Source organism: Plutella xylostella, chromosome 23 (genome assembly GCF_932276165.1).
Source record: "Plutella xylostella chromosome 23, ilPluXylo3.1, whole genome shotgun sequence".
Lineage (NCBI taxonomy): Eukaryota > Metazoa > Arthropoda > Insecta > Lepidoptera > Plutellidae > Plutella > Plutella xylostella.
The window spans coordinates 11,440,960-11,559,270 of record NC_064003.1 but is presented as its reverse complement, the minus strand read 5'-3'; the positions used below and the strand labels follow the sequence as shown (position 1 = coordinate 11,559,270).

General features: G+C 40.1%; 7 protein-coding genes across 9 annotated transcripts; 4 read left to right on the top strand and 3 right to left on the bottom strand.

The window, feature by feature from the left end:
• The first annotated feature begins 2,627 nt into the window (after positions 1-2,627).
• Positions 2,628-15,139, top strand: LOC105396999 (GTP 3',8-cyclase, mitochondrial). Of its 2 annotated transcripts, none has more exons than XM_048629479.1 (11): positions 2,628-2,710; positions 2,931-3,146; positions 3,423-3,570; positions 5,351-5,518; positions 6,848-7,011; positions 8,926-9,010; positions 9,277-9,335; positions 9,988-10,126; positions 12,350-12,460; positions 13,593-13,713; positions 14,011-15,139. In XM_048629479.1, the coding sequence occupies exons 2-11, from the start codon at positions 3,081-3,083 to the stop codon at positions 14,831-14,833; spliced, it is 1,884 nt and encodes a 627-aa protein (XP_048485436.1). In that variant the 5' UTR covers positions 2,628-2,710; positions 2,931-3,080; the 3' UTR covers positions 14,834-15,139. The 2 variants fall into 2 exon arrangements, with proteins under 2 accessions (XP_048485436.1, XP_048485437.1); XM_048629480.1 differs by having other exon boundaries at positions 9,277-9,340; positions 14,011-14,202.
• Positions 15,140-19,070: 3,931 nt separating this feature from the next.
• Positions 19,071-22,595, bottom strand: LOC119692482 (ecdysone oxidase). Its single transcript, XM_048629481.1, has 5 exons — positions 22,411-22,595; positions 21,588-21,626; positions 21,230-21,363; positions 20,751-20,917; positions 19,071-20,502 (listed from the first exon to the last, which is right to left on the bottom strand). The coding sequence occupies exons 1-5, from the start codon at positions 22,493-22,495 to the stop codon at positions 19,125-19,127; spliced, it is 1,803 nt and encodes a 600-aa protein (XP_048485438.1). The 5' UTR covers positions 22,496-22,595; the 3' UTR covers positions 19,071-19,124.
• Positions 22,596-23,531: 936 nt separating this feature from the next.
• LOC119692484 (ecdysone oxidase) lies at positions 23,532-27,332 on the top strand. The gene is made up of 5 exons (XM_048629482.1): positions 23,532-23,699; positions 24,139-24,272; positions 24,647-24,813; positions 25,021-25,255; positions 25,475-27,332. Exons 1-5 carry the CDS (start codon positions 23,606-23,608, stop codon positions 26,603-26,605), a joined length of 1,761 nt encoding a protein of 586 aa, XP_048485439.1. The 5' UTR covers positions 23,532-23,605; the 3' UTR covers positions 26,606-27,332.
• A 676-nt stretch (positions 27,333-28,008) lies between these two features.
• Positions 28,009-30,985, top strand: LOC125490393 (ecdysone oxidase-like). Of its 2 annotated transcripts, XM_048629483.1 has the most exons (3): positions 28,009-28,416; positions 28,767-28,930; positions 29,313-30,985. In XM_048629483.1, the coding sequence occupies exons 2-3, from the start codon at positions 28,887-28,889 to the stop codon at positions 30,724-30,726; spliced, it is 1,458 nt and encodes a 485-aa protein (XP_048485440.1). In that variant the 5' UTR covers positions 28,009-28,416; positions 28,767-28,886; the 3' UTR covers positions 30,727-30,985. The 2 variants fall into 2 exon arrangements, with proteins under 2 accessions (XP_048485440.1, XP_048485441.1); XM_048629484.1 differs by having other exon boundaries at positions 28,382-28,930.
• Positions 30,980-33,530, bottom strand: LOC119692493 (ecdysone oxidase). The gene is made up of 3 exons (XM_038113266.2): positions 33,403-33,530; positions 32,650-32,873; positions 30,980-32,531 (listed from the first exon to the last, which is right to left on the bottom strand). Exons 1-3 carry the CDS (start codon positions 33,481-33,483, stop codon positions 31,130-31,132), a joined length of 1,707 nt encoding a protein of 568 aa, XP_037969194.2. The 5' UTR covers positions 33,484-33,530; the 3' UTR covers positions 30,980-31,129.
• Positions 33,531-38,948: 5,418 nt separating this feature from the next.
• Positions 38,949-114,862, top strand: LOC119692487 (translation initiation factor IF-2). Its single transcript, XM_048629390.1, has 9 exons — positions 38,949-39,365; positions 64,754-64,801; positions 84,221-85,057; positions 85,204-85,316; positions 94,961-95,144; positions 100,185-100,244; positions 110,170-110,359; positions 113,486-113,666; positions 114,375-114,862. The coding sequence occupies exons 3-9, from the start codon at positions 84,289-84,291 to the stop codon at positions 114,414-114,416; spliced, it is 1,539 nt and encodes a 512-aa protein (XP_048485347.1). The 5' UTR covers positions 38,949-39,365; positions 64,754-64,801; positions 84,221-84,288; the 3' UTR covers positions 114,417-114,862.
• LOC125490440 lies at positions 43,248-44,150 on the bottom strand. Its single transcript, XM_048629635.1, has one exon. It carries the CDS (start codon positions 44,148-44,150, stop codon positions 43,248-43,250), a length of 903 nt encoding a protein of 300 aa, XP_048485592.1.
• Positions 114,863-118,311: the final 3,449 nt, after the last annotated feature.

Below are 118,311 nucleotides of genomic sequence, written 5' to 3'. Positions count from 1 at the left end.
CTGCAGAGAACATCCACATACATCAGACACAACTATCTAGTGCTAAGTACAGTGAAGGATATAGCGAGAGACCATTTGCTAGTGAACAATATCACAATAGTAGAGTGCACACTGCTACTCACTGTGATCTTCAGCGATGAGCTCCGGTTCCCTCGCAGACGCCAGCAGCGCCGGCCCCGCGTCCTGGCCCGCCTCCTGGCCGCCGGAGTACGCCGGGAACAACGACATTGTTCGCACAACTCCTCATGCAATTATCAAAACACTTTCACAATCTAATTACTGTAAAAATGTAGTGAAATACAGAAACATCAACATCAACAAGTCGAAACCAAGGCGAAAATTGACATTTATTTTGTTTGACACATGACATGTCCATGTCACTGTCAATATTACTTTCGTTGACTGCTGTCAGTTGAGTATTAGTATAAGTTAATAGATGGCGTTGTAAGCTTATAAAGTAGCTAAGTTGGCAACATTACAGGCTTGACAGACAGGGGAGCCAACATAACGCCATATCTAATATTCTATGAAACCCATAATGAAACCTCAGACCAACTACAAATAGACTCGCATTCGCCGTCGCCGTGTCCACTATTCTCTTTCTCACTCAAACCATAGATGTTGCCGAAAAAAAAAAAAAACCTAAATATGGGGAAATTTAACTTCATAATAACAAAAACAAAACTTGAGTATATCGTCGGTTGATAGGAAAAAGTCACTAAAGGCTAATTTTTCAATAGCCAGATAAAAGTTTTGCTGGGAAATAAATTGATGCTGTTGCGTCTCAATATTTCTCAATGTTTGTATAACCCAGATAACATTTATCTGAATATTGAAAAATCAGCCTTAGTGAGTTTTTCCTGTCAACCGACGATATAAGAAAAAAAACTTTACTCATACTTATTTGATTTCAATATAATTATTTAATATAGACAAACTGAGTGGATTGTATGATTCATTGTCTTCGTCCAATCGAAATAATCCTCTTCAAAATGTGCCGAACACAATTTTTGTATGTTTCTTTGGTTCCCAATTTGTGCGACCGGTAACGTCTATCCATTTTCTTGATATTTTTTTTCTGACGGAAACTCTGCTATGAAGCAGAGATAAATGGATGAGCATGAGCATTATAATCGTGGGCCAAATATGTGATGGGGTTTTTTTAAAGGAAACACGTATTTCGTATCAATACAATAAACACACATAGAAGAAAAAAACGAAACGAACGTTTCCTCACAATGAGAGGCACCTCATTTGAAAGAGGAGAATGACTTCTACAAAATACAATCTTCACAAAAACCGAATTCGTGCGCCCCATTTGTAAACCCAACCCAAGTCCATTAAAATTTCTAGTATTTTCTTTGCATACTATAATATTTGTGTGTAAAATAAATTTTCAATAACTTGCAACACCATGTGATTTGTTATAATATGGTACCTCGTAATTTTTACTTAAAACTGATACTAAACCTGACCTTACAGTATTAAAATTAGTATCGTTTTATATTAAAATCGAGCCAATAGATAGTACTATGATGAATGTAAGCTTGTTAAACTTGATAGTATCTACTTACATGTGAAAATATATCTCATCCATCATTCCATCGTGTTTTCGTTCAATATGCTCTATACAACCGAACAAAATCCACCCACCCATTTCACACACTCGTTTAGTGATGATAATAGTCTAATAAACTTAATAAACACCCACAAATCACTAGCAAATCAAAAATAAATAGCATTTAGAAAATTTTGTTGTAACTGTCAGCCTTTGTTTGGCTCATTGATTCATTTAGTTTCATTGTTTGGCACAGAGAACTGACGTAAACAGGCGCCACGGCAAAAAGAAAAAAAAACATTTACAGCTTAACGTTTCTTTCTTACGCTTAATGTAGCTAAGCGTCTCTTTTTCGCAATATCACAGCTGTCACCATTATACCCCTGTGTATCAAACGCACTATACTTCTTCTGTTCCTACGCATTTATGTCAAAGTCAAAGTCAAATATTTTTATTCATCGTAAAATTTTCTGATGAACGTCAATTTTTAACCGACTTCGAAAAAAGGAGGAGGTTTTCAATTCATCGTTATGTATGTTTTTTTTTATGTAAGTTTTATTTTAGTGTAAGTTGGTGCCATATTTCTTCAGATTAACTACTTTGTCACCGCACCAACATCAAAAAAGAACAGTTCCTGATTAGGTATATTTGTACTGTGACCTAGGATTGGTCTAAACCTTAAATTATTTCTTACTTTTTAGTGGTTTTTTAAAGTCGGTTTTTATTTATTTTTTAATTATTATTATATTACAAACTACTCTCAAATGTAGTGAGACAACATCCATACGAATACTTACGTAGGTACGTAATCAGTAATGTCTACATAATCTACATAACCACAACAGAGCTGATGTCGCTAGTGGTATGTTTTGTTTTGCGCAAGTTTTGCGTATAAAGATAATATCTGGAATATTTTATTACTTCCATGGGAATATTGGCGTGAAAACTGGATATTATCCAGTCTTCACGCCAATGGCGAAAGAAAAAAAAAATTCTTTCATCATTGCTTCGCGCATTGGCTGGGAACACGTTATGTCAATGTCATTGTCAATATTGTGATTGCCTGTCTCTTGTGTCAAAAACAGCTGATCGGGTGATATTGTTATCAACTTATCATCATCGTCAGATTCAGTTCCAGTCAGCTCATGTATTGTAAGTTTTCAATAAAATCTGGTGTAATATTTGAAAACGAAAAGTGAATATTATTGAATTTATTTAGAAACATCAACATTTCCTAATGTATACAGCATTTAAAAGTACCTCCATATAGATGCCACACTTTATTACAGCTATTTGTTTAATGATGTTTTCCTGTATTTAAGTAGTTTGTAGATTGGCTCATTATTTACTTACATACGTATACTCATTACAGGCCTTCGCGGTTGAGTAAGTTCAGCGCGAAACGAGTCCTAGCAGCGTATCCGATTGATGGAGTTCTGAGCAAGTTTAGCAACAGTTGAGTCAGTAGTGGTAGTGCCGGGTCGCCGCTCGCACGTCGCCCCGCATCACTATCAGTGACGCAATGATCCGCCGCCCCGCCGCCGCCGCGCGCCTGCGGGCCGCTATCTGTCGCCTGCTCAGCACTGATGTAAGGGAAACATAACCTACTCACCTCTGACCTTAACCTACTAACCATGTGTACATATTAACCCTCTCGAGTATTTGCAATTAACTTATTAGCACTTGTAGCTCCATATCATGACATTTGAAGTCAGTTTGAATGTAAATAATATAGAAACTGTTCGATAATCTAAAATTGTTAAGATGTTTCAACATGTAGGAGTACAATTTTCTACTGCCTATGATATTTATTTCAATTAGTTTAAAAGTGTGGCTTGGATAACACTGGTACTGGTATGGGCAGGTGCAGCCAGCGGTGTCGGTGTCCCCCGAGCGGGTGGGCCCGGAGCCCGCAGCCCCGCAGCCCGGAGCGGTGGCGCCGCTGATGGACGGGCACGGCCGCCTGCACGACTACCTGCGCATCTCGCTCACCGAGCGCTGCAACCTGCGCTGTAAGTCACACCCTACTTTCTTACTATCTGCTGCTTTCACTTACCTACTGTTTTACATCTAAATAATCCCAGAGTCAGAAAAAACATGATAGACAAACATAAAAATTAAGTTACCTAGAATTTACCAACTGTAAAGCTCAGCATTTTGCATTTTCCCTCAACTCCTGCGTACCTCAAAGAGCGTTTTATTTTTAAAAACCATCCAGACGACAGACCAATGAGATCCTCACAAATGCGTCTATTGAATTTCCCATCGCATACTACTGAGTTTTACAGCAACTCATTTACTGTTACTGCTATAAGACTGTGGAATGCATTACCACTAAATATCCGTTTTGCCAAGACAATTATAGCATTCAAAAATCAGGTAAAAGAACATTATCTTTCCTCAATCTTGCAATAGTACCTAAGTATATATAATATAAATCTAGATAACTATTTCCTCTGCCTTTTTGTATATCTTGTATGTATGTATTTAAGTATTTATTATAAAAATTGTGAATGTTTACTACTATATTTGTACACCTTCCCACCTTATTCTTTAAGTCATTCCTCCACCCAAAGGTTGCCTGGAAGAGATCGCTTTTAGCGATAAGGCCGCCTATTGCTTTAACTCCACTGTATAATTTGTTATTTGTGTTATTTTTAGTCAATAAAGTAGTATTCTATTCTATTCTATTCTATTCTATTAATAAATATATACTTAAGTATCAAATATAATATTTTAGCTAGTACAGCGGAAATCAAGTACTTACTTATTTTTTTCTGTAATTAGGTATTACTTATAACTATTCTTATCAGTTTTTTGTTTACGTCATTATTATATTACAAATTGTAATGTAAATACTATAATATTACATTACATCATACTTATCTACACTACAGAGTGGCTTTCAATAATAACATAAGTAACTAGTACATTATTAAGCAAAAGTACTTAGTCTATGGACATAAATATGAGTTGGTAATAATAATTTTGGTTCTTATTTTACTTAATTTTGTGTTTAAAACATAGGCTAAGGACACATTGTTACTAAAACATTGTATGGATTTGATAATCTGAAAATAAATTGATTTATTATTATAATTACCTAAGTATGTAGGTCCATGATATGAAGATATAATACGATTCCTTAGGTATTTGTATTTTAGTCGATTTACACTAGATATACATTATGATTCTTTAGTATTTGTAATTTAGTCGATTTAAACACAGTTTCACCTAAGAGCTGAAGTATATGAGAAGTTAAGCAGACCTAAAGTGTTAGACGACCAAATTGTGTAGTGGCTAGTGACTCTGACCAGCCAGGGCTGATTATTATTTATAGATAGATATTTGTGCTCCGGTTTTCGGTTGCAATATGTATCCTATCTATGTAATGTAAGTACAATATTTGTAGACACTTAAAATACCTATATCTGCTGTCCAATACCCACATTACAGGGTCTCCCTAGCTTGAGATCGGATGGTCATGTGTGAGATGTCCCCCATTATAATTATGTTTGTGAAAATTTTACTGGCCTATTGTATTACTCATTTGATGGGTAAGTACCGAATTTTATGTATTGAGTATGCAGTCTGTTTTCCAATACTTAAAACTAAGGTATGGCCATGTAACATGGGGCGCTATTAAGACGTGATAAAAGTTCTCCGTCGCGCTCGCTCTTGAAGTTGCGCGATGTGAGTGAGCGCGATGCAATACTCTTGTCACGTCTTAAATGCGCCCCGTACTAGCCCTTATGGAAAGCAGTGGCGTGACTGTGTGTATCGTACCCTCAGGTCAGTACTGCATGCCGGCGGAGGGCGTGCCGCTGTGCCCGGCGGCGGCGCTGCTGGCGGGGCCGGAGCTGGCCCGGCTGGCGCGCGTGTTCGCGGCGCTCGGCGTGCGCAAGGTGCGCCTCACGGGCGGCGAGCCCACGCTGCGCCGGGACCTGCCCGACATCATACGTGAGTACTGTTGTAACTACTTCTATTACGTATACAGGGTGCTCGTTTATTAGTGGCTATCCCGTTGGTAGATGAATGTACTCGTCATTCTGTACAACTTTCATTATGGAACCAACTCTGAAATCGGGAAAAATAAAACAGCTGTTTCCCACATTCTGATTGAGTAACTAGGTATTACTTGTTATTCTATGATATTACTATGAATCTATGTATGTAACTTTACTACGAAACAGCTGTTTTGTTTTTCCCGATTCCAGATTTGGTCTCATCATGAAACTTGTACAGAACAGACGATTACATTCTCCTGCCAACGAGATAGCCACTTATAAACAAGCACTAGGGAATACAATCCCGGCCTTTATTTGGGATCCCGGGATTTCGGGACTGGATGAAGACAATCCCGGGATCCCGGGATAGTCCCGGGATTAAGGTCACAAACAAAAACACGTCTGACGAATCAAAGTTTTTAGGTTTATTGGAGACACAGTATTTAGGTTTATCAAAGTTTTTAGGTTTATTGGAGACACAGTATTTATAGACGACCGAATGGCGTAATGGTTAGTGACCCTGACTACTGAGCCGATGGTCCCGGGTTCGATTCCCGGCTGGGGCAGATATTTGTTTAAACACAGATATTTGTTCTCGGGTCTTGGATGTGCCCGTAAAATGGCAATAGGCCCGCCCCCTATTACATTGGGACTAACATAACACTCTGGCGAAAAGTGGGTGCAGCAATGCACCTCTGTCTACCCCGCAAGGGAGTACATTAGTACAAGGCGTGAGTGCGTGTTTTTTTTTTTTTATAATTTAACTTTGTCAGACCATACTTAGTTGAAAAAAAATATACTTCTTAAAAAAAGATAAACAATAGGCTACTTGACTCTTTTTTAAAGTAGGTCTAATATGAGCAATTACTCTATTAGACCAAACAAAATAATCTATTATTTGTTTTGAACCTTGCCAATTGCAAAACTTTAACTTAAAAGTTCTACTTTTTATAAACAAGCGAAAACGGTGTCAGCCATATTTGTTTACGTATAAATTATGACATCTGTGACATCACACGGGTAGAAAACAATAATTTGTCATTTAACTAATGACAACAAAGCTACGAGAATACCCTTACATACTAATTTACCCTTTTATGTCAATCCCGAAAATCCCGGGATTGGCAAATTTTAATCCCAAAAATTTCGGGACTGGAAAATGACCGGGATCCCGGGATCCCGGGGAGCGGGATCCCGGGCTTGTATTCCCTAACAAGCACCCTGTAGTCAGCAAAAGGATTTGTGTTAGATCTGTCAACTGAAGTATCGTGTCTCCCGGCAGAGTCTCTGAAGTCGATCCCGGGCATCGAGACAGTAGGCGTGACGACCAACGCGCTGGTGCTGACCCGCGCGCTGCCCGCGCTGCGCCGCGCCGGCCTCGACGCGCTCAACGTGTCGCTCGACACGCTGCGCCCCGACCGATACCTGCACATGGCACGAAGGAACGTGAGTACCTACACCATGCGACAATACAGTACACACACACACACACACTCACGCCTTGTACTAATGTACTCCCTTGCGGGGTAGGCAGAGGTGCATTGATGCACCCACTTTTCGCCAGAGTGTTATGTTAGTCTCCATGTAATAGGGGGCGGGCCTATTGCCATTTTACGGGCACATTCAAGACCCGAGAACAAATATCTGTGTTTAAACAAATATCTGCCCCAGCCGGGAATCGAACCCGGGACCTTCGGCTCAGTAGTCAGGGACACTAACCACTACGCCATTCGGTCGTCAATATACACATCATCAGCCAATAATCATAATATATATCACATAATCATCCACTGCTGGACATAGGCCTCTCCCGAGGAGCGCCGAAACATTCGGTCCTCGGCCTTCCTCATCCAGCCACTACCGGCTACCCGCCTAAGGTCGTCGGTCGGGTGGGAGGGCGTCCCATGCTGTGTTTGCCTGTTCGTGGTTTCGACTCGAGAACTCGTCTACCCCAACGCTTATCAGTTCTTTGGCAGATATGACCAGACCACTGCCACTTTAGCTTGCATATTTTGACAGCTATGTCGGTTACCTTAAACCTTAGTCCTCTGACGGATAACCTTAATTTCTGATACGATCCATCAGAGAAACCCCAAGCATATTAGCTCTCTCCATAGCATGCTGAGCCACTTTAAATCGGTGGACCAGTCCTACCGTCAGTGTCCACGTCTCTGCACCATACGTCATCACTGGCAGGACGTACTGGTTGAAGACTTTTGTCTTCACGCTCTGAGGAATGACCGAGGAGAATATGTGACGAGTATACACGATGTCCCGTATATGTATGTAGTATGACTTTTGGAAATTAGCGAAAAAGAAACTCGCTTCTCATAGTAAAAAGTCACGTGACCATCAAATGTTCTATGGAGAAGCAAATTATTATTGCTTATTATGTATGAATAGATACAAGTACACTTCCACCAGATGTTTTAATGCACACGGATAAAAAGAAAGTAAGTGGAAGTAATCAGCGGAAATTGGGCCAAGTGGCAGCAGCTGTGTTCCTATGTACATACCTATACCTAGGTATATAATAATAGTAGTATGTACACAGAGCTACTTCCGCAGTCCACGTATTGTTGAGACAAACTCTGCACACTTGTTCAAACGAATAATAAACACACTTCCTGTACTGACAATGCAAATACCAGGTGCTGTTTGCACTGGTGGACATTCATCAGGATATCTAAATTTACATAATAAGCGTGTCATAGCACATTTGCTATGCATTATAAAAAATACTAGTGGAAGTTGACGCAACCTCCTGTTAAGTGGGCACGAGCCTGCACTATGCACTCCTCAAGTCTACAGTTACCCGGAGCCTGCAGGAATTTGATATCTATTTGTCTGCTTATTTATCATAATGCCTTAATTGTCCACTGCTGGCCATAGAGGCATCAGGCATGTCCCAACCAAGAAGTGCAACAACACTCTTTCCTCAATCTCCCTCGTCCCGTCACTACTACGTCTAGTATCGGACCGCAAGGCCTCCCACGAATTTGTTTATCCCCACACATTAGTCCTCGGTTCTTCGGCATAGACGGCCGGGCCTCTGCCACGTCAATGTCACTGAGCTATCAGGGTTGACTGGAAGGGTTCGCGTTAAGGCGATAAGTCTGCCCTTGTATACTAGTTTATAGTTTAATTTTCTCCATATTTTATTGTACGGTCAGCTGCATAAGTAGCTATACACGTCTGTTCCTTGTCAAACTAGCTACATAACAAACTGACAATGTTTTAATAGGCAATTTGTGAGTTTGACAACGTACAAAAGTGTACAGCTACTTATGCAGCTGACTGTACCTATGTATTTTGTATACAATAAAGTGTTAAATAATATGTTGTGATGCCATGTTCCAGGGTCTGTCCCGCGTGTTGGCGGCCATCGACCTGGCGTTGCAGCTGGACTACCGCCCGCTCAAGATCAACACCGTGCTCATGAAGGGTACCCACACCTTACTACCCCCCTCTCTATACATATTATCTCTAGTTGTCAACCATTGACCACACAATCTAGATATCGCTTTTCAAAGTTTTCCATGCATACATTATGCTCATAATTGTAATCCCCGTATCCCCTTATCAGCGCTGGTTTCCAGCTTTTTTTCTGTAGGTATGCGGCCACACTCATAATAGGCTGCTAAATTATTTAATTACCATCCAGAAATATGTAGAATGTGTGTGTACAATAGAGTCGTGTTTCGCTTGCAGGGTTCAACGACGACGAGATCTGCGACTTCGTGGAGTTCACGCGCGACCGAGAAGTAGAAGTCAGGTTCTAACTGCTGCTCCTTGTATACTGTTTACTGCATGCACTCACTGCTGCACCTTGTATACTGTCTACTGCATGCACTAACTGCTGCACTTGTACACTGTCTACTGCATGCACTAACTGCTGCACTTGTACACTGTCTACTGCATGCACTAACTGCTGCACTTGTATACTGTCTATTGCATGCCCTAACTGCTGCTCCTTGCATACTGTCTACTGCATACACTCACTGCTGTACTTGTATACTGTCTACTGCATGCACTAAGTGCTGCTCCTTGTATACTGTCTACCGCATGCACTCACTGCTGCACTTGTATACTGTCTACTGCATGCACTAACTGCTGCTCCTTGTATACTGTCTAGTGTCTACTGCATGCACTAACTGCTGCACTTTGTATTCGTCTTCTACTTGTTCTAACTGCAGCACCATGTACATATAATATATTATCTACTGCATGCACTGAGTGTTGCACCTTGTATATCACCTCTAAGTACTTAATCCTTAAATTGTTAGTCTCCAGGTGTACGAACACATTTATATTTTATCCAAAATTATAAAAATATTGACCATTTAAGTCCGCCAAAATATTTTTATAATTTAGCAATTGTTATAGCAATTTTACAAAATAGTTTCTGAATGTCTTGTGCAGGTTCATAGAGTTCATGCCGTTCAGCGGCAACGCGTGGCAGCGGGACCGCCTGGTGCCGTACCGCGAGGCGCTGCGGGCCATCGCCGCGCGGTACCCCGACCTGAGGGCAGTGACGCCGAGGCCCAACGACACCGCACGGGTCAGTAGTATATACAGGGTGTTGCAAAAACGGTTAAAGCAGAATTTCAATATTCGCGAAACATAATATTAATTTTCCATAGAAAATTGAAATTCTAATTGCATTTTCGGGGTTAATATAACATGCTGCACATGTAGGTTTCGGCTTAGTACGAGTATACCCTTTTTGCAACAACCTGTATACGTATAGGGCCATCGCCGGCTGGTTCCCCGACCTGCGGGCTGTGACTCCGAGGCCCAACGACACCGCACGGGTCAGTCCTAACTAATATTATAAATGCGAAAGTAACTGTGTCTGTCTGTCTGTTACTCTTTCACGCCAAAACTACTGAACGGATTTGAATGAAATTTGGTATACATGTAGTCTAGACCCTCAGAAAGAACATAGATAGATAGATAGATAGAATATTCTTTATTTGTACACACACATAAAAGAAACTTACATAACTTAAATTCAAAAATATGTACAAAAATGGCGGTCTTATCGCTTAAAGCGATTTTTTCAAGACAACCTTAGGGTGGAAGGATATTTTGATTAGGCTACTTTTTATCCCGAAATTCCCACGGGAAATCTTTTTAAGGCGAAGCGAGGCTTGGGGAAGCTTTGCGGGAACAACTAGTAGTATACAGGGTTATTGGTAAGTAGACCGGATCCTTTCAGGAGGTGATAGAGGAAGGCATTTCCAGTCGATTGAACCCAATACTGCATTATCCTAAACTTAACCATTTTTGAGATATTTAATATTTAAGGTTTTTTAATTTTTTGCAAAAATTTTATGCTTAAAACCGAAAATAAAAAAAACTAGCCACATTTCAATAATTTTTTTGGTTGTTTTGCATAAGTAACACCTTAATAAACTAATTAAAATAATCAAATGTGCACTCTTCGACTTAAAATAGACATAATACCTCAAAATAGTTCAACATTTTGAAAAAATATTCAAAACGCAAAAACAAATAAATTAAATTAAAAAAGATTTTCATATGACATTTTTTTGTGCACTTCAGCTTAAAAACATGGTCAACTAATAAGCTTTCAAACAAGATAATTCAATACCAAATCGATAAAGGTATCACTAAGATATGGCCAAAACAACCAGCACAGACGGACAAAATTCAACAGGAAAACTAACAAAATTAGCCCAATTTAAAGGTAAAAAGTGTTGTTGTTTTCAGTCCTGTTAACTTTAGTATGGAAACCCCTGCTCAGTTTTCTCCGCTTTCTCTGGTTGTTTTGGCCATATCTTAGTGATACCTTCATCGATTTGGTATTGAATCATCTTGTTTGAAAGCTTATTAGTTGACCATGTTTTTAAGCTGAAGTGCACAAAAAAATGTCATATGAAAATCTTTTTTAATTTAATTTATTAGTTTTTGCATTTTGAATATTTTTTCAAAATGTTTTACTATTTTGAGGTATTATGTCTAATTTAAGTCGAATAATGCACATTTGATTATTTTAATTAGTTTATTAAGGTGTTACTTATGCAAAACAACCAAAAAAATTATTGAAATGTGACTAGTTTTTTTTATTTTCGGTTTTAGGCATAAAATTTTGGCAAAAAATTCAAAAAACCTTAAATATTAAATATCTTAGAAATGGTTAAGTTTAGGATAATGCATTATTGGGTTCAATCGACTGGAAATGCCTTCCTCTATCACCTCCTGAAAGGATCCGGTCTACTTACCAATAACCCTGTATATTATATAAGTTCGTGGGTGACCGATTTCAAGTGGTTCTTTTCTGGACGCTTCTGTGCTTCGGACGGCACGTTAAGCCGTGGGTCCCGGTTGCTGCTTCGGCAGCAGTCGCTAAGCCTAGTCAAAGGCCTTCGGGCAGCTTGAAAACATCCGGCAGTCCGGTTGGTTGGTTGATTCTATTTATTTATTTTACTGAAGTTGTCGTGTAATGCCAGTGCATTGTACTCGAGTGAGTTGGTTGGTACAATGCACTGGCATTGTACTCATTCAAAAACGGCGATACGACTCGCGACCTATCACCGACACGGGGATTACAGTCGTGATATGTACTAATTTGTACTTTTTTTTTAATCTCATTTATTTATAGAGGCTTTATTCTCATATGAGAATATGATAGTCTCATCGTAAACTAAATTTAAATTTTACACACTAAATAAACATATTTTAACATATTTGTACATGCCAGCGCCGGGATTCGAACCCGCATCTCTACCACCGCTCTAACAACTGCTTGTCTCCTCAGGTGTTCCAAGTGGAGGGTCACGCGGGGCGCGTGGGGTTCATCTCGTCCATGACGCACGCCTTCTGCTCCTCCTGCAACCGACTCCGGCTCACCGCCGACGGGAACCTCAAGGTACGAGTACTGTAACCAGCGCTGTATAACATTTATATATGTGGAATGAGTTAGACGACCGAATGGCGTAGTGGTTAGTGACCCTGACTACTGAGCCGAAGGTCCCGGGTTCGATTCCCGGCTGTGGCAGATATTTGTTTAAACACAGATATTTGTTTTCGGGTCTTGGATGTGCCCGTAAAATGGCAATAGGCCCGCCCCCTATTACATTGGGATTGGGACTAACAGAACACTGGCGAAAAGTGGGTGCAGCAATGCACCTCTGCCTACCCTGCAAGGGAGTACATTAGTACAAGGCGTGAGTGTGTGTGTGTGTGGATGAGTTAGTACGGTGGCCTGCGCCTAAAAGTATACAGGCGGAGTTTTTAAAATAGCGATCCCTGATGATGAAGGGACCAGAACGGATCCAAGAAGGATGTACACGTGAGAGTCGATGAGAAAGAAAGGCACAGATGATTAAAAGAACTGTTAACATAGATTGCATTCTTTCAAACGACGACGAAGACGATTATAATTTTGTGGCGAAAATAAAAAGATGTGATTTATCTCTAAAATAGGACTTATTTATTTATACCTAAAAATATGCTGAGTCAAAGCGGTTTTACTGGCACAATAAAACGCCACAATTAATCCGTAGCAAAATTACCGATAAAATGAAAAAAAAGGCGATCCGGAAACGCGATATAAGTACACTTAATTGTTACGGGTATACGTATATCGCGAGTAAAAAAATAGAGCATTTTTTAATATATTACTTTTGCTCACATTGTACGTACAATATAATGTATCTATCAATAACTGTATCCGTGTACACCTTACATACACACAGCATACTGCCCAGTTTGGAGTCGGGTGTCCGTGTGTGCATCCCAATCCCAATCCTAACTTCCTAACTAATATTATAAATGCGAAAGTAATTGTGTCCTGTCTCTCTGTTACTATTTCACGCCAAAAGTAATGACCGGATTTGAATGAAATTTGGTATACAGATGGTATGGCCTAGAGCCTGAGAAAGAACATAGGCTACTTTTTATCTCGGAATTCCCACACGAAAACTTTTTAAGGTGTAGCGAAGCTTGCGGGAACAGCTAGTATTTAATACTCGTATCTTGACTTCTTCTATCTTCCGCAGGTGTGTCTGTTCGGGTCGGCGGAGGTGTCTCTGCGGGACGCGCTGCGCGGGGGGGCCGAGGACGAGGAGCTGGCGGCGCTCATCAGACAGGCTCTCATGAACAAGAAGCCGCAACACGCTGGTCAGTACCCGCCGCCACACATGCGGCCCCCAGGCATCTTAAAAAGAACACGTCATGTTATGATTGTGAAGTGTTTAATCATACTAAGGCAATTGCCACACGTACTAAATCATACAATCTTTTGCATATTAGGCAGTGTGTTCATTGCCATGGTTCCTCGCTGTGATTGGCTCCACAGCACTATCCCGATATTTTTGTCTCACACTCAACCATATCTACCGATCATTCCCATTGTAGGTACTAACCTCAGCTGAATCCACTCACACATCATTTAAACAACGGAGTGTTGTGTTGCAGGCATGCAGAGCCTCAAGGATATGAAAAACCGGCCCATGATTTTGATCGGTGGCTAGCGTCATATCCGTCCCCCCCGCCCCCCTCGCTGCTGCAGCGCCCCCCCGCGGCGGTGACGTCCCGGCGCGCGTACAGCTCGCTGTCGCACGTGGACGAGGCGGGGCGCGCGCGCATGGTGGACGTGGCGCACAAGCCTAGCACGGAGCGCGCGGCGCGGGCCGAGTGCGCGCTGCACGTGGCGGCGCCCGTGCTGGCCCTGCTGCGCGCGCGCCGCGTGGCCAAGGGCGACGCGCTGGCCGTGGCCGAGGTGGCGGGCGTGCTGGCCGCCAAGCGCACCGCCGACCTCATCCCGCTGTGCCACTCGCTGGCGCTGAGCTCCGTGCGCGTGTGGGTCACGCTGCCCCCGGCGAGGGACGCGGGGGACGGGGCGGGGGGCGCACTGCGCGTGGTGTGCGAGGCGCGCGCGGGGGGCCGCACGGGCGTGGAGATGGAGGCGCTGACGGGCGCCGCGGTGGCCGCGCTCACGCTCTACGACATGTGCAAGGCGGCCGACCCGCGCATGCGCATCACCGACCTGCGCGTCACACGCAAGCAAGGGGGCAAGAGGGACTTCAGCGAGGAACACGAGAATGAGCAAACAAAGGCTAGTGAGTCTGGTGGGCCCCCGGAGTCTGAAGATCCCCCAAAGCCCAGTGGGCCCCCCAAGTCGGGAGACCCCCCAAAGTCCAATGGGCCCCCGAAGAAGTCTGGAGGCCCTCCAAAGTCAAGTGGCTCCCCAGCAGATCCAAAAGAGCCGTTTGCGCCTGTAAACTTCATGTATTTCTGACTGTTGGCTGTGACGCGTGGTGCTGTGTTGAGGAGTGAATGTGCGTGTAGATTACGCTAGTCTAGAAATTGGTTCGTGTGTAAGTTCCAAAAGTGCCAGGTTGTACCTACTGAGGTTGTAGAATTAAGTACATTTGCTAAAGTAATTGTGCAATAAGTATAAAATGCAGATAAAATATGCATTAACAATAAAATTAAGTCCTATACAATGTTGTTATATGTATATAATAGTACAAGCTATTGTTATATTTTATATACCTGTACCTGTTTAGGTAACATAATAAGTATATTTAAGGTTTTGCAAGATTATATTTTTATATTCCTATACACACTATTTTTTTAAATAAAAATAGTAATATTATGATTGTTAAACTTATTGTTTTTGTTTCCTCCAGTTTTATAAAGTCTATATGTTGTATTAATTTTATTAATACCTAGATACTTAGTGTTATCTGTGTCTATTCAAGAGCATCGCAGCAGCATAGTAGTAGTGCATAGGTACAGTTAATTAACTTTTTGTTCTACACGTAGCGGACTGTGTGGGAAAGATAGATGGTACCATCCCGAGACAGATATAAATCTAGAGACGATTATTTTACTCCTCTCTATGAGAGTTTTCCAGTAGCAGTCCAGTATGTCCGTGACACAACATAAAACCATCAAACGAACAGTATGTAAATCCACAACAAATTATTGGGAATCGAAAATAAGTGAACGGGATAGTTAAGGGCTCAGGTTTAGGTTTAGGTTAACTTTATTCATCTTATTAGGCCGGGAAATCCTGTTCCTGCTTTTGAATAATTTACAGTTAGTAGGTATCAATCTGTGCCGTTGTATTGCTCGACTCGGCAGGGGCACGCCAATAGGTACTTATCTACAAAGATTCAATAACTACGGGTACATTTTTCTCCGGTGCTTTTACTGTAATGTAATTTATCATACTAAGTACAGCGCGAGTACTCAATCCATCATGCCTGGAGGGAGACATCTTCGTGGAATCAGTTACCCGATGAATTCTTTATGATGCACTATGTGGGGGCTTGTTTGTATACAAAGCTATTAGCTGTGTACCTACCTACTTTTTAGTTTTTATACATGTGACCATCCTACAACACACACATTCATTAATAATATAATTATTATACTTAGTTAAGTATTCAAAATTATTTTGACTTTGGGAATAGACTACCTAATAATTATAAGTGTCAGGGCCTAAATACTTTCTACCGTATGTGATAAGTACCTAGTTACTTATTCAGTTTTTCAATATTAGACGACCGTTGTATATAAGTTTGTATCTACAGATAGTCGGTACTGGGTCGCTAGTCGCTAGGTGTCCACGCCGTGTGACATTAGCGCGACAGTTGAAGCAATATAAAAGTTTCATCACATAAAAGTGGCGGCGGAGACTGCGGACTAGGCCTGAATAATTCATCACTCTCGACTCTGCAGTAATTAAAATTCATTGTGGAAAGTTCCGCCGTATCCGGTAGTCGCTTCGGTGACAGAGGCTTCAGAAGTATCTATACCTGGATCTTTTATTCGACGGAATTCTGACATTTCAAAAGTGATGCTACTTAAAAAGCTCATAACCGAAAAAAGGAAAAAATTTGATCCATTTCTGGGCAATAAAAAAATAAAATGACAGATAATGTATGGAATTCATATTAATTACTTTATTTTATTCTTTAGCTGGCATCACTTCCTACTAAATTCAGTGATAGTAAACCTTTTTAATCGATTTCAAAAAAAGATTCTTTATTCGGTACATACTTGTATGTACTTATGTAAGATTATTGGGACTGCACAACAAACAAATATACTTGCAAAATTTTATAGATGTATTGTATGTTTATAATGTTTGTCCACGCATATCTCCGAAACGATTGAACTAATTGCCAATATTAATTTTTTTAATGGCTTTCATTGAGCAGTCTAAGTATCATCTTAATCGGTTAGTACGAGGGCTACACCGAAAAGATCGGGAATAGAATACTTAGGAATAAATTAGAGTGAAACCTTTTTGGTGTATCAAATGTAGTGTTTTTTCAAAGATAATTCCATTTTCGAATTTTAAAAAAAGTAAAAAATAAAAGAGTATTTACCATTTGAATTTGACAAGTCGGTGTAAAAAATGGAGCTTACGCGGGAACATTTCCGTGCAATAATTTTTCACAACTTTCGTCGAGGTTTATCTCAAGAACAATGTCTCGCCGAGCTTGTTTCTATTTATAAACTTGAAGCACCAAGTAAAACGACTATATATCGTTGTTATTCTGAGTTTCGCCGTGGACGTTCCTCTCTTACCACAGTCCCTTCTACTGGTCGGCCAAAAACAGCGGTAACACAAGATAACATCGATGCTGTACGCCAGTTAATAAAAGAAGATAGACATGTGACATACGAGCAGATTCGGGCTTCTCTCAGCATTGGTATGACAGCCATTCAAACCATTTTACATGAAGAACTGGGTGTCAAGAAGTTAGTTTCGCGCTGGGTGCCCCACCGTTTGACCGAGGAACAAAAGTCGGCTCGTGTTAATTGGTGTCGATCTGCTCTGCAACGGTTCAATGGAGGCAGTTCAAATGCTGTCTACAATATCGTCTCTGGTGATGAATCGTGGATTTATTCATATGAGCCCGAAAGAAAACATCAATCGGCAGTTTGGGTCTTCGAAGGTGAGGTCAAGCCAACAAAAGTTATTCGCTCACGCAGCGTGTCGAAAAAAATGGTCGCTTCGTTTGTATCGAAAACTGGCCATGTGGCTACGATTCCATTACAAGAACAAAGGACGGTTACTGCTGATTGGTACACAACAATTTGTTTGCCGGAAGTCGTAAGAGAACTTCGTAAAACTAACCCGAATCGTCGTATAATCCTTCACCAAGATAATGCAAGCTCTCATACCGCTCGCAAAACAAGAACGTTTTTAAATATGGAAAACGTGGAGTTGATGGACCATCCTCCGTATAGCCCTGATCTGAGCCCCAATGATTATTTTACATTCCCAAGAATTAAAGATATGCTACGTGGTCAACGGTTTAGCGGCCCAGAAGAGGCGGTCGAAGCTTACAAATCAGCTGTTTTGACAGTATCCACTTCAGACTGGAATTACTGTTTCAATGATTGGTTTAATCGAATGAAAAAGTGCATTGAATGTCACGGAGACTACTTTGAAAAACAATAAAAGTAAATAATATTATGATATCTTTGTACTTTTTTCTATTCCCGATCATTTCGGTATCGCCCTCGTAATAGTATTAATAATGATATTCTATTCTATTCTCTTTGGGGATGTAAGTACCTGCACCTGGCTCTCTCGAGTGGAACCTTTGTGCATATCCCCAAGGTCTAAACTGCCTTCCTAAGCTTGGACCATTTCCCACCACGCTGGTCCACTGCGGGTTGGTGGGTTCACATATCTAGATGTGCTAAATCTAGATATGCAGGTTTCCTCACGATATTTTCCTTCACCGTAAGAGCGATGGTATACATTGTACTTAAGTTAAAAGTACTCATTGGTACATACATGTCAGCGCCGGGATTCGAACCCGCATCTCTTGCGTGAGAAGCGGGCGCTTACCCGACTGAGCTACCACCGCTCTTATTATTATTTAATAATCGATTATATTTTTTCTTTATTTATTAATTTATACTTTAATTAAGTATATTATTTTTGTGATGTAAAGGGACGTAATTATTACTCACCGTAGGTAAGTATATCCCCTTTTAATTTGGAGCGCCGCACTTAATAAAATGGATAGGTACATTCAACAAATAAAATGTATAGAGTAGTTTAGACCTAGATGTTCAGGGGGGTCACTCTCTAAATCGACGAACGAACGAACAAGAATTGTCACGCAATCGGCACGCTTAATACAACGAGATAGAGCCGAGCTCTTGTTCGTTCGTTCGTTTGATTTTGGTAGTGGCCCTCCAGACTCGTATTGAAAAAAGGGCTCAGCCAAAAAAGGTTTGTGATCTCTGACATGTCAAAAGTAGATAACTGTCAGAATTCCGTCGAATAAAAGATCCAGGTATACCTACAATTATTATCATTATTAGGTACGAGTACCTATACTGTCGTGTCGTATGTTAGTGTGTATGTGTTGAATAAAACAGATTTACGACCAAAGATTTATCTTTTTCTGGAGAAGATAATTAATCCGTATTTAATTATACCTAACGCACTTTAGGTACCTACTTTAATATTTCATGAGAAGAGATGAATTCAAATATTAGGGCTAAACATAATTTATTAGAAACTAATGCATACCTAATCATAGGTTTAATCAAAGTTTATTATACTCCTTCTTGATGACATCGGCCATCCTCTCAGCCATCATGATGACGGGCGCGTTGGTGTTCCCGCTGGGCAGCGCGGGCATCACGCTCGCGTCCACCACGCGCAGGCGCCGCGCGCCGCGCACGCGTAGCGCCGCGTCCAGCACGCGGCCCATGGCGCACGTCCCGGCCTGGTGCCACAGCGAGCGCGCCATGTGCCGCACGTAGCACTCCCAGTACGCCGCGCCCAGGTACTCGTGGTGGTTGTCGCAGTCGGGCAGGTCCACGCGCAGCAGGCGGGACCGCACGGAGCGGAAGTACCGCGTGGTGGTCAGCTGCAGGAGCTTGTCGATGCCGGCCTGCACGAGGCGCAGGTCGTCCCGCTGCGACAGGTAGCCCAGGTAGATCTGCGGCGGCACGGCCTGGTCCAGGCTGGTGACGGTCACCTTGCCGCGGGACCTGGGGTGCAGCAGCACCAGCGCCAGCATGAAGATCTCGTGCTTGTAGCTCTCGTCCTCCACGGAGTCCACCACCTCGTCGTCGTAGTTGAGCGAGCGGTTGAGGGCGGCCTGCAGCAGCGGCGACGACTGGTTGAAGTAGTACGAGATGAGCTGCAGCTCCGGCCGCGCCCGGTTGTGCACCGAGAAGAAACCGGTCAGCCGGGGAAACGGAAAATAGTCGAGACTAACTTTTGGTCCGTAGTTCGCTTCGTCGATATGCTGGGTTGGCGCTCCGGTGAAAAATACTGGCACGAGGAGGTGATCTTGCAAGTTGTAACCGACTGGCAAATCGGCGCACACTTCTACTCCCAACTTCTTTACCTCTTTGGCCGGGCCGATACCTGATGCCATCAACAGTTTGGGGTTATTCAGTGCACCGGCAGAGACGATCACTTCTTTTTCAGCGAAGAATTGAAGCACCTCGCCGTCCACTTCCACTTCGACCCCTCTCGCTTCTCTGTCGTCGTCTATGAGGACTCTTTTAGCGAACGCGTTTTTGAGCACGAACAAGTTGGTCCTGTCGGCGGCGGGCGCGAGGAAGGCCTGCGCGGTGCTGGACCGCACGCCCGGCGGTGCCGAGTGGCTGAAGTAACATTTGGAAACACCAAATTGATCGGGGCCGTTGTAATCCACTATTCTTTTAATTCCTATTTCATCCAATGAGTCCAACAAGACATCCCACTTTTCAACAACATTGGGATCGATGCTCTCCTGCACAGTGACCTTCATGGGCCCTTTAGTGTTGTGGTAAGGGGAGTACTTGGGATCATTGTTTAAGTTTTCATCTTGGAGATTCTCACTCTTTAAGAAATATGGGAAAACCGATTCCCAGTCCCATCCTTCGAATCCCTTCCTTGCCCATCTGTTGTAATCTGCTGGATTACCCCTGAAATAACAAGATTAAATTCACTTAAGTACTGAATTGATAATAAAATGTTGGAAATGTCGTAGTTAATGATTTGGGGATGCCATCAGTTGGTAACATCAGTTTAGGTTACTTCAACATACCCAGTTAATTATACATAAATATCTTGCAAATTTAGACATCTAGCATACTCGCAGAGCTTTATCTGATGTATTTTTGGACTAGGACTGAAGGAAGGACTAAAGTTTGTAGTAGTAGGGTGTGCTTACCTGACATACATCATGGAGTTGAGGCTGGAAGTCCCCCCCAGCATGCGGCCGCGCGGGAGCGACACGCGGCCGCGGCGGCGCTGCGCCTGCGCCGTCCACCCGTCGTTCACCGACGAGTAGTTCCAGTCCACGCGACTGTGCTCCAGCGAGCCCAGCAGACCTGGCACCTGCCGCGAAGGACCAGGGTTGAGGTATGGGTCATCTCATGGAAAATACATCAGGTAAATTTAGGTCCTCTATCTATCCATATAGGGAATAGAGCCAGTGTAGTAAAGCCCATTGCAGCCTGCTCGAATGTTGACTACAAAGATGGTAGTTACAAAGATACAAGTTCTCAGGACGAATAGCGCAGTCTGGCTATCATGGATTTCCCCGATGGTACACAATAATTATATGCCCAAGACATGGAACGAGTGAAAGTATATCTCAGTTATAGTTACTGGACATTATTCTGAATGCATTTGGGGTAAGATCCTCACCACACTCTCTATGGGCGGGTCTCCGCCGGCCTCCAGCAGTAGCACGCGCCACTCGCTCACTTCAGTGAGCCGGCTCGCCAGCACCGCGCCCGCTGAACCAGCACCCACTATTATGAAGTCAAAACTCTCGCCATCTATAATAGAATATGATGGAGTTAATATGGTAGAAATAACACAGAAGAAACGTCACAACACCCTGTCCTCTGCCTTCCTCGTACAGCCGCTACCAGCTATCGGCTAGCTCTACCTGTCTAAGTTCGTTGGTCTATATTCAGCTGACGAACTTTATGACGATTATGTCTTGACTTCATGACACATCACTATGTACAAAAATAAACAGAAATGTGTCTGTACGTACCTCTGACGGGCGCGTCGGGCGGCCAGCGCGGCATCTCCACTGAGCGGCCAAAAAACATGGAAGAAAGACCAAAGAAATTCAATAACCTTTCTAAAATCATTATTATCAAGTAGGTAACTATTTAATTTAGTGTATAGAATATTATAACAGAAACCGTGAAGATAGGAACGGAGCATATTTTACTTTGAGGAAGGCATTCGTACTAATTCGCAGCCGTAATTTAAGCAATTATGCATTGTTTACGTAATCTCTATTAAAATTTGCTGTAATTTTAATAGAGATCCATAGTTGCTTATCAAATTTAATACTTTAGATACTATTTAAAACTAATACTAACATAATATAAGTACCTACAGATAATGCAGGGTGTTACTATATCTAATGAAATGCTAAAAATGATGACTCTGCCGATTTCCGCTCTACATTCTGATTGTGTAACCGCTAATGTTCCACAGTTCCACCGCTTGTGGAATTTATTTAAAATTTATATCTCGACATGCACATTATCTTATATCTCCCAAATTATCTTACCCGACCAAGATTATTTAATGAAGGTATGTAGATAATGTGAACTACAGGTCCCTCGCCGCCGCCGCCGCCGCTGAGGTGCCTACCCACTGCTGGATGTGGATATCCTAGTTATAATCACTGATCGATTTCATAATATCTAAGTATGTAGGCTAGCTGTTGCACGTGAATTTAGTTTAAGTACCTACCTTATTTAAATAATTATTAGATGGGACATGTAGAGTTTATTGAATCATTGTAAGATTTATCAAGTTGGAGAGGAAGCAATCAGAACTGTTTAAGTTTTATTATTTACCTTGCTGTTTAATAGTAGGTGGCCACTGAATATAATCGTCAGCGTGAACAAAAATCACAAAAAATAAGCAAATGTAACGCAACATTATGAATTCACTATTAGCTATTAAATTTTTCCAATAATTTACAATTATTAATGAGCAATGAGCATAGTTAATTTATTATGTACCTATCTAAGCACTAGATCAAATAGCTGCTTACGTACCTACATGGTACCTAGCTAGGTACAACTAAGTTTATTTGTTTATATTGACTCAGTTGTGGGGACGGAACGCAGTATAGTAACGTATAGTAAAGCCGAAGCCAAGAAAAATGCATACATGCTTATTTTTTTATACTTATTAAATTTAAGTTGAGGTGAACCCACCAAACCGCAGTAGACCAGCGTGGTGGGAAATGGTCCAAGCTTAGGAAGGCAGTTTATATAGACCTTGGTGACACGCACAAAGGTTCCACTCAAGAGAGCCAGGTGCAGGTACTTGTACGGTCTAATGGTGTAGTGGTTAGTGACGCTGAATGCAATGCTGAAGGTCCCGGGTTCGATTCCCGGCTGGGGTAGATATTTGTTTAAAGACAGATATTTGTACTCGGGTCTTGGGTGTTGATATTTATATTTAATATGTATCTATCTATGTATTTGTGTAGATATATCAGCTGTCCGATACCCATATTACAGGCTCTACCTAGTTTGGGATCGGATGGTCGTGTGTGAGATGTCCCCAAAAAACAAAAAACAAACAAAACTTACACCACCACAGAGAATAGAATGATAGCAACTTATTACAATTGCTCTTTTACCTGTAACTATACTTACATTATTGTTGAACCTATTTCATAATAAACCCTGAGTATACATGCCTGGGAGGCATCGGGAGGCATACTCCGGTCGCGGGGAGATAGTGAAGGGTGAAGTACGGTTCACTTGCCTGTGTTGCATTCAGCCTGTACTTGGGTACCTACCTACCATCGAGGAAATTCAATATTTCAAAACAATGTGGTTTTGTAGTTTGTAGTGAACAGACGGGCAGGCTTCAAGTGATTTTTAAGTTTCAAGGTACCGGCCGATACCTCAGAAACCACTAAGTCAATATACAAAATCAATATATACTTAATGCAATAAAATAAATAAACAGCTTGTCTAGTCTTCAGTTTATTTTCTCATATTACAGTTGTTCTGAAAGTATATCGTTTTCAGAATGATGTTGCTCAACCTTTGCTTATTTCTTGTAACCGTGAGTTTTGTTCAAACGCAAGATAATTTTCAGTGGCCCCCCAGCGCTGACCTGAAAGGTAAATTTGCAAATGACACACAATTAGTTTATTAATAAAATTTAAATATAGTTAAATATACTTTTAATGTTAAGTGAAGGCTCAAGTAGACGAATTTTTAGGGATACGTTTTTTACAAGGTCCGCTTAATTCGTGCTGTGCCTGCCCTGTGACATGATTATATTATTAACATTGTTAAGAATTAAGACGAAGTAGTGATTCAAATCAAAACGACGTGGTCGACAAGCGCGGTACAGCCGGCATAGTAGCTATCGAATGTTTGTCACTCTTTCAAAAGGGCTTGATAAATGATGAAATTTGATACGTAGGAAACTGATACCCTGCATTAACATGCTTAGCTAGTTTTATGTCCCGAAACTTTTAAAGTTCAAAGGCCTTTGAGTTGGAGGTAAAGTTGTACCGAGCATGTCAAAATGACAAAATCGTGAAAACATTCCAGATGGAGAGGCGTTTGACTTCATAATAGTGGGCGCGGGGTCGGCGGGCGCGGTGCTGGCGAGCCGGCTGAGTGAAGTGCGCGAGTGGCGCGTGCTGCTGCTGGAGGCCGGCGGGGACCCGCCTGAGGCCAGCCGGGTGAGAATGGAGCAGTGGTTGCAAGCAGCCTCCTAGTGACTAAAAAACTGAACTGTCTGGATAAATCCTCTCACTATGGTGGCAAACTCAGTCTAGCGCTGGTGATTGTCGCCGACACAATAAGAAAGACGTAATGAGAATACTTTAATAGTATGGAAATGGTAGCTTTTCCCGCCAGCTTTGCTTCGCCTTAAATGCTTCTCGAGGAAAAGAGCAACATCCATCCACACAAACTTTACATAGGTACAATGGGATACTGGTCCTCATAGCACAGGGAATCCTAGTTTGAGGACCAAGGATTTAACAAATTTGTGTGTCTTTGTTGTTTTTTCTAATAAATGAATTTTTATGTTTATACAAATACTTTGTTGCAGCGTCCGGGTCTGGTGGCGGAGCTCCCGTTCAGTGCGGTGGACTGGCGGTACTACTCGGCGCCGGCCGCGGACTGCTCGCGCGCGCAGCGCCGGCCCGGCCGCCTGCCGCTGTTCCGGGGCAAGATGCTGGGCGGCACCTCCGCCATCAACACCATGGTCTACGTCAGGTCTGGAACAATGTCGCACTACTGCTTCACTTCTTACTCATCCTCGGGTCCACTTATAGTTGAATGCCGCTGAAGTGACGAACGTTGCGTCATTTGTTTTCTATATCTACATATTTGTCTGTACGACTGTACGTATTCAGCTTATTTGACTTCGATGCTGACACTGTCCCCTCATTAGAATGTGTCTCATTGCCCTGTAACTTGTAGGGGGAACCCGGAGGACTACGACGGCTGGGCGCGGGCGGGGCTGCGGGGCTGGGGCTGGGACCAGGTGCGGCCCTACTTCCTCAAGAGCGAGCGGCTGCAAGACGACCAGATCCTCAGCGATCCCCTCGATGCCTCCCACCACAGTGACAGTGGTCCCATGAAGGTGTCGCGGCAGAAGTACCGCGATGTGAACAACATCAGGAAGCTGCAGGGAGTACTGGACGCGCTGGACGAGGTGAACATCTGTGTTTGGTGGAAGCTTCTTTCTCTGTCACTCAGTCATATCATGCTGAGCCAGAAGCCTACACATGGTGCTGATTTATATTTTAATGTCTTTAGGTCTGTCTGTTATATTATTATCGTGTGTTTTCATTATCTAATATTATCTAACCCGTGTACTGTGTGTATGTATTGTGTTGAGAAATAAAACAATTTATCTATCTTCCTCTCTTAGGTGGGCATCCGTCGCGTGCGCGACTACAACGGGGCGCGGCAGTGGGGCGCCGCGCGGTCCTTCTTCACGCACTCGCGGCGCCCCGGCGTGCGGTCCAGCTCCGCACAGGCCTTCCTGCTGCCCGCCAGCAACAGAACCAATCTGGCAATCCTTAAGAATGCATACGCTACCAAAATATTAATCGACGAACAAAAGATTGCGTTCGGGGTCGAAGTCTTCACTAATGGTAGTACGATGCATTTTTTTGCAAACAAAGAAGTGATATCTTCGGCCGGATCCATCAACACCCCGAAGCTTCTCATAGCGTCGGGCATCGGGCTCCGGGAGGACCTGGCGCCGCTCAACATCACCGTGGTCGCGGAGCTGCCCGTGGGACGCCACCTGCAGGACCACCCCTTCGTGCCGCTCGTGTTCACTGGGGAGCCCACCGCTCACGTCAACCATCTCAATAATTTTACTCTAGATTACTATCCTATGCCACGAATCGATGGTTTCTTCTCCATTGTAAACTTCAGCCGTCCGGACCTGCAAGTGGCTCAGTTCTACCTGAACCAGTCGTCGCCTCACCTGGTGCCGCTGTTCAACCGCACGTTCACGTACAACGACGCGGTGGTGCGCTCCGTGCTCGAGCAGAACCTGCGGCACGAGCTGTTCGTGCTGAACCTGGCGCTGCTGCACGGGGCGGCGCGCGGGGCCGTGCGCGTGCGCAGCGCCGCCGCCGCCGCGCCGCCCGTCGTGCATCTCAACTACTACTCGGAGAGGGAAGACCTCGTCCTCATGAGAGAGGGCATCAAGAAGATCCTGAGTCTTCTGAGGACTAAGTTCTTCAGGAGCGTGCGGTCCCGGCTGGTGCGCGTGCAGCTGCCGCGCTGCGCCGCGCTGCGGTTCCTGAGTGACGAGTACCTGGAGTGCTACATCCGCGAGATGACGCTGTCGTACTGGCACCAGGCGGGCTCGGCGCGCGCGGGGGGCGTGCTGGACGGGCGGCTGCGCGTGCGCGGGCTCCAGCGCCTGCGCGTGGTGGACGCCAGCGCCGCGCCCGCGCTGCCCAGCGGGAACACCAACGCACCCGTCATCATGATCGCAGAGAAAATCGCTGACCACATAAAGGAAGAATACGGAAAAATCTAATCAATACGGTACTACGATGTTCTTAGGGGTATAGCTTCAAATATAATTGGGTTTTTCAGACATAATGTAGGTAGTGTGATCTTAAAACATAGGTAGCTATTTAATACAGGAAGGTAACTTTTACATACAGGTTCGCATATACATATAGCTTGCAGGTACCTGAGGTATTTGATCATATGCATATTATAAATACTTAATTTGTTTTAAAATAAACATACACTTTATTCATCGATATTTTTTTAATACATATGTATAAAGTCAATACACTAATTGCTACCTAGGTACATACTTACCTACCATGCGAATGAAATGGTTCAATGGGTAAGCCCAACTTTTTTTATACATAATATATGCATCAGTCTTTCCTGCATACCTTTGCAGTTTAATCAAGTCTTTTGCTCTATTGCCCAGTTGTACGAAACGAAGGGGCTTTGAACTAGTTTGCTCCTCTGACTGATTACTGCCTACAGTCTCGTCTATCCGTCTGAGTCTGTACAGTTGTAAGATACACCCATACCCCATACATAAGCGAGCTTAATCTAGGTAGGTAGGTATATAAGAAAAAATATATATATTTTTTTTCATACTTTGTAGGTTGATGTGTCATTCTATTTATTCAATAAATAACCAGACTTTCATCTATTATGAAAATGGGAGGTCCTTTTGTACGGAACCCTTGGTGTGAGGTGTAAGTGTAACATTAAATTAAATTCACCCATAATTAAAACAAGTTTTTCAAACCTTTGGATAATACAAGTAATTACCTACAACAGCTGTCAAAATAAAATTCGTTCCATAGGCGTTGTTAGTCATACAACAAAATTCAAATCTATCCAGTGAACTTAATTATTCAGTTTTGAATTAACATTATTGCAAAAGCATGATCGTGTTGTACGAATAACAGCCATCTTTTAGTTTTATAGTGAAATCAGACCTGTGATGGACCCCAAAACTACGTAATAAAAACAAATTATCAAGAAAATGTATGGTTTGTGTGTGACATTAGTGTGTGCGTGTGTGGTGGGGCTGGCGGCGCCGGCGCGGGCGCGGGCGCGGGGCGGCCAGCGGTGGGTGCGCAGCGCACACGTTGAAGGTAAACCCCGTTTGGAAACCATAGCAATTATTTTCTGTGGAATAAAGTACACACACACACTCACGCCTTGTACTAATGCACTCCCTTGCGGGGTAGGCAGAGGTGCATTGCTGCACCCACTTTTCGCCAGAGTGTTCTGTTAGTCCCAATGTAATAGGGGGCGGGCCTATTGCCATTTTACGGGCACATCCAAGACCCGAGAACAAATATCTGCCCCAGCCGGGAATCGAACCCGGGACCTTCGGCTCAGTAGTCAGGGTCACTAACCACTAAGCCATTCGGTCGTCTATGGAATAAAGTAAGTATGTATTATTTTTATCTTCCTTGTTTTTTACTGGAAGTCCTTACTACAGGTTTTTGGAAAATCTATTTAGGACACCACAGATCCAAGTTACCTAAACATGTAAGTAGGTACCTACCTACTTCTAAACTTATTCTTGCTTTTGTTACACATCTTACTGAAATAAATATTTTTTATTTTATTTTTATGCTAGTTTAGTATGGTCCACGAACTTCAATGTGTTTTTTTTAGTAAGTATAAACGCCCATTAATGGTGATTTCGCAGACGGTGCTGAGTACGACTTCGTGGTGGTGGGCGCGGGGTCGGGGGGCGCCACGGTCGCGGCGCGGCTGGCTGGGCGGGGGGCGGGGCGGGGGGCGCGGGGGGCGCGCGTGCTGCTACTGGAGGCCGGGGGCAACCCGCCCCGGGCCAGTGTGGTGAGTACACACTCATAGAGACATCTTCCTTCCCTATCGATTTGTCTGTCCGTGGTGTCCACATCAGATCTCGCCCGTTCCATAAGCTATCGTTTAAACAACAGATAAGTAATTATTACCTCTATAAGTATGTATATTGTTTTTAAATTCATCTATTTTCACTTTACGGTATATCTGGATTATGATAGCACTAAGCTTTGATGGGCTTGATCCTCACATACCTACGTCTAGCTATTAATCTGACTGCTTAATCTCTCTACCACAGTAACGAACGCTTCAAGTGTTTGTCACCGACACGCTACATAAGTAGAAGAACTTGTCAATGTGCAATAAGCCCTCAAAACCCACAGGTGCCGGGTCTGCTGGGCTCTCTGGCGTACTCGTCTGCCGACTGGAACTACCACTCCGTGCGGGGGGAGCGCGCGGGGGCGGCGCAGCGGGGGGGGAGGGCGCCCCTCACGCGCGGCAAGATGCTCGGCGGCTGCTCCAGCATCAACTCCATGATGTATACCAGGTGTGGACAGAAACAAATGCCGACCGTGACATGACCAACGTTTGAGGCTCCCTACGCACAGGCAAGGTGGTTTGCTTAGCGAGTCACCAAGCGAGTAGCTCTACGTTCTAGAAGAACAGAAGAACGTTCTAGAATCTTCGTGAACGGCCGCATACACGCTAAGCGGCTACCTAGGCGCCAAGCGCGCTATGAAGTTCACGAACATTCTAGAACATTCGTTTTACTGATCTACTCGCTGGTCGCTAGGCGCTAAGCCGAGTTCTTTGGAATTTGTTTACTTGTACCAATTTACATTAAACTCTACTCTACTAACTTCTACAACTCAGTCATGAACCAGAATCGCTGATCTGTAACTATCTATTTATCTATCCTGTATTTTCAGGGGTAATCCGGAAGACTTCAATGAATGGGCTCGAATGGGTTGTGAAAATTGGGACTGGGATACCGTGTACCCATATTTTCTTAAAAGTGAAGGTTACGAAGGACCCGAGCTGAGTGACCCCAATTTCGCCGCGTATCACAACACGGAAGGACCAATGAAAGTGACTAAACAGAGATTCAATGATCCCAACGTTGATCTGAAACTTGATGTACTTTTGCAATCATTGCAAGAAATAGGCATAAATAGTATTGAAGATTACAATGGTCCGACGCAGTTCGGCATATCTCGGGGGTACTTCATGCACTCGGCGCCGCCGGGCGTGAGGTCCAGCACGGCGGAGTGCTTCCTGCGCGGGGGGCGGGGCGGGGGTGACGGGGGCGGCGCGGGGGGCGGGCTGCACGTGCTCAAGCACGCGCTGGCCACGCGGGTGCTGCTGCGCGGCGCCGCGGCCGTGGGCGTGGAGCTCACCAGGCACAACAAAACCCTACACGTCTTCGCTACTAAAGAAGTGATCCTATCAGCTGGAGCCATCGGCACGCCGAGACTGCTACTCGCGTCGGGGATCGGACGGAGTGACGATTTGGATCGATTGAATGTAAAGCAAATCGTGGATCTGCCCGTCGGGTACGACTTGCAGGACCACCTCATAGTGCCGATAGCGTTCACTGGAGCTCCAACCTCATTCATCGATCAACAAAATCCTAACCCTAAATATTCCCTGGACTACTTCCCGTACCCGCGGCTCAACGGGTTCTTCTCCGTGAGCGACTGGAGCCGCCCGCAGCTGCAGCTCTCGCCCTACTACTTCAACCAATCTTCCCCGCTAGTCTTCAAAGCTTTGAACAACTCCCTAAACTACGTGGAAGGAGTAGTCGAGCCCATACAAAAAGCGAATGCGGACAGTGAAATATTCATGATGTGTCTTATTCTGCTGCACCCGAAGTCGCGCGGGCGCATCGTGTACCACAGTGTGGACCCGCTGGCGGCGCCGGACATATACCTCGGGTACCTGACGCACGACGACGACCTCGCTATCATGCGGGAGGGCATCAAGCAGATGTTGCGTCTGACGGAGAGCCGCTACTTCAGCGGCTGGGGCGCGCGCGCGGTGCGGCTGCAGCTGCCGACGTGCGCGGGGCTGGAGTATGGGGGCGATGAGTACTGGGAGTGCTACGCGCTGGCTCTGGCTCGCACCGTGTGGCACCAGGCGGGCACGGCGCGCGCGGGGGGCGCGGGGGGTGCGGGGGGCGCGGGGGGCGTGCTGGACGCGGCGCTGCGCGTGCGAGGGGTCCAGCGCCTGCGCGTGGTGGACGCCAGCGCGCTGCCCGCGCTGCCCAGCGGCAACACGCACGCCACCGTCATGATGCTCGCAGAGAGAGCCGCCGACCTCATCAAAGAAGAGTATTACGGATAGATTGTCGCATCCATGGGACCCAATTCTTCACAGCACGCCTTTCGTTGCTTTATGATCATATTCAATGCAGGATATTTTATAGCCATGCCTTTGAGAATATATTAAAGCCGGTATACCTAGTTAGTTTATTTGCAAAAATACATCAAGGTCTCTGACGTACCACCAGATAAGTAAATATTTTTAGAAAAGTGTTTTGCGTTACAAATAAAGTAGATAAGTAGTCGTAATAATAGACACAAATAAAATTAATGATTCGTTACATTATTGTGTATTTATTTTATTCAAGTATGTACTTACATTATCTAGGTATTAATTATTACTTACACAGGTTTACTATTTATCAGTATCATTGCTCAACCACATAATAATACTTATCACTTACACAAGGTACTGACATACAGAACTATATTTTGTTATACTCCTTTTTGATTTCGTCTGCAATTTTCTCAGCCATCATGATGACAGGAGCGTTGAGGTTCGCGCTGGGCAGCGCCGGCAGCGCGCTCGCGTCCACCACTCGCAGTCGCCGTACCCCGCGCACCCGCAGCGCCGCGTCCAGCACGCCCCCCGCGTCCCCCGCGACCCCCGCGCCCCCCGCGCCGCACGAGCCCCCCGCGTCCCCCGCCGCCGCGCCCAGCTCCAGCGCGTAGCACTCCCAGTACGCGTCGCTCATGAACTCGAGGTGCTCGCAGCGCGGCAGCTTCACCCGGACCGCCTCCGACTGCACGTCCTTGAAGTATTCCGTCTCTGTCAGCCTGACCATGTGTTTCAACCCTTCTCGCATCGTAACTAAGTCCTCGCGGTCGGAGAACAGTCCCGTGTGGATGACGGGGGCGTCGTCCACACCCACTGCCGTGATCTCCACTCTTCCCGTAGACTTCGGGTGCAGCAGGACGATGTTCACTACAAACAGTTCGTGTTCGTAATTCTTTTCGAGTATCGAGAAAACCACTTCATCGTTGTAGCATAGGGTGTTGTTAAAGTAAGGGATGATTAGGGGAGACGATTGATTGAAATATAAACCTATTATTTCAAACTCTGGTCGGCTATGGTCGTTAATCGAGAAGAAGCCAATCGTCTCAGGGTAAGGTAGATAATCGGGTGAGTAGGTTGGGAGGTAGGTGCAGTAGTGGTGCCGCGAGGGCGCGCCGGCGAGCAGCAGCGGCGCCGCCGGGCGCTCCAGCAGGCGGCCCACGGGCAGCTCGGCCACCGGGTATAGACCCAGCGCCTCCAGCTCGCTCTCCCGCCCCACTCCCGACGCAAGCAGCAACTTAGGACTGTTGTAAACTCCGGCAGAACAGATCACTTCCACTGAGGCGTAGAATCTGATGGTGCGGTTGTTGAGGACGGCCTCCACGCCCACTGCGGCGTGGTAGATGTTGGTGAGTATCCTGGTGGCGGTGGTGTGTCTCAGCACGTGCAGGTTGGCGCGGGCGGCGGCGGCGGCGGCGGCGAGGAACGCCTGCGCGGTGCTGGACCGCTCGGCGCGCGGCCGCGAGTGCGTCGAGTACGCGTGCGATATGCCGAACTGATCCGGCCCGTTGTAGTCTACTATTCGTTTTATACCAATATCATTCATGGCATCCAGTAAAATGTCTACTTTGTGTTTTGAATTAGCATCGCTCGTCCTCTCCCTGGTGACTCTCATGGGGCCGGTGTAGTTGTGGTGCGCGGACAGAGTCTTGCTGTTCATGATGACGTCATCCTGCAGATGTTCGCTCTTGAGGAAGTAGGGCCGGACCTGGTCCCAGGACCAGCCGGAGAGGCCGTCGCGCTCCCAAGAATTGTAGTCTTCCGGGTGACCCCTGCAAATATCATACACTGTCACACTTTTATTTGGGAGTCTTGGACTTCAACGGAATCCTAGTGGGGTGGTAGGAGTAGTAACCTCCTAATGTTTATGATAGATGGTATGATGCTGACCTGGTGTAGATCATGTGGTTGACGGCGGAGGTGCCGCCCAGCCCCCGCCCCGCGCCCGCCGCCGCCCCCGCGCCCGCCGCCGCCCCCGCGCCCGCCGCCGCCCCCGCGCCCGCCGCCGCCCCCGCGCCCGCCCGCCTCTGCGCCCGCGCCGACACCCCGTCGTCCGCGCGCCGGTAGCCCCAATCGCTCGCTGAGTGCTTCAGCTCTCCCACGCGACCTGGCACCTTCACAACAATCATTTAAAGTTACTTACCTAAGTTGGTATTTTGGGTGAAAATCACAAGGCATATAAGATGTCATTGACGAATACACCTTACAGAACCCAGAGAAATACAGCTTTATTCTGTGGTTGTATATTCCTACTGTCCACCAACCCGCACTAGGCCAGCGTGGTGGACTAGGCCTAAACCCTTCCTTCATTGGAAGGAGACCCGTGCCCCAGCAGTGGGGACGTGATGGGTCGATGATGATATTCCTACTTCTTTTCTCGAGCTACGTTGCCTCTTTCGTCGTCTTCAACATCAGCCAAACAATTATGTGGAATTGGTCATAGACCTCTCCCATAGAGCACCAGAATGACCTCTCGAATCTAGCGTGCTACACTAACTACCCATATTATTACAGTTTCATTATTGGTGGACTCGTGATAATGAATGGTTATCGATCCTTCCGGCCCTGAAGGTTTTTGGGACTTTACATCTCCTAGATTAAAATAGTCTATCGTCCGCGTTCCCTCCCCCCCATTATCCTCACCACGCTGGCCTCAGGAGGGTCCCCACCAGCCTCCAGCAGTAGTACGCGCCACTCGGGCACTTCACTCAGTCTGCTCGCCATGACAGCGCCAGCTGATCCTGCACCCACCACTATGAAGTCAAACACCTCTCCACCTAGATAAAATTGGTCATAAGATAAATATCATCATTAAATAAAACGTTTTAAAGAAATAGTCAGTCTTATAATAATTGTGGGGAGGTAACATGAGACATCCATTGCCGCAGCCACTGAGCGGTGTTTTTTTTCGGTGTGAGTGGTTGTTTGCTGGTCAGAGCGGGCTGGCTGCATGGCTCACGAGGCCGTACCTTCAGTGGTAGATCGAGCATCATTGTGTCATCAAGCAACCACTGAACCACTGAGTTATTGAGCTACATAACTAGGTTCTATCACAAACTTAGAATAAAAACGTATGTATAAAATAACTTACCGGACAAGCGAGCGTTGGGAGGCCACCGCGAGCCATCCTCCTCGGCCCCTCTCGCGGTTGGTAACAATAATAAAGACAAACTACTACAGACTATGACGCTGATGAACAGTCGCATATTAGCCGTTTTAATATTAACTTATTTATTCAATACATAAGGACGTGTTTGTCAGTTACTGTGCTACCATGAGTAGCTGAAATCAGAAACTTAATTAGTTTTCCCTTTTATAGGTAAGTATTACTTACATTACTAACATTATTGTAACTAAAACTGTTGACCAATTAGAAAAACCAATTAGATAACCAATTAGAAAAAAGTCGTATTAGTTCTATTGTTATTGCAAATTCTTATCAAGTAGTTTCTAGGTGCACTAGTTCATAATTACTATTCATGGGAAATTACTTAACATTTAATTAAATAATAGTAGGTATTAAGTAAGTAAGTATGTAAATTATGTTGTTATGTTTATTTCCTTAATGATTGCTAAATAGGAAGGTATAAAGTCGTGTTCATTATCAAAGTCAACTAAGTAGTTAGCTCTTGCTAAAGTATTTTTAAACTACATAGTTACTTACTTCATTATTTAATGATAACGTAAAACATAGGTGTAATATTTCATGTCGTAAGATAAGGCATTTGTACCTACTTACTTAGTAGGTTCAATGTTACAATACATTACTTTTGATGACGCAGCCTTGTAACTATGTCCATCTGTTCAACGGCTTTATGTGGCTACAGTGATTTCCCATTTAATAAACTTCCATTTCAAGTGTTTCCTATGTAGCCACCACTGTGAGCCCCCTCCATCACTGTGATGGCGACTTATAAATACAATGAAACAAAACTGTGAAGTAACAGATAGAGATAACAATACTGATTATTAATCATTAGTAAGTACTGTACCTACAACAGTTGCGTGGCTCTTGTTGCGGCGGGCAGCGTGTGTAGCAATAGCGTGGCGGTGTAGTCGCGAGCGGCGGCGGCGGCGGCGGTGGCGGCGGCCGCGTGTAACGTGATGAAGGAGTAGCGCGGCGCGTGTTGGACCAACTTACTCCATTAAAAGTTTGACCTGTAGGCCTAATACTCACTTTAAACACGGAACAAGCAAATGCTAACTTCGACTTTAATGCGTTGTGTTAAGGGTTTCAATGGCTCGTGATAGCGGGCGGGCGGCGTAGCGCCGACTCACCCTGTTAACATTCATCTTGCTAAGCCTTTATTTATTTACTGCCTCCTCGAGGGAATAAATATTATCTGCGTTCCGCTGGAGTAGCTAATCACTTTTTCATAATTTAGTGTGACATTCATTACAAAAATAAAGCGCATTAGAAGTTATTAGTTTAGCAATTACCTACTTACATAAATAAATGTAATTATGGCATCAAATTAATAACATTCATCATTTATCCTATAATACCACATAATGATAATACTAAAGTTTACATAGGGAAAATCATCGGTTTGTTGTTGTCAAAAGGGCCTCTACGTGTTGGCTTCAGCACCATGTACGCCTTCCAAATGCCCGGGACCCCATGGTCCAGATCGTAAAGACACAACATAAGATTAATAATACTATAATAATGCCTTAAGGTACTTAAAATGCTCTACAAAGGAGGAGTATGAGCGTAGAGAGATTCGAATGCGACCATCCGATCCCAACTCCGAACCCAACACGAAAGATAAGTACACGAAAAGCTTTTATTAAATCATATCTCATGAAAAAACTAGATTATGGTTTTTCAGAATTTCTGCCTAAACTAGGTAAGGCTTCTGGTCCATGATACGGTGAAAAGGGCAAAGAACTCGGACTTCGCATTTAGAAGTCATCTGACCAAAACCTAAAAACTTCGTTTTTAGCACTGAAAGATATTAACGATGTAGCACAATTTCAGTTTAAAGCAAGTAGTGAATTTAACCTATTAAGATATCAAGATAAACTAAACCATTAAATTTGTCTTACGTTTGCTATCCTAATCCTAATCCTAACTAATATTATAAATGCGAAAGTAACTGTGTCTGTATGTCTGTCTGTCTGTCTGTCTGTCTGTTACTCTTTCACGCCAAAACTACTGAACGGATTTGAATGAAATTTGGTATACATACGGTTTAGACCCTGGGAAAGAACATAGGCTACTTTTTATCCCGGAATTCCCACGGGAAAACTTTTTAAGGCGAAGCGAAGCGCGCGGGAACGGCTATCTTCTATACATAAATGATGTCTGTCGCCTGGTAATAAATTATAATTTCATTTCAGCGGACATAAAACACCTGCAAGTTTATTGTTCCACACGACACCGTGGATGAGCCGTTTGACGTCATCATTAATATTTTCTTAAGTACCTAAGTAGGTTTCAGTATTTTCAGTTTATTTATGAGGTCCATAAAATATTATTGGCATCTACAGCTTGAGTACTTATATACCATCCGCCTGGCCCGCTCCCCCGAGAATGCAATATCTCACGCGGACTGGGCGTGGAGGCAAATTCTCCTTTCAAATCTACTGATCATACAAACTTTGATCTCGCGTTACCACTCGTGCTTAATGTGTTGGTAAAATTCGACGAAAACTGTCGGCACTCGCAAGAAGAAACGAGCCTCTGCATCCTGACTCACTCTGGCTTACGAAAAACTAAGTTTGGAACCACTGCTGAGGTAACCACGACTCTATCTAATTGTATCAAATAGCAAGTAAGTAATACCTACAATCATCATCTTTTATAAAGATAGACACAATAAATTATGTAATGTACTTAAATGAAATCTTTACCTAAACAATGTAAATGTGTTTAGCAGAACCGCATAACCCTAGGTAAGAAGAAAATAGCTTTATTCTAGATTTCCTTCAGCATATTTGAAACTAGATTTTGTCTTCCGAGCTGCCGAGCTGAGAAATCTTCAAAGAAAGCTGCAGCTATGTATTCTATGTAGGTACTAGGTATAAACAGATGACGTTCTTCGTTTCGAAGAAGATTTACAAAGAATAATATGAGAAGTATGATAATTGTGTATAAATTTTCCAATTCATGTTGCGTTTAAATTATTTTGACGTGACAATACAATCATCACACCATGCCGGCTATTTTTGGTTAGTTTGCACAAAAACCTAAAAACCACTTACTTCCTTTTTTTAAAAATTATGTTTGATTTTCCGAGATGCGTCAATTACCTAAGGCCCTATCCAAACCGCAGCCGCAGAGTTATCCATAGTCACCGTATTATGGCAACAGTCAAGTGGGTCAGACTTATACTGTAAATTAAATAAGTAAAGCACGTAATTCATTGGGATTGCTATTACTGTCTCCACCGCTTCTGCCGAATTACTTCCGCATCGGAAATCAGAATTCGAAAACTTCTCATATTTTCGAGGCATCTAGGTATCTATATACTTTTATTGAATAATCAGGGTAACGCTCAAAAATTCATGAATGATGTCATGCATTTAGAACATTAGACCCGCGGGCCTCGACCGACAGTTCGGACGGAGTAACAGTTCGTGCTCGACTCACAATCCAAGCCAGTCTCGGGTTTGCCGGGTTGTGAATGGTCGCATACCAATTACTTTTTACCATATTACAAGTGCTAAATAAATATAGAGTTACGTGGACTTACAATCTATTATTTACAACCCGATACCCGAGTCTCAACATTATCAACTTATGATCAGTCATTGCGTACTAAGTGCTTTTCTCGAAGGACTTGATGGCAACTCTCGGTCGTCCGTGAAGACACGTTCATCCCTCACTACTTACTCCACAATATTTCAATAGAGCTATTAGCGGCGAAATGGAATGTACAAACACTTTTATACTCATGTGATAGATCAATACTTACCGATACAAGCGTATAAAATCCCGGTCCCCCCCCGCGTTCGTCACGCGTCATTACACGCGGACAAGTGTCATCAGGAACGCATTAGCCCAATTGATGTTCGACGAGGTCTCACTCGCGCGCTGCTGCAGGCTGAGCTCGATTACTGAAAATAACTTTTATCCATCGACCAAAAATATAAGACAGATTTGTAATAAATAAAATCAATTATAATATTACCAAAAAACCATCGTCTGACCTAAATATCTACCGTGGCATCCACTTGTTGCCATCATTACCAAACGAGGCTCAATCATTTAGTTGAGTACCTATATGTAACGTAACGTTCTCGTTCGCAGGGTCTAGACCATATGTATACCAAATTTCATTCAAATCCCTTCAGTAGTTTTGGCGTGAAAGAGTAAGAGACAGACAGACAGACGGACACAGTTACTTTCACATTTATATTATAAGTTAGGATTAGGATTACCTAGTACCAGTACTACACATGTCTGTGCCTCATCCATATTGTAATACAAAAAATATATTTAGGTAGGTATTTGGTGAATAAACATGTGAAACATAAGTGTATAGGTTCCTACTATGTACAATATTACAGTAAGGGGCAGATAAACCTGACCCCCCTCAGAAACATTGTTAGTATGAGAGGGGGGTCAGGTTTCTTTGCACCTGACCGTACATTGTACACTTAGCTCAAGAAAAATGCTGGCTAACACCGAGCGCGGCCCGCGAGTGGCCTAGCGCTTTAGCCGGGGGCACGGGGGCACGGCGGCAGTGCCCCCGCTAAATCAACAAAAAATAAACACTTCTGGGAACGTACTATCCTTTTCTCGAAGCAGTTCAGGTCATTTTGGTTTGGACTTTGCTATTACTTGTTATTGATAGAACTAGATGCCTGAATTTTAAATTTTAAATCAAACGGCGATATGGTTCGCATTCTATCACGTGAGTACAAATGTGCTGCGAAAAGTGGGTGGCTCGCTTGTGAGCCACCTCTGACTACCCCTTCGAGGATTACAGTCGTGAGTACATATACAGATTAAAATTTCATTTAGTTTGGAGCTTTATTCGTTTAAGGGCTTGTTTGTGAAATTAAATACTAATAATATAAATTCATGGAGTGAAATCACTAAACAGTATCGTTTCGTGAATTTCTCCGCCTCCGCGTCCAGTGTGGTGAGTCGCGCCTCCACCGACGAGCATCGGGAGCAAGCGATACTGCACTTCAGCAGGAAAGGTTCGATCAATTTCAGTCGCTCGCCTCTCTCGTAGCGGCTACGCGGCCCGTAGCCCGTAGCCCGTAGCTCGTAGCGCCTCGTAGCCAGTCCTCGCGCGACGCCCGCGGCGCCCGCACCGTCGCGCGTCACTTCCGGTAAAAAAAATGAACTTTTCGAAATTCAAATTTGAACTCGCAGCGTTCGGAGCATAGAGTCTTTTTTGTTTTTAAATTCGCAACGGGAACAAAAACGTCGTCGGTCAGTGTTTGCTAAACTGAATGTGTTAGCCGGGACAGTAGTTGTCAGTGGCAGCCGCTGTGGTGGCTCGTCGTTTCCCTGGATACTGCTCGCTGCGTGTTCAACACAGTAACGCACAGTATTTACTATCAGCTGCTGGTTGCTCAGTTTGTTGATGGACAGTGCCCCCCGGCGGGTCAGTGGTGGCCGGTGTCGGAGCCGGCGAGCTCACGAGGTAAGCTCAATGGACATTTATGATGGCGTTATGTATATGTAATGTAACGGGTCGGTTTTATTTTTATTACCAATGCCTCTCATTAATAAGCTCCATCATCAGAATTTGGTCAAACTGCTTCTTGTCTTACTATGAATGGTTATAATCAGAGTAGTTTGGGTAGTGACGACCGAATGGCGTAGTGGTTAGTGACCCTGACTACTGAGCCGAAGGTCCCGGGTTGGATTCCCGGCTGGGGCAGATATTTGTTCAAACACAGATATTTGTTCTCGGCTCTTGGATGCCTACCCCGCAAAGGAGTACATTTAGTACAATATATGTTTAGGTATATGTATATATATATAGTTTAGGTAGAATTCCTATAAGTAATATGTTTTTTGGATCTATGATCCGTAATAAAAGATTATTAATAAATAATCTAACCTGTTTATACCCATAGACTAGAATATTATAACTAACTATTTATTTATTTATTTATTTAATTCTTTATTGCACAAATATAAAAATACATGTACAAAAGGTGGGCTTAATGCTAAGAGCATTTTCTACCAGCCAACCTACAGGAGGTGCAGGAAAACAAGTACATAGATGTGCAAAAAAAAAAAAAAAACGAAAAAGTATGTAAGATGAAAAAACTAAAAACTAAATAGTCACTTAATAATTATCTTAGTATATAATAACAATACATTCAAATAACTATATAAATTTATAAAAGATAATAATAATATACATATAATATTAGGATACATAACTATAATATATACAAACATATAATAATATCCAGACAGACTATTGGCATTATCCATGATTTAGAGACAGATTACCTGAGCCGTAAGGTTTTTGGCAGTTGCTCAATTGCTTATTCTTGGCAGCCGGATTGGACATAAATACATATATTATATTTAGTATCAAACAATACAAACATACAATAATCGATTATTGATCCACTCAAAGAAAACAAAGATATACAAATGTTGAGCATTAAGTATATTGAATATACCTAAATATTTGTGGGCAGAGTGTAAACTACTTTGTACGATGAATTTAATAATGCACTTAGCATATTATTACAGCGCCTTATTAAATTCATCGTCCGAGACAATTAAAACAGCTACTTACATAAATAGTTACTTTGTATCTGACCTCTGACAAATCATACCTTGTTTGGTTGGAATACCTGAGCTAAATGAAACGGAGTAGCTAATCCAATCAGATTAAAACGTGTAATTGCAGTCGTACGAATGCACCTCATCCGCCGCCGCCGCGACCCACGACCCACGACCCACGACCCACGACCCTCGCTCGTGACAGGAACGTCATCATAACATTCACAACTATAGATTGACAATAAACGAAAGCTTTCTTTCGTTTGTTTCTTTGTTATGCAATCGGTACGTTTAATACAACAGGTCACGCCGTGCGTGGTTTGTTCCACATGTTGATCACGTCCCACCGCCACGTTGCCTGCAGCAGTGTCCACACTCGATGCTAGCGTTATGAGAGGAACTCTGGGAGTAGCAGAGGTATCGATGTTCCATTCAATGTAGACCAGAGTGGAAGTGTCATAAGTTCATGGCATTACGAATATCTACATAAACATCGTGCCTTGTGTAATAATACAGTATGTAGGTAATCCCTTGCGGGGACCACTTTTCGCGAGCGCATTTGCATGACACTGCATTGTTATGTTGTGTCGATGTGATGACGGGTAATCGTATCGGAGTATTTTCGTGAGAACCGAGAACCCTACAAATTATAACGAGATCATAAAAATCTAGGCTTAAACAAATGTCTCCAACAAATATCGACTCCGGCCGTGATTCAAATCTATAACTTTAGGTGCTGTACTACCTCAGACGTATAGTTACTGCCACCCTGGATTAACATTTTATTTACCTTTATCCCAGAAAAAGCTTCTGAGGCCAAGCGCAGCTCGAGAAGAACATTATATTAGCAAATATTGTTGTCTACCTCATTACAACACTCAGCTGGTTGCGGTCAACGGCACCCGGACATTCGCACCATCCACATTCGCACCCCCTTTAAAACACTCGAGTCAGTCGTTTAATAACAACCTTTCCTTTTTATTTGACTATTAATTGATATTTCAGTTTTGATTCTTGATTAAATTTTAATCTTTTCGTCAATTCCCAAAACACTTTCTCCGTCGAACGTCCGAGCCGGCTTTCACGTAAATTGCTGGGCTTTAGTTGGGATGTATTGATTGGAAGGGTTGGCCTTGGGAGGGCTAATTGGATGTCGACGATATTTTTAATCCGCTGAGACTCGGGCGAGTGCCCCCCAGTGTCACTATCCACCGCCTACAGATATATATCTACAGGAGCGTTATTTACTACACTAACATATTTTATAATGTATGTTCGTATATGCTCAAACTTTAATCCCTTGGAGCCACGGTGGTGGTCCGGATAAGCCTCGGCTGAGATGTTGCGGTTTCAGAAGGTAAAGGGATCCAACGAGGAATTCATTTCAAAACATTAGGATATATCACGTGTTCTTACGGCACAGGCATAGACTAATAAGTCTATGTCACAGCTAAGCATCGAGAGACAATCTCAACATTTAGTTTGTCGGTGTTTAGGTGAACCCTATGTGCATTATAATGGTTGAAATGATCAGATGTCGTTATTGTATAGTGAGCGAATGAAATTCGACTGTGCTCCATCCTAGCACTGATATTCATTAGAAACTCCCTGCTAAAGTACATAATAATCTAGAATCCAATAGAAGAAAACAGTTTTAAACGATTTGTTAAATGGGAACTTATACAATACAATATGAGCGGAGTGGGAGTGGGCGGACGTGTGACGAGCGGCTTCTGCCGGGTATCGGCTGTCTGTCTGTAATCCTACATCAACTGGATTCCTTTGAGATATCTTTGTATTTTATACTTGAATTGTTTTTTGCTTCCCTTTATAAATATCATGTCTTCAGCCTTTCAGTTGTTGCCTCAGATCCTCACAAATAACTGGCTATAAATGATTCTACGAACTACTTTATGTTGAATTAAAATGGGTAAATTTATATGGTGGCGCTGTGATCGTGCGATAATGATAATAATAATAATAATAATCTCCCACCTCTAATAATAATAATAATAATAATGATCTCCCACCTCTTGCTTGCCTTCATTGGCTGGCTTGAGTGGTGTACCGCTAGAGCAGCAATGCTCGAGGAAGGATGTATTACCCAGTAAGGTGCTTGTAGGGATCTTGACCGATAACGCGATTGTTCTGAGAGCCGTGGAATACCTCTCCATCCTTAGCACCTCATGCCATGTTGCCCCCTTGTTGCTACGTCACTGTAATGTGCTAGCGACTGCTTTGGGGGGCCCATTTACTGTGTGTGCGAGTCACCCCCTGCCTTTTTATCCGTGTGTGAAACATATAGGTCAGGCAGGGGCCATAGTCCTTCCATAGTCCCAGTTACCCAGTCCATTTAGCACCCCCTTCCATAACCCTGTATTAGTTTTCTCTATATCCTACAATAGTCCTGCACTAACCGGGGATTTTCCTTGGGTTTACTCTATAGTTTACACAGGGAAAATCGTCGGTTGGTGTCACATTTCATATAGATTAATGTTGTCAAACGGGCCTCTACGTGTTGGCTTCGGCCCCATGCACGCCTTCCAAATGCCCGGGACCCCATGGTCCCGTGATGGTAAAAACACAACATAATAATAATAATCATTTATTTCAGGCAATATTACAACCCATACAGTCAAAGTAATTACAAATATAGAATAGTTAAAATACACAATTATATATAATAATAAAATGCTTAAATATTGCTAAAATATTAAAATATTAAAATGCTGTAAAGGGGCACATAGTCAAACACATTGTAAAAAATATCATTATTCTACTTCTTATTGGCAGACTGGTGCAGGCACGACCAATGTATCATAAACCTATTTCCATAGATATCCTGGTTTATAGCAGCAATGAGCTCGTTACTGGAGCTGCGCACTCTGTCCCAGCACCCCGCGGCGCGCTGCCGCATCACGGCGAAGAAGTCGGGCACCCTGGCGTCGGCGAACATGGCCTTCGCACTGCAGTACCGCGGCAGCCTCAACAGGATTCGCAACGCATCGTTATACTGCACTCTAAGGATGCTATATGCTCTTCTTGTGTAGTTAGTCCACAGTTGGCATGTATAAAAACTTTGACAATACGCCTTGAAGAGCACAATCTTGACATCCCTAGAGCACTTACTAAACCTACGCGCGAGCATGTTGCACCGAACTGCCAGGGCGCGCCGCTCGCGTTCCATGTCCGCGTCGTCACTGAGACTCTCCGTTAGGATGTGCCCCAGGTACTTGAACTGCTTGACAACCCGAATTGCTGAGCCGTACATATAAACCGGGGGTACCCTCTCCGGACCTCCCCTAAACCGGAACACCATCATTTCGCATTTCTTTACATTGTACATCATGCCGTTCCTATGTGCAAAGTTCTCACAGATGTACAACAGCTTTCGTAATCCGCCAATCGAGGGACTGAGCAGCACCATGTCATCTGCATAACTCAGGTTGTTAAAACACACGTTACCTACGTGGCATCCGATGCCGGTGCTCCTCAGCTCCTCGATCAGGTCGTTCACATAAATGTTGAAGAGGTCCGGAGAGGTCAGCCCTCCCTGACGAACGCCACACTCTAGTCTATATTCACTAGAATGTGCGTCGCCCCATCTAACCGTGTTGGTTTGATTCTCGTACCAGTATCTCAACAGACCCACCAAGCTGGGTGGTACTGAGTTCAGCATTTTTGACCACATTATGTTGTAGTTGACTAAGTCGAAGGCACGACTTAGGTCCAAAAAACATGCATACACGGATGTTTCTCTGCCTTTATAATAGTTAATTGCATGTTTAAGAGATAGTATTGCTGAGTCTGTTGAGAGGCCGGGACGAAAACCAAACTGCGCGTCACTAATTTTGACATTTTTCATCAATTCAGGCTGAAGAAGCCGCTCAAGTACCTTACCAGCTATAGTACCTAGGGAAATAGGTCTATAATTCGCGGCGCTAGAAAGATCGCCAGTTTTGTTCTTAACCACTGGAACCACCACAGTCTTCATCATGGCTGGAGGCAAATAATTAATATATAGATAATACAACTCTACGCCTATGTATAGAGTTGGTCTATTCAATAAAGGTAGCATTATGTGTATATTTTACCTACCTTAGGGAAATTTGATATTTAATATACCCTCAGTTTGCAATTTGAAAGTTTCAGAACTATCGTTATTGCACTCTTTACTTGCCCTTATTACATGACCCCGAGAGGAGGATGATAGAGTCCATTCCATCCATCCCAAAGTGTATAAATAAATGATGGAATTGACTGAATTTTTATATTGTAAGTACTATATTTGTTGTGAACTATTCAAGAATATACTACCTACGAGTACACTGTGTTGTGTATATGTAAAATGTAACCGTGGCACTCTGAAACTGGGACAACAGTTACTTTCTCAGGTAAGTACTTATTAATTAACAATAAATTATTGGTTGTACGTAACAAAAATTCAATTGATAATAATTACTCACATAGATAATTACAATTTGAAAAAGAATATTGCAATAGAAATTAATTTTTAACTTTTATCGTTCCGCAAAAAATAATAAGTAGGACCTTGAGTAAATATTCGGCAAATTAACTAATTTTGTCAACATTCATCTTCATAAAACGCAAATCGGCTTTTAATTTATCACTGACCTTCCCCCCTCCCTGTGCCTCGCCCCGCCCCCTCCTGTCCCTCACTTGATAACAAGTGAGTAGACAGCAGTAACTTCCACTCGGGTGTCAGTTCCTACGTCTTGAGCACAATACGGCAGCACTAAGTCGCACACCGCATTCAACGTGGATTTTTATGCATTAAATATATATTTTAGACTTCAAAAAGTTGCACCTAACTCTGCGTTATGGAATGAATACAATACAGGATTCTGGTATATTCCCAAGCTATGCCATCAGAAATCGGCGTGGGTTTACGTTTTGTGACAAGATACCTACCTGAGCAGTTCAATTGTAATTTCGTGTCGAAATGTTCAGAAACTGAAAGAGCCATGCCTCTACTATGCATGTAGGCTGTAGGCGGTCTCTGCTGGTGCCCAACAGCTCTGTGAGGGAAGCGAACAATACACTTAGAGAGTGCAATCTTTACGATTTAGATCGAGTTAGGCCGCGCCGCCGCCGCCGCCGCCGGCAAGACGGCGGGGGAAATTAAATTCAGTGACGTCAGATTTTCACTTATAATGTTAGGTGTAGAACCTTCATTAGCGCAGACGAGAGAAGATTAGAAGTCACATCAGTGAGAGAAAATCTAGAAAGTTCATCTAGTTTAACAAAAAAATGAAGTAGAGCTGCCATGCAACCGGCTCGTGGCTAGTGCAGCGGGGCTCTGAAACTTCGTTTTTCGTAGTGATTTCAATCAGTAGTTATAAAGTAGAGTCTTAAAGTTTACTTTGGTTTCATATACCTATTTCATACTACGTTAGCTCGCTAACATATTCTTCTGGAAACTTTGCAAAACAGTAACCGGGAGTTTGTGCCCAGAATAAATCAAACGTAAAAAGTATTTCTGAAGATTATTGGATTTGATTGCTGTGTTGAAGCTGGGCGCGTGAGCTACTGCGGGCGCGAGGGAGCGACTTGAATGATAAATAAAAACACAACATGAATTGCAGGTAATTTTCTAAGGTTGGCTTCGTATTGGGAATTTCCGTCGCCGAAAATGGCGATAAGTGGATTTTGTACGGCGGAGGCGGCGGCGGCGGCGGCGGCGGCGGCGCGGGCAAGAAGAGTAAAGTGCTTACCGCGATAATATTGGCAAATTACAGCAAATTCGATGAGAGAGTGCTGTCTCGCTTCCTCCCACTCTCTCGGCTGAAACAAAAAACACCTGTTTTATTACGTTATTTAGATTCAAGCAATCTTTTATTACGTTTCGAATGCCTAATCTTGGTACGATTGCTTTTGCTTTGAGCAGATTTTTCACCACTGAACCTTGAACCTTTTCTGATTATCGGCCTGACTTTCCTACCGTCGTAGCTTTGAAAAAATTATAGATAGCTAAACGTTTTTTTATTACTTAAATAATAATCATATATGTACAGTCAACTACTCGTATAAGCGTAAATGCGATTGCAAATTTGAGTATAGCTAAAGTTTTGTGATGTGTAAATACATGTGCAAATGTGCGTTTGAAATTGGACTGTGCGCTCTTCTCTTACTTGGCAGGGTGTTCTTTAGTAAAGAAAATAATAGAGTACTCCTGTATATTGATTTACCTGCAATTATTTGAATGATGTGTGGCAACACACACTCACACACAACATACTATATGGATAGACACAGTAACTATTCACGGAACTATTGAATAGATTGTTAAATCTAACTTGGCGCCGACATAATTAATTTCACGCTATTCGATTATAAATATTGTGTGTGGCTTGAATTAACCCTTACTCGGATATACAATAGGAAATAATAATGTCACAGAGCGTCGAAGAATAGGTAATAAATACAATATAATTTCATTTATGCTAGTTTTTACTAGTACCTACCTCCTGTAGGTTGTCTAGTAAAAAATGATTAATAATAACATTAAGCTAACCTTTTGTACACTCATATCCTATTTTTGAGAAATAATTTCGTAGGACATTCCTTTATTTGTACCTACGACTTCCTCATCTACTTACAAAGTCTATTATTCCACCTAAGTTTGCGTTTCAAATAGGCACAGTAAAGACATAGGTAAAAAAAAAATATGTTAAGTAAGCTTAAATGGGTCTACAACCCTGATCAAATCTTTCAGATAGTTCACTTCAAGAGGAAGGCGGGTTCAACCAATCATCGGCGTTGTGGTTTAGTAATTACATACCGAGCATCGCAAGAGCTATACTTACATTTAATATGTGTGTAGCTATACTATAAATACATATACCTATAGGTAGTATATGCTATGGTAAATACTCGTAGTAACGTTACTCGAGATTAGTCCATGCACGCGTCGTAAAAATAAAAATAATGATTATGAAAATTAACTTATTTAAAAACACTTAGTTATTAGTAAGAGTAGGTCATTATTTTCTACAAGAATTTGTCAATAGCCTACACCTACAGCAATCTAACACTAGGAAACTTGTCAGCATTTTTACAATAGCTCTGCCTTGCACTTTTATTTAAGTATAACATAACATGCATTTAGGTAGAGTAGAATATCACAATGTTGTTATTTCAAGTACTATCATAACATACGTCCTCGCACTTTATCACAATATCACGTAAGTTAGTAATTACGTGAGTCAGTATTTATTAATCAGCGCTTGATCTATATTCTCCAGATTTTTGGTAAGTAAATAAGAAATCCAACAACGGATATAAATTTATTTATTTATTTACAATAAGGTAACAAACAGTCTTTTGCGTACATTATTACATATTTTTGGTGCTTAATGACCTATAGTACCATTAATTAATATAAAAATAAATCAATATAAATGACAGATTAATAAAATAAATGATATAAATTAAAATTAGTGTAAACATGCAAACAAATTAAGTGAAATTAAGATAATTAAATAAACAATTAAAAGAAAATATAAACAATTTTAAATTAAGTTAAAAAAGTGAGCAGTCTATGTTGCGATTAATATTTAAATGATTTTAAGACTAGATTTTTAAAAGAGTTTAACGAATTGTGAAATATGTCAACGTCGGCAAATTCCCTATCCATTAATCTTGCACAACGCCTGAAAAATGAATTTTTGGCATAATTTGTGTTACACAAACTTGCATGAAAAGTATCTTTAAATCTTGTGTGTGCACGGGGGACTCTGAATGTGATATTCTCAAGCAGTGTAGGAGAATCCACTTGGTTATTTAATATTTTAAAGAAAAACGATGCGTCAATAAGTTTTCTACGATTTTGTAGTGATACAAGGTTATAGCGTTTAGCAGAAGTTTTGTAATCTAGAAAGAAATTTCCGACACGATAATCCAAAGCTTTGGTAAATTTATTTTGAATTTTTTCAATGCGGTCGATGTGAACTGTATACTGAGGGTTCCATACTACGCTACAAAATTCCAATGTACTACGAACATACGCATAGTAGAGTATAATGTAAGTAGAGGGATCCTTAAAGGGCTGACCCAATCGTAGGATAAGACCAAGGTTTTTAAAGGCTCTATTAATTATGTTATCGACATGCAAATTGAAATGAAGTTTTGAGTCTAAAATTACTCCTAGGTCGCGTATTTTGTAAACGCGTTTAATTTCGTCGCCATGCAGATTGTACGTATAGTCAATAGTATTCTGTTTACGTGTGAAAGTGATGCAATAACATTTATCTACATTTAAACGCATATTGTTATCTTCACAATAATGTACAAATTTATTTAAACATACATTACATAAACAAAGCCCCCTGTTACATACCAACAACTAATTATGGAAGACATTATTAATTTCCTATGAGCCTCGCCTCGCGCGGCTGTCGCGACCGGCTGATATTGGCCCGGCGACGTCGCCGCTGGCAGATGCTTTGTTCCAACATGGCGCGGCGAGCAATATGCTCATGCACGGTGTAATAGCTTTCAGATACGCTCTGAATTATGAATGTTACTCATTATGATGCTGTCAATCAATATAATGTGAGACTTTAGGTTCAGTTAACATTTGTTCAGGTATTTACCTGAGTAAAAAACTCCAGCGCAGTTTGATCATAGAAGTTACGGGCAAAATATATTTTCGGTTGTAGATTATCGATAACAACAATTGCCAGTATATTATAATTATTATAAGGTAGGTATTATGGAAGTGTTTGTGCTGAACGTGGATTTTGTATTTTTACTTATTTCATTGTACAAATATATTTGTGGAGAGATTATTTCACGCATCTAGCCGACAGTTCTCAGAATACTATGAGGAAATCCTGCAAAATTCGGGAAATTCCACAAAATGGCGACAACAGGAGGGAGATGTGGAGTTTCTTGAACGCATTACACCGAGTTATCCGCCTGTCTGCGGAGACGTGCCGCGTCCCGGCAGTCACTCTAGCTTAACAAACTAGCTTAAAAAACTAACAAACAAAAGCTTTCATGCTGTCGGTACGTGCAAATAAGGCTACGACTCACTACACACACTGCCGCGTGGTTTGTGCCGCCGGCATAATGCCGCAGGAACTGGCAGCCATGCCGACGGCACATTGTGTAGTAGCTTAATGCATTTCCTCGTGAGCTGCTGTCGTCGGCAACCAGTCGATGCGGCGGCTCACTGAGACGTTGAAGATCAACCAGAAGTCGCCTGACTGAACAGGCGGCCCCACGGACCCAGGCGCTAGTAGGCCCTGGAGCAGAAGCCCGGGCAAAGAGGGATTCCTCAAGGCCCGAAGCCTGCGCCCTAACGGGCGCAGAAGAGATCCAACGACGTAGCTTAATGCAATTGACAAAGAGTCCCAGTTAGCATAGCAGTGTTCTAAACCTTCGTTTCTCGTATGCTAGAGCGGCCCCAGTGTGGTCCCGTGTCCCCGCGGAAATCTAAACTGTAACTAGATGGAGCACGCGGGCCCTCGTCACCACACTCGCCAGTACACACTCGGCAGTAGACACATGTAAGATAATTATATACTTTATTGGTAAGTACTCAAAAAACACGGACACAGTAAAAAAAAAACTTACTTATTCTAACACATATCAATATACAAATGGCGGTCTTACCACTTAAAGCGAATATAAAAATATAACTAAGAATACGTATAAATAAACATTAATTTGTTTAAATATATTCCTAATAAGGTGAATGCAGATGGATGAAAAATCGTAAAACAAAAGTGGTTCAGTGATCTAAGTCACCCCCTTACAGCTTACTATATCTCATGTAGACCTGTATAGGTATAACCGCACCGGTTTCATTACTAAACTTTATTTGAAAAGTTGCTATTGAAAATAATTACTAAGTAAGTAAGTAGGTATATAATCAATAATAATCTTTGTGCCAACAGGTTACAAAATATTTGATTACTAGGCTGAGGTCAAGGCATTTTCTAAGGTCGATATCAATATTGAAGATTGCTTGGAAACAATTAAAGTTAATCAAAAGAATTTAATACTTACAACTAAGAATAGGTAGTTTAAAAATAGATCAAATAAAACATTTTCCTATAACTCGAGTGTTTCTTACTGTAACAGTTCACTCTACTCTACAAGTCCGCAGTGTGTGTGGTGAACATGAACAAGTTACAGCATACATTTACGTATTATCATTATCTACCTATTCAAACACATACATCAAAAACTTTGCAACTCAAATATTATGATATGAATTACGGCCTTTCCTAATGGGAAGTACATAGTTTTTTTTATAAAGTCGCTTTTGTAATTTTAGTTTAAATATTCTGTACGATGCGACGTTTTTAACCGACTTCAAAAAAAGGAGGAGGTTCTCAATTCGTCGGGATCTTTTTTTTTTTTTATATTTTTTTTTATGTATGTTCACCGATTACTCCGCCGTTTATGAACCGATTTTGAAAATTCTTTTTTTGTTGTATTGGGTTGAGCTCCCAGGTGGTCCCATTTTTTTTTCAGAATTTTATCTCACCCCCAAGGGTGGGTAAAGGGGTAAAAACAGGGTATGAATTTCCATTTTGGGCATATATTAACCGATTCTAATGAAATTAAGAACGTAAATATAGTTCTTATAACAAAAAAATATGATGGTGACCTTGAGCTGATCTGATGATGGAAACGGAAGGCAGTCAGGGGAACTCTTCAACGGTATATAGCAACTACTTCGTGTTTAGGCTTGAATGATTCGTATTGATTAGTAGGACTTTTTGGTATCATTTGCACCTTACTTTTGATTGAAAATTATTACAAATAAACTAAAAACTATTAAATAAAATAATAATTAAAAAAAATAAAAAACCGACTTCAAAAAACCACTAAAATGTAAGAAATAATTTAAGGTTTACACAAATTCTACTCGTATGAGACAGTACAAATATACCTAAGCAGGAACTGTTCTTTTTTGAAGTTGGTGCCATATTTCTTCAGATTACTTTGTCACCGCACCAACATAAAAAAGAACAGTTCCTGCTTAGGTATATTTGTACTGTCTCATACGAGTAGAATTTGTGTAAACCTTAAATTATTTCTTACATTTGAGTGGTTTTTTGAAGTCGGTTTTTTAATTTTTTTAATTATTATTTTATCGTTTGATGGTTTATTGCGACACTCCAGCGACACTGGCTCCACGGCGGCGGCGGTGGGCACAGAGTCACTCACTCGTTTCATTACTCAGCGATCTGTTTCTAGGAAACTCTCCGCTGCACGCGCCGAGTCAACTACTCTCTATACACTATAATATATAGATAGTCGAATAGAAATAATAATAGCAATAGCACGAGTGGGAATCGCAGATACCAACGCTACGTATACATAATAGATATACCTACCTGCCTTCTACATGCTCGCGTAAGTACGCGTACCTATTTTATATACATACCTATGTATTGGATGTAGTCTACATACATGGGTAGGTTTTCTCGCGATGGTGTTCCACGGATGAGTGTGTGGTGTAGATCCACAGAATAAAATATCATAAATAAACACACTTACATAGATGTAAAGTATCTTTTTTAATAAGAAGGCAGGTGAGATGTGTCTCGCGAGTCGCGACTGAAATATGAAAGTGGCTTTTACGATTCATCTTTTAATTGGACTCTAAATTAGATCTGCTTTCAGCTGGAAATGAATAACCGACTTTAGCATAATAATATTAGACTAGAATAAACCAAAGTCAGTGACCAAGTAAACAATCACAAATCACAATCCTAACTAATATTATAAATGCGAAGGTAACTGTGTCTGTCTGTCAGTTACTCTTTCACGCCAAAACTAATGAACGGATTTCAATGAAATTTGGTATACAGATAGTCCAGACCCTGAAAAAGAACATAGGCTACTTTTTATCCCGGAATTCCCACGGGAAAACTTTTTAAGGCGAAGCGAAGCTCGCGGGAACAGCTAGTTGGCTATAATATTCAGTTTAAACCTACCTAGTGTAGGCTAGTGCCGCACATAGTGTGAAACAGCAGCCGGCGCGGCGTGCCAGGCGACCGCACTGACATGTGGAGGGAGATTGGACACTGCGGCCAATTATGAAAAGTCACCGAAATAAGACCACCAACCACCACCAGCGAGTAAATGACTAACTATTAACTAAAATCTATGTAAAATAAAGATATGCTTTTATTCTAAATTGTTTATCGTTGACTGTTCACACTGCCACACTGTGCACACTGGTGAGCACAAGTTGATCCTCCAACACATGCCAAAGATCATTCTGCTTAGCCCATATATGCCCAGAGGGTCGCTAACGACCCACTTGAGTTTTTTGCATATTTGAACTTAGAATCTGAATCTTAATCATATCCCAAAGTAAAACAACTTCATATAAAAACTAGTTATGGGCATATATGGGTTAGTGCTGCTCGAATTACTAGTAATCATCAAATGAGTCCTTAATAGCTTCCAGTTGTAGTTCAGCTAACTTGCTATGGTTGATCGCCGGAGGTGGAACAACGGCCTGAGTGATCATGCCCGGCGGCAGTTAGAATCATTAGAGTTTAAAATCCAATAGCAGATTTTGGTGTACAGAGAACATCTCTACAAATTAGAAGCACCTCGTGCGAAATGCCGTTTGAAGCAACATTCATCGCAACCGCCAGCTTGTTTGTTTACATTTCTCACAACGAAGCGACTTCACGCGACGAGAGGTAGATTTTTTCAGTGTAGATCTTTTAAATTTTAATTCATCATAAAAACGATTGATATGATTTAACCCTATTTACTTACCTACATATTCTAAAAGTTTGTGTGGGACTTGACCGGAAAAATTGTTTAAAAATTAATTACGTACTTAAATACTTATAAAATGTTGTTGTTGTTGTTGTTGTTCCTATGGCACCCCAGAGGTGCAGAGGGTCTCCACTAAAGTCCGCCACTTCCGCCTATCTTCGGCTGTACTTTTGGCCTCGCTCCAGCTTAGTCCAGCGGCTCGCAGCTCGTTTTCGACGCTTCGGCGCCATGTCTGGACAGGGCGTCCACGGGAGCGCTTGCCATTTGGTGGCCTCCAGTCAAAAGCTACGTTTGCGGCATTACTTATAAAATGCTTATTTGATAATATTTTTCTTTAAAAATTATGCAACATTACTTCCTTGACAAGTTGATAACATATTAAGCATAAAATACCTAGGTACTCATATTACAAAATTATTAAATTAACAATATAACTTATACACCACTAATATTGTATTTAATAAGTAAGTAATATAGGTACATAGATATTACAGTTACATAACATATTACAGCGTGCCCTGCAGTAGTCGGCACTTGCTCGAGAGATTAATTAATTTACATAATCGAATAACACACTCGCTGCAGCGGCGCCGATTACTATGTCGTGATTAAACGGTATCGATAGCGACTGTGCAGTGAAGCAATTCACTTCGCAAGCACTACCGACCTACCGACTGAGAGTTATTGTAGGTATGTAGGTTGTTTATGTTTGCATTGCATTTGCATGACTGTGTATGTGAACTAAATACAGGCACTGTGTCGGACAACCACTTCTTGTGCCGGAAGTAATTCACGTTTCTTTTGGGAATGATAGTGTGTACATTGGGAAAGTAAATCATGTAACTAGTACTTACTTACCTAATAATAAATGAAGGCTTTCGTACTGAGTAACCTATTCAAACTACCGTTTTTATCCGAATAAAATTACTTATTTCTTTTTACTATGGATATAAATTCTTAAAAAAGTAAATGGAGAAAAGTTTTAAATAAGCTTAATTTTTTGATCGGGTTGAGCCCGTGATGCTGTCCCGGACAGGTCGTTAAACTGAAGCCGCGCGGCGCCGACAGACAAGATTGAACCCGGGAAATGCAGGGGCTGGTGATGGCGCGGGGTGCGGGGTGCGGGGCGCGGGGCGCGTGGCGCTTGGTCTATTACAAAACTGAATGAAAAAAAAAACATATAGTGACAAAGACAACAGGCCATAATCCTACATTCCTAGACCTACCAATTAACAGCGTTTTCAAAAAAATTGGTAAAACGAAAGCAAACTTTTCGCCTCATTAGGACTGACGCCGACACTTCCAAACATTTGGAAAAGATCGTTACGAAAAGTTTAGAAATTACAACCTACGTTCCAAGAACCTGCCTACTCATTACAGAAAACAACAGCTGGGGAGACACAACATTTGTAGCGCTATTATTATTACTTAAAGCCTTCTAAAACTATTAAAGTGTCAGCATGTAGAGCTTGCGAAAATTTATTAATTTAATACAGAGCTCTATCCATAGCATCATGTTTGTGTTTATTTTCGTATGCCCTTTACCCGGTGTCGGCGCCCCGCGGGTCACTGGACTCACTCAGCGATGCTATAGGATCGAATAAATGACGGATCGTTTTGCATTGTCTAAATGTATGTATTTTTTTGGACTTGTTGTCATAAAAGGTAAACAATATTGGAAAACAAAACATTAGAATCAGTGAAATATTTGCTAGCAAAAATGGTTACTTAAGCAATTAACCATTTATTTTTTGTCCAGTTTATTTATTTAGTAATATTTTAAAAGAAACCTGAAGATTGTATACCTTTTATGACAAGAAGTAAAAATGCAGTATAGGTACCTACGGTCTGAAAATAAGCAGTGTCCTATTTTCCTATCTGAGAGATAAGCACTAATATATTATGTAGTAAAACACTGAACGATGCGGTAAAATAAGTAATAACGTTAGACGTAGCTGAAACTAATTTCTGTGGACCTCGATCCAGGCGTTATTTATACTGCCCATTCCGCATTATTAGCAATTGACCGCAATTTCGATTAAGGTTTAGTATCTAGTAGGTATATCTATGTGGCGGTAATAGATCCAGTTTCGATCTTACGAAGAACGACATAACGGTGAGTTATTATCCAAAGACACTGTTATTAGATGGAAATCTAATTTAAGATTGAAATTCATATAAGTACTGACTGTCGTAGACTATTTTAACGGAGGAGGTAACTAGGTAGGTAAGTACATATAGAATACAATATAACTCGTGAAACTTTACTCACGTACAATAGGCAGCCGTATCGCTAAAAGCGATATCTTACTAGACATAATTATAATTTCCACCTGCTGGTCATAAATACACAATAAAATTCGTGTTGGTTGCTTTCTCAGAATTTGATACAATACACGATGCCACTGTGTCGGGTAACGTGACACTCAACGGTATAAAATTTCAAGGTAGAGCAAAATTTGCTTGAATATTTTATAAAATATGATTTTGCGATGTCTATAGAATACGTCCTAATGTTGTCACCTCTACTGCCAGTTTCTATAACTCTATCTATCTATAACTGGTAGTTACTTTCATACGATTTTGACATATAATCAAAAGTAGCAATCTGTCAAAATCGTATGAAAGTAACTACCAGTGAGAAGTATGTTTTTGTTGTATGGATTCAAAGAATAAACTAAGCATCGCTCCAAATCTGTAATTGAACTTTGATACGAGTTTATAAGAATAGGTTAAATACACCTATTGCTATCTTTTCTATGGGATATTAGTATTAAGATGGGGGATATTAGTATTGGGATATTAGGCTAAATGGGAAAAATATATTATCGGTTTTAGCGTTACGAAACTATGACATATTACAAGAAAAATACCATATTACGGTTTTTTTTTCTCTAATTACCTAATAAATACTGCAGTTTTTTATTATGGTTAAACATACTCGTAGGTATGAAATAAGTATTAACGCGGTATTAACTTTATTACTAGAATGAAAATATTAGGATTTGTATTTATTGAATTGCATATTTACGTACTATTAATTTCATTTGACCAATATCTGGCTCATAGTGGAATAGTGGATAATTTAATTAATTGATTTTTATTTTTTCTATTTTACTTTTTATTTGATTAAGTATTTATGAAGTGCAATAAAAAATATTATTTATTATTTCTTATTTTCGTATCTATAATATTATGTGATTTAATAAATGAATAGCGGTTTAATTTTTAAATGCAAATAATCAATTTAAATATAGCTAAAAAAATGGCTAGTCAAGGAATGTTTTTATAGTACCAAAGAATATTTTGAATTTAAGTGATTAAGTAAGAAAATATTAAATTGTGCAATGCATTGAATTTGTAATTTGGATTATTTTATATTTTAAACAAAAATGTATCTATTTAAGTATATAATTTATTTTAATTTGATTAGGTTAGCAGTTTAATTTTGAAATTTGAATAGTAGTTACTTTGACGGAATTTAGACATTTTAAATTAAAAAATATTTTCGAACAAATTATAAAAAATAAGTTAAGATTTTCTATTATTATATATTTTATTATTTGGTAATTTTATGAGTTCCATTATTTATCAATATGTTTATCTTTTAGAAATCAAAATATATTTTTTTTTAATATTCAAACCAAAGTCTTTTTTTTTTCGAAAAATTGAAATTTTGCATGTAGGTAGGTACTCTAAACCTGTAAAATAAAATGTCCTGAAATGAAATATAATATTATGTAGGTAATATAACAATTGACAATAAGTATCGACACGCACGATAAGTATTTGATTTTCTTATAATTTTTACTAGATTTACTTGATGAAATTACCTAGTCGTCAACAAGCGTCAATAACTAATTACATATATCTTTTCCCAAAGAAAATAAACATGCAACAATTTATAACTGAATTACTAATATTAATACTTTAGAACTGAATTACTATTTAAGCATTCGAATACTATTTATTCTTACTGAAATATTTATGTATTCATCTTCTACATAAAATTACAAAAATACTTTACTTATATTTTGACAACAATAACTTTACGAATTTAACGAATTTAACTGAAAAAATGTAAATCAACTCAAAAAAAAGAATTTAAATAATTTGCAAACCTGAATTTCTAAGTAATGTTCCGAAAGAATATAAATTTCTCATCTGGGTGGCGCGGCGGTAGAACATGCGGGGGTCCAACTGTGGGCGCGTCCAGCTTCTCGCGTCCCTCTGGGCAGCATCAGGCAGCAGCATCCTCCTCCAGCCTCGCAGCTGTAGCTCGGAGGACATCCTCTGCTACCCGACTCGCACACTCCCAGCGCCTTCTCCTCAACAGCCAATTTGTCTCCCGGCGCCATCCATATTTTTTTTATTTTTGTAGAATTTTATTGTATTTTGTCCACTTGATTGTCATGTTTATTTTCTTCAAGTTTCTTATATTTAATTCATTATTATTATTTATTGGAATTTTAATCCTATAGATTATATGAATCGTCCATTTTCATTTTATTTTTACTAACATTATCACTCACACTACTTTTTATGTAGGTAAAAGTCTTTTGTTTTTAATTTATTTTATTATTCGGTCCGCCGGCACTGCCACGGAGGCAGGCCGGCTGGCACGGTCGCCATGTAAGGAGGCGAGCAATCAAGAACACGGTTGATGTGCGAATGGTCTTTATTATTAATATGAAGTACGTATTAGGTACCTATGTATGGAGGGAAGGTGTTGCCACACTACAATGGATAGATAGAGTTATAGAAACTGGCAGTTAAGCTACGCCGAGTCATCATACATACATATAACACTATAAACCTTTTACAAGACGCAACCCGCAAGGTGGAGGTCGATATCACTATAGTGTATCACTCCAAACAACTATTATAAAAATTGCTACGTACATTGGTAGGCGTACTCGTCTAGTCATATCCTCCTCTAAGGAATAAGGGCATTTATTTGCCATCAGCTATCAAATAAAAGCTCGCGTTGTTTGTTTTTCCAACATAAGGAATAAAGGAAATGGCACAAGGGCACGTCTCGCAGGGCCCCAGAGGGGTCACTCTATACTTACGAAAACCAAACGAACGAGAGATGCAATCCGCACGTTTAATGCAACAAGTCGTGGCTCGCGGAAAAGTGCTCTGAAACGAATTTTTTCGTCATATAGAGTGACCCCCTGGGCCCGTGAGCGGGTGATTCCTCACATCATGTACAGATATTATTTATTATATCCGACGGCATGTTTGTTCAACATAAATTGCTTACTATCCTGTAATTTGTTGTTCAGGTAAATAGATAAGTACATTCGTAGTCTCCGCCGGAATTGATATGAACAATTTTTTGACGATTACTTATTAGGTACTTACTCATATGTTTGAATTAAGTATTTATGTAGCATTGAAAGCCGCGTCCGCGTTATTCTATGGTATGCAGCGTGTAATAGATAATTGCATAATATATTTCGGATGTAGATACAGCAGATAGTAACCACATCACCACATCGTTAGCAAAAATGTGTGTCGAACTTGAAATGAAACTTCGTCCAAACCTTTTTGGTCCTTCTCAAAACGTAATAAGCTTTTTTCTCGGAAGGTAATTTGTCATGGTGCGAGTAGCGGGGCCGGGCCGCCGCCGCCGCCGCCGCCATCACCGCCGCCGCCGCCGCCGCCGCCATCACCGCCGCCGCCGTCGCCACCGCGGAGCACGGAATAAGGACGGACACTCAGAATAATCTCTTCTTAAACTTTATTAAGCAATAAAGAAGTTTCTACATTAGTGAAACCTCTTCTACGTCCACTATTTCTGAAAGTAAAATGACTCCCATTCTGGTAAATGATTTTTAAATAACTACCTAAATAAAATAAGAAACTTACTTAGTTGTTGGAAAGTTTTCGTGGATTTCGAAAGCCGTATAACTAAACTTTCAGCTGTGAAAAGTTGCCTCGGGCATTTCAGTTTTATTTTGTGTTGCCAACACGAGAACTTTACTGTAATAGTCTACAGCTGATACATAACGTTTTTGTTCACTTCGTTGTAGAAAATATATGTATTTAGCTGCAGCTTCGTCAGAGGTCGATAATCAATGTAGCTTTTAAATTTAACTATCTTGAGCCAAGTGCATATTTACATCATTTTCCGTTTTAGAACTCCGCATTTCATATGCATTAACTTGAACAGACTTCCTAACACATTTTACAGTTCTAATATTTATGTGAGATACATATGTTATACACAAGAATATGTTGTATGGCGGATTATATATGGAGTCTTGTTTGTTTAGGCGTGAGCAGCTGCTCTCAGCAAAGCCTCATATTTCAGGGAACCAGTAGGTACCTAATTATTTAACTTTCTGACACACTCCAAATTAATTTAATATCCAAATTGTCAGAAAACAATCAATCTGCTGTGAGCCACAAGCGGGGCGCAGTGCGCTATTCACTTATTCAATCAGAGACGCCGACACTGACGCAGCTCCCCCAGAGTACTGGAACTTTCAGCCACCGACAAACTTACAAATTCTTTAAGTGATTTAGTTTAGTCGTACTGTAAATCAGAAGATTCGTTAAACCACGTTTAAAAGTGTGTAATACGGTATTTGATAGATACATAGGGTAGTTGTAAGTTGATTTTAACGTGTATCTAGTTTTTGTGGTTAGACCTTGAGGTTTTAGTAGGTAAAGTAACGAATTCAAGGACACTTTTATCAAGACACGCGAACAAGTATCTAGGTATATGTCTTTAAAAATCGATCCCACTGGTTGTGAGTACATGGGTTAGCCTTTTAACCGCCACCGGTTGAACATTTACTTTTGTATATTTTGATATCAAAGTGACAGTGTGTTGGTCAGCAGACAAATACATATTCGTAAAATAAGTTATTTTGAGCCGCGATTGAGCGGTTAATGAGCCTCAAATGATTCAACATCGCAATGATATCCGCTCCCGGTTCGCTCGGCGGACACACGCCAATTCAATTATCTTTGATTCCACAGCCGCGTAGTTTCGCCCGAATAAACAGTAAAGTTTGTGAAATTAATTAATTATACATATAGATTCATCTGTGAACTGAACATCATGCTTATGACAAATGAACATCTGTTGAAGTTGATAATTGACGCCTTCTTCTATCGTGTCGCTGAAAATCTAATCACCAAGCCTGCTGGACTCGTAGCCAGAGAATAGTGAATCAGATTAGTCCTCATTCAGTGTCTAACAGCCTGGAATACGCCGTACGTATGCATACATGGTACAGTTATACGTTACTTGGAAAGCTTTGTTTCTTGCTCCCTAAAATTTAGGTGCACTGATAAGATTTATAATTACTTTACCTTATTATAAAGGCACAAATAGATCGATCATTAAGAATTTATATAGCTCAGGAGAGTCGGGACGTCTGTAATGAGTGTTGAAAGGATGCTTTTACTACACCTGTACACTTACAGTGACTACACTATTACACTACACACTACGCGACGACGGAGAGAAATCAAATGAATCCTCTATTTGTTTTATCGGCGGCAATAAAGTAAGTTTTATTGCAAACATTTATGTTTACGAGTCACTGTTTGCTAAGAATGAAGTTAAAGGATATACTTTTATTTTATTTTATTCAGATAATTACGTGCCCTATGAGTATATGTCTACTAACTATTAGTTTCCCACTAGGTATAATACTAATACTATACCTACTAGGTAATAGTTTAAATATAATATTTATTATTATGTATGGTCAACACAACAATCTATTCTTTTGTGTAAGGAAGAGATCAATAAATATGGTCTCAGTTCTCTATTATTAGTTTAGGTCATCGTGAGTACTACACACCCTACTCGTAATAATAAGGTAGTCGATATTTGTAGGTCACGTCGCCGCCCCTTGCCAGCCTCTATCGCACTAGAATCAACAATAATAAGGTAAGATTTTAGATCCCACCTTAATTTAGGTCCTTTTCTTCTCTTTTCAATAATAAGGAGGGTATCGTGTTTAATTCCGGTAATACTGTTTATAAACCACGGCTTGCGGGCAGATGGTAGCGGACGCTGTCATTATTTCTATTTTTACTGGACACGCAAATAGGCGGTCGCTCGAGCGTATTGATTCTGTATCGGGTGTCGGGGCCGGGGCCATGGTGGCCACGATGTGCTGGCAGTGGGCCTACAGTGTGTCCACAGTGTGTCTAGTGTCCACATTGTGTCCACAGTGTGTCCACAGTATGTCCAGTGTCCACAGTGTGTCCAGTGTCCACATTGTGTCCAGTGTCCACATTGTGTCCACAGTGTGTCCAGTGTCCACAGTGTGTCCACAGTGTGTCCAGTGTCCACAGTGTGTCCACAGTGTGTCCACAGTGTGTCCACAGTATGTCCAGTGTCCACATTGTGTACACAGCGTGCTCACAGTGTGCCCGGGTGCTCTTGGAAGTTCAGCAATGTTATTGTTTACTAGTTTAGTTTCAGTAGGAAGTTTAATCACTACCGTTGATACCGTTGATTTAGAGGTAGCTATAGATGGCATGCTCTGATAAGATAACGGAAGGCCGGAGCAGTGGGGTGATACGATATAATAATTATTAGGATTAGGATATTAATGCCAGATATCAAATATGGTCAAATGGTTGGAATTCAGTTTTAGATTAAGAAATATAAACAATAGTTATTATGACATAATTATTATTTATAAGTACCATAATATCTAATCAACCATGTATCATACAAATAAACGATCGTTTTGGTGTTGTATAACTTACATACCTACGAGATAGCGTACATCGGGTATGTTTACAAGAAACCAATACAGCAGGAAGCATTGGGTAAACCTAGGTTTATATTCGTAAATATTTGTTACCAATACCTAGTTACAGATTACGTAGTGTTTATAGGTTAATTAATAATGACTGTCAACAGCGACCGGATAGCGTAGGTAGTGGTTAGTGATTCTGACTGGTGTTCCGAAGGTCCCGGGTTTGATCTCCAACCGGGCAGATTATTTATTTCAAGAAAATTTATATTTATTCTCGGTTCATGAATATTAAACGTTTCGTTGTTTGTGTCTTGTGGTTGTGAGTATAATAATCGTGTTATTTAAGTATCTACATTAATAAAACAACTACATAGTTAGCTAGTTGAGACGTCCGACGGGCGGCGTGTGATGAGCCCTCGTGTACTACACTGCACACAACGGCCGCTGTTTGCTCCATCGATCCACTCCACAGATAATTATGATGTTCAAGCGGCTATTATTAATACGCTGTAAAAGACTACAGAATTGTTATAAAAATGCTTAAGTACAGGGCTTTTTTCTGAACAGTGTATTTATTTATTTCTGGAAAAACAGACAGCATACTTAGTATGTAAAATACTTATCATAATATGAGTAACACATATAGGCCAGTAAAATGTATAGTAAAATAAATACCCTACATATTTCAAAAATTCAACCGTAAAAACGCTAACTAAACACGTCGGCGCGGCGATGCGATGCGATGTTGAATGGACAACATTTCATTTTCTTTACCCTATATTTTTATTAGTTATTCGGAAAGTTTATACAAAATTAGTGGACCCGTATTTTTTTATATTGTATATACATAATTTTTTGCATGTTATTTTTAACTTTAAAGTTAATTATTTTAAAACCGGAAGTGACGTCACATATTAGGCTCAATTTTTATTTTTGTCTATTGCCTGAGTCTCGAAAAAAAACATAATTGACACTGACAAGTGACATTTAAACTTTGTTTACATGCCAACCAACAAATGGGTCATTTTCAAATGACCTTGATATTTCTGATGATGGAAAGTAGGTACTTATCATGTAAAAAAATAAGCAGAAGCATTTTTTCAGCTGTGTAGGCGGTGGCATGCTCTGGGAAATATTATATAGAGGTCATCTCTTAATAATAAATAAAAAAAATAGTCAGAAAGTGTCAGAACAGAATTTATGAAAATGACCCAAATAAACAACAACGACTCGATAAAACGTCAACGTCAATCAAAAATGAAAGTGACAGTTACTTTGTTTTTAAATCTGTAGGCTTTGATCATCAAAATGCATCGCACCTGATGCATGACGTATCAGCACTTTTTTACTATTTTATGATTTTCTCGAAAATGATACGTCCAAAAAATACAAAAACATTTTTTTTGTGGCCTTTAGAGCTAAATCTCGAAATGGTTTTCGATTTATAGCAGCTTTAGTTTTTTGAAATGTTGTCCATTGTTATGACAATATTATAGAGTAAACTCAACAACTACGATGGAAGGCTTTTCGGGTGCCCTATCGAGGTCTGGGTCAATTTATCTAATTGCTGTTGGCACTTGTAACTGTATTTTCGTTTAACGAAACCCTCCAGAAGAGACATCTTGTCGTAAATTGGTCGATGAATAATTAATATAATCCGACAGGCCCAGCTAGTAGGTATTGTTCATCAGTAAAAGGTTTTGCTCTTCAAATGACATAGAACTAGAACTATGTAAGCATAGATAGATATTTTTATATGTTTTAAAAAGAGGGAAAGTATAGAAATAGCCAAGAGGGTCACTCTGAATGAATTTAGATTTTAGGATTACTATACCATTTGCTACATCTGTATAATTTTTGAAATTTTATCAAATTAAATAGAAGCTTTGTTGAACTGGAGTCACAAAATTCCACCCTGTATTGATCTCTCTGTGAGAGCGGTGGTAGCTCAGTCGGGTGAGCGCCCGCTTCTCACGCAAGAGATGCGGGTTCGAATCCCGGCGCTGACATGTACCAATGAGTTATTTTAACTTAAGTACAATGTATACCATCGCTCTTACGGTGAAGGAAAACATCGTGAGGAAACCTGCATATCTAGATTTAGCACATCTAGATATGTGAACCCACCAACCCGCAGTGGACCAGCGTGGTGGGAAATGGTCAAAGCTTAGGGAGGCAGTTTAGACCTTGTGGATATGCACAAAGGTTCCACTCGAGAGAGCCAGGTGCAGGTACTTACACCCCCACAGAAAATAGAATAGAATAGAATAGAATAGATCTCTCTGTGGCCCACTTTTCTTGTTTACCCACTGTCCCACCCGGAACGCCACTTGTAGCAGTCCAGGGGGAGGTACATACGTGTAGGTGACTCACGTGCTGGGACGGACGGACGGAGGTGGATATCTGTTTGTTGACATTCTATTGTTGTTGTTAGCCCCAGCCACAGGTTTAGAATATTTCAGAAAAGTTCAAAACTACAGCTTGTTGTGAAACTAGAGACCAGAAGACCCCACTTAAGGGGAGTCCCTTGCTATTTTCATATATATCTAATCAATTTGATTCTGTATGTTTGCTCATTAACCCAATCCTGGATCACTCACAGATGTACAAAAGAACAATTCGCCGACTGCCTAGTGGTCGAAGTGCCCAGGTCAGCGCGGTCCTGGTTCTCCTCTGAAGTGCATCCTCAATTTGTTTGATTTACCCGCGGTGCGGGGAAAGAGCTTTCACTTACTGAGATATTAATATTGAGTTTTATTTTCAGATCTACAAGAAGCAACGTAGCGCTGGACTATATACGAGTAGTACTGTGGTAAGTTGACCTTATGTAATTGTCGAGCAGATACTTACTGCTACAAATAATACTGTAGTACAAATAAAAATAAAAATATTTGGTCGCTTTTAAAAATGTGAATAAATCTACTGGGACTTCAAGTGCTAGAATACCTACACTATGACCAATATAAGTATATCTACGCCATTCCATCGAAGTTATCGGCTACTGATTCTGTTAGGATTTGGGTTTAAAAAATATTTGGACAGTGAGCTTTTAGTTGATGCTCGGACGTTTGCGCAATAACGAGTGAACTTTGTGTTTCCGCGCCGAGTGTGCCCGACAGCTGCTTCCAATCAACCGGAGCTGGCCTCTGTTTCACTAGAAACTGATTTCACGATGAAACTAACGCTAACAATAACGTTTTATACAATTTTGGTTCAAGAAATTAAAAATCATTGTTTGTTTTGTTACAAATGTACATAGATACGATATTTGATTAATACGCGAATTAGGACTTTTGAATCCTTTGTTTATAATATAAATTACATAATTATAAATCGAAACCACACAGTTTGTTTCTTTTGTTTTTATTTTTATAAAGGAAACTTATAAAGTGTAAAATTAGACTCTTAATACTCAACGAATATTATTTGGTATAATGTATACATTTGCACAGTATGTTAAAAATGTTTTGCGAGTCCTTCACAATAAAAGTTCAGTTCTTTTATTCTTAATTTCAAAGGAAATTATGACAAAGAAAATCTCATTAGTAAAAATATAAATGTCACAGCTGTTTTTCTTCACAAAGGAAGAGTTTTTGGTCGGTGATCAAAGTTCTTAACATTACACAGAATACCTTGTACCTATGTTTGGAAAGAAAACCAAATGAAATAACGTCGATGTATGTTCATAATTAAGTATAAACATGACTCTTTGAATATGACTTAACCTAGTATGATCACAGTCGAATGTTGGTGACATGGGCATGTGGGTGTGTGTGTGACGCTCAGCCCACATAGCCAATTATCAGGGCGCTATCAGATCAACAAACAATGTGTACACATGTAGTGCACCTATGTGAATATACTGAAGCTCAGGATCAGTCACTGAACAGAAACCCAAGTGAATATAAAGCTTTTTGATTTATCGGAAATTTTCAAATTTAGAGGTAAGTATTATATGAACGGTTTTTGCTTTTATTGACACACGTACTAATATTGTACGCCGATATAAGGAGAATAAACTCGTATTTCTGATCGTTTTATTGTTATAAAACTTAGGAATCCGTGCATAAATATAGGTACCCACCCATACTATGAAATTCATGTTTCAAACTAATTTGGAATAAAGAGGTTTTTTTTCAGTTTTTGTAGGTTAGAATTACCTACTGATTTACTCACTTTCGGCTTGGGTTCTATACCATTGTTGCTACCCCCGGGCGATGTACTGTGCGGGGGTGAGCGAGCGACATTCTGCACATTGTTGAGATATTACACGCGTAGAGCGAGAGGGCGCGTCATTATTTTAAGCTTTAGCTCAGTATTTTTAATTGCATTTTCATTGTTATGAAAATGTTCACGTTCCAAGCGTGTTCCAAACAGAGCACATATTTAAATAAAAGCGCCATGTAAGCTATGCAGCTTTATTGAAATTAATTGCAAAATAAAATGGACAGTGGGTGTAGAATTAAACCTCTTTTCCCAACAATATGTACTACAGTGTACATATATGTATAGGTGGGTATAAAGCCATCGTGGTACACGGAAAGTTCGGTCCCGGAAAACTTGTAAGCTTCAATTTCAGCTGAAACTACAGTTCTAGAGCCTTTTGTACGAAGGGATGGCGGCGGAGGCCTTTTCAATAATACTAAGACTTTCTGAATCGAAACGAGTCGTCTATGGGTAGTGACGGCCGCGTCGTCCCGAGGTCGACCTCAAACTTTATGACAATGGTCCACTTTCCCCCGACTCCTCTTTCTTATTGGCATCCGAGATGTTTGTAGCTTCATCTCTACATTAGACTTTCTGTAGTCCACCACCAACGACAAATATTATACCAATCACCGAAATGTGACGAGATCAAGTGGGACCTGAACACACAGACAACTTCGTTACTTATAATAAATTATACTTAGTAAAAATAACACGGAATTGTGACAATAGCGGCAGCATTGCGAGTCGTTGTGTGACTCTCCCTCATCCATCACAGCCCTCTTGTAGATCGCGTTTTGTGGACAAACAGGACATAATGCTTGTTGTGATTACCGCGGTGTCATCAAAGGAACCGCCGCCGCCATATTTTCCGAGAAAATTCATTTTTCCCGGACGGTATTTTATAAATATTCTTTTTTTACGTTCACAGCTTCCGCGTCCTATTTAAAGTCAATTTAGATTGTTATCGTGGTCCGCCGGGCCGGCCGCGCGCCGCCAGTAATAATCATAATACAGCTTTTGGTTTTCTCTTTAATCATTATGAGAATATTTTTACTTCAAACAAACATCTGATTAACTTTGACATTTGATGGACTGTAGAGGTAATTATTATGTAGGACTCTACGTCCACATTCTTATTCTTCCTATCGTGTGAAGAAGAACCGAGGGTACGGCGTGGTCTGCTGAGCACATTTCAGTCCGGTCCTAGCAGCACTGGTTAATGTTACAAGTTAATACCAATTAGTAACATTCACAAAATTGGTATGGCACTTATGTATATCCAATGTTTATTAAATATCATTCCGTCATCATATTTCTTGTGCAGCAGTAGAGGCAGTTTAATGAGCGAGTTCACGAGGTGGAATTTAATTAATAATCCGGTGAGATATGAGAGCTATCGGGCGAATGTTCAATGCGGGCGCAGCCGCCTGCGATCATTAGCACTTCGTGTTTCATGGATATTATTATTATCTCGGTACATAATAATATTGCACTATATTGCTCCTAAACGGAAAATACTAGCTTAGTGACGCCGTCTTCAACACTGAAACATAAAGACGGAAATACTGTGCTCAAATTTTCAATTAAATGTTTTAAAAATTTAATTTAGCGCCGTTTAGTGTCAGTATTTTCGAAGCGGATCGTTTTCATTGCTGTTTGCTCTTGAGTGTATTAACAATTTTTTCTCAACTCCAGTCTCATAACTTTTGATTTTAAATAGGTATGATTATAAAGGACTATTAACTTTTGTTAGCTGTTATGAAAGCCAACATTCTCGTAGAATATTATTGTTTTGCTGTACGCTGGATTCATTGTGAGCTTTGGTAAGTATTTAATCAATTAATTAACGTGAAATCTGAATGCTTTTGTGTTTTGTTATGAAATGTGTAAATTCAATCAATTTCAGTTTACAACTTTATTTCACTTCATATATTCAGTGATTAATTATTGTAGTTATCTTACTAATTAATAAAATTACTTTGATTGTAATAAAATATACATATATTCTCACGGGAAATGAAAAAGTTGTAGTGGGTTTGTACGAAACCCTCAGTGCGCAACTGCAACTAGCATTTGGCCGATTTTAAGTCCTACCATCACCGTGAATCTTCTGTTACAGTTATGCTATTTATGTAGACGTAGAAACTACTCGTATAACTACGCTCATGCTTTCCGAGTAGATCCTGTCATTCAAGTCTAGCCAGACAAAAACCAAAGTAGGTACATTTGGTCTCTTGGCTCCAGCTTCAAGGCTCTGTACTACTACTATCGCACTGGGATCGCCACGAAGCGCGGAGTAGGCGGCGGATCGGTCACGTGCGTGCAATAAATATTAGTTCTCGTGTTTATTGCAATCTGTGCGGAGGAGCGCTTCACTGCCGTAAATAGAACATTAATTACTCTGGAGCGGTACGCGGCGGCGATCTGTTCTCCGGAAGTGGGTCAGTGGGCTGAGGATTGGTAAATTGTAACCACTTTTACCGACTATTATGCATCGGCTTTTTACATATTTCTCACAAATCCAACAAGTGTTCTCGGTTTTGTGATACGAACTTTTATTTTACAAGTGATTCATCTATTTTATGTTTGCGTTGCGGTATAAACACCCTCGTAGTGTTAGTGCCAGCACTCTGCTCAGCTAATATAGGAACCTATGTATGTACTGTACATAAAGTACCAGCAGGTGTTTCCACGGCCGGACTCACTAAGCTCCAACACGGAGCGCTGAGCCGCACGGCGCCCACCGCGGCACGCCACCGCCGCCGCCGCCGCCCGCCCTGGCACAATGTGAATGAATATTACCTATACTATACATACTTATGTAAATGTGTTCTGAAAAACTAAAGGAATGAGCAGCCGTTCATTTGTGCAGTTTGAGAACACTAATTAACAGTATAGCTAAGTTTTTATAAGAGCTTTAATTATTAGTCAATACAGATAACGCTATAACTTTGTTAATAATAATTTTTATTTACCTGATTCTTTCACTCATTTTAAAAATATTTAAATTAGAATGTTATATTTTTAAATAATACAAAGGTTGTTTCCGATATGTGGCTTACCGGGAATTCCCACATCCTACGAGTGGGTGTTATTACCTATGTGTACAACGTTGAAAGAAGTATTTAAAAATCATTTATTTCATTCACAATTTCACATGATACATATTTATTTATATTTTGGAATGTCTGATTATTATTTTATATTTAAATTCAAGGAATCTGATGAGGAATCTGATGAGAGTGTTATATCTCCACTTTCAACAGGACGCTATTCATGATCAACGTATGTTCAAATTATATTTATTTCTACATTTTCCATACCAATGTACTTGTAGCCTCTATATACATTTTCAGTTTAAGTCGAAATTTTAATTTTACTGGAAACCGCTGAGTTATAATAGAGTAATAACGTTTCAAACTGCGGTTTTCATTTTGTAAACCCGAAGCCGCAGTTAAAGCATTTTAATTGCATCTTTAAGCGGAGTGGCGGCTGGTGGGGGGAAACATTGCATTTAATTTTATATAAAATGTTAAAATTACTTCGTACAAAGCCTCACTAACTTTAATACAGAGATTTTTACAAACATACCTACGCCGTAATTATCTCTCAGAACTCCACACGAAGGTAAAAACTACTGTTAAAAATATATTACGATACAATAGCTCTTTTAATAAGAAAAGCGCACCGCTTTTCTTATTTAACTTAACATAGACAGCTATCACTGTACCTACAACGACTACGTCATAGTATTTTACAACAAGCTAGTAAAAACCCACCTACGTTAATAAACTTATACGTACTTATTAATATAAGTAAGTAAGTTTGTTAGTCTTGATGAGCTCGGCAGAATGTGAGACATCCCCCGCAGAGCCTGCATTAGCTCGAGCCAGTGACTCGAGAGATCCGCCGCTTGTTATTGCTGTACACAACTACTAGCATAGTAACAAATAGTAACTAATCGTCTAACAGTGACATTGATGGTGTGAGTATCAAATCATCACATGTACACATAAGAGAACTAAACAGAAATTCGTGGTTTGAATCTGAGTAGACCTGCGAAGTGGCTCAAATAGTGAAACTAACAAAAAAGTTTACACACTTCAGTGAGTTCACTGCATCCCTCATTTTTGGTCGGGCGATTCGCTCTTCAGAGGAGTAATGTTGCTTGGCATGTTCCATGTGGCGCCCCCGCCCCCGCCGCCCCGCCCCCGTCCCCGCCGCCGCCGTCGGGTAGATGTCGCGAGTCAGTGGCTCGTTGCTGATGCTGGAGAATTTACAGCATTTTCATATTCAATCATATTCACGGAGGCACTATTCAGCTATCGCACAACAGTGCCGGAATTTCACAATATTTTAGTTCGAAAATTGCGTTACAAAATATTATTTACAAATGATTTCGTTTTTTACTGCTTTTACAATAAATGAGAAGGAAAATTATTACGCCTACGCTGACGCTCGTAGCAACATGCACCTACGCCGTAGCTCGTAGCAGGCCTACGGCGTGGCGTAGCATATCACAATGAATCTAAATTTAAATTGAAACCACCTTCTATCGATTAATTACCGATATAGTTTTAAAAACAGTAAGTGCGAGTAGTCAGGCTGTGGAGCCGTTTTCCACAGCGCATCCAACTGAGCTTTTTATGTTTATTAGTTTGCAAGTCAACCTTATCTTAATTTTTGATGTACGTGAAGTATTGACGTTGGGTAGGCCGTGCCGTAAGTAAAATTTACCATAACATGCACGTCGCAGTATCATTACGTTAATCCCAAAATATGATACGAGTTCAGGGAAATCCAATTATTTTGCAAGTACTTTTCCTGCACATATTTGGCTTTTATGCTATACCTACCTAAATAAAACCAATTGAAATAATTGGATCACAAAACGGGATCGTTTCATTCGCATTCAAATATGACTAAATTGAATCCTTCACATTTGTATATTGAGGTCACTGCGGTACAGATAATTACTCACTTCCTAATTGAGGTTAGGAAATTATGCGATTTGGTTGTAAAATATACAACTTATGTTGTATTTGACGTTCAAAAATGATGCTTTAGCATTGTTATGCCGGAAAATTCGGGACAGGGAGGAATTGCATAATGTTGAAGTTTCATAATAAACTGATATTTGCAACGGAATATGAATATCAAGTAAAGTGTATTCCCCCCATAGCAAGCCGTTGCTCTGCGGAGGGCGAGGTAATATCATTACCTGGCAGTGACGCGCGCCGCCTCCGATATAACACTGCTCGAGATAACAAACAACTTGCCACCGCGGTCCTCAGGTATTGTGTGAGCTTGTTGTGTTATGTTATACCTTCAACCGAAACAGATGGCAGTTATACAATATACGTAATAAGATTTGTTTGTAAAACTTTTATTGTCATATTGCTTTTTGGAAATAATTCTGTTCAGTATAATTTATACTGTGTTGACTAAATAAAATAATAAAATAAATAAATGTAATGCTATCAACGTACCTAGATACATAATCATATATAGATATAATTATGACTTTAATTATCATCTCATCTAATTTCTATTCAAATTATTATTCTTACCTATTCGCAGTGGGATTTAGCGTCTAAGTCTAGCCTCAATGTAGGTAATTAGTGAATGTATCGGTCCAGCGCGTGCCGCCGCTACAAGCAACGTCTGTATATTGTGTCTAGTCTGTACGTGGTAGCTTTGTAGTCAACTATTGAAGCATAGCAAATTAATGATAAGCCACATAATTATTACTTCATAATCAATCAAGAATACTTAACATTTTCAGTAAGAGTCAGGCGGTCTATTGTTTATGGTAGTACAAGTGAGGGTTTCGACGGTTTTTACTACGAATAGGTATCGTGAGTTGTCAATGTTGCCATTGTAGCAGCATGATCGCAGCTGATTTCTCTGATGAGCTCGGCTGTATTTTCGGTAACATTCTGTCAATACTCGTGGCAGCAGTTCTGTAATATCGTCAACATTGACGACAAATTTCCGAACAGATGTTTTAGGAGTAATTGTGTTCTGTGGATGTTTCTGAACAGGCGCCGGGAGCACGCTCCGTTTCTATTTGTTCGTCCGGTTTCCTGCAGGTAGTAATAAGGCTGCGTTTCCACCGGAGATGTGCGATGCAAGGAAGCGGAGATCGTAGATTTGTCATTTAACAATAGTCATGGATTTCATGTTCCTACCCTCCCAAAATGCAATATAACTATAAGATAATAATATAACTATAAGATAGCAAATTGAAGTGAATGTAGACTTTGATACTGTAATATGTTACAGGAAATGTATGGAATTCATCAGTGTATAATTGTATATAGATTTCCTGAAATCGGCCGGAAATGAAAATAATATGACACATTTGTGAATTTTGCATAGTTACTATTAAATTTACCTATTGAAAGACCTAGAGATTGGGTTTTACGACGAGCAAAGCGAAGAGGAACGTGATATGTGCACATGTAGGTACTACTCATATAAAAAAGAAGCACAGCGACTTCCACATAGCGACAACAATACAATATAATATCCATATCTGATCCAGGCACCACTTCAAACTCTATGAGGAATGGCTCCGCTTTCGGCAATAACTTCCAGGCAACACTCCTCGCTCAGCACTGGTGTGCCCGGAGCCGCCCGGCCGGGGCTCCTCGCTAGTGCTAGGCACGTGCGGCGCCGCCGTTCCTCCACACCCTCACTCTAGCTTACGGAAAACTAAGTTTCCGAAAACTTCTGCGTTAACTACTACTCTATATAGTTCTATTAATAGCAAGCATTGAGTGTCAGCTATCGTTCGTTCGTTTTACCAAGCTAGAGTAACTATCCTGTTGCGTTATAAATAGACCCTCCCGCTACACGCGCCGCGGCTACTCGGAGCTGCGTCGGACACCCTGTATACTGTGAATACGCAGAATCGTGTTCATATTCCTCGCCCTCTTGTATATTCGAATCAAATATCGGAAATATCTATCTACTGGCTATTGTAGTGCAAGCAGTCTGTCCACATTATATTGGTAGCGATTCTGAAGGTATAGTATACATTGTAAATTTAACAATGTCAAAACGTAAATTAATATAATCGTGAAAGTTTAGACTTTATGATTTTTGGCTTAACCTTGTTTTCTATCTTGCAATAATTTAGAGTTTTGAGGTTGGTGAAGCGATTCTAAAGTCTACCATCAGAATCTATACCAATATCCCTATTTGTTTGCTTAAAATTGTAAGCGCTGTATAACCTCCCAATATACACAGTAGTTTGGAGGCAGATCGTGGATCCCAACGCGACGTGAGCAAACAGTCACTCGTTGCAAGTTAATGGGCTCGCTCGCACTCGCTCTGACAAAGTGGGTCACATAAATCTATTAGCCGTACCTCTCAGCTCCACTACATATACACATAGTTTAATCCACGACTAGAATTAGGGTTGTTATAAAGTTGGACTCGTCTAGCTGTCTGTCAGTGTCATTGTTTCTGTTCAACTCCTTGTCCAAGATTCCCGCCGTCACCGCACATGCAACCACATGCCAGCCACTACAACTTACGCAGACAGAAATAGAACTAACTTTAGCTTCGAGGAAAGGCAAGTCTACAATATATAGTCTACATATTTCTTTTATTATATTGTTCGTCTTAGATGGGCTGTAACAATCTTAAAAGCCTATTCAACCACAGAGTTATCCGCTATCGTAGGTATGAGTAGGTACTTTCCTATCATTTTCATATACATAATACGTTTTTCTTACTAAAGGCGGTAGTGGAAAACTCTGCAGTTTAAATCGGCTCTTTGCACATGGATGTAAGAGACTGGAGAGTGACATAACGCAACTTCTATGCCAAGTTTTTGTCTATTAAAGTCAACCTAATCGTCTATCTCAGTCCGCCATCACGGCCGCAACACAAACACTCCCCGGCCGCGGTCGCTGCTGAGCCAATATGCTAACGAATGCAATCCGGTTTATTCACAGGGGAGGTACCTGTGTGGACACACAGCGCCGGTGCGACCGCTCTACACATTCCTAGGGCTATTGTCTATGTCTAGTTCTGGCATTGCTTATCCGGTCTTTTTAGATATATTCGACTAAACTGATTGCAGTGCAACTAAATAGGATACTATTATCATCATCAAGAAATAATCACTTACTTCTGAGTTAAAAAGGTTCGGTGGTTTTGTTTCATAAAAAAGAAGCAAAGATAAGTATGTTTCTGACTTATGTTGTACTTGTATCTAAGTTTCTGCAAACACAACATGAGGTGGCGACCTGGTTGCATATTCTGATAACAATAACTTTGCATATGACTTTCAGTTCCAGACTGCAAGTTTATAAGGTTCTTCGGTGTCATACTCGTAAATATGTAAGTTAGGGAAATGTATCACAACGCTCCGACACCGACATGTTCTGAGACTATACAATACTAACATGTACGACATATTTTTATATTTTATTAAAATTATGTAGGTACCTACATATTATGTATCAGACAGACAATATAGATATACATATTAGAAGAATAATCAATCTATTAGATCAGCTTTTTAAAGTAGGTTTTATATTAAAATTATTTCATTTAATATGATTCTGGCAATGTTTACTGAAGAAAAATATCGAATCATGCCAGTTCACTCCCGAGTTCCCTCCGTCGAGAGAACAAGCGAGTCGACACCTGGGATTACACCCTTTTCTCTTTCAATCATTCGTGAAAACTTTATTTACAATAAGACCTTTTTAAAAGATAGCCGAAGACCGTAAATTGTTTTTTTATGAAGCCGTGAAATTTTATTGCCGAAGTTATTCTTAAAAGAATAAGTAATTTAAATAAAATAGAAAAAGATTTGGAATTATTTGGAACATTGGTTACGGAGAGAAAAACTTATTCAAAGTCACGATTAACAAATGAACATGCGTTGCCGCGGCGTGAATGAAGCCCCGTCTCAAATAGCTACATATTTCAGTCACTTTGTGGTGGAAGATAATTAAACATAATATGTTTAATATCCCACATTACGACGTCTGCCGTCACATGACAAGCCGCGCCATTGTGTGCGCGCGGTACAGCACCAGACAATACACTATGTTTAGACAACAACAATGCGCCTCGCCCAAGGAGGGTCATTCTATACTGATGAAAAATGAACGAACGAGAGCTGTCGTGCAATCGCCACGTTTAATACAACGAGATAGAGTCGTGGCTCGCACAGCGTTCGGAAATTGGTTTTTCGTCACATAGAGTGACCCCCAGAGCCTCCCGGAGCCTCCTACAGGTTCCCGCTCGGCTCCACCAGCCGCGGATAAATACAGATTAACCCGCTTCAATCCTCATTATAAGATATGACGTGTCAGCGCGCTTTAGGTACCTACCTACTGTCTCATTGATGTGGAGCTAAGACTCGATACAAACGTTTCGCCTAGAACAGTAGGTATTATGTTTCTACTCTACGATATTCCACACTTTGTTTGCAGATGAATATGTGTTTCACATAAGTACATTGTTTATGTTAAATATTCAACGTTTTATAAGGAAAATTCTGACAAACATAAACTCTTCACGGTAACATCGTGAAGTAAAAAGTTTAGTAGCATAAAGTACCTCGTTAATTACAAATGCAAAGCATAAAGCGAGATTTCATCTCAACTCTTTATTATCTTTTAGTGCCGCATAAACCTCAGACATAAACTCAACCGAGAACATTTCACTTAATAAATTACGTAAAACCGCAGATGGAACTAGCGAAAGACTTTAATTTTATTATAATCCGAGCGCTGGCGAGTGGCACTCAAGTTGGGCGCCATATTGTAAACGACTCAATTATATCTGAAAGTTCTGTAACAAGCGCCGCGGCCGCGAGCGGACTCCAACAATTTGTTCTTCTTCACAATACTTCACTTTAATCGCAGCGAGCTTTTGTTTACAAAAAGTTGTCACCAAAAACTGATAGGATCCGTGAAATAACGATTATTCAAAGTATTCTTATAAATAATATAATCGTAGAATTTTAATCTTGGGCTACATTAATTATGTAAATATCAGTAAGTACCTATGTCTTTATTTACTTTGTGCAACCAGGTCTGGCACATCAAATAATATAATATAATATCTTAATTGTTAAGCATCCGATAAACAGATTCTGATAGAAGGTACGTTACAACAAACCTACTACTTCAGTCCTTATAAGTAGGAAGTTGTTGTAAAGCTAATTTTAAAGCGTCGGCGGGGGTAATAGTCTATTTTTATCTCAAAATAATACATTTATAATGGTGCGAAGGGTCCGTCTCAGAACATTATGTTGCGTTTCATTTTACTCGTCATCAACCTTACACACACACACACACACGCACTCACGCCTTGTACTAATGTACTCCCTTGCGGGGTAGGCAGAGGTGCATTTCAGCACCCACTTTTCGCCAGAGTGTTATGTTAGTCCCAATGTACACTGCCGGGCAATGAAAAAGTTCCACTCACAAAATGCCGATAACCAACGATCCGAATTTTTTCAAAGATTTAATTTAAAATTGCAACAAAATATTACGGATTTTAATTGGTAATATTCTGATGATCTGTTAAATATACTTCAATGTTGCAGAAGACGGCATTAAGCTGGCTATTTCCGTTTAGAAGTAATTTGGTGCTTTTCTCAGTGGAACCTTTTCATTGCCCGTGAGTGTAATAGGGGGCGGGCCTATTGCCATTTTACGGGCACATCCAAGACCCGAGAACAAATATCTGTGTTTAAACAAATATCTGCCCCAGCCGGGAATCAAACCCGGGACCATCGGCTCAGTAGTCAGGTCACTAACCACTACGCCATTCGGTCGTCTACCGTCAACCTTACCTACATACAACTTTATATATTAGTAATTACCAAAATACCTACTATTATTTAAAAGGTAGTTTCTGGAATTTTCAATTTCAATAATAGTACCTACAAATATAAGATCAAAACTTGGTCACAAAAAATCTAGGAGGTATTGTATAGCTAACTCTTACAAATAACTGGGTTTGCTCATTGTCGTTTTATCAAAATAGCTACATTTAATTCTAAATATTATAGGTATTGCTCGAAACACTCAGAATGTTAAGCAATCAGATTTAATCGCTGCAACAACTCATGAAATACTTTATGATTGCGTAGGCAGATACGTATATGTATAATTATTATATTGTTGGTTTGAAACTGGCATAAAACTTAGTAGTTGAAAATTTAAATGGAAAGTTTCTTTACCTTGCGCTGTTATAGCGGCGATCAAGACAGATCACGGCGAGCTCCGGCCCGCATTACTCGATACATTTGTCTACATCCCCACGTCGGCGCACGCTGAAGCTTAGAAGAACGATTCCTCAGCCGTGCCCTCGAGGCGGCTGAAAGAAGGCTGCATTAGATTGAATTTCATTAGTTCTCTCCGCGCGGAGCTAGACGGATGTTGCTGACCTACTTGCGATCTCGACGGATCACGCGCAGCAGTTTAAATTGTTTGTCGGATGTTCTTGTTCTTTATATAGACGGAAAACTGATGAGTTCGTGTGAAGAGATGGTTGTTTATGTGCTAGCGAGTGTTTACCATGAGGCGTTTTGGTTTACGATAGCAAGGGACAATGCTGAAAAATCAATGACAATGCTTGAATAAAAACTATTTATTTTTACATTATACGGTATTGTGGAGGTATCTCTTATGATTATGTTGCGTTGAAGTTAAACATATTTTATATAAAAATATATTTAAATGTGTACCAAAGGTCGTTTCGTCATTTAGGGCCCAATTAGTCCTCTTGTCCCGGTCGGGCCCCCTCGTCTCGCCGTCATCGTCGACGTAATTAGAAGGGTCCGTCATTTCAACAGCTTATTTCTGAGAACTTATAATGTGACCCAAACTGTTTGACTTTCATGAAACACATTAACTTTGCTGATGAATACAAAACTCAGACTGAATCGACTCTTGCCTGAAACTTAGTCTGATAAATTATAGTGTTAGTTGGAGATGTTCGAAGTAATAGAAATTATCTACTTAGTGAGTCTGTGACAAACACTAGAGCTGGACTAAACAAACAAATAACAATTCATTGCATATCAAATAGTTCAAAATTCAAAGATAAACAATATTTTTATTTATTCCTTATTCTTCAGAATTCCTGCAAAGTTAATGCGCCGAGATAAATCTGACTATAAAAGTTGTTATGACGCCGTTTTCCTCATAAACACAATCGACGGAAAAAACAACTCGTGTAGATATTTCCCCATCTTGTATTCACATTTATTTTTGTTTTATTTTGTTGTGGACTGATCAGGTGTAGGGAGTGTTCTAGAGCGGGGATATTCAATTACAGAGGGAAAGTTCCACCGCCGCCGCTCGGGAAGCGCCTGCGGCCGTTCGCTGAAATATGAGCTTTTCTCACCTTCGAGACGTAAAAATAACTGTGGGTTATTTAATAAAAGTTACTAAAGTTAGCCAATGCCAACTTTAAAGTGGATTCAACCTGCTAGATTTATTTATTTTATTCAAAAGAGACGAGACGTACTGTCCGTGTGAGCAATAAATAAAAATAATTATTTCCCTAATATTTTTTTGTTGTTATTGGCACTTATTACCTTTGCAAAGTTAGAGACTGTTGTTTTCGTTTACGGTACAGTTGTAGTTAGGCCTATTGCAGTTTAACTTGCAGATAACTGCCAATGTGTGTTTGTTACCACAGTCCCATCTCTAGCGGCCCCGCCGGCGCCGGCTCCATCTCAGAGTTCATCTTGACGGAAAACGTTAATATCATTACTCCAGCAAATTGAATTAGCCCGAATTTGTTTCAGTTGAAGATGTCCTTCTGGCTCCTTTCATATTTCATTTTAAATCCGTGCAGATTTTATTTGCCATTGTTACAAATCTTAACAAATTTAGAGTGGCATGGAAATGAAATTTAAGTCATCTACGTTAAATTACGAATTTAATGTACATTAAAAAAAATCAATTTCAAAATAATTATTAACAACTTAACACAAAGAATAAAACATAAAGTCTGAATACTAAGAGGAAGTACAGGGTAGGATGAAAAATATGTAATTACAGAGCCTAACTTACTTAAGTAATTCAATTAAAACTAAGTCAATTGACGGATCATAGTTCCATCCTTCATAAGAGTCATCATTGTTGGTACTACGAGTAATTATTATACAGGGGCAAAAAACTCAAAACTCCAAGTTTCTTCATTTTAGATTTCTGCCTTACACTACGAAATATAAACGAAAATTTCACATCGATCGCTGAATGTAATTACAGCGCGTCACGCCGTCAGCGCCGCGATATTAAATGAAACAATCTAAGTTCCCGAATGAACCTCATTATCTCCGAACTTAGACGACTTTAATGGAGCGCTTCGGGCGAGTTTTGTACTATTAGTCTTCACATTACCATATTACTGCCATCGCTCATAGAACACGATACTTACTTACGGGTAATTCCAGATGTAAATTTACTGTAAATTCAGGTTTCTCTGGGACGTATTGTAAAGATAACATTAATAGTGACGAGATGTGCATAGGTATTAGTTACCTACTCATATTATTTCAATGATAGAATTACGTTTTATAATAGTGAAATGAATTTATAAAGTTTAATCTTCACATTATTTTAATGTTTTAAAACGTACCACCCACAACTTTATACAGACATGAGATTTCAATGGGAAAGTCTTAAAGTAGATTAATTTAGTGACTGAATTTGATATTAAGTTACTAATTTTGCAACAACGTATCCTTTACAATATAATTTACTAAACGTCAATATAAAACTGTGTAGACCGTAGAACGCAGTTATGATCCATAAACAGCACAAAGTTCTAACTAAAAGTAATAAAGTGCCGCCGCAGAAGATAATATGTATATACACTGTGCGTGTCCATAACATTATGTACAGTCATTGCTATGAACATGTATTCACGTGTGCACGATGTACCTACGTGTGTACCTTGTCAAACTATAATTTATATAAACCGTCAATCACTTACTGCCAGTTTCTATATCTCTTTCTATCTATAACTGATAGTTACTTTCATACGATTTTGTCAGATTGTTGTTACTTTTGATTATGTCAAAATCGTATGAAAGTAACTACCAGTTATGGATAGATAGAGATATAGAAACTGGCAGTTAATTGGTTATTTATTTATTTATTGTTATTGTGAAGTCGTGTTTCCACAGGGTACCTAGGTACAAGAGACAGCTGTTAATGCAGCTGACTGTACCCGGCGCCAATCATCTCACCAATTAATACCATACATCTTCTTTATAGGTATTGGTTTTAATTTTCATTCCATTTCATTTCACAGATTGGCTGACATTGCAGATTGTCCGTCCCACGAGAATTTCATTTTAATTTCCATTTCCTCCTCGTAAATGTACTAAATTATTCGGAGGTTGGCCGAAATATAATGTTTAAATATAATTAGCTAATACTTTAGCAACTTCACTCAGGATGTCCGTCCGTTCATAATTGAAATTCTAAATTGTGAGCTCTTTTCTTAAATGCTGCACAAACAGTTTTGCTTCATTTGTTATTTACTTGATAGAAACACGAAGTGAAGTGGTACTAATACACCTTTAATTTTTTTATTGAATTGCACTTTTTAAGAACGCATGAAATCATTGTAACTGACATAGAATGGTATTGTTTTAATATTCCGTTGATGATAAGTGAAAAATTTCGTAGATTTTCGTTGATAGATAAATCAATAATATACCATGGTAAAAGACCGAGTAATTTAATTGAAATTTTAAAATTACCTCAATTTCTCAGTATTTATTTAGAAATAGGCCACACGATGTCTCAGGATGCCGTCAGCGGCTCTGCCTCGTCACACTCGGCTGGTCGCCGGCTCCGGCTAATACTCCCTTTGTGCCGCGCTCGCTGCACAATAGATGAACTTTCTATCGCCTTTTATGAGGAAATTGTGCACTTCATTTAATAGCTCTCATATTTCTCTCATTATTGTACTCAGATAAACCGTACAACTGCAAGTAAAATACCTTCGTTATTCCTACACGCTAGACCGCCTGCGCTGCCGAGATAACGCCTTCCGAACTTATTCGGTTTTACAGTCGGTATTATAATAATATTATACGTAGCCATAATACCTACTTATTCGCCTTAAAATATTACGCCAAAAATCTGTAATTCTTTAATTAAGATTTTAAATCAGCTTAGTGTGGCTCCGGCGGTTAAAAGAAGATTTCGTGAAACAGGTTATTCTTATAAAATATTCTGAATATTTTCGTCGGTATATTTTATACCGTTTTAACTAACTTTGCGCCGTCTGTTTTTATAAAATTTATGATGTTGATGGTTTCCCTAAAATAGCGATATAAGAGAATATAAAAAAACCTGGCAATTTAGTTCAGCCTCACCGGAGTGAGTATTGTAAATGCTTCGAAATAAATAAAACGTAAAAATTTTCAGTTCAGCCATTAATCTTGATCACCGAGAATTATCACGGAATTGAATAAATTGATACAGCTACAGTAAGTTTCATAAGTAGCTTTACACACTGCACACACAGAAGAAATAACAACATTGAGCGTAAACGGAAATAATATACTTTAACACTCTTCCACTGACCTTCCCCACTTGATTGTGGTCGTAACTTAATAATAAAGATAAGAGCTGATAGTATTTGCGTCGCCCATAATTGAGTAAACTGGTAATTGCACGCAAGATCGCCTCATAGAGGTTTTCATCAGAAACCACCATAAACGTTGCGGTATACGATTTCTCTACTGAAGACAAAAATACACACATGTAGCAATAGTATTCAGTATAGAGTCAGCCTCAGATAAAGCAAGAGCAAACGATTTAACGCAACACAAGCGACAGATGATGGAATTACTCACTGAATACGATAGCAACGCTCATCTTTGGAGGTCCAAATCGTAATAATGAAGATGCTCGTTGAGAAAATAAGGATAGAGTAAATAAAATATTTATCTGTATCTAACGCAAAGGTACCGTTTTGTTTAAAGATTTATGTTATCTTCGTTTTGTCGCCGGAGCGCCCGCCGTTAGGCTCGTAAATATGCCCAATAAAGCGCCTCGCGACACCCGTTGTCCATAATTTACATTTAAATTACTGAAATGTTCAAGTACTTTACTTGTATTGTTAAATATGTACCTACCTGCAGTCTATTTAGATGAATAGCTTTATTTTCTCTAGTTTCAGTCGATTTTCGGTAGAGTAGATAGGTATTTATTTATGTACACACGAGGGGGGGCTCATTGCCAAAAAGCAAAGACAACCTTTTTTTGTAAAATAATATGTTACATTATTAGCTATTTGATTGATGCCACTATGGTCCACGGGTTGCCAACACCTCAAGTCTGATAACACCTCCCTTAAAATGCTTCATTGGTTCACATAAATAAAAAGGCGTAGAATATTTTTTTCCTATTTAATCAGAATGAACGGAAAACATGAACAGAAACAATAAATTACAAAGAACCCAAACGGGCTTGTAATCCGCGATATCCAGCAGAAGGAGTGAGAAACACGATACAATTACAGAGAGGACACCTCGTCCGATCCGTTTTGTTGCAATAAAAATAGAAGCTCTAATTAAAGTGAGAAATCCCTCGGCGCTGGTCGAGATCGACGCGAGCGAGAAGAAAAAAACAAAAGACTAAACCGATCGTTTCCCTGCGGCCCTGGGCTACCCTTCTACCAATAGTATTTGGAAATTTTCAGGGCCAATATATGGTGTGATTGTCTTTTATTTCGAACATAAATCAAAGCTTTGGGCATATTTCATTTATTACTTATGTTTCCCTCACGATCTTACGAACATTTTCCTCTTTCGTAGGCCGTGATTCTTCTGGTAATAAATGCTCGGTAATCGAATAATTATGGAAGAACTTTTATTTCAGTACTTGTTAGCCAAGTATACTCGTATAACTACTTTATATGAAAGTTTCTTGATTGACAGCCTTGGGGGGATTAGTAATTACTATAAACAAATCATGATAATTATTTTGTTAAAGTGATTTCCACGGAAATCACTATCACTGAGTGTTGCAGAAAGGATCTTTAAGTTAATGTCGGCATTAAATGTATTGTTGCCTTGCTTTGACAGTATACGGACAGAAAGAGACAGACATAGATCTGCAACTCGGCATATGTGTAAAGTGGATTTCTAGTTCACCGTAATAATAATTGGACCTTTGAACCATACAGCGTAGATTTACATTTGAACTACAAAAGCAAAATAGAGTATTCTTGTAATGTTTCTATTAATTTACTATCCTACCGCATTTCCCTGTCATATAAAATAATAATTATAAATTATATCATAATGATTTGAATAAAATTAGTCTCTAATCGACTGCCGCAGCTGAAGTATTTCTCTACTTGACTTTTTCCTCGCTCGGATCGCCCGTCTGAGCCGCCATTACCGCTGATCACCGCCGTCGAGACTCATTACCACCACGAGGATCTATTAAATAGCGAATATTGCGCCCCTTCCTCATCATTCATAATACAATGGGCTTTTCAGAACTTACTCAATTGGTGAAACAGGTAAAATCAGTAGTAACGTTAAAATAGGTATAAATTATCAAGTTAAATTTGAGTAATTTTAATTACTTCATTGAAACTTTCTAATTTATTTGACCGAATTTTATTATACCTGCTTATAACACTTTAAATCAAGTGTTTCATCTATCTGGCCAACTCTGGTCACTGCGATCTGCAGATACCCGCTAAGTCAAAGTTACAGTAGAGATAACTCATTAATCCTCCGCTAGTTTAATTTGAACAATCACTCAGTTCTGGAAAGTTCCACAGTCTGTCTGAGCTTGTCCGGAGCTGATCCACGCGCAGAGCCTTGCCGCTGCCAACGACAACTTGGGATTGTTTCCTGCGGATCACTTATATAAACTCTCGAGTGGGCGGGGATATAGAAAATAAAAGTAGGAAGATTCATGGAATGGAATCTTCTATTCTATTTCTGATCTAAATCTCTATTGACTTTTCATTTTCATTATTTTTGTTTCAGGTAATCTTCCACAGCTGCGATCAAAAACTTGAACGTAATATGTGAGCACCGTGCCCCGCGGCATCAGCATGTTGCACCGCACGTCGTCGTCGTCGAAGCGGCGTCGCGCGTCGCGCAGCGCGGCCGCGTCCCCCGCGCCCCCCGCGTCCCCCGCCCGCTCCCCGCGCGCCTCCGCCGCCGCCTCGCGCCGCGCCTCGCTCGCCACCACCGACACGGACGACGACGAGCCCGCGCCCCCCGCGCCCGCCGCCCCGCGCAGCCCCCGCGCCTCGCTCGCGCCCGGCGACTACGCGCGCTCCCTGCGGCACTCGCTGGCCCCCGACCCCGCGCCCGAGCGCCGCGCCAGCCTCGCGCCCTCGCGCAACAACCTCGCCGTGGACGCCGCGTACGGCTCGCGGCTCAGCCTCAACCCGCAGGACTTCAACCGCAGCCCGCGCAACAGCATCACGCCGGACATGGCGGCGCGCAGCCCGCGGCGCAGCCTGGTGCCCGAGGGCACGGCGTGGGCGCAGCCGCGCGGCTCGCTGGCGCCCGACGTGGGTCGCAGCCCGCGGCACTCCGTGGCCAGCATCCAGCTGGACCCGGCGCGGCAGAAGGAGCTGGGCCCGAGCCCGCGCACGTCCCCGCGCGGCGCGGCCCCCGAGCCGGGGCGGTCGCCGCGGGGCAGCCTCGTGCCGGACCCGCAGCGCTCGCCGCGCGGCAGCATCGCCTCGGCGCGCGGCAGCCTGGTGCCGGACGACGGCGCGCGCGCCTCGCCCCGCGGCTCCCTCACGCTCACCTTCCAGGAGCCGCTCGTGTCCCGCGAGCGCCGCGCCAGCGAGGACAGCACCACGGCCGGTACGCACACACACACATCAACTACTTCTAATCAGAATATGCCTCGCGTCTCAAGGGACGCTTTCACGTGTCGCTTCAATATATGAAAAAGATTTTAGCCTAGATTGGATAGCATACCTAACGTTTCTATTTTTCATATGCAGCAGGCCGGGGGCGGGTGTCCCCCTACCGGGCGTCGCTGGGGGGCGGCGCGGGGGGCGCGGGGCGCAGCGCTCTGTCAGACAACGGCTCAAGGCGTGCATCCAGCTCCGTCAGCCAGGTAACTACATCATGTACATTCACATATCGTAAGAGAAAGTCATGTCACAAAAGAAACCTTTCTTGATGTATATTATACGAAAGCGAATAAACCAACCCTGTTAATCTTGTAGACAATTTATCAGTGTAGTTAGGCAGTCTATCGTGTTCACGCCACTCTCCACGCCAGCGATACGAGTGTAGTAGAGCGACATGAAAGCTTATTACACGGCGGTCCCCCGGGCGCCGCGATAAACGAAGTGTGGCGGAGAGACCCGCGTGATGTGAGGCCCGGAGGCTGTTTGTTTAAACGACAATGCCTATTTTCAGCGAATATAGACATGATGTAACCACATATTTCAGGCAAACAAGACATAAACTTTACACCATGGTCGGTTGACGCAAACATATTTGTCACATCACAATGCGCCCCGGGGCTTGCGAAGCCGCAGCCCACACAGCTAATCTAAAGACATGGATTACATAATCCTGAAACTTTGAGTGTCACTAATAAAGGATCAACGGCCTAAATGGCTTTGGTAAAGTTTTGGGTTCGTTTTATTTATATTTGCGCGAGTGTCGAGCCGAATTAACTCCGACTTTCAACGCAAACTGACTGAAACTGTAAAGCTCATAAATAGTTGTGTCAATCTTTATGCAGAGAATTATACACTCACCGGCCACCACACGTGTGGAATTAAATAAATCATATTCCGAAACGAGTTCTGAATAATTTTAATTATAATTGAATGTACTGCAATGGCTGCATATTTTAATAGGAAGCAGTAAACTTAATTAAGGGGTATAGTCAGGTTTAAAGTTAAGTACAATATGCCGTTCATTAATTTTCTGATTATTTTGTCATGATTCACGATTATGGAATTGTATTTTGTAATAATTGCACTATTTTTGACAATATAACTACGCGATTTATTATTATATTTATTATGATCATAATATATAATAGCATGAAAATGACTTCACAGTAACTTGTGTCAATGTAAACAATCCATAGAAACAATTATTCATAAATTATATTATAAGATAAGCATTTGAGATTCAGAAATTGTATGATAATTAGTGTTTTATTGTATAATTAATTGTTAAAAATTAATTGTTTCCATTTATCGTATAATTAGTTAATTTCTTATTTGATTTGAAAAGGCGGGAAAGGAAGTTGCTTGGACAGTGGCGCCCTCTGAAAAAGTCACAGTTAAGCTGGTGAGGCGCCACGTGCAGGCAATCTTTCCCGGGTTTTCAAGCCGAAAGGTGCTAAAACTGTAAAGCGTGGTGAAAAGAGTGAAATATAGAAGTCTAAAGATTGTTGGTGTATTATTTATCAAATCTCAGAAGTGGGATGAACAGTACAAACGCCCACACGAAGGAGTTTAAAGGATTGGAATTGCTTACAAGTAAGTGGACTTATTTTAAAAACGTTACGAAGATGAATTTAAATCTGATATGGTGCAGTGATATTTAATATTTGCAGTCATGTAGGTGACGAAATAGAATAATAAAATTATTGTTTCATACCACCGTAATCACATGGTGGGTCAGAAAGTTGGGATCATGTAGGTGATCCCATTTAAATAAAAATACTTTTCATTAATTGGTAGGTCATGCTATCATGTAGGGGGATTGCAAGCGCATTGATGAATATTAGAAGAACACACGAATAAGTTGGTGTATCATGATAAATTTAACCTAGAAGTGGATTTCAAATTAATAAATTTATTTTGTTTCTAATTACTAATTATGATGCAGTACGTATGTACTGCTACCTTGTTTTTCTTTGGCTTTTCTAACTGCTAAGGTATTGTGCTGGTGCTTAAGTGCATTTAACTGTTAGGTACAAGTATAACTATTCTTGCAAGTAATCATGTCTAGGTGATAATGCCATTGAGTTACTAATCTAAAAGCGAGGTAAATGTGTCCATTTGGTACATGACTAGGTGTAATAATGTAGCAGGTTCTATTCAAAGGACAGTTTATTGGATTATTTTTATAATCATGTATGTGCAAATGCAATTGAGTTATTATTTGAAGTGAGGTTTTATTATCCGTGTTTTTGGCAATGGTGTAATCAATTGAATCATCATCATCAATTGAATGTTTTTGCAATCATGTAGGTGATATGCAATAGATTTTAAGATGTTGAGTGTTTTTGCTATCATGTAGGCGATATGCAATAGATTTTAATTTGAGTGTTTTTGCAATCATGTAGGTGATTTGCAATAGATTTTAAGATGTTTAGTGTTTTTGCTATCATGTAGGCGATATGCAATAGATTTTAATTTGAGTGTTTTTGCAATCATGTAGGTGATGTGCAATAGATTTTAACATTGTGAGTGTCTTTGCTATCATGTAGGTGATGTGCAATAGATTTAAACATTGTGATGTGAGTGTCTTTGCTATCATGTAGGTGATATGCAATAGGTTTAAATTTGAGTGTTTTTGCAATCATGTAGGTGATGTGCAATAGATTTTAACATTGTGAGTGTCTTTGCTATCATGTAGGTGATGTGCAATAGATTTTAACATGTTGAGTGTTTTTGCAATCATGTAGGTGATATGCTCTACGACTGTGTACTTAATAATGAAGTTTCATCATTTTATCTGCAGTCACGTAGGTAACAGCATAATATATTATCATTTTGCTGAGGATTTATATGAAATTATAGTAGAATTGTGATTGATTGAAGCAAGCTCTATGTGTTACCGGTACATAATGTCATGTAGGTGTGGCGGATTTACCGTAAGTTTAGCTTTTGTATTAATAAGCTGACCAATTTAACAGTGATTATGTTAAGAGTGTGTACTTTTATTATTATTAGTAAATAAATTATGCCTTCAAGTAATAAGTTCAATTATTGTTAGTAAGCACCTTACCAAGTATCTGTAAAAAAATAAAATAAAAATAAAAATAAATAAAAAAAAAACTGATATGACGAGTTATTAAAATATATATTCAGGAGCGGGTTTTTATTCACAAACTATGAGTTGCCTAGAATATGACCAATTATTGGTATAGGTATGCTGTGTAATTAAAGTTGATGTAGGTCTAAAGGTTATTTTTATTTTTGAAGTTCTTGTCTGGGTCAAATAATCTTGGCCTTATTGTGTGATCATGTAGGTGCATCACAAGAAGTAACAAAGAGAGAATAGATAAATATTTTTAGAGCAAGATAATCGTTATCAAAGGAGGGATAACTATGTTTAGTATTGGGTAGTATCTTGAAGACCTGAAGTCACTGTAGTTTGAGACTAATTATAAGTATCAACAGTTTAAGTAATTTTATGAGCAGAGAAGATAAAAACGTCATTATAAATGGTTAAAGTAAGTGGTCTTTTCAGGATGGGTCCTGAAGAGGAAACGGGATCTCCTCCCAGAGTTAGAAAAAGACGTAGGTGCATGGTGATATCCTCAGATTCTGAAGAAGAAGAAGTGCCATTAAAGACTCAGAAGCCCGCATTGGATGGTTTATCTAAAGAAGATCTGCTAGCAATCATCGCTTCATTACGGAGTGAAACTGGCAAATCGAATCCAAATGTTATACCTAACCATCATAACAATGTTATACCGGAATTTGACCCTAACAATAAGTCTCAAAACGTAGATAGATGGCTAGGTAAAGTAAATGAATGTAGATCTATTTACAACTGGGATGAGAAACAGACAATCCATTTTTCGCTACAAAAGCTGACAGGATTAGCGAAAAAGTGGTACGAATCACTGTCTTCTCTCAGTTTTACATGGGATCAATGGCAGATGAAGTTGCGTAAGGCTTTTCCCAGTGATGGAAATTATGGGAAAATGCTCGAAGAAATGCTTGCAAGAACGTCTCGTTCTGATGAGAGCTTGCGAGAATATTTCTATGAAAAATTAACGTTGCTCAGTCGCTGCGAAATTATAGGACGCAAGGCAGTTGATTGTATAGTGTACGGTATCTCGGATATGTCTGTGAGAAATGGTGCCCAGGGTCTGCGATGCAAGGAGCCAGAAGAATTGTTATCATTCTTGGCATCTCAACAGGTTAAGACTAATGTGCCACATTCGACAAGCACCATAAAGAAGCGGGATCCGCGCAGTACGAATCCCGGGCCCTATTATAGGAGCAATAATATGAATGGCCCAACCATGCTTTGCTTTAACTGTAAAGAAAGAGGCCATTCGTTTACCACGTGCCCGAAACCCTTAGTAAAATGTCAGAAATGTGGTCGAGTAGGGCATGACTATGAGAACTGTTTCAGGAAACCTCTGTTGTCGCATAATACAGTTGAGAAAAAGACACTGAAGATAGCAGTAGATACACAAGATAAATTACCTATTAATGAAGTCGGTTCAAAACCTGGGCCCCTTTCAGCCCAACCTTTGCTTGGAGTAGATTTACCTACAAGCACTCCTCAAAGTAATAAAAAGTTTTTCAAGGCAATTACCGTAAATGGTGTTGGTTTGAGGGCTTATATCGACTTCGGGAGTGATTCTAGTATTATTCGAGTCTCGGATGCAAAGATACTTGGCTTGACTGAACATGTTGAGCAGTTACCTATCATAAAAGGTTTTGGAAATTCGATTATACATCCAATTTCTAAAGTAACGGCACAGTGTAAAATCGATGAAGTTGAAGCTGAAATAGAATTCCTGGTCGTTGATGATCAATACCTACAGATGCCCATTCTGATTGGGCAAAACTTTATAGAGATGCCTTCGGTTACAGCGTTAAAGAATAGCAATGAGCTATTCTTCTATTTCAGCCCTCAAAGCACAATGGATGCTACTTCAGAGGATGATAAAATAATCAAACTATATGTTTGCAATGAAACCAAAGTAGACAAAGGGGGTATAGTAGAAGTTTACGCGAAAGAAAACATAACTGGTGATGTTTATGCTGACGGTAATACTAATTTGTATCCGAATCAGGAATATCATTTCCATAGAGGTTGTTACAAATTAGTAAATGGTAGAGATTTTATATTTGTATCGGTACTCGGTTGCCATACTGTTTCATTTAAGCCAGACTTATTGCTAGCAAGAGTAAGTCGTACTGTTGAAGCAGACATAGTTGAAGTCAATAATATTCAATCAGACGGTTTTCGAGAGCAGCCTCCTTTGGATCAATCAGACATAAAGACTGGTAATGGGTTAAACCCTGCAGAGAAAGATAGACTTTATAGTCTATTACAAAAGTATCGCTCGTGTTTTGCGACCAACTTAAGTGAATTGGGTTGCACAACTCAAGCTGAGATGCGTATCGAATTAAATGACAACAGACCAGTTATTTATCGGCCGTATCGGATGTCTATACACGAACGTGAAAAAGTTCGAAACATTGTAGAAGAGCTGGTACAAAATGATATTGTGCAAGAATCTGAGTCAAATTATGCTAGTCCGGTGATTCTTGTGAAAAAGAAAACAGGAGAAGCTCGGCTATGTATCGACTTTCGAGCTCTTAATGGCAAAACAGTAAAGGACAAATATCCATTACCCTTGATTGAAGATCAAATTGCTAATTTAAGCGGTAACATGTTCTTCACTACATTAGATTTGGCCTCGGGGTATTATCAGATTCCGATGGCTCCAGAAAGTCGCCATTTGACAGCATTTGTTACCCCAGATGGCCTTTATGAATTTAAACGGATGCCGTTTGGCTTAGCCAATGCCCCAGCACTGTTTCAAAAAATGATTAATAAAATTCTTGGTTCAAAAAGGTTCACCTCCGCTTTGGCCTATATGGATGACCTTCTTGTTCCTTCGGTATCCATTGAAGAAGGGTTTCAAAGGTTGGAAGAGGTTTTGCAACTGCTAAAAAGCGCAGGACTGACATTGAAATTGTCTAAGTGTAGTTTCTTTGACACCCAAATTGAATATTTGGGTTATGAAATCTCGGCCCATGGTGTGAAACCGGGAGAGAAAAAAATAGAGGCAGTAAAAAAATTCCCTGTACCCAGAAATGTCCACGAGCTTAGACAATTTTTGGGCCTTGCAAGCTATTTTCGGAAGTTCGTAAAAGGGTTTGGTGAAATAGCGAGGCCTTTGACGTGCTTGCTTAAACAAGATGTTTCTTGGAAATGGACACAGTCTGAGCAAAATGCTTTCCAAACTCTCAAGCTAAGTCTTTCAGATCGGCCCGTGTTGGCTCTTTATAATCCAAAATTAGATACAGAACTTCATACGGATGCGAGTTCCTTGGGTTTGGGTGGCATTTTAATGCAATGGCAAGACAACCCACGAGTGTTGAAACCAGTCGCCTACTTTAGTCGACAAACAACCACTGAGGAACGTCATTTTCATTCATACGAATTAGAGACGCTTGCGGTGGTCTGTTCACTAAGAAAATTTCGGCCGTATCTATTAGGAGCCAAATTTGTAGTGTACACAGACTGCAATGCTATAAGACATATGCTAACTAAAAGAGATTTAATTCCTCGAATAGCAAGATGGTGGTTACAGATTAGCGAGTACGACTTTGATATCGTTTACCGCCCTGGATCGCGTATGAACCATGTTGATGCGCTGAGTAGGAATCCTGCCACGCAACCCATTAGTTCTAACTCTAATGCTGATGTCAGTGAATTTCCCTGTGTATTAAAAATAACTACAGAAAATTGGTTACACACACTACAATTAGCTGATCCCGAAGTTCTAAGAATCTCTAAGATTCTTAAACCTGAGACTGACGAAAAATCTAAAGAGATAAAAAAGAATTATGTCATTAAAGATCACCTTGTGTATCGAAAAGTTAATGATCAATTGCGTTTAGTGGTGCCTCGTAATTCCAGATGGCAAATTTGCAAGATCAACCACGACGATATTGGTCACTTTGGCTTTTCTAAAACACTTGAACGAATACAAAGCCAATATTGGTTTCCAAAGTTACGGAACTTTGTCAAAAAGTATGTAAAAGCATGCATTGAATGTGCTTACAATAAAGATTCTGAAGCTAAAACTCGGCGTGGTCACTTACACCCAATTGAGAAGAAGGACATTCCGTTCCACACGATCCACTTAGATCATGTTGGCCCATTTGTTAAAAGCAAAAAAGGGAATAATTACATCTTGACTATCGTTGATGGTTTCACTAAGTACCTTTTTGCAAGACCTGTCAAGGATGCAAAAAGTAAGACCGTCATTAAAGTACTAGAGGGCATATTAACAGATTTCGGTACCCCTATAAGAATCATATCGGACCGTGGAACGGCATTCACTTCGTCACAATTTAAGAGCTTTTGCGCAAGCAATGGCATTCGACACATTCTTAATGCAGTAGCGTGCCCACGGGCTAATGGACAGGCCGAGAGGTTTAATCAAACAATCCTTACCGCTCTGTCTACTCAGAATTTTAACAATGATGAGCGTGATTGGGATGTCCAGGTAGGAAAAGTACAGTGGGGTATCAACAACACTGTAAATGCGTCGACTAAGAAAGCTCCTACGGAGCTGTTATTTGGTACAAAATTAAGCAACGCATCTGAAAATAAATTGAACAGTGTTGTTATAGATTCTTCTGACATTGTAGCGATAGATAATCGGGATGAATTGAGACGTGAGGCTAGTGACAATATTAAAATATCTCAAACAAAACAAAAACAGTATTTCGATAGTAATAGAAAACCGGCTAAAGAGTACAAGGAAGGAGAATTAATAAAAATTACTAAAGTAAGCTTTGCTAACGACGGAAAAAGTAAAAAACTACTTCCCAAATTTATAGGTCCTTTTAAAGTTGTCAAAAGCTTAGGAAATGACAGATATCAGATTGCCAATGTGCCGGGTTTTAGCAAAAAGCGATCTTATGATACTGTTGTATCCGCTGATCGAATGCGACCATGGATTAATGTTGATTCTCTCGAAATAGTAGGTGATGATTCTGTTACAGATAATAGTGATTCTAATTGAATATGACATATGAATAGTTCATACGTGTTTAAGTGGTATTTCTAATAATTTTGTACTGAAATGGAAATATGTTTTAATAAATAATTGTTAATAATTGATGTTAAAATAATGTATTAATGCGAGTGTCATGATGTTATTACCTGTTTAAATCTATCATAGTTATTCATAGTACCTATATGCAAACATTTATAATTAGTAACTTCAATTCTGTTTGATTGTTATGTAAGAATTGCGATTTCTGTTTAGGTCGTGCTCCGGAGAGAGCACTCATTCGGATGGCCGAGTGTCATGATTCACGATTATGGAATTGTATTTTGTAATAATTGCACTATTTTTGACAATATAACTACGCGATTTATTATTATATTTATTATGATCATAATATATAATAGCATGAAAATGACTTCACAGTAACTTGTGTCAATGTAAACAATCCATAGAAACAATTATTCATAAATTATATTATAAGATAAGCATTTGAGATTCAGAAATTGTATGATAATTAGTGTTTTATTGTATAATTAATTGTTAAAGATTAATTGTTTCCATTTATCGTATAATTAGTTAATTTCTTATTTGATTTGAAAAGGCGGGAAAGGAAGTTGCTTGGACAGTGGCGCCCTCTGAAAAAGTCACAGTTAAGCTGGTGAGGCGCCACGTGCAGGCAATCTTTCCCGGGTTTTCAAGCCGAAAGGTGCTAAAACTGTAAAGCGTGGTGAAAAGAGTGAAATATAGAAGTCTAAAGATTGTTGGTGTATTATTTATCAAAATTTCCAATGATTGCTACAAAGGAAATTATTTGTAGAATATGAACAGCATAACAGCGAAGGGCTACCGCGCATTACCTGTGGGCTCGCCCTCTCCTTTATAACTCTTCAATCATGTAGTAGTGTCATTATAAATAAAAGAAATAAGACACATCTTTATTAATTGCAATTACCAGAAAGAATTAAATAAAACCTATAAAATGCGTAGTTAAATACTGACACGAGCAAGTAGCTCGATACACGAGTCTACAAAACACTCCTACCGACTTATACTAAATGGCAACTGATAAACCGACTTCCTTTATTTCACCTAACGGCAAATTCCCCCGCACATTCCGGCTAGCCAATTAACCAAATGTCTAGATTATCCTTTAGTGTCAATAGAGGTTGTCGGCGGCTGATTACGGGCTGTTTAATTAGCTATTCGGCAGTTTTCCTCACGACTCGTACGGAGTTGTGCGTAAATGGACATTGGGTCGATAATAGAAAGCGTACTGATTAAGTCCCAGTAACAAGTTGGGGCGGTCAAATTGGCGACAAAATTATATCAAATCGTTCGCAAATTGACATCAATCAAGTTAGTTATACGACTGACAATCTATAGGGATGGTTTCTGTACACGTTCACGATGTTAAAAATAGTGTCAGTAGCTAGTGGTTCTCTTGCTTTTGTGGCTTCGGCAAGCGTACCTACTATTTCTAAGAGAGATATCTATCATATTCAATTTCAGATATTTACAGACTCTAGTTGCCAAGTATAGTCGCTCTCACAAGATTCTAACAAGTTATTCTCTTCTATACCTACGGCAAGTACAGTCGTGAATTCAGTCCTGTGGAGTTACCACCACTGAAAAATAGCAATTAACAATCTGACATAACTTGTATGAATATTGCAGATGTTTGACAGGCGAAAGATACTGCTTATGGATTGTTAATTTCGAATGTTTCGGCGGTAGCTGATTATTTATTTATTACAGCCCAATAACCTAACCATATCACCCGTCAGGTGTCCGGCGACGAGCAGCGGCGGCTGTGCGGCGAGCAGGCCAAGTTCGAGCGCTCGGGGCTCGGGCTGGGCGTGGGGCTCACCACCTACGGCTCCGTGGCCTACCAGCTCAAGGACGCCAACATGGAGGCCACCGGCACCGTGGACTTCGTGTGCAGGGCTGCCAGGATCATGAATAGGACTAGTGAGTATATACATATATACAAGCATAATAAGTTTAGTATGTATACATAATAATGTTGTAGACTATTAGTTACTTAAATCTTATTCACCTGAATTCACCAACCATGTAGGTAGACTTTTTTGGATTTCAATAGATACGGGCAAATCTATCTGGAGGTGCCGAATTTTCTATTTTATTAAGACTCAAGTTTTCTTTGAGAAAACTTGTCATATTCGTATATCAAGATATTGTGCCCAATGCCAGCAAGTTGCTTGCTTGGCGGGCTTCCAGCCAAATTTTACTTCTTAACACTCCATTAGCGACAAATTGAGCATGTTATCGGCTGGAAGAGGCTATTCCACCGCGGAATGAGGCCCCAAAGAGAGTATTACCGGATTCCTTTCCCCTTGGGGGGTGCGGGACGCGGGGAGCGGGGTGCGGGGCGCGGGGGACATTGACAATTGTCACTCACATTCCAAGATCTACACGAGTCTGTACGTGCGTCACGAGTTTCCACAGAAATACATGATGTAGGGTAGGGTGTAGTGTAGAGGTAACCGTGCTGAAAATTAAATAAATGTGGTTATAGGAATCTTTCGGTGTCTAAGCCCCTGGGCTCAGTAGCTCAGGAATAGTTAAGGCTGTCACTAAAGCTGGAAGAAAATCAGAATCTGTCAAATCTAGTGAGGGGGGGTTGAGGTATGCGGGGCGTTCTACGGACAATGACATGAAATTTTAACATAGTACTCGAAAACATAAAAGTGAAGACATGCCACTTTGTTAAAAATATACTAAGTAAGTAATATTGTTTTGTGATACGAAAATATTTATTTTTATTTGAAAGTATTTTTAATATTTAATAATTAATTATATATAAAGTCGTACCCGTGCCGATATTTATACAGGTTGTTGCAAAAAGGGTTTAATACTATGCCGAAACCTACGTGTGCAGCATGTTATTGATGTTATTTCTAAGCCAGGAAATGAAATCAGAATGTAAAAAAATCGCGAAAATATTATCAGAGTTTAATAGTTCAGGGTGTTGTATTAAACTCTGCCCCCGTGTAATAAAAAAAAGTATAGTTAGCCGAAAGGGCGTTACTCAGGCGTCACTCTGAAAAACTTTTATCCTACGTAATTTTTTATATTCATGAAAAAAACGCTTCTTCATATAATTTTTTTTTGGTCACGTGACCTTTTAGTTAGACGACCTGTTTTTTTTTGGTGTTTCAAAAGCAGAACAGTAGTTTGCAGAACTATGCATATACAGGGTGTCACAAAAGGTTACGTAGCTGGCAAAGGAAAGAAAGAAAGATACATTTATTTAAAGGGATATGGGGAGGTCACCAGAAAAATAATAACATGTAAGTACCCACGCAAGGGACTACATTAGTACAAGGCGAGAGTGTGTAATTTTTTTTTAAGTACTTATGTGTATTTGGGATATGATAGAAATAATATTTTTGTTTCTTAAAAACCAAAAAATTTACACCTTGCTGCGCTCTTTTGCTCACTGTAAGTACACCTACAAATATTGCTGTATTAAAAAAAACGGTTTTGTTATAACGATTATAAAAAAAAAGTTATTTTCATGTCAAGGAGTCATTTACCTAATTACGATTTCACTCAACAGCAGGTGAACTGAAAAAATAAGTTCTAGTTCTATCATCACTTTAGATCGCAAACATTGTAACTCCACTTTTCTCGGCGAAAAGTACTCTTTGGTGTCAATAGAAACGTTTTTTGAATTCACATGTTTTCCTCTTTATTCGAAAAAAAAAAAACTGTATTCCGCATTTTACCATTTGTTTTCCTCTAAACCCCAAACCGTGATTTTTAAACAAGAAAACTTAGTAATTATACCCTTTATTCTCATATACAACGTGCGATGTAGGCGAACGTGAACGAAAACTATGCAATAAGCCTTTGTTTTTATTACTACTTTAGTAAATTACAATAACATACTCAACAATGTTAATTTTTTTTTGCAATGTTATGTTGTTAAATTAAGATCTAATATTTTATTAACATGAAGTTACTTTCAACTTTTTTTTGCATCTATGCGTCGAATCACAGCATGACGGCTGCTGCAGCTTCCTGCTGTCCTGTCCTCCAACCAATCCCACCAGTACTGCAGGTTGCGTCGAATACGAGCCATTCTCTTCGACTTGACAAGACAGGTGCTCCCGGAAGGATCATAGATCGCACGGAACCCGTACCGTATAGAGGCAACGGACTCCTTTGCAACAGCCCCCCAGATTCGGAAGTAGCCCATGCACTGCATGGCGAGCACAGCTGCAGCAATTTTTTCGTAATGAATCATTGGGATGTCATCCCCGAAGGAGGCTCTCAGCCTACCTCACGACCTGTGTGACATTAGAAAAATGCACTGTGCTAACGCCGTTTGCGAGCTTGATTTGCAGGACCGCGTTGTATGCCAAGTTCCACAGCAGAGGGGTCCAAGACCTACCGCTGTGGAACTCCGCAACTGAACTTCTTCAGTGAAAACAAACCCTCTCTTTTCGCATCCTTAATGTACTTGTTAGACACGTATGACCTCTGTCAATTTTCTGCAGATGACGAGATAGAGAAGACAAGTGATGGTATACAAGAGCCGCCCTAAAGGTTCGCCCTCTAGGGGATAGAGTTGAACGCGGTTACTATTTTTAAGCAAACAGCCAGCGCAACAACTCGCCCGTGGTTCTTATCCTGCTCCGACAGTGAACGAACGCAAAGTATTGTACCCACTATTCGAATCCGCATTTCGGATGCCAAACTGACTGTCCGAAAGGTCGAAACCGTACCACCACAGAGGTATGACTCGTTCGAAGAGCTTATCAGGCTCTTACAGCAATCAGATGTGTCGGTACACTGAAAGATAATCTACAGGCCTGCTTTATTTATTTAGGAGCACTAATGGCCTCCTTTCAGTCATTGAGTCACTGGCACTCAGGCTGCGGTTGAACAGGAAGATAGACTGTCTAAACAAATCATTTTTAGGCTAGTTAAAAAAAACTTTAGGTGGGTAGTATGCCAACTAGAACTACAAATAAAACAGTATTTTTGTCTCCTCTAAAATTTGGTCACGAGGAGTTACTCGTACGATGATTACGATCTAAGGTGACGCTGACGATATTTTATACAAGGTATTGAAAAAAGGGTATAAAGCTTAGCCAAAAGTGGATTTAGGTGCCATTCTGATCCACTTTTCTTCTACAATTTTGAAAATTCACGTAACAAAACCTTTTACATAGAAACTTATTCGATCACGTGACTTTTTACTATAGAGACCGAATTTATTTTTCGAGAATTTCCAAAACTTGGAGAACAAAAGTTGTTCAGAATAACCCCTGAGTCAAACCCTTTCGGCACAGTATACCCTTTTTGCAACATCCTGTATAGGTAATATCAGGTTTATAAAAGACCTGGGCCTGTAGAGTGAGACTCGGCATGGGGAGTCATAATTTATACATAGATCTTTTAGGTTGCAGTGGCGAATGGGCACTGGTAGCCCTGCCCTTTTCTATAACTATAACTATAGGTAATTTTATGGCAATTTAAAAATGGTATAACATTTATCTATTTGAAAAAATCATTAAAAATATACATTACCTATCACCCTAATTTAAAAAAAAAATTCAGCCCTTACTTTAAACTTATAACACCCCTCTATTTCCTTCAGGGGTTAAAAACCTGTGTATTTAATATTTTCTTATGAGTTTTTTTTTAAAACTAGGCTCTTACATAGTTGTACATAATATTATGCGGTATTTTATTCCACTTGTAACGCATAAAATTCATAGCTACAGTAAACATTTCATTTTTTTCATGGCGAGATACAGTCGCACTTAACCGCTTTTTTGCAAAGCTTGTTAAATAGATTTAAAAAATTATGTAAATTTTAGATCTTCAATTTTTAAAAATACTTACTTATTTTTAACAACCTGTAGTGTACAGACTACCACATCTTAAAATATATATATTTTTAATTAACTACGGTTTTTGGTTTCAAATAAAACAAATTATGAACTTACTTTTCAACACCCTGTATATTGTGTAGCTTACCTACCATACACAACCGTTAAAATAAAATAAATTACCCCTCAGAATATAAACAGGCTCGCGCTTTGGCATACTGCATTGACCGTATAGTTCTTATTCGGAGAATCTAATAAGTGTCATTATGTGCAATGTTTACCTTTATCTATGCATCTGTAACTCTATAGTAAAAAATGTAAACAAATCGAAAAGGCGAAATGTTTTCTAAGAATTTTCGGCTTTTCTGCATCTAAAATGATTAGAAAATTAACTTTCCATAGCAAATGCATATGTATTATAATACTTGTAGTCATAATTTGTTGATTTAATCAGTTTTTGTGAAATATTTGATAAAAAATAAAATGGCGTGGGTATCGCTCCTAACAGGCCGCCACCAGGGCGACGACTGAAGAAATCTGAAATCTGTCACGGTGTCATCATTTTTAAACCGGAATTTATTAGTTTTTTGCAAAAAAAGTTGACTTCTGGTCCATTAAATCCAACTCTTTAAGGTAACTTTGTTAAGAATTTAATTACCTACACATACATATAAGATTCCATGAAAATGGGCCCTCTGATTTCGAGGGTTTTTTCATAATAAGTCAAAAAATGGCAAAAGACATGGTGTGTTTGCAATTTTTTTTAACATACTTATTATAATCCTGCACCAATTTCTAAGCAACTAACATGTTCAGTATACCCTCTGCTACAAAATATATTTTTATCAATGTGATAGAAGCCACCGTTTTTCCAATCTAATCAAGTATATCAAGCCGACTTTAGCATTTTAGCTTTAGGGATCCCCTTAACTTCAGATTTTTTATGGTCAACTTAAACCAAACTTAGTTACTTGAACCATAGGCTAAGTTTAGTAAAAAAGCTAAGGGTCTTTCATTATATTTAGACACAGTATGCTTATTGCAGATGCGGAAATTAAGACTCAATACTACCTATACTTACAATAATACCTATAATTTAGTGATGAAGCTCGTGATGAGATGCTGATTATTTTATTGTTCACAGTTCTGATGACGGTGTTCCTGGCCTGCCTCTCCACGCTGCCCGTGGTCATGCTCATAATGGGTGAGTCTCTTTCACAAACATTCATTCAGCTATTCATAAACATCCCTATAGTAGGTATATAATTAGAAGCATTAATTGGCTACCTGCGCTGCGTGCGACAGGTGAGTGATGTGATATAATTAATCAAACAAGTGAGTCAAGTCGTGCCTCATTAGTCTATTTCCCCGTTCACTTTCCCAACTCAAGATCACTCTCAACTGGTACCTCGACATTCGACCCTCAAGAAAGTATCCGCAGAATTGAGCCCTCCAATCGGCTAATAGCCAGTCGATACGATACTCGTTGACTTTTACCAAGAATTCAAATGTAGGCGACAAAAAATAAGAATTTTTGGTGACCTTTTTCTTGAATAAAAATCGTTTCAGCTAAGGGGCAGGGATATCCCATGATCGTGTCCGGTTGTCCGGGTTTTCTCGGATGGCCCGGGTGGCCCGGATGGCCCGGGTGTCGCGAAGTCACCCGGCGCTTCCGCATCGCCGAGTGACTCGCATGAGTGGATTTAGTAGCAGTATAATACTGCAGGAGCTAGCGAAATAACAAGGGTTAGCTTTTGTGCTATGGTTATAGTGAGAAAATTTGCATTGCGAATTCAACTTATTAAGGCGGATTTGACCAACGTCGAGTAACTTTTTACTCACGAGTAAACTACCAGTTACTCGCGAGTAAGCAGATTTTGCATTCTACCAAACCTGAAACCAAGATAAGTAGCTTATCCCAAGAATAAAATGTTATACCGCCAAAATTGACCGTGTAACGAGCTTATCCGAGAGTAATTTTGTAATGGCGGCAGCACATCAGCTGATTAGAAAACCGTCATAATGACATATAAACACATCTGTCAAAACATAAACAAAAGTACGTTAAAAGGCAAATTCTCAGAATAACAACAGCGAATAAAATATTAAAACATAAACAATTTGATACTCTTATAATCCATTCAAACTAAGTTGGCATTTCATTTCTATTGCATGCTTTGAAAACGCACCTATTTATATTTAAGTTGCATTACAGTTTCGTTCCTCGTTCATTCAATTAATCATGGTATAACTTGGTAGAATGCAAATATACTTATCCCAGATATTTACTCGCGTATAAATTTTATTCCGGTATAGTTATTCTCGTGTAACGTGATGTTTGGACGAATTCACCCTTATAATAACAAGATAGAAAAATAATGACACATTTACATAGGTATGCGATCTTTTGACAGTTGAAAAGTTTATTATTTCGATTGCAGAAGGCATCCAACAACTATGTATAGTGCCACAATCTTATCTGTTCCGGTGGCGACGTCGCTGTGATTGAATCCAGTGATGCCATCGATAAAATTTTGCCTATTTTTGGTTTAAACGACAATGCATTTCTGCTATTACCTATTGTTATAATTAGGTACATTCATAAGTATGGGATATAGTATATCAAACGACATTTGTTGTATGGAAAATTTGTCCACGGCGAACAGAAATAAAATTAGTTCTGATTATGTTCTGCTTCTGATATAGAAGATTAAATCTAGATTACATTGGTATAGGTAATATATGTGGGTCGTGGGAATAACGAGATGGATAGACTTAAAAAAAAACTATTAAGTATTATTTTTGAACACTTTATTTTACATTTTCTAAAGTAACAAGAAACAAGAGCATACAATTAAAAGAAATTCAGACAGTGTGCAAAGGCTAATTCATCATCATCATCATCATCACGACCCATCACGTCCCAACTGCTGGGGCACGGGTCTCCTTCCAAAGGCTAATTGCCAAAAAGCAATTTCTTTCAGCCAACTCTTGATAGGTTGGGAAAACAATGACATGTCATAAATCATCATTATTTCGTCTAAAATCGCTGCATTTGCGCGAAATTCTTTTGGTATATTGCCTAAGATCAATGATTTCAAAAGAAAGGATAGGCCCTTCAGAACATTTTACTCAAACCTTCTTCATACAAGCAAAATAACTGTTATCTGTCATAATTTGTTTGAACTATGTCAGTGCCTAGCAACTATCTTGACGACGTAACCTTGTACGTGCGTTAATAATTTACCATCCCGGACATTGTTTTATTATTTGCAGGCGCCATATCAATAATTTAAGTCAAATCCAACTACTAAAATTATAACTGTTTTGGGGTGTAGACCTGTAGAGCGTCCCGTACAAATGGACTAAAAATCACGCTCCAAAACGTAAGTGTGTGCAACAAGAAAATGTTCTCGGAGGATAGTCAACAAAAAATGACGTCCGCACAAGGTTACAGCGCGCGGCCATCGTAGACTTTGGTAGTAAAATAATTATCACTTTATAATGTGTTTATTACTTAATTTAATGGTAATTACCGATGATACGATATTCGTTGTTTCTTTTTGACCTTCGTATAATGATTTTTGCAGCCTTTCACAACAAACTACATATTTATCACAAGATTCACAAGACCATCTCTCGGCCACAGACAACTGTCGACTAAGGAGCGTTGGCCCTAAAATTACGATTTTAGGGCCAACGCGCGGGTGCCATTTTTTTGAGTGGGAGGCCCTGTCCTTACGCTAGTAATATATATGTCAATGCCTAAGATTTAAAGTATCATGTCACGTCCTCACACCTGTAATCAAAGAAAAATAAAGATTATATACTTTTCATCACGAGTATCACAACCCATCCCGTCCCCACTGCTGGGGCACGGGCCTCTCGGGAAAATATTTCATAAAATTACATGGAGTATATATGGGTAAAATTATTCGTCATATTTGGCAACACTAACCTGTAGTCGCTGCAACTCGTTCTTCCAATTTTTCAAACGGAATTAAAGTCGCCTGAATACGTTATTCTTCCAGCATAAAAGCCAATATATATAGTACTACTTTTCTTGCATCACATTACAGCGCTTTTGGCAGTATTTCACCCAGAAAATCACAAAACAAATTAAATAACGTAGCGTCAGCTTCTTCGCAGAAATTGACAACTCAAATAACGCACAGAGTATGAAATGATGTTTGACAATGACGTCTCGTTAGTACACATTTTGACCACCGGAACAGATAAGATTGTGGCACTATAGGGCCCAAATAGGTTATACCTAATCTGTTTATCTAGTTTCTCAACTGGGAACGTCAAGTTAAACAGAACTTGGGTATGGAATGTGGCATGTAGAAATGAGTAAAACGCAGGTATTTTTGTACTGAACTTTTATTTTACACCAGGCACAATAAAACACACAACGTCCATGAAATCTATCAGGGCAGTGTTGCCAACGAACAAAAAACTTTATATCTAAAACTATTTAAACTTTAGAATAAGTATTACATTGTTTCAACACCTTCCCTCAATGTAATACTTACATTAATACAGTAACTAATCTTGACTCTACATTCATTCTTAAACTTTGACTCTACTCTACACATGACTCTACTATACTTTAATTCTTTAAACCACACATAAAACAAAATTTTAATAATGATTCTTTTCTCAAGGGCTTTGTGAACATGTCAGCAATTTGATCTTCAGATTTAACATACATTAATTTCAACTTCTCTCTCTTAACTAACTCTTTTACAAAATGAAATCTTATATCTACATGTTTAAGCCTCTTAAAACTATCACTGCTCGCTGCCATCATTGCGGATTGATTATCACACATTATGTTCAAAGGGCATACATTTTTAATATTAAAATCATCTAACATGTTTATAAGCCAACACGCCTCACTAGCCGCTACACTCATAGCTACATATTCAGACTCAGTTGATGACAATGATACTGAACACTGCTTCTTACTACTCCATGAAACTAAGCAGTTTTTGTAAAAGAATACATAGCCAGTGGTAGACTTTCTGTCTTCAACATCTCTTGCCCAGTCGGCATCTACCCATCCAACTAAAGTCTCACCACTACATACATACTCTATCTTATATGATAAGGTGTGTTTAACATACCTAAGCACTCTTTTAAGTGCTGTTAACAAAACATTATCTGCCCTATTTTGATATCTGCTTAATATCGACAAAGCTACACATAAATCTGGTCGCGTTCCACATACAGCATACATCAAACAACCAATAATTTGTCTACATAAATTCTCTGAGTTTTTGTCTAGTTTACAATTTTTAAAAATCTCTGTGCTATTTTGATCCATTGGGGTAGACATAGGCTTACAATCTTGCATATCAAATCGCTTTAAAACATTTTCTAAGTACTCTTTCTGATCTAGAGTGGTTATATTATTTTCCAAATCTTGTTTCACATTTATACCAAGGAAGTTTGACACCAGACCTAAATCCTTCATTTTAAATTCTTTGTTTAGCTTAGACTTAAGATTTGTTTTTCATCATTTCCAAAAATTAAAATATCGTCAACATAAAGTAATTATGTATTACTTTATGTTGACGATATTTTAATTAGTTTGACTGTTACTGTTACATCTCGAGTAGAAACATGAATCACATTTTGAACTAGCAAATCCTTCTTTAGTTATTACAGAATTAAACTTCTCATTCCAATATTTGGGACTTTTCTTCAAACCATACAAACTTCTATTTAATTTTACAATTCTTTCATTTTCATTACTATATGCCCCTTCAGGAAGTTTAATAAAAACATCTTCATCAATATCTCCATAAAGGAATGCTCCGGTTACATCCATTTGGTAAATAGGTAAATTCATATTAGTTGCTACAGCTATAAACAATCTAAATGTTGACATTTTGGCAACTGGGGCATAGATCTCACCTAAATTAAACATATCATTCTGCTCAAAGCCCCTAGCAACTAGCCTAGCTTTATATTGCGTTAAGTTGTTACAATTTTTTACTTTAAACACCCACTTACAACTAACACTGTTATGTCCATCATGTCCTTCACAGATTGTCCATGTCTCATTCTCTTTCAAAGTGTCCAGCTCCCTCTTCACTGCTTCCTCCCATTTACTCGCATCTTTCCTCCTCATAGCCTCCTGGTACGTAGAAGGGTACTCCATCTCTGTCGTCACATTGTTACACATATAGCGTGGATTCGGCTTCCGAGTACGCTGACCTCTCCGTACCTCTTGGTCTGGTCTCTCTGCTACTTCTTCAGCAGACTCCTCAGATGTTGCACATGGTTCATATTCACTATCAGAAGATTCTCCTGGCAACAGCCTGTCATCGCTCCCTACATTTATGTCTTGCACATTCTGCTGTATGACGGCACATTCTTCATTCACGTGTCCCTCGTAGCTTGGTTCTGACATGCCAGCCTCTACATCAAGGCTCACCAGTGGCTCTCTCTCTTCTGGAACTTCTGTCCTTTCCTTTTGTTCTATGAACACCACATCTCGTTTGGTTTCAACATCATTTTTATTTGGGAAGTAGATTCTGTAGCCTTTCACATGTTGTCCATAGCCAACCATAACTCCTTTCTCTCCTTTAGAGTCCCACTTCCTCCTCTTCTCCTTTGGTATGTGTACGAACACAGGTGTACCAAAGATCTTCAGAGTATTTATATCAAAAGTTTCTTTTGTCCACGTTTCAAATGGAGTCTTTCCTGGCTCATTACTTTTTCCCATTCTATTCAACACATATGCTGCTGTATTGATAGCTTCAGCCCATAACTTCTTAGGCATATCCTTTGAATACAGCATAGTGCGAGCTGCTTCAACGAGTGTTCTATTCTCTCTTTCTGCCTTTCCATTCTGTTCAGGTGTATATGGCACAGTAGTTTGATGCACTATGCCATGCAACTGGAACAGTTGTTTTACTTCTTTGTTTACAAATTCAAGCCCATTATCACTTCGAAAGGTCTTAACCTTATTTCCAGTTATGTTTTGAGATTGGTTTATGAATTCCTCGATACACTTCTTCACTTCGTCCTTCCCTTTCACAAAGTATACACTTCTGTAGTTTGAGTAGTCATCTTTGAGTATGACGAAGTATCTTGAACCTCCAACTGAGGTTTCTTCCATTGGTCCACAAGTGTCAGCATGAATTAATTCACAAGTTCTGCTTGTCTTTGTCTCACTCGTACTGAAGGGTAATTTATGTATCTTCCCTTCTAAACATCCCTGACACTGATCAACGTCACTATCCTGCACTTGAATGGTGTTTTTAGCAAGTACAGTTTTCACATACTGCATATTTTGATGCACTAATCTTTCGTGCCACTCGTATAACTCGGATTTTACTTGGGTAACATTTGCTGCACTATTTTTGTATCGTAAGTCCATGTAGTACATATTTCCGACGCGATTTGCAATCGCACACACTTGTTTTTGTTTATAAAACTTGCATCCGCTGTCATCTGTCAACATGACATATCCTCTGTCAGATGCACGATTCACAGAAAACAAATTCGTTTTTAGTTCAGGAACGAATAACACATTGTCTATGGTCGTATCAATCCATTCACTTCCGTTGAAAACTTGTGCTGCCACCTGTCCACGACCCAGGGCACTTATTGCAGTCCCATTTCCGACTATCACTGATTTTTGTGACAGAGTTGAATAACTTGAAAACAACTCCCGATCACAACACATGTGCTCACTTGCACCAGAGTCTACTAACCACTGCGATTGTTGAAAATGTTCATTGAATGTCTCTTGCACTACAAACGCATTACCATTGTTTTTATTTTTATTAAATCGGCATTCACTTTTAAAATGTCCCACTTTGTTGCAGTAAAAGCACTTTCGATTTGAATTATTAAAGTTCTGATGCCTATTATTAACACTTGAGCTTGCACTGTTTTGGTTATCCACTTTACTGTGGCACTCGCTTTGAAAATGTCCAAGTTTATTACATCTATAACACTTTACACTCTTTTTATCAAACCTTTTAGCCATAAAGGCTGAACTTTGATTACTTTCACTTCTTTTTTCTTTTATTCGCTCCTCTTCGACCAACAATCTTGCCACCAGATTGTCATAAGTTTGTTTGTCATCAGGCGCAGACTCCCAGGCTGATATAAAGTGGCTGAAGTCCTCCGGTAAAGACATAAGAACCTTAGTGATTACCAGCTTGTCTGAAATGTCTTCGTTCATCTGTTTGAGCTGATTCTTCATCTCCTGTACCTTTGATAGAAATACAGCCATTTCTATACCTTCCTCATACTTGTATTGAAAGAATCTTTGCTGTACAATGTGTACACTTGTCTCTGTCTTCTGCTCGTAGACACTGGCCAACTTTTTCCACATGTCCGCAGAACTGCTGCAGGTGATAATATGTAGCATCACCTCCTCCGTCATCCTTGTCACCAGGAACGTCTGAGCCTTGGCATCCTTGGACGCCCAGGCTTCCGCTGCAGTACCGGCAGCTTCGGGCTTCACTTCACGCCCCTCAACCACATCGAGGAGGCCATGACCTCGAAGCACGACCATCGTTTGAAATTTCCAAACATTCCAATTCTTTGAACCTTCCAGCTTGATTCCAGCTTGACTGCCCTCCATGGTATGCACCTTTTTTTTCCTTCCTTCTCGCCAACCTTCCTTACTCTTTGCTGCTGAGCAAGTATTTTCCTTCTCGGCGCACGCGTCGAAAATGGCCGCCGGCCGTGACGCCGATATTTAAACTTTTAGCGAAAAGTATCCTTCCCTGGTTTTACTCAAGTCTCGAAACAGTTGTGGTATGATACGGCCTGGGCCCATAACCTGTAGAAATGAGTAAAACGCAGGTATTTTTGTACTGAACTTTTATTTTACACCAGGCACAATAAAACACACAACGTCCATGAAATCTATCAGGGCAGTGTTGCCAACGAACAAAAAACTTTATATCTAAAACTATTTAAACTTTAGAATAAGTATTACATTGTTTCAACATGGCACCTGTATTTTTTGGTTCGCACTAAGGCAAGTTATAATAATAGGGTACGTTGTAAAAGCAAACCCAATGACGACATAACAAATGTCTGTAATACCGATTGCCGGAGTTACTTGGGGTCACTTTACGTTGCAAGAAATGATATTTCAAAATGCCGATACGCTTAACTAGACTCTATCTCGTGGTATTCTCTTGAACTATCGTAACGTTCATGACAGCTCTAGTTTGTTCTTTTTTTGTAAATCTAGAGTAACCCTCGTGCAGAATGGATGGATGAGCCGCGAGGTACCAACTTTGTTTTGGTAACAAGTTAGTTCTGCTGTGGATGTTCTCTGTTTGTTCCCGCAGTTACTGCGTCGCTACTTTGAGTTTGAGTTGCTTACGTTACATTAACTAGTGCCGAGATTAACCACGAATCTTGACGTAGATATGTCCGTAATTGTTAAGTTTGCAGGATCTCTATCTAAATCTGTAATCTCAAAAACGCCGAATGTAAATTTGTTTCATTTGTGGTTACTTAAATTTATGTTTAATGCCAGTAATTAATATGAAATTATAATATACTTACATACAAATCTACCGCAGTTCTGAATTAACACTTGTATGGAGCAGCCATAATTCATTTTCTCGGGCATCTGAACACACTCCGAGGTGGTTGTAAATTCCCAGAATTAATTAAAATTACAGCGTCGACGTTCCAGGTACCACTATCTTACCTCTTCGATCCGGCGAGTTTAACATAAAACCGCAGTTTGCAATAAATCACTTTCAAACACTCCGCTGAAACTTGCGCAGTTGTGACGTCACACAATACTGAAGTCTGAAGACCTGCACGGATAGTTTCACTTTTAAACTTCCACCAACTGATTCACAAACTTTGCCAATTCTACAGAAACTCCAAATTACGAATTCTAGAAAATGACGTGTTTCTGAGGTGGTTTTCAGTCGCCAACTCTAAAACCAACATGAAAATAATTTCTCAGTGTAAACATAGAGAGTGTTCAGCTTGTCTAAAACTAGGATTTTGAATGTTCAAAATAAAAGTGGAGTTATGTGCAGAAGATAAATAAAGTGTTCAATCTAACCCTGCCGCTTCACAATGAATCTCTCTCAGGATTTATGACCTCCGCTCCTGGATTTATATCCACCTGAGTTGTCCTGAGGTGATTCCTTTTATTGTTTCTCAATAAATTCCTACATCGCTCTAGAACGCGGATAAACACACAGTAAAACAGGTTTATTTCCTCCAGATTCCAGTATTAAACATATAAACCAATCGTCCTTCAACTCTATGAACCGATGAACTTATGCAATACGTATAAACTTGTGTCAGTATAAAGCATGGAATTTCATCAGTTCTAGTGCTGTTGTTTAGTACCTATGCCTGCTATCTCATTGGCAATGACAACTTTTAGACTCTTTAAACCTTATTACATTTATTAATGGAAATAACCTATCTCTTTCCCCCGCAGACGTTCAGTACATTTTGACCATTCCTGACATACATAATTATGCTTCTATATTCCACCACATTCTTATTCCATCTATCTAACCACTTAATTAATACTTCTAATCAATACCTATCTCCTGAAGCTATGTATACATATTACATAGCATAAGCCCTTTAACCCCCAGTTGACTTCTGACTCTACCCATCTCCCTCCCCCGGGCCTGCAGCACATCCTGACATACATAAATGTGTAAATAAATATAAATATGTGGGGACATCTCACACACGGCCATCCGACCCCAAGCTAGGCAGAACCTGTGTTATGGGTGTCGGACAGCTGATATATCTACACAAATACATAGATAGATAGATACTAAATATAAATATCCATATATATACATACACCCAAGACCCGAGTACAAATATCTGTCTTTAAACAAATATCTGCCCCAGCCGGGAATCGAACCCGGGACCTTCGGCTCAGTAGTCAGGGTCACTAACCACTACGCCATTCGGTCGTCATACATGAAATGAATTTCCCTTAATCCTCTCTTCATTTATATATAGCTATGTATAGCTACTTGACTTAACTCTTAACTCTACCCATCTCTTTCCCTCTCGTAGGCGTGCAGCACTTGAAATGACTTTCCTCTTATACCTATAGCCACTTGATTATACCCATCTCTCTCCCCCAGGCGTGCAATACATCCGCGACTGTCCCGCGCAGCCGCGCCTGCCAGTCTACATGGTGGTGGGCGGCGCGGCGGGCGGCGCGGCCGTGGCGTGGCTGCTGTGGGCGCAGCTCGCGTCGCGCGGCGCGCACGCGCAGGCCTCCATACCGGAGCGCGTGCTCGCGTATACGCTCACGCTGTTTCTTATCACCTGGTGAGTGGGGTTAGGGAGGTTATTGCAGGTGGCGAGTATGGAAGAAGCCGTGGTAAAGTATTAACTATTATTGAGAGGTCACTCTCAGCTCGTTCTTTGTCAGGGTAAAGTAAGTTACCCTAGGCACACATATGGTCAATCTTTTCACCATGGTGATGACTACTAGTCCAACTATGCTGTTTATGATTGACTAGAGTAAACATCTTCGCTGAATTGTTTGGTAACGTTTTGGTTGGCTTCAACATGTTATAAATGTCACAATATATTATTATTATGCATGGAACCGTATCAGAAATGCAATACCGTATTTGTGAGTAAAGTTTCCAATTCAAGCTATTATAATAATAGTTCCTAGTATCTGGGTCCAGGCAATCCCGGTCTACATGAAACTCGGTAGAAAATCAAACTATAAATTATTCCAACATATTAAATAGGAGCTTCCAACTTCGCCCGCAGTGACGCCTGTCGAGTTGAAGTACTAAATAGACAGTAAGCCAAAAACTTTTGTGACTCTTCGGCTCTTCGGGTACGGCCTGAAGTTTCAGGTTACATGTTTATGAAGTGTTCTTCAGTTACTCTCTGAAGCACTACTTGATGTAGACTTATGGATATAACCAACAGAAATGTATTTTATTTAGGTGCACATGACCTAATTCTGGACTGTTTCCATCATAAATGGCAAGAAATTCATGAAAAGAAGCAACATATTATTTTATTTCATAACAATAGTATTTATTATATTTTACAGAAATAACAAAACAGAGTGTATTTCCAAAACAAACAAACCTGAGCCAGCTTTTATCCTGAAATTTGAATGGAATTCATAAAGCATTTCGAGTACATATTTCAAACTACAACACAAAGCTTTATTGGGAACCGAGGTTCACGGCAGAGGCTTACCGATATTATCGACGTGCGTCGGTACAATACCGCTGTCTGTTTATTTAAATCTTCCAAAGATAGGAAAGAATCAAATAGATTGTGGGCGAGGGTCAACCAAAACCTTTACTTAAAGGATTGGATGCGATTCCAATCGGACAATCCATTCAATGTAGCACGAGTGGGTAGTAATGATTTTTGGATAGATGTCGTAGTGTTTTGTTTGATGGAGCTGAATGTAAATGTTACATGGATCAATAAAAGTCGTGTTATGTTGTGTACGTCGACTATAGAGGTATGTGTATTGTGGTATTGTAACATCAAAGCAAAATGCACCAACACAAATAGAAATGTTGAAAGCTTATAGGTTTTCACTGCTATTAGGTAGGTTATTTAAAAGTTGAATGATAAATTAATAATTATCGAACGAATGGCATAGTGGTTAGTGACTCTAACTGATGTGACAAAGATACATGGTTCGATGTTAGTAAAAAAACACAGAAAGTTGTGTTGCGTTAAGTATTCTGTGTAAATATTATGCAAATAATGTAATTGGGTTTTTGGTAAAATAAACTTATTTGTATTTGTGTTGTGTGATATTCCCAACCCGACTTCCAAGTGTGTAAATTACGGCAAGATCCCTGCAGTCTTGGAAAAGGCCTAAGTCTTTTTCAGGCTATGTTTTTCATTTATTATTTACCATTAACTACAGGAATATAGTATATGGTACATAGGTATTTATAGTACGTCCTCGACAAGTAGTGTATCCACGTGTGAGGCACGAGTGCGCGGCGAGATCGCTCCATTGTTCGCGCGGCGACGCCTCTATTGAGCACTGCGGAGCTGAGGGATATGTATTGAGTTTGTATTATTTATTACTTACTTATGTGTTACCTGTTTGAGGGGGATAATGTACCTATTTATGTAATATTTGTGTGTGAGGCATCAAAGATAATTTAAATACTGATGTGGAGGCTAGATTATAGAGTCAGTCTAGTAATATACATGTATAAGTCAATGGAGTCAGTAAGATGGCTGAGTGATGCTAATGACTTGTTGTCTAATGATTAAAATACTTAGGCATTCAAGTCAACCAAAGAATGGAATAACGTTTGTAAACTCATAAAAATGCTCCAGTTCAACCAACTACATTCTCCTTCCCATTTTCCACGTGCATTTTAAAGTAGGGCAACAATAAATCCGTCCCGAAATTTGATAAAACCCCCGGCGCAACACAATCCCCTGCTAAAGAACGGATTAAGTGTCATGTCACAAGTGTGACACGGCTGCGAGCGGCGACACTGGCAACACTGGCGGCTGATCCCAAACTAAAACAATTTGTAGCAGCATAATGCGCGCTCTGTTGACGACACAGATTAACAGCTGTTTGCAGCTACAGCTGGGAGGATATCCGGGGAACTAAGCGGTTCCAAAGCGATATGCTACAGCAGGCAGTAAGGTAATTGTAAATAGGTAGATGTGCATCACATCACTTATTTTAGAAGGTGCTGTCTCAATCTTCATTATTAGGGTTATACTTAGCGAGCAAGCCATTTCCCATCTTTCGGGAATCTTCTTTCAACATCTTTCATGATGTTTCTATTTCCAATGCGCCTCTTCAAGAAGAGGCATCAAGATTAATCAAGAGGTAATCAAGATTACTTACCGAAACTCTAACAGAACTTTGGACGGTTTTATTCAAACGTAGTAGGTATAATATTGGAGCTATAGATTCTGTTTCGGCTCGCTGATGGCGCGCTGCCAGGTGGTCCGGAATCAGGCTCTGAGCTGCAGTAATTAAGCTCGCAGTCGTGCTGAATCCGGCATTAACATTCGACAGCTTAATGGAGCTTTAAAGGCTTTTGGAACAATCGCGATGGCTTTTTTGGATATTTATATGAAGTTGAGCACTTAATAGCCCTTTGGCTCACCTTTCGGAATATGCACTTAGTGAGAATATGAGTTTTCTATTTTGGGAATACAATAGGTGAAGCCTACCGATCGGGTTGTGTGTAATAATATTTATGTTCCATACATCTTCTATATCTATATCTGACGCACGCATGGCCAATCAGTAATCTGAATTCGATAAAAAACCCTAGTTCAGTCCACTTGTTTGTCACCGACACGCACAGAAGGCAAGCCATACTGCTAAGTGCTAACAATGACCCGTGCTTCTAAAAACTTGTTTTCTCAACATCTGATTTCTGACCTACAATAACCTCAAAAACATCCCTAATCCCTCAGGTTTGGCTTCGGCAACTACTGGACGCTGGGAATCATGTGGCCGGACTACGCGCCGACGCTGTTCGAGCCGAACCAGTGGTGCCACCGCTCGCTGTACGTGTTCGCGCTGGCCTCGCTCGGCCTCGTGTGGGCCGTGCTCGCGGCGCTCGCGCTCGCGCTCGCCGCGCTCGTCGTGTGCCAGGTGAGAACCAGTGGTGTAGTGTGCCAGGTGAGAACCAGTGGTGTAGTGTGCCAGGTGAGAACCAGTGGTGTAGTGTGCCAGGTGAGAACCAGTGGTGTAGTGTGCCAGGTGAGAACCAGTGTAGTAGTGTGCCAGGTGAGAACCAGTGTTGTAGTGTGCCAGGTGAGAACCAGTGGTGTAGTGTGCCAGGTGAGAACCAGTGGTGTAGTGTGCCAGGTGAGAACCAGTGTAGTAGTGTGCCAGGTGAGAACCAGTGTTGTAGTGTGCCAGGTGAGAACCAGTGGTGTAGTGTGCCAGGTGAGAACCAGTGGTGTAGTGTGCCAGGTGAGAACCAGTGGTGTAGTGTGCCAGGTGAGAATCAGTGGGACCCTGGATGTCGGCGACAGACACCTCATCTGACTGGCTAATCCTTTCACATTGTTGAAGAACGCTAGAACAAAGTTCGGACAAATTACTACTTACATTCTTGACGAAAGTCGACAAAAACTACTACCCATTCGGAAAGAAGATGGGCTTCTATATTCTAGGAGAAAAACGGGGCAAGAACCTCGAGAGCTAGTACGGGGCGAATTTAAGACGTAACAAGAGTTTCGCATCACGCTCACTCACATCACGTAGCCTCAAGAGTGAGCGCGACGGAGAACTTTTGTCACGTCTTAATAGCGCCCCGCGGGCCAGGTCTGGCACTAACTGTGTGTTGTGGTGCAGGTGTTCGGGTGCGGGTGGCTGGGCCCGCCGCGCTACAAGTAGCAGCGGCGCAGCGTCGTGCTGGAGCTGTGGCACCGCAACATGAACAACACCATGGACGTGGCGGGCGCGCTGCTGCCCTTCACGCACCTGGCGCGCCCCGATCTCTCCGTCCCGCTCTCCGAGCGAGCGAGACAGGTGATCCCCGAGATCCGCGAGCCGCACGAACACACGCCCGTGAAGGAGACGGAGCTAGCGCGCTCGAGGCCCGCGGCCTGATTGTTGTGGGTCGTGCGCAGCAAAAAGCACGTCCACTTCGAGAGCACGGACAAGGTGTACTACTTCTGAGTGCGTGACGTCAGTGTTGTGACGTCACAGTTCCGTCGACGCTTAGTTTTAATGTAGGATAGGCTGATTTAATTGCTGTATGTTCTTTAAATGACAACGAAAGTTAAGGTTAAGTTGGTTTAACTGTAAGTTTAACAAGTAGGAGGTTTTTGCTATTTTTTGTAAATTATATGCATTCTGAAATTTAACTTGTCGTAGAAGTGGTAGATGGTTGTATACATAAAGTAATTTATAAATTTCACATTGATAGAGTTATGGGCACAAATGATTTTGATTGTGTAGATAAAATATAGTAGATAATTCATATTTATGTGAGGAAACCATGTAATCTTTTGTGATAAGTATATTTGTCGTCAAATACTTATATAAAATGCGAGTAAACAGATCCCGGCAGGCCTCGCCGGGTCGTCGGGTTCGCGTCGCGGACGAAATTGCATGGATCAGGCTTTAATAGGAAACAATCTATGAAAATCAATATTTTTGTATGAAGTTGGATATAAATTGGCGTATATTTTGGTGTGCTTTCAAGTGTTCCTTGCTCTTTAATAATATTGTGACTTGTAAAGTTGTAACTTCGCTTATCTTATTTTAAATTTGTTAATTTAAAATTTGAAAACTTGATATCTGTCGATCATGGTGAACTATTCACCCACGAGATGTAGGTACTTATATAAATATTAATTTTGTACTCGATGCAGTATAAATAGGCTCACCTGCTTGTTTTATTTATACAATATTAATGTCGCGGAACAAAGCAAACTAAAACATATCACTTTTTAAGTTTTACCTATGACCTACATAATATATTATTATGACTATGGATTTTTGACACGGAACATTTAAAATTACTTATACAAAATTAAATACAAACAATATTTAAACATTGACCAATTTTCAATGATATTTTAATTTGTACGATGGAAAATCAAGAACCAAAAATAATTCCGTATAAGTATGTAATTATCTTGTACTACTATTCATATTGTGCAATGTCTATAGAATTTATTGTAATCATAATATAAAATATATATGAAGTAATCATAACTTCATTGAAAAAATCTAAAACCAGTGAAAGTTGGTGTAGAAATGTGCCCTCGCCTTCCCCGTATGGGATTATTGGCATCTGGCGTGTTTACTACTACTACACCGGGTAAGGAGTGAATTGAAGAAATGAATGAAATGAAATAGTTTTATTTGCACGAAAAGTGGAATGAATGAATTATAAAGTGGGAAGAGTAGTCTAACAGTGTGCTGGATTGTAAATAACATCTACAACTTACTACATAATACGTAGAGGTATATAAAATATAGTAGGTAATAATATTATTTTCGGTAATATTTGAAAAAGTTTAAAAATTTAGGAAATATTTGAATTGCATGTAAATGGAATTGGGAACATAGCTTACTATAATTTGTATGAATGTATTTAGGATAGTTTTGTATGCGTTCCTAGAGTCACCCTCACTACATCAAACCACTGCATATCATGTATCTCCAAGGTGGAATGAATACAAAACAATATAATTATCATGTTTGGATCCTTCGAATGTAATGCCTCATTGCGGGGTACCTCCCGTACTCGCAGGCCACTGATGGCATATAGTGAACTTTATCTTTATCGTATAACCTCTATCATAATATTATAATGCACAAAGTTATGGCACAAGTTTATTTGTATTATACCACTTATTTAAATAAAAAGATAAATTGTTGAAATATGTTTATAAATTTCTTATCTGGATATACCGTGGCCATTATATTAATGTCTTTATACGTTTCCATTAATTTCTTGTAAAAAAATATCCTTATATTATTAAAATTGATATACTTATATCCATGTAGATCAAATTTATCAAAATTGTAGAAATATCATACTTAAATATAATAAAATTCTAGTTATAAAATAAACAAACTTAACTAAATTGTAAATGTATTATAATTAGTGCCTATTCTAACTTCAGACCACATATAATGTGTTTGAGGATCATTATATCACTATCTCGATAAAATATAAAAATATTAAATGTCCATATAATGATGAATATTATATAGCTATTTTGTAAAATTAATGTTTGTAATCTATTTATTAATTGTAAGAGCAAAGAAAATACAATTATCATAAAGACTAAGATAAAATGAAACATTAGAGTTTTTAGATGCTTTAAGTAAAAGTAAATGTACTTATATGAATTTTTAAGTTGACATTTTTAAAGATACATTTCGTGTATTTATTGTAAAGAAACGAATAAAATAAATGTTTTCTGAATAAATGTAAAACTGGTATAATTTAGTCTCTCCTCGAAGTTTCCTCTATTGAATGAATGAAAATCACCATAAACAATACAATATTACTGAAACCATACAAGCATTAATTAGACAGAGAGTAACTAGTGATAGGCACTGCGTAGGTACAAAAAATATTGAGACTACGGCGTGCTACGGCGGCGGTGGCGTAGCAAAGCTTTCTTGCTACGGGCGGCGGCGTAGCATCGCCGTAGCCGATATTGCTACGGCACGGCGTAGCAGGCAGCTACGGCACGGCGTAGCAGGCAGCTACGGCACGGCGTAGCAGGCAGCTACGGCACGGCGTAGCAGGCAGCTACGAAAGCGCTATAAATAAATAGTCTCTCGACATGATTGAAACAACTTCAATATCAATACCACTGCTAGAAGGATCCATAAAAGTATGCAAACAGAAAGGTACACAAACTGGGGAAATACATACCAATTAGTTCTGTAACTGAGACGCTCGGTGGTTGTTGGAGCGACTCGCGGCGGAACCCGAGCCTGTTGCGCGGAGCAAACCCAGCCCCCACTAGCATTTATAAAAGATTCCACAACAACATGAAAAAATCTTGTTTAAAAGTAATTTATTGTTTTATCTCTTACTGTTAGTTATTTTAGATTTTCCAGTTGGGTCTTAGATGAGCCAATATAGAGTAGGTAAATTAAAATGTATAATTATATATTACGTAGGTCTAAACAATAATATACAAATATATATTTTTTCTCATTGCACGTTACAAAAACCTGTAAAGCGACGTGTGTAGTGTACCGTCCGCCGCCCTCCCGTTTGCACAGAGGCAGCGGCGCGGGCGAGCAAGGTTAACGACTCAACCAAGTTAATGCTCACTAATAAAATTTACACTTTATAATAACACTTAAAGTATAAAATTATATTATAAACGAGTTTTTTTATGTAGGTATACTGAATGTTTTTTTATGAAACATCTTGTCAATTTAACACATTAAGCAAATAAAGTAACACTTAATAAAAACCTTGTTAATAATATTTGGTATTATTTTCACACAAAGACAACACTATAAATTGAATGACTTGTCCTTAGTGTATAAAAATATTTTTATCTCAACTTAACGAACAGTATTATTAGTAAGTTGTAGCTAAGCTTCAGCTTAAAGACGAATTTGTTACAAAAAAGATCCGTGTTTTCTCTCCGACAGACTAAACTGTGACAAAAAACGACACAAAAGAAGATGTTTCTGAGACGCAGCCTTCGTTAGAGAACAAAAACAGATTACACAAACAGAGAATAAAACCTTTCTCTTTTTCTTAATTTGCAGCTGCGACTGACGGCTAAATGGTAGAAAA

Coding starts and splice junctions, on each gene's coding strand:
- LOC119692487 (XM_048629390.1), top strand. CDS start 84,289: ATGTTGCACCGCACGTCGTCGTCGTCGAAGCGGCGTCGCGCGTCGCGC. Junction 100,245..110,169: donor CGTGGTCATGCTCATAATGG/GTGAGTCTCTTT, acceptor TCTCTCCCCCAG/GCGTGCAATACATCCGCGAC. Junction 113,667..114,374: donor CCGCGCTCGTCGTGTGCCAG/GTGAGAACCAGT, acceptor GTTGTGGTGCAG/GTGTTCGGGTGCGGGTGGCT.
- LOC119692482 (XM_048629481.1), bottom strand. CDS start 22,495: ATGTTGCGTTACATTTGCTTATTTTTTGTGATTTTTGTTCACGCTGAC. Junction 21,627..22,410: donor ACCTACTATTAAACAGCAAG/GTAAATAATAAA, acceptor TTGGCCGCTCAG/TGGAGATGCCGCGCTGGCCG. Junction 20,503..20,750: donor AACTCCATGATGTATGTCAG/GTAAGCACACCC, acceptor TTGTTATTTCAG/GGGTAATCCAGCAGATTACA.
- LOC119692484 (XM_048629482.1), top strand. CDS start 23,606: ATGATGTTGCTCAACCTTTGCTTATTTCTTGTAACCGTGAGTTTTGTT. Junction 23,700..24,138: donor CCCCAGCGCTGACCTGAAAG/GTAAATTTGCAA, acceptor AAAACATTCCAG/ATGGAGAGGCGTTTGACTTC. Junction 24,814..25,020: donor AACACCATGGTCTACGTCAG/GTCTGGAACAAT, acceptor TGTAACTTGTAG/GGGGAACCCGGAGGACTACG.
- LOC119692493 (XM_038113266.2), bottom strand. CDS start 33,483: ATGGCGAGCAGACTGAGTGAAGTGCCCGAGTGGCGCGTACTACTGCTG. Junction 32,874..33,402: donor ACCCTCCTGAGGCCAGCGTG/GTGAGGATAATG, acceptor ATTGTTGTGAAG/GTGCCAGGTCGCGTGGGAGA. Junction 32,532..32,649: donor AACCACATGATCTACACCAG/GTCAGCATCATA, acceptor TGATATTTGCAG/GGGTCACCCGGAAGACTACA.
- LOC125490440 (XM_048629635.1), bottom strand. CDS start 44,150: ATGCTGAACTCAGTACCACCCAGCTTGGTGGGTCTGTTGAGATACTGG.
- LOC105396999 (XM_048629479.1), top strand. CDS start 3,081: ATGATCCGCCGCCCCGCCGCCGCCGCGCGCCTGCGGGCCGCTATCTGT. Junction 3,147..3,422: donor GTCGCCTGCTCAGCACTGAT/GTAAGGGAAACA, acceptor TGGTATGGGCAG/GTGCAGCCAGCGGTGTCGGT. Junction 12,461..13,592: donor CCGCCGACGGGAACCTCAAG/GTACGAGTACTG, acceptor TATCTTCCGCAG/GTGTGTCTGTTCGGGTCGGC.
- LOC125490393 (XM_048629483.1), top strand. CDS start 28,887: ATGCTCGGCGGCTGCTCCAGCATCAACTCCATGATGTATACCAG. Junction 28,931..29,312: donor AACTCCATGATGTATACCAG/GTGTGGACAGAA, acceptor CTGTATTTTCAG/GGGTAATCCGGAAGACTTCA.